This window comes from Archocentrus centrarchus, chromosome 21 (assembly GCF_007364275.1).
Source record: "Archocentrus centrarchus isolate MPI-CPG fArcCen1 chromosome 21, fArcCen1, whole genome shotgun sequence".
Classification (NCBI taxonomy): Eukaryota; Metazoa; Chordata; class Actinopteri; order Cichliformes; family Cichlidae; genus Archocentrus; species Archocentrus centrarchus.
This window is the reverse complement of record NC_044366.1, coordinates 21,640,202-21,760,894: the sequence shown is the minus strand read 5'-3', so window position 1 is coordinate 21,760,894 and position 120,693 is coordinate 21,640,202. Positions and strand designations below refer to the sequence as shown.

The 120,693-nt window shown below is 39.5% G+C and overlaps 1 protein-coding gene and 1 pseudogene across 1 annotated transcript; one reads left to right on the top strand and one right to left on the bottom strand.

The window, feature by feature from the left end:
• The first annotated feature begins 20,092 nt into the window (after positions 1-20,092).
• On the top strand, positions 20,093-109,861 carry nalf1b (NALCN channel auxiliary factor 1b). The gene is made up of 3 exons (XM_030758397.1): positions 20,093-21,329; positions 102,107-102,278; positions 109,041-109,861. The coding sequence occupies exons 1-3, from the start codon at positions 20,604-20,606 to the stop codon at positions 109,340-109,342; spliced, it is 1,200 nt and encodes a 399-aa protein (XP_030614257.1). The 5' UTR covers positions 20,093-20,603; the 3' UTR covers positions 109,343-109,861.
• LOC115801320 (uncharacterized) lies at positions 71,442-71,550 on the bottom strand (annotated as a pseudogene).
• Positions 109,862-120,693: the final 10,832 nt, after the last annotated feature.

Genomic DNA, 120,693 nt, shown 5'->3' with positions numbered 1-120,693 from the left:
TATCTTTCTATAAGAGAAATAGTAGCTTGTTGCATTGTGAGTGGAAGAACACCAATTTCATATGCCTCTTTAAACATATTAAGCAGAAGGGGAGATTTCTCAGACAAGCTTATAGAATTCTGATGGAAAACCGTCAGGTCCAGGGCATTTTCCACTCTGCATTAATAATATAGCACTTTTGACCTCAGCAAGGGTAAAGGGTTTATCTAATTCAGAGGCTGTTTTCGGGTCAATGGTAGGGACGGTAAAATTATTAAAGAAATTTTCATAATGAGCCTCTTCCCTCACTTCTGAACAAGACCTTAAACTCCTTCACTTGGGGCAGCAACTCATCCCTGACCCAGAGTAGACACTCCACTCTTTTTCCGGCTGAGAACCATGGCCTAAGATTTGGAAGTGCTAATTCTCATATCTGCTGCTTCACATTTGGCTGGGAACCACTCCACTGTGAGCTGCAAGCCACCATCTGATGAAGACAACAGGACCACATCATCTTCAAAAAGCAGAGATAAGATTATGAGGCTGCCAAGGCAGAAGCCGGCAAGGTGGCCCATGTTCTTGCTGCAATTGTACTGGTACTAAATGGGCCATAACAACACTGTGTGAGTAGAACGCTGCTTTCCCCTCCTGAGTTGCCTGATGGTTTGCCAGAATCACTTTGAGCTTGGCGCACAAATAACAATCAGGACCTGTTACCTGGCCCAAAGGAGCGGGGAAAACAACCCTCTCATCCAAAAACTCCAACGTACAGGGTACAAGCCGAAGCATACCCGCCCTAGCTTGCAGCCTCTTGCCGAGGGCAACTCCAGACTGGAACAGAGTCCAGCCCCTCTCCAGGAGACTGGTTGCTCATCCTCTTATAAGGTTCGTCTGAATCACTCTTCATTTAGCCCCTCACCCAGGACCAATTTGCCTTGGGAGACCCTACAAGGGGGCAAAAACCAAGTGGATACACTTGCTAATTATAAATTAATCAAGCATGTTTATTTGTTTTGGAATCAGTAAAACAATAATGACGCAGTGTAATGTGTCATTCGTCTGAGGTTGTATTTACTTAATTTTAAGAAGTGTTAAAGACCTGATTTTTTTATTTTTTTATCATGTCCTCAAGGTGTTTTTTTTTCACATGACTGTCATAATTGTGGTCAGTACTATTAATATTAATCCTAATTACAGCCACATTTCTTCACAGCTATCTTGAGCACAAAACTCACTGCACTAAGAAAAACCAAAGCATGTTTCTCTGTGAAGGGCATTCTCTCTTTGAAAGAAGTGCAACCATGAAATAATGTCAGCAGCAAGGCCATTTTGAAAAAGTGCAATATGAAGGGCATGCTGTAATTACAATGTGTTCGATTTAGCCTGTGGAGACTTCAATCTCTGCTGAGACGCAGAACCCACTGTCCTTGAAAATGTAGCTATATTGTCTCAGTGAAGTCAAGAGGTTTTTAAAGGTGAGGTAAACTGTAAAAATTTTAGCGTGCATGGGGTCATGTTGGTAACCACTATCCACTTAAAGAGCAAATTCACTCAATTTAGAGAAAGCTCAGTCACTTCAGGAAGGTCAGTCAGACCAGTAATAAGTGATTGTTTGAGTTGTTTTGGGAGATCATTCCTGACTAAGCTGATACTAGGGGACATGTAGAGTCTGGTCGCCAGTAGAAACAGACAGGGTTGTAGTCCAGATTAAAGGTTACTGTTTTATCCTGTGGGGATGGAAAGGCCATCTTTCATTTCTCATTTAATACGTGTGTGTGTGTGTGTGTGTGTGTGTGTGTGTGTGTGTGTGTGTGTGTGTGTGTGTGTGTGTGTGTGTGTGCGCGTGCGTGCACACGTGCACAACAAAACAAAGTAGATGCTGTTTCTGTAATGTAGAAAGTGACATTGGGACTTTCTTTTTAAAGCTCTGTACCAAAACATATTCAAGTTACAGTTATATGATTAATTTTGACTTAAAGTGCAGACTCTCAGCTTTAATTCTAGAAGTTGGCCAAAAATATTGCATTTACTGTTTAGGAATCATAGATCCTCATAGCATCTTTCCATAATAAAGAAAACCCAATTCATTTCCAGGCAAAAGTGTTTGTGATACACATGACATGCTGTTGAGTCCAATAAGCTGCTTCTAAGTTGAGGAGTGTGCATCTGTTCTTCTTCTGATCCTTGATCTTTGAACAGTGAAAACAGTGAATAATACTGAGAACACGAGAACATTCGGAGGTTGTCTTATTACATAAATAATAATAAAGAAGGAAAAACATCATGAGAAAAAAATACGAAGGGTTTAAATTTTGGTGGAAACCAGTTTTTATAATATATATCTCCATAGGTCCCACATCCTCTTCATGTAACCCCTCTCGCTGGGGTTACATGTGTAGTAGCATTCCAACAGTTCCTCATCTCGTGTCCATTTATGCCATAATCTTCTAGTTCCAGTATATCATCAGAATGCCCTGGTTCCTCAACACCTGACACAGACCTTGTTAATCCTGGCGATGTCCGAGCCGGTATGGCTTCAATCATGTATCTCTCGCTCATATTCCGAGGTGGGCTTAGTTAGCATGGGGGGGTCTAGCCTGGGGACCCTTACTGGACGTATGCCCTGGTTGGGTTTCGACCCCCCGACCTCCTGCTCCAAAGATGGTAATGTTAATGGTAATGTCCTACCAATGGCTGGACAAAGCTGGACTGACAGACAGCACAGATGCACTAATCATGGCTGCACAGGAACAAGCTCTAAGCACAAGATCGTTAGAGGCTGGGGTCTACCACACCAGGCAAGACCCCAGGTGCAGGCTGTGCAGAGATGCCCCTGAGACAATCCAGCACATAACAGCAGGGTGCAAGATGCTAGCAGGCGGGGCATACATGGAATGCAATAACCAACTGGCCAGCATAGTATACAGGAACATCTGTGCCGAGTATGACCTGGAAGTCCTGAGGTCAAAATGGGACACGCCCCCAAGGGTGGTTGAGAATGACCAAACTAAGATCCTGTGGGACTTCCAGACACAGAGAGACAAACTTGTGATGGCTAACCAACCGGACATCGTAGTGGTGGACAAACAAAGGAAGAAGATCGTAGTGACCGACATTGCAATACCAAGTGATGGCAACATCAGGAAGAAGAAGGAACATGAGAAGCTCGATAAATACAGTACCAAGGGCTTAGAGAGGAGCTGGAAAGGATGTGGAAGATGAAGGTAACGGTGGTCCCTGTGGTAATCTGAACACTCAGAACACACACACACACACACACACACACACACACACACACACACACACACACACACACACACACACACACACACCAATATTTGGGTAACTGTCCCTGGTAGTACCTTGACCAGATGCTTTTGGTAGCTATCAAGCTTCTGGCATGATTCTGACTGAATATTGACCACTGTTCTTGGCAGAATTGGTTGAGTTAATTTAACCTTCTAACACTGGCTGATCGCTGCCAATTCACTTGTTAACTGCCCTTACTTGCTGGTTAACACCGAGCGTATCACCGCTGAGATGTCAGCTCAAACGTACTTTGAATTACTATAATTACATGACCGTTTGTCCTATTGGAAAAAGTTCAAATGGTTTCTTAAAGCTGAGAAATTGCAGTAATTATTATTATGGTAATTGTTGCTGGAAGTGTCATCAGTGGTGCTGAGGTGGAAAGAGTGGACACTTTCAAATACCTGGGAGTGACCATTTCACAGGACCTGTCCTGGACTCATCACATAAACATCACTGTGAAGAAGGCCAGACAGCGTCTCTACCTCCTCAGGCGGCTGAGAGACTTCAAGCTCCCACTCAAGGTGCTCAGGAACTTTTACACCTGCACCATCGAGAGCATCATGCGTGGGAGCATCACCACCTGGATGGGAAACTGCACCAAGCAGGACTTCATGGCCCTAAAAAGGGTGGTTCGTTCAGCTGAACGGACCATCAGAACCACCCTCCCCAACCTGTAGGACATTTACACCAAGCAGTGCAGGCTGAGGGCCATGAAGATCCTAAAACAGCCCAGTCACCCCGGACACTCTCTCTTCTCCCTGCTCCCATCAGGCCGGCGTTACCGCTGCCTGAGGGCTAAGACTGAAAGGTTGAAGAGGAGTTTTTACCCACAAGCCATCCGTCTGCTCAACTCTGAGCCCTAAACTGGACTATTACTGCACAATGTAAATATTATAATTTATAATCTATAATTCCATGTAAAAGTGTGTATAGTGTATAGAGTATAGTGTATAGTGTGAATTACTTATTTTTATTTTTATTCTTCTTATTTATATGTGTGTGTATATATGGTTGCAGGTACAAAATACATTTCACTGTGCATTGTACTGTGTATAACTGTGCATATGACGAATAAACACTATCTTATCTTATCTTATCTTAAGTCCATGAACGGTGGGACATTTGAAGTATGTTCTGTCGCCAAAGACAGGTTCGATATTAAAGGGTTAAATTGTGTGGTTTCCTGACATGGACCTGGCTTTTCTCAATAGAGTTACAGTCTGGGCTTTGGGAAGGCCAGAAGCATAATGTTAGCCTGCTGGATCATTGTCCCTTTGGAACCAGCAATTGTGTCCAAGTTTTAACCATCTAACTTTTGATTTGAGGTGAAGTTGAAGAATTTGGCGGTAGTCCTCCTCCTTCATTATTCTATTCACTTTGTGCAATATACCACCACCATGCTGGACAGCTGGTACAGTGTTCTTAGGTTTGAAAGTCTAACCTTTATTCCTCCAAACACACCTTTGTCATTGTGGCCAAATAGCTCAGTCTTTGTCTCGTCTGACCATAAGCTTTTGTCCAGAAGGCATTTGGCTTGTCCAGGTGGACAGCTGGAAGTTTCAGTCGAGCTTGAACGTGCTAATTTTGGAGCAGGGGCTCCTTAAATGGTCAGCATCTCCTCAGTCCATGGTGATGTAAAACTCACTTCACTGTGGATAGCGACGCTGTTGTTCCAGCAGTTTCCAGTTCATGGCAGGCTTGCACTTTGTTCCTGAACATCTTAATCAATTTCTGCTCATCTGAGGGTGACAGTTTGGGTCTTCTTCCGGACCATGGAAAAGTGGTGACACATCCAAATAACTTGTACTTATGTACAGTTGTTTAAAATTATCCTAGAATCTGCAGTTGTTTAGAAATGGCCCATTAAGCACCTGGAATGGCCTTCCCAAAGCTACGACTTCAGCTCTATTTTGGGCTTTGCTTAAACACAGTGTCTGTGCCAACAAACCAACTAATTTAAATAAACTCTACCAAGTCTGCCAAGAAGATTGATTAAATATCCAGAAAGAATTATACCAGATGCTTGTTGATGGTTATCAAAAGCTTAAGGTGAAGGTGCAACCAGCTAAGGGACATTTAACCAAATATTAGTGAGGGTGTATGTATGTATTTGACCCTGTATTATATACTTTTGACCCTGCATGGGTCAATCCAAAATAAATTCTAACTTGTTAATGCAATTCTTGTTTTTTAAAATTATTAAAAATGTACGTTGTGCCCTACCCTGGAAAAACAACAGTTCAAAGAAATTGTTGAAAACCCCAAATAACCCCAAAATAACCATGACATTCATACCCATGATGAGTATATGTAAACTTTTGACCACAACTGTGTGTGTGTGTGTGTGTGTGTGTGTGTGTGTGTAGAGCTTTGAACTGGTACATGCATTGCAGCACAATGACGGGTCTTGTAAGCTGTGTGCACACTATAATTTACTAAAGTATGGCCTTGCCTTCAAAGTAATGCTTTATTTGATGCAAGTAGAATAGGAAGGTACTTATTCATCAGTGTGTGGTAGAGCAGGTCATGCTCTAAATGAATCGTGCTGCACTGTGTTGCAAATAAAGACTAATAGCCCAGTTGGGGTAAATAAGTCTACTAACACCAAACATTCCTTCTTAGTCACTATAGGCTTAACAATAAGCCATCCACTTAAAACCTTGCAGCAAACAGACTGGACTGACTTACTGGCTTCTGAAAAGTATATGATCTGGGAGTAATTTAAGTAGAGAATGTGATATTTATTTGTGACATAGACGGTCCTCAATGTCAAAAAGGTTACAAAAAGGTTGTGTGAGAAAGAACAAGAATAAAGATGACTGAAAGTGAGGAACCACAATCAAGTCCATGTGGGGATAATACTGTATGTACCGAGCGTCCTATACCTCTCCCTTTTCAGGTATATGACCCTCTATATAAGTAAGTCAGTGCGGTATCTTTAGCTTGGGCAACTTTGTGATTTAAAGACAAGAGGTTAAAGCTGTGAATCTCAACAATATCACTTTGCCTTCCCTCTTCACCTTGCCCTTTTTATCTTCACAACTGTCTGTCTTCCACCCACCCACACTCATCTCTCTCTCGCTCTCTCGCTCTTTCTCTTTCTTTCTCTCATACATGTACACACTCTGCACTTCCCCTCCTCACCCCTAGGGCCACCACAATAAGTGCTTAATGAAAAGGTACTTTACACTGGCATCTGTACACTGGGGACATATATCATATATCTTTGAATGTCACTGTTAATGGAAGGAATTAATAGAGAGCAGGCTGTTCTGTATCTGTATGTGAAGATGTGCATCCTGATGACAGCGTATAACACTTGGTCAAATGAGTCACTGCTTATTTGTTCTATATTTTGTGCTAGTTCACCAGCAAGCAGTATATAGCTCCAGTTCATCCACCTGATTTATGGTCCCCAGCACTCAGTTCAGTGGACCCTGGCTTGATTACAGTGTATGACTGCAGCTACAGCCATGACCCCCCTGTGACCCTATAAATTAGCCCCACTGTATGAAGGAAACTCAGATGATACCGATCTACTTCAGCTGATTGATTTAACTACAGATATAATTTCAGCATATCAGGTGTGCTACCCTGCTCTTTCCCTTCAAATCGAACATCTCGGTGGTGCAATCCATCACAGTTCCGGTGAGCCTAGAGGACCAGATGAGGATGATTGATGTTCTTCCATGCGTCACCACTGTGAGGGTCTGTTTAATGGTTACTGTAATGGTTCACATGCTTGTCAGAAAGGTGTAGAAAAATGTAGGCAGATCATGTTGGTGCTCTCTTATAGCCTTAGTGGTAGTGGTAGAAAAGTAGCCACATTCTTAACTCTGGTTTTATACTGAAACAGGGTGTACCAAGCCAGTGCAGTATTTATCACTTTTGACCTTTTCATGATCTTTACTCTGTCTGTGGCAGATATTTACAGAGTGTCACGGAGAGAAGCATGACTGATGGAGAGAAAGGAATAAGTGTCCTGGTGAGAAAAGAGAGTATTGTATGAAACTTGCTGTTGTTGAGATGGGAAGCTTCTTTCACAATAAATGTGCTTTTAAGGAGCAGCTTGTAGAGCTGCAAATGGGCCACTAACACAATTTGCAGTGACATAATCTTTGTGTTTAACATCACCCGAGGCTAAATGAGTTTACAGTGGTGCATGTTTAAAACACACACACACACACACAAAACTTGTGAACTGCTACTAATGGTGGCTTTCCTTCTTGATTGTCTCACTTAGGCTTAGATTTTAGATTGCCAGGAGAAGCACAGATGTGTGCAGTGATCAGAAGTAGAGCAAGCCACCACAGGGGGAGAGGGAGAGAATTGCACGTGACTGGTAGACTGCAGAGTATGTCTGCAAAGTCATCTGAGGTCGGTCAGTCTGTGTGATGAGATAAATGATGCAGAGTTGGGGCCTAGGCTGAGTACAGCACAGTGATACACAGGCCCAGGCTTTGCATAGCAGATCAGAAAACAATTGAACCTTGGCTCTGTTTACAGACAAGAAAGCCACGCAGAGAGTTTAAGGTGAGAAAGAAAAAAAAAATGGATTTATAGCACTGCATTAGGGCTAAGCTGTAGCTGACATGCACCCTTAAGAAAAGGAATTACACACTCAGGCTACAGCATTGATGGAAGTTCCACCTGGAGTCTGTAAGAGATGGAAATGGCTGCTTGTGTTTCCCATACATTTTTCTGATTTTAGTCAGATTTGTTGGGCGTAAAAGAGTGACACTGACAAAGACGTAACAACTCAAGCCTTCTTCTCATCACCATCACTGTATAAGAATAAACATAAACACTGTGAGTGCATAGTGGGCACAAGAATGTTTTGGGATTGTTTTGGTCCAGAATACGGAATAAATGTTGGGGTAAGAAAACACTACAACAAGTTGGTGGACATGCTGGGGATTGTCCAAAAATTATTTAAAATAGCATTATTATTATTATTATTATTATAGATCAAATTTTGCATGAAATTTTTTCTCAATCTTTAAATCAGGATCAAACTGGTAGCTCTAATAACTGACAAACTGACAGCATAATACCAGTTTCTAGCACAGCTAAAAATAATATCAAAACTGGTCAAGTACCAACTGAAAAGCAATAAGACTGCCAAACATGTGATAGTACATTTATTTATTTAAAAAAAAAAAAAATCATTGTTGCTGATTTCAGCAGTTTCCACTGCAGAACATCTTGGACATTGCAGTGGTGGCTTTAGCGGGACCAGTGAGACCACAGTGGCAGAGGCTGCTCTGTGATGCTCTGAGACTCAGCACAGTAAATACTCCAAAACAGAAGAGAGAGGAGGAAAGGGAAAAAGAGATGAAGCTGGGGGATTGCAGTAGAGCTAAACTGGCCGTCCTCCAGATTCATCCGAAGCGCAATCTGGGTAGCTGTATGCTTATTCTGTGAACATACAACTCCTACAGGATGAGAGGTGACTGGATCTTGCCATTGGATGCTACTCATCTTCCATGTTAGCCAGGATTTGATTTCACTCCCAGTTCTTCAAAGGCTGAAATACACATTTCCCACCCCCTCCCTACTTTCCTCTTGGATCCAGGGGCAGACATATTCCTTTCATCAGAAGGTGCTTTTCTCTGACAGCACAGATTAGTGAGAGGCAAATGCATTTTGAAATGCAAGGCTCATTTCCTTGCTCACACACTGAGTCTTTATAATGCTCTGCATTAATAAATGGTTCATCCAAGGCCTTCTATCCGTTGTCCTATTAAATTCAGCATATTAAAAAAAATGTATGTAAGCTCACGTCACACAAGGTATACTGAATTCAAATGATGTCAGCAGCTCTGTGCAGGTGCAGAAGGACAGACACTTCACATTTGTTTGATCTCTATTAAGTACGTTTAAATTAATGTGAGGAGAGAGGGCTAGCAAGCAAGGACTGATGGAGGTATGGAGAACAAATGAGTTACTTTACTTCCAGCTCAGGTCGCTGATGACATTAGGGGTGCTTGGTGACATAAACACTTTGGACTTGGCCTCAACTTTCTCAGCTGGAGTGTGGAGCCTCACTGTGGGCTCTGGAGTTCCTGTAAACCCTGCCTTCTGTTGTTTACACTCAGGCTGAAGCTGATGTTTAAGAGGCCCATTCTCTCCACCTGGTGATCTCCCCAGAAATGTGTCTGCTGCATATCTGTGCGCTGGCTAAACACAGCAAATAATATTGCTTTGCTTAATCAATATTTCCCTTAAGTTTTATTAAGAGACAAATTTAAAAATTTGATTGTAGTGATCCCCGTTATAAAGTTAACATGCCGATAGCCATGATAGCGTTGCTTTGACCTAATATCAGCAGGCAGACCTGCTCATGACAACAACACAATGTTAAGCAAATCCATTATGTTTATAAGTTAAGCATGCTAACCACAGACTGTATAAAAAGATAAACAGCTTTACATACAATGAGGCCAACACGGAGGCCAACACGGAGGCCACCAGGAGTCGATAGCTATGATTGCAGAAAGCCTTCCTGTCCTAAAGATGACTATGGGAAAACAGCCGTCTGCCGAGACCTCTATAAACACGCATTTTACCGGCTCAGTCATTCATTTCAGGTCACACTAAATAATATGTTCAGTCCATTTTGTAAGTTTTGGCCATTTTAAGTGTCAGAAAACAGGATTATTCAGGATATGCTCACTGGCTAACAATTTGTGACCAACAGAGGTGGGAAGTAACGAAGTACAAATACTTCGTTACTGTACTTAAGTAGATTTTTCAGGTATCTGTACTTTATTTAAGTATTTATTTTTCTGACTACTTTTTACTTTTACTCCCTACATTTTTACGCAAGTATCTGTACTTTCTACTTCTTACATTTTCAAACAGACTCGTTACTTTTTAACGTCAGAGAGAAATTTGCATTTCCGGTCAGTGCGCCTTCAAACATAAAACGATCTGAGCCTAAATGGAGGAATAATAACATATAAGAGACAATCGTACTGCGTATCCTCCATCACCGGGGCTTATCTCGTACAAAGGGATTAAATACGCAAACCCATATAATTAATGTATCATTTATAGCGCTATAATCAGGGGTCACAGCGGGCCGGACCGAGTCCGTAAGTTGCGCTGCGGCACATAAACAGCTTAGCTAGCGCTACTGAAGAGGAGCGAGCATGAAGGGAGTAACGTGTGGCAGGTAAATGCAACGTTTCTAAATGCTCAACAAATATCAGCAAACACACAAAGTGTGTGCAGTTTGTTACACAGTGTGTCTGCTAGCTAAAAGAAGAGCTGCTGTATTTCAGGGAGAGCAAAGAGAGAGAAGTTCACTCAGAGATGGAGAAAGAGGACAGGAGAGGAAGAAGAGAGGTTAGATTTAAAGGTAAGGACTGGAAAACAAACTGAAGTATGCTGACTTTGTGTTATTCGAAGATTGTATGAAAATGCTGCAGTTTAGTGTTTAATAAATAGGTTAGTTTGTTGTACTGTATTTACAGTAAAGCTCTGTGTTGGACTGGAGCACAGTGTTTGTGTTCATGGTCAGAGTTACAGGTTACATCAGTGCAGCAGAGATGAGTTTGAATCTGCTGATGCTGAGATTCATTCACTGAATCCAACATTTCTACAGCCTGTATGCTGTCAGTGTAGGGGATGGAGATCAGCTCAGATAGCTGTGAAATACTGGGTTACATCTTTGTGAGTTCAGTTCATCCACACAGAGCAGTAAACCTCAGAGCAGCAGCAGCAGGTCAGCTGATCACAGCCTGCACACCAACATCATTTACTGCAGCTCACAATAGAAAGCTGTGATTCTTCTCCCCATGCAGAGCCACTACAGCTGATCTTAGGGTTCCTCCACCTTCTGAATCCCACTGTAACCCCTGAGTATCCTCATGTTTGTGTTCAGGTGGAGGCACAGTTACCCTCTACTATGGAGGACACAGAGAATAGAGCTGTGTTTAAATTCCCTTTCACAGTTTGTGGCCTACAGTACATAACAGATTCAAGCTGAGTGCATTCATTAGAATTAAAATTTAGATTTGAATAACATTTGTATTCTCATGTACTATTTTATATTATTACAATAAAAAATAATGAGTTTCGGTTTGTTTTACACAAAAATAGCAGGTAGAAACATCCTCCAAAGAACTACTTTTACTTTCTTACTTTGAGTACATTTCAGAGCCTGTACTTTTTTACTTTTACTTAAGTAGAGAAGTTGAACCAGTACTTCGACTTTTACTAAAGTATTTTTTAACATAAGTACTTGTACTTCTACTTAAGTACAGAATGTCAGTACTTTTGCCACCTCTGGTGACCAATAAGTTGTTAGCCAATGATTGTGCGGTTCCACAGTCAGGTCCTGGGCATGTGCGTCACACCCGTTTTCAAAAAAGCCAAGATGGCAAAGGCCTGTTAGCCTTTATCAGTGTGAGACTGACACACCCATGAGATTCAGCAGATTATCAGTCTATCTTCCAGAAGCGACTGTGGCCACAAGACTCAGTATTTACAGGATGGATGCAAACAGACAAAAAGAGATCCTTTACAAAACAGAACACTGTTCTGGGACATACAGGCAGAGATCACTTTGACTTTTGTAATTAATAAACTGATGCACTGCTTGGCTTGCTTCTCCTCACTGCATGCACATGGTTTATGGTTTTTGAACAGGGATTTTGAAGCCTCACTTTGACCATTGTGACCGTTGCCATGCCAGATAAGTGACTATGTTTGTACTATACTAAGTTATGGCATAAAGTGCTCAACCCTGGTTAGCAGGGTACTTTTATAGACTTTTAGGGTACACAGGCAACATCTAATTAGTGTTAAGTAACACTGCAATAAAATACTAGGATTTATTTATTTATTGTTTTGGCACCGGGCTTTTCCTCTGCTCTGAAGTTAGGCATTTTAAAACTGGAGCATATGGGAGCTGACTCACTTTTGGAGTAAGCCTTAAGTGCCTGTTCAAGGAACTGCATCTGCACTTCTGCAGTGGCTTTGTTTTTATTCCCAGTAGATTGCTGCCATATTAGCACAACAACAATTGGTAAAAAGTAATATTGACAAAGTAAATCTGAGTAAATCTTCTTGTTTTGCTAGAATTTAATCATAAAACGAAAGTAAAGGACAACATGGAGCCTATGATTAGATTACTACTACAAAAGAATAGTCAGATGATAACCATAGTTAGGCTTCATTATCTGGGAATTATAATACATCAAGTTTTTGTTGATAGTCTTTGTCTGGATGGCAAAGTCACTCTGGCAGACTGACTTCATGCTAAGCTTACAGCCAACTTGATTACACCCAAATCAAGTTAAAGATTATTTCACATTATAATATGTAATGCACATCTTACTTCCTCAGTCTCATGATGCTCTTAGAACTAAAGTGCTGTAGCACTGTAGTGTTATAATCTCTGCTACCTTCTTGTCCTTTCCCAGCATGAGAAATCATTACCTTTAAGAAGATTTCTGTCAAGACTCTGAGAGCCTCAGGATACAGTTTCAGGCCATCAGTGATGCAACATCTGGGTAAGAGAGGATGAAGACAAAAACACTGTCATACATACAGAAATGCATTTAATCATATAATATGCAGTGAATGCAGTGAACAATGGTTTTATGGATATCACTATTGTGCATTGTACAATGCTTAAATTAGGATGTGAGCCATAAAAAACGGTATAAAGAGGCCATAAATAATCTTCCTTGTCACAAGATATTGATAATGCACATAACAATGTGAGAACCAACAAAAACAATCCTCCTGTACTAGGTATTAATATTCTGTATGTTTCTTTGCCAGGGTAAAAGCTGTCTTCCCTGACAGGCACATTTCCTTTGAAGCTGGAGGCTTCCAGATTCGGATTGCTCAATGGGAATATAGGCCAGGAATCCAGGAACGTGAATATGGGAATGGGCAGTGTCCTTGGGAAAGTAAGCTGTGTTTATAAGCCGCTTAGGGATTCTTGCAATGGAAATGTGGTGAACCAATCGATCACAGGAGTAAAAAACCCTGAGGCTGAGCAGAGGTGGTGCTGGGTGGGGTGGGAGCTTGTACAGCATGATTGCATCTCCATCAATGCTCTAATCTCCCTCAAGTCCAATGAACACTTGAGCACTCTAGAGAATGGACATTTGTTTTACCACAAGGCCTTTTTTTTTTTTCCACAACAGAGAATGTGCAAGTTAAATTAAGTGTCCCTGAAAGCCAAAATGGTGGACCAACATGCACAGAATTAAGACCTCTCAGAAGTGGAATGCAGCCATAATTAATACACCTCTGCTTTCCATAATGGGACAGGTCAAAGTGTAGTAAAACAGGCCTATCATCCCTTAACCACCAAAGATTCTAGTATTAAACTAACTTTATAGACTTAATGACATAAACACTTTACATCTTTGTGGACTATTATGTAAATACTGATGGACTACTTCAGTGTGTTAAATTGATTTTTTTTTTTTCTCACCTTCTAGGCAGCTATTGGTTTCCATCCACCCATGTATGGTTGAAAATCAATTGGTTGACTCTTGAGAATTTCTTTAGTTGTGTAATCCATCACAGTGTACACCACATGTGCATAATTCTTTCCTTAAAGTCGTTGTTCTGAAAGAGTGCAGAGCAGACTATATGAAAGAATCAGAAGCAGTGATGGAAAATGCTAAAGCAAAAGTAATGCTTGAAGTTTTTACTGTTCTAAGTCAAAGGTATTTGTGCACTGACTGTTGCAGAAATAAGTCAGTCAAATCTTGAGATTACTTTAATTGATTTTCGAGCTGTACAAATAAATGGAGCGCGCAGGCTATTGGGGAAAATACTTAAGACAAAAAAAATCTAAAACTATACATTTCAGAAAATTGTCAGCACTGCTTTTTTTTTTTTTTTTAAATCACACTTATTTGCACTTATAAGGAGGCAGAATATTAGAAGATTCAGTATAATGAAGTCAAGTAAAATGTAAGCGTATACTTTGTAGCTATAAACTAAATGTGCATAAACACTGGATTTGATAGATACTAGATGCACTCTTTTGCTTTAATATATTATGATTATGACATGTTCTATAAATTTCTCAGCTTTAACATGTTGTCATGATCCTGGATCTTCTGACCCAGTGTTTTGAGTTGTGGACTATTAAATTCATATTCTAAATCATTAGTTCCAGTTTTTGGTTCGAGTTTTCTATTCTCTTATATAGCAGATATTCATGGTTGATTTATTTGTTTACATCCTCAGGCTATTCTCAGTTTTAGTTTTGCTATCTAGTTTAGTTCTTGGTTATTGTTTGCTTATATTTCCTGTTACAGTTTCCTGCATATTTCCTGTGTATTGTTAAGTTGTCTCTGTGTTAGGCATTCTCATGTTGCAGTCACTTCCTGGTTTATTTTAGTTGCCTTTGTCTCTTGTGCCTTTGTATTTATTTTACTTATCAGATTCAGTTCAGGTGTGTGTAGGTCCCCAGGTGTCTCCACTCTGACCTCATCTCCTCTTGTGTATTTAAACCCTCGGTCTGCTTGTGTTCTTGAGTGTGTCATATTGCTTGTTTACTGTGTTTGTGGGCCTGCAGGTTTTTCCCATGTGTCTTCAGTTTGGATTTTTGGATTTTGTTTTCAGCTGCCTCTTGGACTTTTGCCCCAGTAGATGTTTGGTTTTTGATTATTCATTCAGTCTTCATGTCTGCCTTTTTGGATCCATGTTTTCCACTCAACACATGACACGAGATATGTTTTCTGTGTTCTACTGTGAATACAATATGGATTTTTGAGATCTGCAGATCATTGGATTCTGTTTTAAAATTTTACACAGCATCCCAACTTTTTTAGAATTAAGGTTGTACGTGTGTGTGTGTGTGTGTGTGTGTGTGTGTGTGTGTGTTTATATATATATATATATATATATATATATATTTCAACATAGAGGTTAAGGGGGCAGGGGTGAGGGTCCAGTAATTCTGGTGCATGTACAAGGTGTTTAGATTTTCAGCATCCCTGTAGCCTTATCTCCTGCAGGTAGAATCTGTTCCTGAACTTGCTTCTGCAGGTCTCGATCCCCTAGTACTGCCTGCCTGACAGCAGGAGCAGGAACAGCCTGTGACTGGCATGGCTTGGGTCAGAGAAGATCAGATCCCTGTGTCTTCCTCCTACAGCACTGTCTATAATAAAGATGGAGAAGTATTTACTATTAACATTTTTTCTACTCAAATCATAATTATATATGGAATTTAAAAAATAGACAAATGTGGATAAGTGGAAGAAAATAGATGTATGTTTTAGAGTGGACCTTTGTGTCATATTTATAACCCCCACTCAGGATGCGAGCCTGAGCTGAGGGCGTTGTCTTCTCTGACCAATCAGAGATGCTGGGCCTGCCTCATTTTTCTGTCTGAGGACAGACAGATGAAAGGCGATAGTGAGAGGAAAAAGAGGAAGACTGTTGATGGTGATTGAGAAAAGAGAAGGGGGCATATCAGAATAGCCCTATAGGGTTTACTAAGTAAAAGAATGGAGAGGAGGAAGGAGAAAGATGATGGCAGCAGAAAAGAGAACAAAATGCTGACAGTACATTGAGATCTGGGGAAAAGACGATGAGAAAAGGAACATGCATCTAAAAGCCCACCATAAACAGCAACCAAAGAATAGAAAGAGATATGATGACCGTAGGTTATAGCAGTCTGTTTCGGTGTTGATGTTGTGAATGCTCCAAATTTTACATTAGGCAAATGGCCATGTGTGATGTAGAAAGCAGTGAACTCCAGGACACAAAAAAACAAAACAAAAAAACAAACTTGAAATACTTCTTAAATATGGATTTTTAAAGAACAATCACTGTCAGCATCAGTTATAAAAAGTATCAGTTTAATCTCCTTGTGTGACTCATGAAAACATATAATGTGATCACTTTTTATAGTCAAAAATACTGAAGAAGCATCAAAGATGGCACTAAAAGGTACCAAACCTTCTGCTTGTGTAGTTTCAATTTGTTTGTTAGACATTTATAAATAGATTTTTTTTAATGGTTTGTCTTCATGATGATCCCTTTGAGAAGCCAGACAAGACAATAATGTAAGAATAGATATAAAAAGCTTTTTGACATTGAATTACTTAATGCTTTTGATGCCCCAGAAGCTTAAATGTATAAATGGGCAAGAGCCTAAACTGTGTAAATTACCTTTGATGTAGCAAGAGCGACATCATTATAAGGTGACAGTACAATATATATATATGTGTGTGTGTGTGTGTATATATATATATATATATATATATATATATATATATATATATATATATATATATATATAATGTCTATAGTTGTTTCATAGGAAATATACACACACACACATCAGCCAGCATGAATAGTGGATGAGTCATGTCTGCCAGCCCTTACTGTTACTGTGATGGCTCCAGATTTAAGGGCCAGCAATCTGCATTCATTTCACAGACTCCCTCCTTTCTCTCTCTTTCCCCTCTGTTTCTGTTTGTATACTCGGTCTCACTCTTACCCTGACACTATTTCTGTCTCCTTCACACACACACACACACACACACACACACACACACACACACACACACACACACACACACACACACACACACACACACACACACACACACAGGTAGAAAAACATTGGAAGTGGGATGAAGCTGACACCTCTCTGCTGTGCCAGGCACACACATCCCATATGTTGTTGATAGGTCCTAAGACAAGACCAAACATGGAAAAGGTATTTACAGTTTATAAACACATAGTGTACATTTTGCTTACAAGGACCATTTCAGAGAAACATTTTTTTAAGCCACTTAACACTGACCTGTGAATCACTTAAGCATAAAAAGGCACATAACTCCAGGGATGAACCAGTATTTTATCTGAACATAACAGACAACTTAGCAAAGACACTATTTAAAATTGTATCCTTAGCCACTTTGTTATTAGCAGTCTGTTGCAAAAACACATAATTTGTTCTTGTTTCCTTCACCAAATCTGCATTCTGCAAAGATAGCACAGTCTGACAGGCATAAAATAGTATTTTTTTTTGCACCAACAAGGTGATTCCCAAAGAGTTATTAGCCAAAAACTCAGCATATCTTGGCAAGCTGTGCAGTGTGTCCTTAAAGAATTTGGGGACACGGGACAAGTGGAGGACAAAGAAGTGGCAGGCCTAAAAAAACTATCTACAGCAGATGAACAGTAACTGAAAGTCATGTACTTAAGAAATAGGGAAAAAAAATCCAGCAAAGCTCTGACACAGGACCTGAGAGATGTATGTGGACCTTCAGTTGATCCATCTACTGTTCACCAAAGCCCCATCAAAGTGGCCTCAGTGGAAGGGTGGCTGTCAATAAACAATTCTTAAGGAAGGAAAACAGGGAGAAAAGGCTGTGGTATTCCAAATTACACAAGAACTGGACTGAAATCAGGACCAACGGGTCTTATGGAGTGATTAATCCAAATGTAAAATTTTTGGTTTAAATCATCATCACTATGTATGGAGGAGGTCAGGAGAGAGGTACAACAGTGTTTATAGCCATCTGTAAAATACAGTGGAGGATCTGTCATGGTTTGGGGCTGCATTTCAGCCAGTGGATTTGGGGATCTTGTCAAAATTGATAGAATGATGAATCCAGAAAAGGTCAGATTTCAATTCACCATGCAATACCACCTGTAACAGCAATGGCTTCATTTTTCAGCATGACAATGGTCAATTTAACCAGCATCCAAAGAAGAGCTTTGAATGTCATTCAAGAACCCTGGAGAACTATTCCTGAAGACTACTTAAAGAAATTACTAGAAAGCTGCCTTAGAGAGTTCAGGTTGTGTTGAAAAAATTAAGGTAGTCATACCAAACATTGACTTTCAAGCTTGTCGGAATTGCAGAACTTTTGCTTTATATACTGTATTTGCATTTATGTTTGCACATTTTCAATAAATTGCTGCACCTATATAAAGACATGAAGGGTGGCTGAAGACTCTTGCACAACACTACACACACGCACACACACACACACACACACACACACACACACACACACACACACACACACACACACACACACACACACACACACACACACACACACACACACACAGAGCACAGTTAGGGTCAAAGACAGAGCATAAAATTATGCAAAGGTAGACTAGACAATCCCTGCCAAATTAGGACATCTATCCCCACAAGGAATGATCACAGGCTCCTGCAGTAATATGTGAGAGCAGTGAGTGATGAATGAGCATTCAAATACGCCTAGCAATGATACAGCAGATGTTTGCCAAATCACCATATGTGGTTTAAATTTCCAGCTAATGAATCAACCAAACTCTGGGCCCAGAAAACTGAACTTTCAGCTGCCGTTACATCTTAATGAGAATCACAAAACAGGGGTTCAAAAACATACAGCAAATTGAAACTCAGTATGTGACATTTTGGTAATAAATAATTCTGCAACTGACAACAAGGCAGAGGCAGCTTTTATTACTGCCTTGTTCCTTGTAAAGGTGTTGAAGACAAACACCTTGTTGGATACAGTTTTATGTTATATGTCATAAGTTCAGGTGATTTTTTTTTTTTTTTTTTTTAGCTTAAACTACCAACACCCCCCCCTAAAAAATTAGAATAGTTACATTTTTTTTTGTTTTGTTGGGAACAGTTTTAACAAGCCTATTTGAGAGAAAATTGAATAAACTCTCTAGGACAGTGAGCTGTCCATGGTACTGAATTTCAGTGCTGGCAGTTTTCCAACAATAAGGGAAATTCTGATTTAATTTCCTGACTTCTTTCACATTTTCACATTTTTTAGCACATTTTTGGCAAAGGGAGGCCAGCTGCACTAAAATTAATTGGATTGAAAAGAACTTTCTCCCCTTCAACAACAAATTGTAACGTAAGCTGCCTTCCGCCTGGCCTCAAGCACAAATTAATCAGGTAATCATATCTTGTCTTCTCCCCTATATGCAGCCCATTAACACTTAGCAACACTGTCTTGTCTCTTTGGTAGCACTCCAAGCCATGCATGCTGACAATGATTAGTAGCTATAAGGATGAGGATAAATACTGTAATTTACTTTCAGCGCCCTAAGAGCAACTGCATCCATTTCTCCATCCCACTCGCTTACTCGCTTTTCCTCTCTACCACACAAGTAGAGGTATTGTAGAGCTGTACTGCAGGTCATGTGCTTATTGGAAACCCACTGACCAAACACAACACAACCGACAGGACGGGACCCACTTGAAGGGAACAAACAATACTGTAAAACCTACAAGCACAGACCTTCTGCTTGTTCAGCTGCTTTCTACCTCAGCGAGTCAAGCATAACTAATTTTCTGTAATCTGTAGTCTATTCAAAGCTTGTGTTTAATTTGACCTTTTAAAGCCCGTGGTTCGGCATACAGCTCAACTTACCTGGCGTACGCCTATAAAACGGACCGGATAAATGAATCTTAATGATTATGTGCAAATAGTGAGTGCGATTTCTTAACTGCATGCTTCTTATTGCGAAAGAAACGCGTCTATCCTGCACCAAAAGCAAGATGTCGCCGCAAGTGTTTGTTTTTGCTCCCTGTCAGGACAATATTTGGCGACTGTTACTCATGAAGACATGAACAGATAGCCAAAACAACATCAACTACCCTTCTGTGTCCGTGGTCTCTCCCTCACCCTCCACGCGCTTGTGTGTGTGTGCGCGTGTGTGGTGTGCATATAGGTAATAAGCTGCTCCGCCACTGCGCAACGATGGAGCTATCGCAACGATGGAGATGACGCAAACAGATCCAGCTCTCCGAAAAAGTGTTTCAAGACGAACATGGCGGCAACTTAACCGCGGTCCAAGATGACAATGGCCAACAGGAGAAAGGATTCTAGGTTTTTCGCCCAGGTACGGGACAGAGAAACCAGCCTGCCTGCATCAAAAGGGCTCGTTGCTCTCCTTTAAGTGAATCTGCAAACCGAACGGCGGCAGACGCACAGCATCAGTACCGAGAGACTCGCAACAGCTGGTCTCCCTGCACCCCCGACGAAACAACAAACCCGGGGAGGGACGGTAGGGAGAGGGGGGCATGCGGTCAAAGAGGACGCCGTTTCCCCCCGGAGAGCCATGGAGAACCGGGATGCGGCAGCGCGAAGCTTAATCTGTGCGGGCACGCTAATTGGATCGGAATAGCTCCGATTGCTGCGGGCGCGATAGTGGAGCGCCCTGGACCGGCGGAGGCACAGCACCCCACCGCTACAGAGGAGAACCAACCGGAGTCCATCCCCCAACAAGTCAATGAGTATTGTGGCAGAGCAGCCCCCGCGGTGGAGTCGGCCAGGGCAGCACTTTCCTAAAATATGACCAGGGGTGCTTGGATGCGTCGGCAGCATGACGAAGGCTTAAAATACTGGTTTGCACCCCGAGAGAACGAGAAGCCATTTACCGAGTCGGAGAGGGCCCAGAGATGGCGACTGTCGCTGGCCTCTCTGCTGTTCATCACCGTCCTCCTCTCTGATCACTTGTGGTTCTGTGCCGAGGCAAAACTGACGCGAACCCGAGACAAGCGGTCAGACGAGGGGCTTGCAATTACAGACATGGGCGAGTACCCAAACTACGGACACCACATCCAAACATCACCTGACCCCCAGCGTCTCGCCAGAGAGCAAGATGTTATTTTTCTAGGGAATTCTACCAAACCTCTGTGGCGAATGGACACCTGTCACCCTGACAGCCTGTCCAAAGACTGCTTTACTTTCACGGACGCGGAGACCGTGTGCCGGGGCCTCTCTGGTAGAGGGGAAAACGGGACACAGTTGGCGTACGTGAATCTGAGCGATTTGTACCTTTCTTTTTGTAATTCCTACTCACTTTTGGATTTGTTTTACGGGTTTACGAATCTGGACGATATGAACTGCACCCTGGATATGGCCACTGGGGTGGATGTGCTGGGATGCAGTGAGTGTGTCCAGGCTTATCAGCGTCTTGACCAGGAGGCGGAGGACAGATACCACGAGTTTGAACTGCTGGTTCAGAAATACGAGACAGATGCATACTCGGTTAGGACGTGCATGGAGGAGTGCAAGGTAGGACTGATGAGGCCGGGCCGCGCACGAGCGCGCACCCATGCAGTGCATTTAAGGGGGTGGGTTCGCAGTAGTCATGGCAACCGTTGAGCATATCTGTCAGTATACTGGTATTTATTTTTTAGAGGTCATATTACCGTTAGGTTACCAGTGCCTCCATGGCATCCCTTGGCCTGTCAGGGCTTGCACAGCTGTTCCTCATGAAACAGCATGGGGAGACTAGAGGACAGTTCCACAGACACTGCTGCAGTCGATCATGCTCTGTCTTTTCCTCCGGTTTCTCTTTCTCTTGCACTCTTAGCCTATTAAAGGCTTCCAAAGGCTGTGGAAGTGACGGCTTGACATTTGAACTAAGGTCCATGCTTGTAACACAGCTTTCTGAGCAGAAGGGAGGGCTGTTGAGTGGTACTCATTTCAATATCGTTAATAGCACTCCAGTGATTTCTGTACCTAATCCAGGCTTTGCATTGTCCCCAGTTTACTTGTTGTCCCAATAGCACAGCAGCCTAAGAGCACGTATCTCAGGCTTTTGACTTGCATACAGACAGGTAAAAAGCAGAGTATAGTGGGGTCTGTATAATCAACTGCACACAGAGACACTTTGCCTTGTGTTAGCTTTGGTATCCAAGGCAGCCGTGTTGAACAATGAAAAAAGAGCTGAGGACACAACGGTTAAATTACACTTCAACCTGTTTGATTTGTTGTGCACTGGACTGTTGCAGAGGATTGTCTCTGCATCAGCTGCGTGTGAGCCCATGTTCACTGTCCATGGTGCTGAAACAAGGCAAAGGCCTTTTGCAGGATGTATCTATTTTCTTCATCCACTGTATTTGTTATGACAGTAAATTATGGCTATGTAGTTAACTCTATGGTCACAAAGACAATTGCTAACCTAATTCTTTGGACACCACATAGGAAATCTCCCATCTCTTTTGAGTCAACCTTTGGCACAATACCCCTGAGAAATATTAAATATTCACTGTTCATGTTACATGAACTGGACTGAGAACCAGTGGTGTTGAAAGTATAGAATATGGAAAATAACACTGGAGATGGGAGTAAGGCTTGACAAGGACAGAAGGGATTTATGATGTTAGCCTTGCTTGTACTGTATCTGGTGGAGGGTACAGTGCATGCATCATTAGACAACAGGCACTGTATTTGTAGGTTGTTTGTGTGCACACATAGTTTGAACAATTTTCTCATAGTGAACACCAATGTTTTGAAAAATTGTAACAACAGATGTCATCAAATGTGTGTAATGCCAGACAAGCTGCATAATCACCACAACAGAACTATAACAAAGGTGGGGACATTAACCTTGAAATGCAAGAAAACTTAGATTCAAACTATTGTCATAATTCTCCTGCAAACCAAGCTCATTTGTGCAAGATGGATGTTGTATAAGGGCAGATGGCTTGTGTACTGAAAATGCATGTGCGTAAACACGAATAGTTAATAGGACTATACCAATGATAAACTATCACAATGGAATCACACCCTGTATCATGTAAATAGCATATTGTGAGTAACGTATTTTTTTGTCAAAAGTGTGTGGATGGATGGGTACAGTATGTACAGTACAGTATGTGCATGAATCTATGTATTTCCTATGACATCTTAGAGCTGCTTCCCTATTATGTCATCTAATCAGCAGTGTGCCTTTGCACTCCTACTCTTTGCTAATGTAATAAGACTCAGGGAGGGCTACAGCAGCCTTTTAGCCCCTTTATCCCAATTTGAATTGCTAATCTGCTTTGGTGACCTTTGTGAAAGCACAGCACCCCAGGCCTGCATCACAAGCTGCAGTTCCTTGAAGAACCACTCTGCTGTACAATAAAAAGACTTTAGGCAGCTTGAAACAATGATTATTACTGTTCATACTCAATCTATCTTATTTCACTCTACTCGGGTCTCCCAAGCTTGCCAACACTTAAAACAAAGTTTCTTTTTAAGCACTTAGTGAATTGACATTTTACCACATAGAATTTGTGAGTACTTTATGTTGTCAGTGCTGTGCAAGTTATGTAGATGAAAGAATGGAGATATAGTAGAATCAGTGATGTACTGTAAGGTTGAATTTACAGATGGCAACAGAAAAATAACTGCCTTGAAGATGGAAAAATATCACAATTGTTAACAATGTCAATATATATTTGTAAATAGCTGACTATCTTCATGAACAGATTATAGAGTGGTCTGTCATCAGTTTGGCTGCAGTGTGTACAAACAGTATATCAACAGAAAAAACATACATTATAGTTCACAAAGTTAACATTAAATGATAACCAAACTTTACATAGTAAAGCTAAGTGAGATATTTTCAACAAAAAAAAAAAACAGAAATATCTATTAGTTTAGCATCTGTGAGTCAGAACAGAATGATGCATGGGCAGTCATCCAGTGTGAGTGGTATAAATAAAAAAATACAGTGAAAAAAGTACTTTTAATGAAATCCATATTCAGTGAGGCACTGACATTTAGAAATGTGCCTCTTATTTATAAAAGTTATAAATATTCCTTACCTTTTATCCATTAAAAGGACAAGGTTGTCAATATGCTATCTTGTATGTTATAAATACTCTATAGTGAAACAGTTGTGTATTTATCCATTAAAGATCCAATATTTATTAACTTTTTTTTTTTTTAATGACCTTATTAAAAGGAACAAATGGTCTTATAGCTGTCCTATAGATAGGGCATTGAATTTACAGTATCAGTATCAGATGCTACCTTTGACTAAGGTAACGCTCAGTCTCCACTTCATGCAAGTCTGTATAAAACCCAACTCATTTGCTAAAGTAGCAGCCTCGGGTGAAAGTGATCATCACCACGCTATAATGTTATTTAAACCTGAACAAGATCTGATAAGTTTTTTTTTTCCTCCCAGATTTGATGACATGTTGCTGCAGTACAGATATAAACAATAAATTAGATGATAGCTAAATCCCATTCAGGTGCTATGGTGCATGATACTTCAGTGTTGCACTCTCATGGCTCACTGAGATGCTTGATCAGAATAGACCAATTGTTAAGGTCATTTCAAATATGTGATGTCTCAGCTTCTCTCTCTTTTAAAGAAATCCATAAACTGAGATGGGAGACTGGCAACATTAAATGACATGTATCAGAGCAGAGGAATGACAGCTAGGTCCATAATATTTTGGACAAAGGCACACTTTTTATAGCTTTGCCTCTGTGTATCACCACAATGGATTTTAAATCAAACATTCAATATGTGATTGATGTGCATACTTTATGCTTTAATTCAAGGAGCTTTATAACAATTTGGTTATTTCCATACACCATCCCTCAATTTCAGTGGCTCAAAAGTAATTTGATAATTGACTGATAAGCAGTTTCATGACCAGATGAGGCTCGTTCCCTTGCTTTCACGACAAATGTAGCAGACATAATAATTGATGCCGAAGTGGTATTTTATAGCTTTTCACTGTAATGTTAAATATGAAGCCCAAAGAGATGTCAGTGCAAGTGAGGGAGGCCATCATTAAGCTGAAAAACCTTAGGAGTGGTCAAATTAATTAAAGTGTATGATGACATAATTATTTCCATGGTTAAGAAAAACAACTTCCTGACCAAGTGAAAAACACTCTCAAGGAGGAAGGTATATCATCAAGACACAATCAAAAGATGCTTTCATGAATGGTGGGTTTATAACAAGATGTGAACCACTGGTTAAATTCAAGAACAGGAACTGGGTCACTAGTGTTTATTGATGAGGTGACTGCTGATAAAAGTATCTGGATGAATTCTGAAGTGTACAATCCTATACTCGCTGCTCAGATTCATGCTGCAAAACTGACCAGACAGTGCTTCACAGTGCAAATGGATAATAATGACCCAAAGCAAACTGCAAAAGCAACCCAAAAGTTTCTCAAAGAAATTCAGTATTCTTGGCTAAAAAAAAAAATCATGCCTATTAAAAGTAAAAGCTACTGTAAAGGAGTCTAATGCCCAGCTGTAGGAAGATGGACTTGCATAAGAATATGTAAGACAAAACAATCACATCAAACCAAGAAAGCAGTTTAAGGTGTTACTATTACTAGCATGTATATGCTCAATGGAAAAACACATTAATCCATTACATTCACTCAAAAGCACACAATACTTGTGTCAAAGCTGTACTTACATGAAGACGTGTGAGTGCAGCATTTTTTTTTTCTGGTACAGTCATTGTCTGCACAGATAAGATTAATATAACCTGGGCTTAAAGTGACGAATCAGGATTTTGTGTACACCATAAAGCATGACATGCAACATAATTGAAGAGGCACGGAGCAAATATATTTTTCTGCATATATAAATGTTCAATGTGTGTGTGTGCTTGGCCCACACACTCTATTCTTGTGGGTTTTTTTTTTATTCCCCAGCCCATTTATGTTTTTCAAACCGTTTGATCTTTGTTGAATGTATCTGGTTACTTAAAAATCGCACATGTGCGCATGCACATATAAGCTTCAATTGCATTTATTTTTCTAGAGAGACAAAAGAACATGAAACATTCAGAATCAGACCTACTCTATTTGTTTACATCAACATACACACACACACACACACACACACACACACACACACACACACACACACACACACACACACACACACACACACACACACACACACACAGAATGAGCCCCATGCGCAGTGTTTCCTGCAGGTCCAGACCTGACTGTCCCTTCCGGTGTAATTTAATTTGCACTCCCATAATTCTCTGCTTCTCTGGTGGCTGTGTCTCCAGGGCTCTGTCTCAACATGTTGATCTCCTTTCTCCCTATATCTGTCACTGTCTCTGTCTTACTTTCACATCCTCTCCCTCTTTGTCTTTCTCCCATCTGTGTCAGAGCTCTGAGGAACCAAGATCACACACACATGTCTAGCATCCGTTTCTACGTTACCTTCACCCCTCTCTCATCCTCATAGACTTTTTGTCCATCGGGGGCCTTGTTTTCTCTTTGCCTCTGCCTTTCTGGAAATATGTGGGCGTTGAGATCTCTTTTCCTGCTCGAGTGGTAGATACTGATCTAGGATAAGGTCCTTTCCTTCCCTTGAATTACAGGCCTGTCCACATAGATCACTCTGTATGCTCCTCCACCATGCCTGTCTGGTCCTGTGCTTATTCAATCACCTTTTCTAATCTATTGCTTTCTATTTCAACAGGACTCTTCAGCTGAGCCCTCTTTTCATTTAGTTGTTTAGGTTTATGTGCTAATTCCACAGAGCCACTAAACACATAAAACAACCAAGGGTCTTGGAAACGGGTGTTAGTTTTTCAGGCATGTGGTCATGATGTCTCAGGTAAACTGAAGTAATGAGACAATAATAGCACTGTGTAAGAAGTCACATGATCATCAGGGTGAATACAGTTTATTTTGAAGGAAGCATTAATGTTTGTATCAAATTTCATTTGAAGCCATCCAATATTTGAGATTTAAAGTTTATTCCTCTCCTTGGAAACAGCAATAACACAACAAATTCCATTAAAACCTGGAATTTCTTTATTATATGAGCTGACGTTGATGAGTTGATATGTCCAAGAATTGGACCTGTTCTACTGAGAACCAAAGAATTTGGATGGGTCACTAGACATCATCTTTGCAACATTCTATGACAATCTTTCCAACATGTCATGATAATCAAACCCAACTGAACCCCACCCCACTATGGAGAAAAATCTAAACAAACTAAAAGGGTACAAGGCCAGAGCCCCAACTCACAATTAAAAGATAAAGGTGATCCAGAGCCACATAAAAATTTTATGTCTTCTTTCTTTGCTCGTGCTCCACCTCTCCGCCAAGTTTCACGTAAAACAGCCCGGCAGTGTTTGCTTAATCCTGCTTTCACACAGACAAACAAAGCAACAAATGGCAATGAAAACATTACCTCTGCCAAACAGAGCTTCGGCAGAACTACATGCAGCTTATTACAACACGTCTGTGTGTGCGTGCAATATACTGTATGTCTTAATATCACCTAAGAGTGACTGATAGCATATATATATATATAAAATGCTGTATTATTCATTAGTGGGCTTTATTGGTGAATATTGTTTGATTCTTAGTGGTATGCAGTAGAACTCTGTACATAATCAACTTTCAGTTTCTTTTTCCTGTGTTGATATAGAGACAGAGAATAGTAGAAATCTCCATTATCTATTAATAGCAAACATAGTGCTGTGGACGTGGCACTGTCAGCATTGAGGACTGCTGAACAAAGTACCATTCCAGGGCACATTCTAAGCTAGCCTGCATATTTCTAGTTTTTTACTCTAGCCATCACACGTTAGAGGTTGTACACTCTGATCATTTAAGACCATCTTTTATTCCCAAGTGTTTGTTCATTTAGAGGCTGCATGTTGTCCTTTATTTAACTGCTTCATTTAGGTCTCACAGCCCCTGGCTCTGATTTAAAGCAGAAATGTGTGTGGCCTGGGGGTTCCGCCATCATGATGACAGGTTTTAAAATTTTTACCATATTCCCCAAACCATTCAGTCTGGGATCATTGGTAGTAACACCATTAAAAGTCAAACAGATTTAGCATATGTTTCTGTTAACACATTTATTTTAATACAGAATTATGTTGTGCTAAACCGCTGTTTGTTGAAATGAACAGCTTTTTATATAAATTAAATGAACAAAGCCTTTGTCAAGGCACATGATGTACAGATGGTTCTGCTATCAACACAGACGGCATGGGCCTAGTAGATGTCCTGCACTTTTGTCTCTCAAATTTAATCAGGGCTCTGTTGCTTTTCTGCACAGCTCAAATAGATGCAGGGAAACTCCCCTTCATATGAGCTGCCAATGTTTGTTTCTCCCCAGGCAGGAGATAAGGGAATGCGTCTGTTCAAGAAGAACACAGCAGCACTCCCATGGAAACGCCTCCTCATCATCCTCTATTCCCTGTCTACACAACACAATGAGACCATACAGTCCCCTCCTTCATTGCCTGGAGCCTCAGCTCCAATCAACACATCCATAACCATTTCTTTTTCTATATTTTCCTTTCCTATGTTCCCTATGTTTAGTTAAGTCTCTACCACCATGTTAATGTTTCTTGTTTAGTTACTTCCGGTTTTAGTTTGCTAGTCTCTTGTTTTATATGCAATGTTTATAGCCTGTGTTGCCTCTTAGTTTGTTGTCATTGCAATGGGAAGGCATTTGTATTCAGTACAAAATAAAATGGACTCAATATCAGGAAACAAAGGGATCAGTAGGAGAGACCAAGCTGTGATAAGTAGAATCTGGATTGGGCACAGCAACCTTAACAGTACTTTTTTCATTCCTCTTGATTCCATGTATTCACCTGAACTTCCTATGACCTCGCCACATCTGATGAATTGGTCTCTGGGTTGTTCAGTTTGCTCCCGCTTGAGCCACTTTCTGTCTTGATGTTGCTCTCCAGCTCATTGGAGGCCCAGCTGCCCGATGGCTCAGCTTGTTCGTTGCCAGCTTCATTGTTTTTTCTGAAAAGAGAAAAACAGAGTACCATAGTATCGCCAGACCTGCCAAGTTGAGGACTAAGTCTTATGTTTCTGAACCAGTTGTTAAAAAGACTGTTAGCTGCTAGGCAATCTACCCCTGAGCCTTCAGTGGGTGCTTTGGAGCCCTGCAACTCCAAAGTCAGCTGAATGCCTGTGCCTGGGCCACACAGCTAGAAGCGGCTTCTCCACCTACATCTGTTGATGCCAGGTACCCTTTTCCTACCTTTGTCCTGGCCAGTTCATAGACTTTCAGTGGTTCCTGCACTTCATGCAGTGAAGTGAGCTCAGGATAAGCCAGAGAACCCTGGACATGCAGAGCTTCCAGAGCCAGACCCTGCTGAGCAGCTCCAGCCTCCATATCCTGAGTGTCCCTAGCCCATGGGTCCCTCACCTCCAGAACCTGAGCCCAGGAAACCCGCTCTGTCTGAACCTGAGTCCTTGGGTGTCCGACTTCATTGTTGGTTACCTACCAAGCCACGAGAAGGTCCTCCTCCTCCACCAGGGGGTCTCCGTCACAGTTATTGGCTTCTGGCTAAGCTTCCTGTCACGTCCTCTGATACCGGCCTCCACTGTCACGATCCTGGGTTTCTTACCCAGTTTTTGTGTTCTTTGATCTTTCAAGTTCTGTTTATTATTACATATTTTCATTTGTTTCCTCAGCTTAGTTTTCATGTATTATTCCATAGCTTTTATTTTTTTCCCCTCTTTTGTAAAGTTGCTATTTGAATAATCCTGCTTGTGAGTTTTAGTTTTACTATCTAGTGTTCATGGTTATTGTTAGTATTGTATTGCTCCTTTTAGTTATCGTGCCTTCCCTGTGTTCCCTGGTTTTAGTGAAGTCTCCGCCACCCTGTCAGTGTTTCTTGTTTAGTTACTTCCTGTTTTATTTTGCTAGCCTCTTGTCTCATGTGCATTGTATTTAGTTTTGCTTCCTCTGTCTTGTTTTCCCCGATTAGTTCCACCTGTGTTCCCTGGTGTTTCTCATCTCCCTAATTACCTTGTGTGTTTATCGTCTCCCCTCAGTTTGTTGTCATGTTGTACTGTTTGCCTGTGTGTCTTTTTACCCACTTTCCCATTTTAGCTTTTTTGGACTCAGCTTCCTTCAGTCCTTTGGATTCACTGTTTTCACCAAATAAATGTTATTCTTTGCTCATTTACTCCAATATCTGAGAGTACATTTTGGGTCCGTATTCCACTTAAACATGACACTGACAGAGATTTTTTACCCTGACACAGTTATTCTTTTAACTTGTAACCTGTTTAAAAAGGTAAGTATAGGCCTGTGTGTATGCATGTGCAGATGTGCCCAACTGTGTTTTGTGCAAGAGCAAACTGCACGTGTTCAACCAGCTGTTTTAGATGATAGCCCAAGTTGACTTATAATTACATAAAAGTTGCAATTACTACTTTTACTGTCCTCACTTCAATCTTGCATGTCATAAACAAATTATGACTTCTGCAAATGCACACTTGGCTAACTGTCTCTCCTGTTTCACTGGTATGCTTAGTTGAATGAGTTGGCGAGTGGGTGATGTGTTATGTTTGATTTTCTGTGACAAAGTGAACAGGGAAAAGGGACAAGAGAGAGTGGAAATTGATAATTGTATAAAATGCAATAAACATTGGAGACAGCAAATCTGCAAACATCAAGAATTTATTTGTTCAAAATAATACTTTTGAGGTGTCTTAGTGTCTCATGTTTATCTAAATCATCAGCATAAGAGAAAAGATATGTATGCTTCTGTGAAGACTTTGAACTTGTGTCCAGGATTTCTGTATGTAAATTTTATGAAGATGGCAAATGGATGAACTAGAAGCAATGTTATGAGCTTGTTTTTAAAATATTTAACATAGACTCAGCAGTTTGCCAAACTGTCGCTGAATTCATTCTATTGATTTTAGTTAAAAATGCGTGCAACACAGTCTGATCACAGTTTGTAAAATAGCTTTTGTAGTATTTCCAGATTCACTTACAGCAAACTGGCTGCAGTATTAGTTACAGGACTTTCACTTAAGAGACTACAACCTGAATATTTTATCTTCTATCATATTACCTGTAGAGCAAAGTTTCTTTCACACCAAAGGAAGAGATCTTGGTTTGTGTTGAAATGTTACATTCCCATCAGAGAATCTAAAAAAAAATGCATTGTACAGACACAATTGGAAACATGTACTGTGCATCGCAAAGAAAAGGTGGACAGATAAACTTCATTATGTGCAAGTGCTTCCATAACCAGCCAGTGACGTTCTTCTTTGTGCTGGGATACACATGTTAATTCAGTTCCTGTGCACTAGCTTGACAATGATTTGTAGACCCTGATTTGTTTGCTTGACAGAGAAATAAGCTTTTCACTGGGATGAGTCATTGATAAAAATAGAATCCATTCAATCAGAACTTTATTGAAGCTGCACTGTGGGAGTTATTTATAAAGTAGGGAGTGGTAATATGTGCTATATTGGTTATATCAATAAGCTGCAGTGGTGTTATACATAAAAGAACAGTACATGAATTATTCTTTAAATAAAATACATCTGAATTATGGTAGGCAGGTTGGGCTAAATAATTTAGTGAAAAAAAAATCTTATTCAGTATGATAAATGTGTACGTGACTCCCTACAGCTGGAAAGTGTCCAAGGTAACTGCAGCATTTTGTCACGTCCCCCAGCTGCAGTCACTAGCTCGTCCTCTCTCTGGACAAGAAGGAATTCATCTTAAATGATCTTAATTTTTATCCACGCATAAATAGTAGTTTACACTTAACCTTTGAGGCAGCAAGTAAGCTGTGAGGGGGGAAAAAATCCTGCTGTAGTAAAAATCCAGTTTAAACCACCTATCTTTAATCATCTTGAAGCTAAACCCAAACATAACCATTTTATGGTTGGTGGATATGCATGGCCAAAGCTGGTTATGCCAGTATTTGGTGATGATTGGAGTTCTTTCCACAAAACTGACATGTATCGAATTGTCTACACATAAATGCAAGAAGTGATTAGGAAAGCATTCCAACAAGATGCCAAAAAAAAAAAGTGTTAAAGTGTTTGTCTTTCTGAAACACTCAAGCTTTTGTCCTCCCAAGTGCATCAGGGAGTGGAACATTGAAGTAGCTAAGGTCTATTCCCTTAGCTGAAGTGACACTGAAATTGACCGTTATGCTTGCTGTCACAGTGAAAGCAACAAAAAGAAAGCACGATAGTGATTTCCGCATATAAGGTCATACAGGAGACGTAATCCCTAATCCCATACAAGGATCCCCTATAAGTGCAACGACTCAATAATCTGTGGGTGAAAGATGGCTACAAATCTTTCAGATTTTTGAAAGACATATAGAGATATATTTGGTCTGCATACTTTTAGCCATATTTCCACAGTGTTGCCTATAAAATAGTTTACCTTCTCTTTAGAATAATAACCAGCCATTTACACATAAGCACAGAACCTAAAATAATATCACAATCTTATTTGAATATTCACACATTATTGGTATTAGGGTAAATACATGGGTACTTATAGCGCTTTTCTACTGTGAACACTCGAAGCACTATATATATATATATATATATATATATATATATATATATATATATATATATTTATATTTATATTTTAACTACAGGCCTAATCACACACATATTCATACAAGTGCTTTATTCTGTGCCGAACCACATTCACACGCACACGCACACACTCACACTCCGATGGATGTGTCGGGGGCAACTTGGTGTTCAGTATCTTGCCCAAGGATACTTTGACATGCAGACTGGAGCAGCTCAGGATTGCACCACCAACCTTCCAACTGATAGAAAACCCGCTCTGCCTCCTGAGCCACAGCCAGGTGGTGACTGACGTGTTTTTGTCATAGAGCAGCTAAAGGAACACAATGAAACAAGAGCATATAGCATGTTGTATGCAACATGGAACCCACAATGAGGAGCAAAAAATAAATAAATAAAATTTTCTTTTTGCAAGTTCTTTTTGCAATGTGGGTCAACGGTGTATGTGTGCTAGTTCATGCAAAGTTCTTTCTTAGTTTGCTAAACTGCTAAATTTTTAAGCACCACACTCAAATAGACAGCTTAGTATTGTTCTGGTGTTTTTAGCCAAACAGCAGTTACATTGTATCAACCTTTAGACTGAACCAGTACCAGCTCTGACTTGCATGTAGCCTGGAAACACTTGGGGCTGGTTTTAGCTCTGTATAATGGAAGCGAACTTGCAGAAATAATAAGTGGGCAAGTGAGGAGGAAGGTGTAGCTGAAGCCTTGGAGTTAGGAATGGGGATTATGTTCTCATGTTTTAAGCACACAATTCCTCACACAAAAAAATTAAATGCACAAAAACTTAGAATTTGTTCATAATTGCTAATATTGAGTTCCATATGCAAATTAGAGCAGGTTAAGTGTTTGCGTGTGCAACGTTTCCACAAACAGTGGGACTGTGTGTGTACAAGTTGAGGGGTCTGTGTGCTTCGGTGTGCCATTGAGATTCTTGAAAATAAAGAGAAGATGTAAGCAGACCTTGGAGGCAGCTGGAAGCTGACTGTTCAAGCAGAGGTTAGAAATGGGATTGACATTTTCTGTTCTATTTTTACATTCTTACATTGTCTGATATGTATAAAAATAATACATTATTGACTTAACTCAACTTGAATTCAACACGATCCAATCAGTGTGCATAGCTACAGCCAGCCTGTTGGTTGATGGTGATGGGTTTAAAGCTTAAGATGCCAGAAGTGAAAAACAGACAGCTCTCTTTCTGAAGCACCTTTCTCATCCTCCCTCATCAGAGAAGCAAAGACTTCCTACAGTCTTAAAAACGGCTCATATTCTTTATTTTCCTAATCTGATGTGAAAGGTTCTACACTTGGCCAAAGCCTCAAAACAGAACCTGGAGTATTCCAGTTTCCTCTCAGACAACTTGAACTGTTGAAAGGCTCTTATGGACTGCTCTTTTATTGCTGCCTACATCAGCAGCTTGAAGTGCAATGAAACAAAATCTGTACTTTCTGCATCTGTATCTGACAGATGCAGGCCCAAGACAAGAGAGGAGAGAAAGAAAAAGAGACCTGTGGCAGCAATAGTGAAGTGTGCTGCGAAATCTACAGTCTGAGCAGAGAGACAGAAACCAGTCACAGTTCCCAGACTCTGGTGACATTCTCACATTACTGACTCATCACCATCATCAGTAGCTCACAGCATGTCCTGATTCAGAGAGAGCACAGCAGAAACAGTGAGAGAAGATAGACTCATGTACATGCAGTCTAATGTGTATAAAATCATACTGTACTGAGTGCACACAGTATGAGCAGACATGCACTATAGCATAACCAGCAAAAACGTGCATGGGAGAGAGGCTCGCAGCCAGCAGGTGACAGAAGCAAATATAAAAGGGTTGGACAGGGAGACAGAATGACAAATAAATGGTTAGATTAGTGGAAACACCAGTGATGTGTCTATCTTGATGGGATTGTGTCAGACAACCCTGACATCCCCTTACATACTGTATTTTCTCTGGGTTTTTGTACAAACAATTGATTTGAGCACCTAGTCCCACATAATCCTCTCCATTTTAATCAGACCAGCATTTCTCTCATTGAATGAGTACGTATGTAATTGTAGAGTGTGCTTGCATTAGTACATAGTGGGACAGTGGGATGCTACAGTATGTGGTAGCTGTTTTCAGAGCCAGCGAAAAAATAGCTTTAGAGGTGAAATTTGAAATGAACTTTTCTTACTATGAAGATTTTGGTTGATACCGACCTAGGACTGTCTTAATAGGAAGCTGCAGCTTGATGATCACTTGCTTATTTTAGTGTCACGTGTGGAACCAGTTGTGGTATGACAGGGTGTTGTTATACTACTAAAAAAGGAAAAAAAAACAAAAAACTGGGAAAGCCCAAACTATCAAGTCAATATGATTCAACAGCATCTTGAGTTTTCTCAACTTTTGACTGTTGTTGTTGGCTTTACAAGAATTCTGGCAAGTTAAAATTTCTTGTCCACCTATTTACAATGTTCGTGTGTCAGTAACAAAAGTTTTGGCTTGGCACAGGTTTTCACACCAGACTCCCTTCCTTTCCCATTCACCTGTGCTTGGGACTGGGAGTGGGAGTACACAAGCTTGTGACCAGTATTGGGGTTCATTGCTCAAGAAAGTATTGTGTTACATCAGTAGCGTTTTGTTGGGACAAGCAAAGCAAACAGTGCTTACCTTGTGGAATCGAAAAAGAGAAAAATAAGAGATAAATTAAAACTTACCAAAGTAAAGCAGTCTTGCTCATCTCATGGTGTTGCCATAAAGCACCTTTGCCTTTTTTTGCATCCATCCTTTACATTACTGCTATCTTGTGGCCGCAGTCAGCTGTTGTTGCTGCATGCCTCGCTTGTTTTGTACTCTTAGAAAACTAGGCTGTTTTCATTTTACGGGCGTGTCCGTCTCCCATTATCGGTGACTTGAGCTGGGCAACCCGAGAGGCCAACCGCGTTTTCTGGTGGTTTGCGCATACGTATTGTGGATAAACTTCTGGTATTTCACGGTAAACTGATGGGAGACCGGCAGGCGACGCAAGCTGCCGCTGGCTCTGTGGAAACACAGCTAGCACTAACAAGTAAAAGAGTTTCAATGATTTATCATTGTAACGGATGAGTTTCCGCTCGATAACCACCTTGGCCAACATGTGTGAAGATGGAGTGTGAAAAAGTTAATAACTCCTCTAGTACATTAGCAAGGAAAGCTCTGATGATGATGGAGAGGGGAAGGCAGCTCTGACCATGTGCGGTCTAATAAAACAGGCAAGTTGAGCAGGTGCAGGCTCAACCAGCAATTTCAGATTTGTATCAGAGAAAATATTTTGGTTGACTGAATGTAACCAGCTGTTCTGCCAATGTTGCACATTTCATTTTTCATAGTTTTAATCCCCATATTGATATTGACAGTTAACCATATCACACACTCCAAGCCTTTTAATTCAGCTGATTTTTGGTTATTAATATAAACTTATTCAAATATACTTTTTAGAAAATCAAACAAGATGTGTTTCTAAGAAAGTGGTCGTCACAGGACAGCTACTACAAACCTATGATTTTATAGACAATGATGCAGTGATCTCTGCTTGCTGTTCTATAAAGGTCACTGCACGCCACTGTGTTACGCATTACTTGTTGCTTTTCTTAAGTAATGCAGTACACTACTTAATTACTAACTGAAGAAAGTAATTTGTTACGCTCACTGTTACTTTCGCATTTCTCCATAACATGACCTAAAATGCATTTTCACATAATTACCAGTTAACAATATGAACCTGAGGCTACAGTACCATGCGCCAGCACAAACCTTAATGAGGACTCACAAGCTCTTTCTTTTAGTGTTTGAGTTTGAACACAAAGCTGACAACACAAAGAAAAATTGTGTGTGAAAAAAAGTCCAAAGGGACTTCAAAGTGCCTTTGGACTGGTGCACAGATATTGTAGAAATGGAGGCTACAATGCTACAATCCTGACTGTTCGTTATTGCTTTTGTTACCTGTGGATGATCAGGCTCTGACTGCTGGGCTTTGGTCTGCATCCGCGGTTGGTTATATCATCACTTTTTGCTAGCTTTGCGTTTGCATGCTGTCTGTGCACACTTGTAAAGAGCCGTAGTTGTGTTAGAGGTGTAATGCAGTTGTTTCTGTCCTGGATGCAATTTGCACTTTATCACTGTACTTTTGTCCTTTTGTGCAATAAAAATAAATGTAATGTGCATATCACAAGCTAGTATACAACCCCCTCTGGTCCCAAGGCCGAACAAATGGGAGGGCCGCATCTGGAGTAAAAAATCTGTTGCAAGTGGAATATGCAGATTAATTCATAGCAAGAAAAAAGAAAGCAGCTCAAAATTGTACAAAGTTTTGTTACTGATGCTTGGAATGTTTTCTTTACTCAAGAAGCATTTCTATGTTTTTTTAAGGTAGCAACACATGCCATTAAAGCTTGAATTTTATTGTTTGTTGTCTCACAGGGATATTGTAATCAGGTGAAGAAAGAAATTGAAGTTGCCAGAACTCTTGTAAAGTCAACAACAATATAAGTCTGTCCATGTTGCCTTGATATTGAGTTTTCTTTTTCTTTCTTCTTTTCTTTCTTTCTTTCTTTCTTTCTTTCTTTCTTTCTTTCTTTCTTTCTTTCTTTCTTTCTTTCTTTTCTTTCTTTCTTTCTTTGTACAGTGCAGTTATCTTCAGTCTCTCGATTTTTAAAGAGTAATGTTTTAATCATTGAACTTTACAGGCACTAATAGGTGGATTTTTTTTTTAACCTGAGTACAGAGCCAATAAAAAGTGCTGGTGCTTCATGTTTACTATGCAGGGATGAGTGACTTTGATCTTTTCATCTGACCTTTCCACAAATTAAACATATTTCCCAAAAGCTGGCGCATTTTTGTCAAAATTTGTCAAAATTGCTGAAACATATTTTCCGTTAATGGAAAACTTGAAGAGTAAATCACTTTAATTTTCTTAGCTTGCAACTCATTCTTTGTCAGCTGGTTGATTCCCCATTTTACTTTGTTCATCAAATTCCAAAAATCCAAATCATCACACCTTAACTTTAGGATTTTTTATTCTTGAATTAAAAAAAAAAAACACCTAAAGAATAGCAAATTATCAAATAAATTTTAATCAAAAAAAAAAGTTTTAGCTCTAACTCTAACTAGACATTAATAACTGGCAGCAGGTCAGTGATGCAGCTGTTCTTGCTTGTGGAATAATAATAAAAAAAGATGCTTTGATATAAATGTTTTCCAGGTGGGTCTGAAAAACCTCAGAAACAGCATTTAGACCATAGTACACTAAACACCTCCATTAAAACTGATGCAAATGAGTTTGCGTTGTCCTCTGAACAGCCCTCATTGTGAAGCCTAAGAGGCTGATTATTCACATCATTACTCCAGTGGCACCTAGCAACCACCTCACCACCGAGGAGCCTTTTGCATGTATGTTGTGTGACAAAGGCTTGACCTAAGTCATCCTTATCCCCACACCTCCTCTTGTCTGATAGAGTAATGTGGCTGTGGATAGAAGGGCAGAGAGGAGTTATTGATGGTTATAGAACATGAAAAAGGAACAAAGCAAGACAGAAGAGGGATGGAGTGGAGCTTGACCTGATGATGAGGGGTCTTATCATCTTATCAGCGCCTCTTCATAATGGTTTTTCACCTGCTGTGTGTGAAGTGGATGGTGGAGCAGTTACACTATGGGGCAGGGGTGGGGTGTTCACCTACTGAAGTTTCCTTCTTTGTCTAACATCCAATCACGCATTTGTCCCCAACCTACACCTGCCATTTCTCAACTGCAACCGTCACGCTTTCTTCACCTTTTTACTCCATCTTTCCTAATGTTATGCTTTATAGTTAATTTGTCTTCTTATTCTTTTTGCTGTCTTTGGCTACACGTGTGACACGGATGGAGCACTAGTTCTGATTTGCCTTTTTTGTTGTATTGCATTTTTTTTACAGTGGAACTGACAGCCCTTCAGTGACTCTCTAAATTATTTATCCATCGCTGAATTTTGAAATGCTCGGAGGAGGAACTGGAAGACTTCTCTTCTTTGCTCCCACGCCCTTGTTGTACCTCACTTTTTGAATTTGTGTTGTATACAAAGCTTACGCATGCAGGCAGGTCTATGGCTAAACATTTTCTCATGTAACTAAACTATTTTCAGATGCTCTTCTGGCCCTTTAAATGGCAGAAACTCTTCTAGGAAGTCAGAAATTTCAGGACATGGTGGTGTGGTGGTTGGAGCTGTCATCTCACAGCCTGAAGGTCCTGGGTTTAAATCCACTGGTTGGGGCTTTTCTGTGTTGATTTTACATTTTTAAATTGACTGTAGGTGTGATAGGCTGCTGACTTGTCCAGTATGAACCCTGCTTCTTGCCCTATGACAGGTGAGATAAGCTCCAGTCCCACTGCAACCCTGAACTGGAGAAGAGGAGAGGAAATAGCTGGATTTCAAGACAAACCTTCCACGTTTGTAAGAAACGAGATCTTATTTTCTCTTTCCAGTCCTCCCAAAGCAGTAACTACTAGAATCTTTTTCCTCTGACTGCTATGCAGGATCTTTGTATTAAACTTTAGGTTTAGGTGATATCAATAATGAGTTTTGATCTAGAATTTAAATTCTATTGATATTTAAATGATCATGATGCTCGGAAAAATGCAGAAATAGGCTAAATTTAGAGAAAGCCAAGCTGTTTTTCTGCACTTATATGCTGAAGCAGAAAAAAAAATCACTTGGGAGATCTCTGCTTTGGAAGTAGGCATCATTATCTTTAATCTTCCTTTATGCCTCAGAACAGCTTCTTTTCAGCAACAAAAATCACAGACACAATACAATAAATACATTTTAAAAAGTGCCGCTGACTGATGTAAACATTACATATCTAGCAAAACTGATGCGTTTTACTGTGACTATTCATTTCTGATCTTAAAATATCAAGGTAATTGAAGGATAGATATGAAAAAAATCTTCCTTTAGTTCCTAAGTTTTCTTCCAGAGCCTTCATCATTTGATCAGAAAGGCCCATTTTTGTGAGCTTGATGAGTCAAAATTAATGTTCCGTACACCAAAATCTCGCCTGTGTTGCACATACCCACATGTCCTGAATCTGACAGAGCACAGCTGAGACTGCAGTTGAGGATTTAGCTGGTAGGGATGAGGTTTACTTAAAATTAAGCTATTTATAGTGTCCAGACTGGCAATCTTTGTGTGTGTTAGCTTTACTCCAACCTGGAGGGCATGCATGTGTTTTGGTGAAGATATCGACGTTCCACTGTAATCTTATACAGTCTGACCTCTATACTAACATTTTTTTTCTGCCTACTATCATCTCGCTTTCCCCCCGCTACATTCCCTTTATACATTTATTCCATTCCTCTTTCCATTTTTATCAAGGTGGTTACCCGTCACACAAATGCTCCCCCATTTGTCACCTCCCCCTTCTCTCCCTATCTTGCTCCATGTAGCCCTAATCCTCCTATGCAGGCTCTTAGCTGGATAAAGCTGTCTTCCACCCTTTCTCTTTATGGCAGGATTTACAGCAGTACCCTCTTCACATCCCCCTTTTAGCACTCTTCTGGTAGCTTCCGCTCTTGCAAGGTCACGCTCTTTGGAGAGCATAAAATCCAGTCGCACAATGGAAAGAAATCCCACAAAGGTTTCTAGCTAGAATATGAAAGGGTTAAATATAAGTTTAGTTGGTTAAACAGACATTGAAAATACAATTTTAAAAATGAAGGTTGGACGTTTAATTGAGATATTTTCATTCTTATTTTCATGGACATGTGGTACACTGGTGTAATTTATATGACTTGGCTAAGCCAGACTTACAGTATAGTACAGTATACTATATCATGCATTTAATCACATTAACATCTTTTGAAGTGTCTTTGATAAGGACAGAAAGAAAAGGTCAAGATGTTTGAATAAGTCAGGCAGATTTCTGAATGCCTTTGTTTCAGGCTTTACTTGTTTTAACGTGTGTTTTTGTTGGTAAGGCAAATTTTATGTGCGACTGTGTGAGTGAGTGAGCGAAAAAAGTGTCAGAGAGAACGAGGGTGACTTTAATAAACTGACGTATTGATTTTCAATTTTAAGGTAGGGGTGAGGCTTTGGATGGGAGAGATTGGGAGGTGGAGTCATTTAAAAAAGGAAGAGATGAGGTGGAGAGTAAATAAGAGAGAAGGGTGGGTACCAGATTGTCAACAGAATAATACAAATAATATTTGAGACATAACTGTCCTCCCAAAGAAAACCACCTCAGGGGTCATTTGTGCAAGCTGTTACTGCAACCTAAAGTTACAGTATAAAGTCCATCAACCTCTAGAAGCCATGTGAATAGGTGAAAGTAAAAGGTGTGCTGGTTTTGTTACCTTTGTATATGCCTTTACCACTGTCGTATTGTTGGATGGTTGCATTCTTGAAGAAAGAATCCTCGCTGACAAAGTCTTAATGCATATATACAAAGTTTATTGCAAAGAAACAGACAGTGTCAAAACAGATTCTTCTCTAGCCATCTGGGACAGGGTATTGCCAATCGCCCTAACTCAACTCAGCAAGGGAAGAACAAAGGTTATATACTTGGTGAAACCCCCTACATTCCTACCTTTCCATATATGGCTATGAAAACAGCTTCATCCTATATCTGAACATATGGTCACCCCTTATATGGAAGGCCAGAGAGCTAAAAGAGGCCCTTCTGCTTTCTTTCTGGCAATGAGGCCAAACCTTAAAGCTCAGGTTACTTCTTTTTACACAATCAATAAGGCCTAAAAGAAAGAGACCATATATGCATATATAGTTTAACAGAGCAGTACAGACACCACACCACCCTGTCTCTGTGTATAAAAGATACCCTCCTATACAAGGATCAGCCACAACCAATAACAGTGATCATCTCATTACAATGTTATGGGGTGGGTGTGACTTATACACACACACACACACACACACACACACACACACAAAACTCCAACTCTTTGAAATGCATTTATGTATATTTTTTAGGGCTGCAACGATTCATCGATTAACTCGATTAAATCGATTCTAAAAATTTATCGACACAAATTTACTGTGTCGATGCTTCGTTTAAACTCTGCAGCGCTCAGCTGTCTCGGTGTAAGCGGGGCTCCTCACTAGCATTAGCAGCATTAGTGCTGACGTTTTTTTGTGGGTTTATTGGGGGCTGGCAAACCAACATAGAACTGCATTACCGCCACCTACTGGACTGGAGTGTGAATCACTCACGTATACACAAGCACACATTCTAAAAAGCTCTCCGTCGCTGCGATGGATTTCATTTAACACAGAGTGGATCATCACTAGAGTTGCCACCTGTCTCGTAAAATACAGAACCCCGTATGTTACGGGACTCCGTGGAATACGGCTCCGTAACATGCCGTGTTCCGTACTTTACGGGACGGGTGGCAACTGTCGCTGACATGCATTTCCACGCCTCCACTGCTCTCTGTGTGTCTGTGTGTGTTGTGCTCACTGAGAATTTCAGCTGCTATTTTTGTCTTTACTTCAGCTGTAGCTACCAGAACTGGTTTGCTAGGGAGCGCGGGCCATTAGCACTAGCGATGGTTCGGTACCGGAAGGCCCACCCCCCAGGACCGAGGGGCTCCTTCAAAATATTTTTTATACTTTAATCCCTTATTAGTGACTAAATATAGACCTGCAGTAGAAACGTATTTTCGAGAATGCTTGTGAATACAAAGCATTACACCATTACTCACACATGCGCCATGGCTCCCGCAGCCACTAGTTTTTCAAAACACTCATAGCAGGCAGCGGTTTTAACTGCGCAAGCGCAAAGAGGCGAAGCTGTGACGGTGAGCTCAAGTAGTGAAAAAGGAAACGTTTTTCCAGCGTCCAAAACAGCAGCTTTTTCTTTTAGTAACCACCATTAAATCTGTGAAACAGCTGGAGGTCCTTCATCAAGCACCTGATCAGCAAGCGTTAAGGTGAAGAAAAGAGAACTTTGTAGCTGCTCCATTCACCGCTGTTTGTTCACATGGCGAGAAACTGCATTACGGAAGTTAAAATATGCAGATAAACTGTTAATTAAAAAAAGTATTTCTTATCCGATTACTCGATTAATCGCTGGAATAATCAATAGAATACTCGATTACTAAAATAATCGTTTTATGCAGCCCTAATATTTTTAATATGGACCCCAGGAAGACTAGCTTTGCTTTGTATGACATCTAATGGGGATCCTAATAAATAAACAAATACTGGACTCACTGTCATGTTCTTTACATATGTGAAGAAACCAGCCTGAGATGATTTGATCTTTGTGACATGGAGCATTGTCCTGCTGAAAGCATTAGAGGATGGGTGCATGATGGTCATAAAGAAATAGACATGGTCAGCAACAATACTGTGACATTTAAATGATGCTCAGTTGGTACTAAGAGACCCAGTGTGCCAATACAATATCCCCCCACACCATTACACCAGCAGCAGCCTGAACCATTGATACAAGGCAGGATGGATTAATGCTTTCATATTGTTTATGTCAAATTCTGACCCTACCATGTGAATATTGCAGTAGGAATTGAGACTCATCAGTCTTGTGTTTTCTAGTTTTGGTGAGCCTGTGTGAACTGTAGCCTCAGTTCTTCTGCTGATGTATCCCACATTCTTCAAGGATTAATGTGTTGTGCATTCAGAGATGCTCTTTTGCATACCATTGTAACAAGTTGTTATTTGGGTTACTGTTGCCTTCTTATCAGCTCAAAGTAGTCTGGCTATTCTCCTCTGACAGCTGGCATCAACAAGGTATTTCAACCCAGACAACTGTCACTGGATACCCCCCCCCCCCCCCCCCCCCCCCCCCCCCCCCGTTAACCCTAGAGATGATTGTGTGGGAAAATCCCAGTAGATCAGTAGTTTTTGAAATACTCAGATCAGCATGTCACCTTTTAATTGGTGGAATGCTTTAAAATGATGTGGTGTACGAGAAGCAGAGTCAAACTAGGGGAGAGCTGGTAGACACAAGGCTAGGGCCTCTATTTTATACCTTCCCCTCCCCGTCTGAGTTTGATGGTACACAGATGCCGGTAGCACAACTCTGGCATAGAAAATGATGATGATTGATTGAGAGGGGCTGGTAAGCCTCATATGATGTACACAGGACAGCAGAACCATTTCTGATGGAGTAATTTCTTTCTTTCATTCTGTATGTCTCCATCAGGCCAATATTCACCTTTTCTAATTCACCATGCCACCATCTCTGTGTTCCCGCATGCTGAATCAGCTCAGCCACTTCATGTACCTGCGTATTTCTCTTTTAGCAATCCAGTGCTATATATTTTATAACCAACTACACAGCTCAAAGACTATTAATAATAGTCTTCATATTTCTTTTGTTAAAAATATGGTAAAATTGTGCTATTTAGTGCGTCAACCCAGTGACAAAAGAAACATCATTTTCTTTTCCAACATACAAAAGACAGTGCTGTATAGTAGCTATTGTTGTGACAGACCTGACAAACAGCACTGAGCTGCTGTTTTCCAGCAGCGGGGCTTCCCTCCGCCATAATTACATGCTTCTATATCTCTTTATAAAACCTCTTCACCTGTGCAGTGCTCTGTTGTTTTTTTACCCCCCTGATTCAAAACTGACATGTTAAACAGCATGTCTTCTACAGTAGTGTTTTAAACAGCAGTAGCTAAATCTTCATTAATATGTATTGACTGTATATCTAAGATTGATGTAGCCCCTGTGACCTCTACTCCCCCATCTTTTTGAAGCATGGAGATTAGCGTTTTGGCCATCGCCATCGCCATCTCGATCGATTTATTTATTTTTTTAAACTTGACATGACCATATTTGGATTTGGAAAGTTATCATCTAATGCTGGGGCTGGCTGGCTGAGCCACATGTTTTCAATCATGCATTTCTTCTCCCTTTTACTGAGTTTCTCTGTCTGAATCTGTCTCTGCATGTTACTTTTGCAACTGAGCCAGCAACAGAAGCACACTGCAACGCTAGAAAGAAGAAGATGACAGGTAGAGGACGAGATGAGACTTGGCTCGTGAAACTTCAACCCCATTTATGTTTGTTTGTCGACATGTGATTGGGGCACGTGTGTGGTGTGCAGTGTGCATGTCTGTGTGTGTGTATTGTGTTTCTGTGTTCTGGGGGCTCAGTATAATCACGGCTCTAATCTGTCTGCTAGGATTCTGTGTGTGGGTGACATTAAAGTTCTCATTAGCACTGTAACTCAGCACCAGTGTCACTGTGAAGACACCAACGACACATACACGGTGTGTGTGTGTGTGTATGTGTGTGTGCGTCTGCGAGAGAGAGGGAGAGAGTGTAAAAGCTTAACAGTTTGAATGATTTCTCGCACCCATTCTTCTCGTTTTCTTTTCTTAGTCATTGTCAGTGTGCTGTTGATCTCATCATGATCATGTAGGCAAAATTAGATAAAACAGAGCGCAAGTACTTTGTTAAACAGAATGGACTATTAAAAACTTTCACCAAGTGAGAGGAAGCACATCTTACTGCACTGAATTCTCAATAAATCAACTAAGTTCTCTTTATAGCCGTATATGATGTGGCTCATACTGAAGTATGGATGAATGATAACGAGGAGGTGGAAAGTAGGAATAGTAGGGAAGTTGGGTTGGGTTGCTATGGTAACAGGAAATGGGTTGGAAAAGAGTATAAGATGTTTAGATCATTTTACTGAGTGGACATCACAACACAAGTAGTCAGAGGACACTGCAAGTTGTGCCACTTCTATTGTGATCTCTGATGGTTTGTGTTGTGTGTGTGTGTGTGTGTGTGTTGTGTAAATTTCTTCTCATCACCCGGATATTACCATTGCTATTTCTTTGAATAAGCACTCTGCACTAAGCTTGTGTTATTTGTTGCAGCAAGCACATTAAGCCACATAACCAGAGCGAGTGAGAGAAGTGGGTCAGGGGAGGATATGGGTGTCTGCACTCAGGCCGGTTCTGTCTGATTTCACACATCCCAGCTAATCATCCCCTAACACTTAGCATCCTCACTTCATCTAGCATACTAACACGAGTGAGCTACACCACAACTTGTTGTGTAGGAGAGGATAATGCCAGAGCATTTCTAAAGAAGATGATTTCATATGGAGGGCTCACAAGACAGTCCAGAATGAATGTGGCCCTATAGGGCTGTGACCCAAAAATGTAATGTCTATTTGTTTTTGATAGAAAGGAAAATTTCTAGCAGCATCCACCCAATAGCAGTCACAGTCAACCACAGCCAGATGCTTATTTTACATACATGCAAGTTTCTTTTTGTTTTAACTATGCTCCTAACATCTGTTAAAGGTATCTTTGGAAAAAGATTTCTTCCTGTCTAAATCCTGAACCAACCAATCGGCATAAATTAGCAGAACGCAGCATTTAATGAGCAACATTTCCTTCTCTTTAGTATTACATACATTATACACAGGAGTACTGTTTCATTTTAATTAGAGCATAATACTATCTGTGCAAAAACTAAAATAAAAGTTGACCTTTTTTATAAGCAGGTGTAAATAATTATGTTGTGTTCCATTGAAGTGGTAAGTCGGAAAGTCACAAAAGACCCACCATCTCCAACTTTACAATCCCAGATGGCAGCAGTGTATGTAAACAGTGGTAAAATTTCGATACATAGAGAACCGATAAGAATGTATCCATGAATTTGCTGCAGCGTAAAAGCGTAAAAAAAGCATTAAAAAAAACAAAACAAAACAGGCATTGTGTTGTATTGCTAGTGAAGGATGAACAACTCTGCCTTGCTAGCAACAAAACAAATCCTGTTATTCCTCACTTTCTGACTTACTACAGGGACACAACAAAGTCCGGAGTGACGTCACTCCCAACTCCAACATCCGACTTCCAAAGTAAATGGAATGCAGCATTAGCAGTGTTTCTAACACAGAGACTTTTCTTGTGTGCCACCCAGGAAATTTACAGATATTTTTCAACAAATTTTAGTTTAATATTTTTTTAATCCATTCAAACAAATAGCAGGATCTGTGATTGATTTACTAGTAAATCTCTTATTGTAAAAGTTTAGTCAATGCTAATCAGCTAGCTGGCCGTTCCCTTTTTTTTGTGTTTCCTTGATCAGCTGGCAAACATTATTCTCTGAAGGTTCTCGACATCATTCAGCTCTCTTTCAAAAATGTCTCAGAAGTGGACACAAAAATAACAATATAATAATAATTATTACAATTCTTTGAGAAACTTTTATTATTTTGACCTTTTAAATGTATTCACTCCTATTCATTGCAAGTAAGTGTCTTCTACAGTAGGTAAACTGTAGCCAGCTTCAGTGGAAGTGAAAGGAAGCAAAGGGGCTCTCTGTGGATCAGCTCTGATAACGCTAATATAGACATAATTTTTGTGTACAGAAATGAAATCCTATAGATGATACTGAGAGCATTAAAGCACCCTTATGTAGTACTGCACTAACACCCAATGGATCCAAAGCTGGTCTTGATTGCATGGGATAATTGTAAGCATGCTACTCTAACATGCTAGCACTATTTTACCATTGTTAACTACATTCCCAATTTAAAACACACTATATTTTGTGGCTGAGGACAGTTTTTCTGCATGTCTTCTAGAAAAGGGCAGGTTTGGTGAAAAAGGCAGAAAAATTGAAAGCTTGAAAAGGAGTGGAAAGAGTGATAACAGATCCATCAGACTTGTCTCTTGTGTCCTTGGTGACGCAGGTCTGCAGTTTTTCTGCTGTGGGAACAACAGAGAGTGAGCGACAGAGGCAGAGAGAATAGATTTCGAGGGTCAGGGGCTGAGACAAACACTGTGGCTCAGGGAGCGAACATTCGGCACCAGCAGTGGGACTTGGCTGCTGAAGTAGTTTTTTTTTCTGGAGGAAATGGGGTCTCTGATTTGCATTGTGCAGCATGTTAGCTGCAATGCTAGCACTGCTGCTGCAAAGGACAAAATTAACAACAAGCTTTATATTTGTTTAAATATAAAACATGGGCTTGACTTAGTATTGCTGTTGATAGATTTTTTTTTATGTCATCTTTGCTGAAACTGTATTTGATGTTGATGATATGTGTGTGTATATATGTGCGTGTAAATGAAGGGAGAATGAAAGCCTGGGGCTTTAGCACAGAGTTTTAGAGAGTTTTGGCTCATATTAAAGGATGCTATTGAAGCCAGTCAATAATTATGGAAAAGGAGTGAAACATTTATAGCTACATAAAACACAGTTGGCCACTCTGTAAAACAGAAAGAACCTTATGCAGTTACCAGGTAGTTATAAAAAGCTTAATGATATGAAATAATGTTCTTCCATTGTAGTGGTAAATGAGGGAGCTGACAGGTTTACTCAGTCATGCAGAGCTAATGTGATGGCAGCCACAGTGTTTATATTACTGTGCTCGCTTGCTGAGTGGTGCTCTTGTCACAGCAGCATATTACACTTAAGCCGTACCATTTAACTTAAGCATACAGACACTCACTTTTCCTGACAGTGCCATTTCCTGTATTTTACAATGAAATTTAACAGAACTTAGTAAATTTGCCTCACCACATTTACTGCAGCTGGAGCTAACGTTACCTTGGCCATAAATACAGAACCTATGGGATTTCTGCAATAATAATTTTTTAAAAAAAAGTGTACTTAATGTAGCCTTTAAGGCCAGATGTTTTATACAAGAAGCATGCCATGATATTACCATACAAAAAAATGTTTTAGATAAAATACACAGAGTTCATTAAAAGTGTGCTTTTTCTATGCCTTTTTAAATTTTTAACCAGCAATTTTTAAGCTAATCCAGTCACAGTGGGTCTATAAATGGACCCCTGAAAACGTTTGCTTAATTAATAAAGGTTAATGCAGTCAAGACGGGAACACTTAATCCCACAATACATGGGCATTTGGTTGAATGTTCACTATGGCTGATATCAGCTTCATCAATATTTGATGCAGAAAATGTAATAAAATGGTAAATGGTCTTTCTGTGCTTTAACAAATCTGATCTTTAAAGAAGTAAAACATTTTATTCTTATTTCCCCACTACTCTACAAGTAGGCATGATGAGAGAGATCCCAATTCTGAATTTCCTGTCACTGATGGATAAACACAAAGCCTAAGGTGGGAAATGGACATGATCTAAGCCACTAGTAACAAGCATTATTTCTCTAAAAGACTGAATGTACATCAGTTGTGTCAAATAATATCCTAAGAAAAGATTTGATCAAGCAATTCTCTTTCAGTGAAAGTTCAGGGAGAATAGGAATTATAGGAATCATCCTAATTTCCTGCTTACATCCAGTCTCAGTTTTTCCATTACCTGCCCAGCAGAGGCACCTGGAATAAACCAGTGATCATCCTAGCTGAAGGGTATTGAAACTACATGACTGGTAATGTCTTTTTGCTGTAACTGCAGTGACTGTAGCTTTCCTTTCCATCTGATAGTGTCAAAACTCCATCCATTCTCCCCCAGTGGATTTCTGAAAAGGATGTGGGGCATGTCGGGGGTGGTAAAATTGATTTCATCGACAAGACACTCCATGATTTTCCAACTGAAGTGGAATCTTATTTGAAATATATATATATATATATATATATATATATATATATATATATATATATATATATATATATATATATATATATATATATATATATATATATAAAGCCTTTGCTAAAAATGTATATCAGACATATCTTTGGTGTTTGTGTGGAATTGTATATTACTATGGATCTTCTCATATATGTTGTAGGGGCAATATAAGCCTTTCTGTGTTATATTCAAAGGCAGTTTAAACACAAGGAGATTTTCAGGGTAGATTGTGGGTCTAACCATACTGCAGTCTGAACCTAACATAATGCTGAATTTTTCTAAACATATGGATGCTGCACCTGGTCAGCATTAATAAAATATACCATGTTAGGTGACAATAATCTGTGTCCTACATTATTTTCTTTAATATCCATAGAGAAAGAATGTGAGTGTGAATCTATTTTTGCATATCTGTCCAGGAATTAGATAAACACTCAACAATAACCTACTGAACTTTTCAAGCAAAATCAATTTAAGGAAACCTGATTTCCCAGATGTCCCAGATGATTCTCATAGAGGACCACCCGGAAAGTCATCCTTGGAAACAGTTTGTCAGACGGCAGGCGGATTCAAAAAATACTTGGCAATTCATTGGATGGACATCTATTGTAAAATACACCAACAACTGAAACCTAAGTGGCCAGTAGTTCCTCATAGTCTGCTAACATTTTAGCAGCAGCACAAACAGTAACTTGAAGCCCGGTGAAATGGAACCTGTTGCTGCTGTGATCTGGCAAATTTTGTGAGTGTTTAGCTGCTTCACATGGTAAACTTGAAAGGTGTGTTTCCTTTAAATCTCACAAATACTAAAGAAACGCAATCTTTTGATGGCACTTTTTTCTCTTTTGTTAAACTCAGAAATTTCTATGACTTTTGTTGTGGACATAGCTGCATACAAACAGTATGTTTATTATCTGTATCTTGATTATGTTACATCCTGCTGTTTATCATTTGTGATAGAAATTAACCACTGGGGCTGCAACGATGGCAAACAGAAGGTGACAGTAAGTCGGCCTCCAACAATTTGTCTGCAGTGTGAGCAGCTCTCTATTGTTACCTTCAAAATGCATTAGTTGTGTAAATATAATTTCTATGAGACAGAGTTGCACTCATGATCCAGAATCAACCAGGCTGTAATCTGCTGCTTGACACTACCAGCAGACTTTAAATTATGCACACATTGTTACTGAGGTGTTGTTGAAGTCAAAGTGGGTCAACCTGTTGCTGTGAATTTAGCTGTGACCATTTACTATAACTAAAACCTCTGTCAGTCTTGATGACTAGATGAATCTAAAGCTAGGATTCTCAAGGATGCATCCAGAGTTCATTTCATACTGTGGGGTGGCTGTGGCTCAGGAGGTAGAGCATCTACTGATCAGAAGGTTGGTGGCTCCTCCAGCCTACATGCCAAAGTATCCTTGGGGAATATATTGAACCAAGTTGCTCACCGATGCAACCGTCAGAGTATGAATGTTGCTCTCCGATGCAGTATGAATGTGTGTGGATGTTAGATAGAAAGCACTTTGGTATAGAAATACAGTGCTTGTATGTTGTATAAAGCGCTTTGAGTGCTCAACTAGAGTTATACCATTTACCATACTCTATATAAAGCAGCTCAGAATGAGACCAAAGGAGACATGAAGCAAGTAAAACATCAAATTCATAAAGAAAATATGTAAACAGTAGAAAAAATACCAACATGAAATACCATTATGAACACCAAAAGTATTAAACTGACACTCAGACATTATCAATAAAACTTTGAGAACCACCAGCCTAAACCTGTGACAGACATAGCCCCTACATAAACTCTGCACTTTGTGAGTGTGCAAATAGTGTAAATTATCTGTTAACAAGTTTGCTTAACTCACTTCTACCTTCTGGACAGTAGGTATAATATTGTAAATACAAAGCAATTCATATATCAAGCTAATGCTATGTATTTAATGTGCCATGTAGTGCATTTGGATTTGAACTTTAATTGACACTAAAAATGTGTTACTTAACCAAACCACTGCAGCCATTCTCTTCAAAGTGTGCTGGCAGCAGGAATCTGGACTGATTTCCATGGACGAATAAGCTAAAAGGCTAAAAGACTACTGTCTGACTGTGGTACATGAAGAATTCTGGGGAGCCTTGGCAGTGAGCACACACAGCAGCACAATAAGCCCAGAAGGGGAACCATCCAAGCTAAGGTTTAACACTATATAAAATTCTCAGTTTTAAGACCTCTCCTCTGCCTAAGGCTCCAATTGTCTATTGTCTGTTCAAAATGCAAAATGTCATATTTGGTCCTTTTCCCACAAAAAGTAACTGTTACAATGATAAGTAACTGTTGCATCCACTGGCTGGGACCAGGCAGTCTCATTCCCAGCACATCACATACTGCACATAGCCACAATCCCATGGCATCACAATTTAACACACTGGGTATCCCTTTAGTGTCAGTTTTCAATTTGCAGGTTAAACCATTAGAATCCCTGAATGTTTAAAATAGGTCAGATCAGTTGGTAACTGTTGTGGTTGCTGTTGTGACAGTGATGTGGTAATGAAAAACAGGAACCTTTTTGTGGATGGGAGTAGTTTAGCTTCTGACCAACTTTAATCCAAACCATGATTTTACCAAGCCCAGCCAAGTAATTCATTTACACCTAACTAACAGCTAGTGAAAAAGTGCAGAAATAGATTGCCCTATATGGGACCTAAATTCCTGCCTTTATAAGTCGTTTTATAAAACCTTACATTGACATGGAAATGATCCCCGAGCAAAGTCTAGACTTGGCATAACTGACTTTCCTATGGGTTATGTAGGTCACCACAGTTTGTGTGTCAGGTCTTGGTGAACTGTTGTCTTTCTGCCATTTGTCATTCACATCATTGCAGGATTGGCTTTGTGTGTCATCCCAGTATTTGAGTCCACCACATTATACACGTTGCACCTTAAGGCCGAGTTCAAGTGTAAACCTAAGAACATTCTTATAGTTGTGACTTCTCTGTAGTATGTGTATTTCTAAAGTCAATTAAATAGCTTTACCTCAACTCAGTATTGGCATTATTAATTTTCAGGTTTTGTGAATGTGTCTTCAGGTTAGTTTACATTATGACCACACATTAATCTTAGAGTTTATGAAGTATGTTCCACAGGACTAGAGCAGCTGTGCATATCACACCTGCTGCTGTAAAGTTTTCCCTTAGCTGTCCAAGGTTTGCCCCTGTAAGAGCCTGTGTGTGTGTGTGTGTGTGTGTGTGTGTGTGTGTGTGTGTGTGTGTGTGTGTGTGTGTGTGTGTGTGTGTGTTGTGTTCTTGTGTTTGTTGCTTTGCAAACTTCCAGGCAGACAGAGAGGGACCAGTGTCAGCAGTGCACCTGTATATGTTTTGTCCCGTGTCAGCGTGGCCTCTCTGAAGCCTGATGTTATCAGGCTCTTGTGATGAAACGTAGATTTTATACTTTCCAGGTGTGCCTGGTAGAGAGAGAGAGAGAGAGTAAAAGGTCTCCTCCATGGACTTTGCTGAACATTTCATGTAAATTTGACTTGAAGGGTAGGCATGTATCTGAATCAAATTTTAAATCCCTTTGGATTTATTACCAGGCTTTTGTATAATCTCTCATAGGACTAAGTGCCTTGAACAGTCACCATGATAATGAGGCACCTTGTGGCTCACGATTGACTAATGTAATCTCAATTAGCCTAATTTTTTTGGTTACTGATTAATTACAGTTTGTATGGGGGAATATAAACTCACACATACATATAAACATAATTATGCTGCCTATTGTTGAGGTTTAGGTACAAAACAACCTGGTATGGGTTAGTGAAGGATCATGGTTTGGGATAAAATTACTTTGTTAGTGTCAGAGGACCTTCGTAGCTATGGTTACAATAATAAAAACATGGTTAGGGTTATGGAAGAGTCATGGTCAAAAGAGAGGATGTTGATTGTCTGAAAGTGGGAACAAACAGCTGTATTTCAAGTGTTATGTCATCACCTTACTTTCCTCTTTGCTCCTGTCATAATTGCCACGGCCGCTCGAGAGGTTTCTCACGTGAACGTAAACATATTTGTTCTGGGACATTTACTGAGCTTGATAAACACAACTTATTACACCAATATATGGATTGCTAAAACCCAGGGTTGTTTTTCTTAGTTGGGAAAACTGCCTCCTTTGTTGATATTTAAACAGCTAATCTAAGTGCCAGATGTTATAAGATACCCTATGTTTTGCAAGGAAAATGCTTTTCATGTGAGGCAGCACCAGGAGAAAATGTCCTGTTTGAACAGGTTGAATAGTTCTTTTATGACTTTTTGTAGTGAAAACAACCGTATGCTGTTTTTTAAATTTAAGATTTAATTAATATAGAGTTAAAAAGGTAAACAGCCTTATAACCAGTAGATCTACTTGAAAATTACTGGTTATGTTTGTTCACAAACAGTGTGTTCCGGCACTATAGCGGCATATGGTCCTTTTCTTCCATGCAGCTTTCTCATTTCAAGTATAATCCCTCACAGTGGCATAGCAGTATCACTGAATATTCAGCAGGGGGTTTTTCACCTAATACAAACCCAGTGTCCTGAGAGGTGACAGAGAGCCTTTGTATTGTGTTGTTCACCGGCCTGCCCAGATGTTTATAGCATCACACAGTGACGGTGTGTGAGAAACACACAAACATGCCTGGTTTTCTGAGGATAAAGAGGGAAATAATAATGAAGAGGATGAATCATTTGAGGATAAGGAGAGGAAACACTACATGTTGGGGCTTTCTTTTTTGCACTGTTTGAAGTGATTGATTCAGCACCAGAACCATGACCACTGCTAATTAATTTTACCTTGAAGACACCAGATGTTTGGGTTTGCAATTAAGTGCCTGCTTTCTTGAGTCTTTACAGATGTCTTTTATATAGAATTATAGTAAATTACATGCATGTACTGTGTGAGTTAATGTGCTTATTTGCATTAGAAAACTGATTTGAAAAAAAAAAAAAGAAGCAAAAAAACCCAAAAACTAAACAAAATCAGCAGCTCCCAAGGGAATTATAGACACAGGACACATTTGGTTAATGATGGTAAAATTCTGCTTTTAAGCAAACATTTATTGAATTTTATTTATTTATTTTTTATTTAGAGTCTTCTTTTTGTTTCAGTAGCCAGGTAGGTAAATCTGAGTTTGTCCAGTTCTTGGACCAAGAGAGGCTAGCTATCAGTAAATGTCATCTTGTTTGACCATAGGCTGATGCCAATATTTGGGTCTGTCCCTAATGAAGATGTTTCCTCATGCATAAACCAAATAGCATATATAACATGAGTTTTACATACAAGCTGATGCAGGATAACAAAAATTGAAGCAGTTAAACTCGAACATGAGAACATTTCAGGGAACAAGAAGGAATACCATAAAAGCCAATGTGAGCAGGAACACTGGAAAAGAAGGGCAGAGAGAACAAAGGCTGAGTACATGGGCAAGAACTCATACAAAATGACAAATAATTTAATAATGGTGAATGGCAACCTCAAGGATATATTGGATGGCAAGTGAACAATCTTGTTGTTAGATGTGGGAGAAGTGGGCAGGTGTAAAGACCTGAGAGAATCTAATAAGGACCAAATTGTTATGACCAGATGGATCAGAGCATCTTTCTGAAACAGAACAGCGGCTAGTACACCGATAAAGACAATCAAAGAACTGGTGACAGGGTGTTAGGGAGCTGTGATGTACTTGAACAAGTTTGATCTCCACCTTGCCACTTACATGACTCAAAGGATCTGCATGCTAGCCAAACCACTGTCACAAGGAGTGACATTTTTAGACTGTGTCTGCAAACCCACTCACTCTTTTGTGTCTGTGTGGCTAATAAGTGCTTTCCTTTGAGAGAGTCATGGTAGGAGGTAGCCAACTACTGTTCAGGCTGCCTTATCTCCACTCGCTGTGCACCCCCTGCTGGCTTAGCTGGTCTGGAAACCCACCTTAATATAGATTGGGCACCTGGGAGAACAGCATGGTATCTTGGCCCTCTGGCCTGTTCCAGAGCTTTATTGATAGGCACCGAGCCGAATTGCCAATATCGCAGCAGCGCACAGGCCTAGAGGCTGCCATGTTTGTGTATGTGTGGGATCCTTTCTGCACTTGGTATCTTGCGTGTCTGTATTGTGGCACTTTTGCGTTCTTCTTGGTGTGTTTTTGTTTTCCATATTTGTTAAAAAGTCCCTCGTGGGTTTTAACTGTAAGAAAAATGCTTTCGAACATACAAACAGCCATGCCTTCATCACATATGTGAGCCGAAAATAGGATAATCAAATAGTATTTTCAATGAACAACAGTGTACGTTAAATCTTTTCTCATTTTCCATCTGTTTTTCTTTTTGCTTCCACATCTCAATAAATCAAGACATTAAAGGTCATGATTTATTCCTTCTAAATAATGACATTGGGATGTTAAATCAATATCATGGAAAATGAGTGCAGGAAATACATAGTTTTCTTTTATCTTTTCCCTATTTTGCAGTGGTATGACTTCATCTATACAGCACGAACGGACATGAGACATTTATGAAAAATGGGGGTAAAGAGGATGGGTAATAAGGAACACAGAAGAATGTGTGGAAGGAGGCAGACAGAATAGAAGGAAAATGAAGAGGTGGTTAATATTTCATTAGTTAATTAGAGACTGTGCTATGTTCTGAGCGTGTGCTGTAGCTCTAGGCTCCTGGGTGTCATTGTGGCTGGCATAGTCATCACTTACTGTACCAGCCTATTTCCGATAGCCTCTGCTTCACAACAAATACAGTACTGAGACTAGAGCAGAACTTTCGCAGTCAGACAAACCAAGAGAAGCTGGAGGGGGGCGGGAAGGAAAGGGCACGGAGTTTATTGTGTGCAATTTAAGGTGCATTTATCTTTGTAGCTAACATTGTGTGCTAAAAATGGGTTAACTTGGACAGAATGTGAAATATGATGTAATGTATTATTAAAGATTGTCAGAAGGGATGCGAAAAGCCGAGGCCTGTCATTTCAGCTTGCTCCTTTAGAAGTGTTGTCCCACCATGGCGTGGCAAAGACTTGTTAATTGTAATCAGCACAAATTCCCTTTTAAGAAAACTGTATTGCTGTGCATGAGACTCAAAATCACAATAAATGCACAGCACCAAAGTTAAATCCATTTTAGGGGGCTGATTATGCCTTTTTAATTAGAGATGCACTGACTTCACACCGTCTGCTCAGCACCAAAATGCTACTTTCTGTTACTGGCAAATACCCTGCACTACTAGAATCATTTTTACTGGAATTGTATCAGAATTTTTACTCCTCACAGCAAGAAGTTTCTGAATTTGAACCTTTTGTTGGCTGGGGGCATTCTCTGTAGAGTTTGCATGCTGTCCCAGTGCCCAGTGGGTTTGCTATTGGTGCTCCAAACCACCACTGCACAACTGATAAGTATTTATCCAGCCAGCCAGCCATCCATCGTCTTAACTGATTACCCAGCCTAGGGTTGTGTAGAGGCTGGATTGTATCCCAGCTGACACTGGGCAAAAGGTAGGGTTATCAGTCCATCACAGGGCCACCTGGCATCCCTGTGTGAGAAAGGCCATGTTTGGTTAATTGGTGATTCAAAATTGGGCAACAACATGGACATCTGTATCTCAGTGTTATTCCCGTCATGGACTGGTTACCTGTCAAGTCCTGAGTAAGCAGTATATGAAATGGATCGGTTGCTTAAGGATGTGTGATTTATTTTATTTTTTTTAATCTTTTATTTTAACTCATGTAGGAAATTCTTGACCTTGCCAGAGTGCCTTGAGTCAAAGAGTCACGCAAGAACATTGTAGCTTACAGCAATGCATTACCCACTAAAACCTGAATATATCTACATAAAATTACACTTTACTTAGCAAATAACTGGAGATATTTAGAAAGAAGCTTCCTTCAAATCTTATACAACAAGCATCATCAGGATACTGTTCTACAACAGTATGTAGTTTGTCACAGCTATGACCTATGGAAGCCTCTTGTGATACTCCAGGTTATATGAGCAAAGGTTTACCTGGTGATAGAAGGCAGTTAAGGCACAGCTGTACATTATGCTAGAAATGCAGTGTGCCACTGGATTCCCAGTGATCCATCCCCTACTACAAAGCCTCCAAAATGAAGAAAATAAAAAATGAAATGCACTGCTCGCCAAAGTAAACAGCCTAGAGAACCAAACAGGAAGAAAGTGAGGACATGTGGTATGGGTAATCAAGGACAGAAGGGCAGCATTGAGGAAAGCAGTGGGAGGCGTTGGCTTCCTCTGAGAGAAACCATAGAAATGCCACAAGTTACCTCAGGCCTCTGGGGAAGAGCACTGAAAGAGAGAAGGCAGTGAAATTGTGTGAGACAGACAGGCAGAGAGAAACATGAAGAGGAGACTTCGCTGCTAAAAAAGACAATAAGAAATACTTTTTTAATTTTGTTTTTTTAAATGCTGAACATTTGCTTGTTCTTAATTAAGTCATATTGCTATTTCAGGCATGGATGTTAAGACAGAGGTGAGAATTTGTCTAACAGTTGTGTTATGATGTGAGAATGTCACTCCGCATCCAAAAAAAGATATAGAGATCTCAATCTCTCAATGAGTCATAGATATCACAACAGAGGGGACATTTGTGGTTTTTAAATACTTTGCTTTAAATAGGAAATCCTGATCAGGAAAGGTCTGGAATGTTCTGTAGGTTTGGAGACACAGCTGTGTGGACATTAATAATTGTGCACACACAAACTTGATTTGCGAGCACCTCTCGGTAAAAAGGTCTTGAAAGTCAATGACCAAAATTTGCCATGTAAAGCATCACAGATGTGAGTGAGGCTGATGAGCTTTGATGCTTTATTGATCCTGTCAAGCCAGAAGGCAAACTGAATCTGATACTCGCATCAATAGAGAAAAAAAACAGAAGGCAGCATCAGAGATGTTACAATACAAAAAATGTTGTAGTCGATACCAGTACCAACAGAATTACACTATTACAAAAAAAAGAAAAGAAAAAGCCCACTTACATAAACATAACATCCTTTATTTAAAACTGAATGCTGGTCTTTTGGGTGCCTTGTTAAACTGGAACTATTTCCTCACTTGGTCTGAAAAGCACAACAGCATTGTTTGTACATTGTCTTTTGCACTAGTTGCCATCTTCCATGTGTGGTTTTGTCCTGCTATTGAGGATGTAGACTAGCACTCATAAACATATGTTACCTCTGTCTGTTTTTAACTCATCATTGTTAAAAACATAAAACCAGATTTTAATATTTCACTGTTCAACTAAATCCAGTGGTGGCTTTAAAATATGGGTGTGACTGATTGACGGACTGTGCCATTTTCTCAGTTTATGTGTTGTTTGGATGTGAGCCTCAAGCGGACACAGCGACTGCAGTCAAAGAAAATTCATTCCACCGTTTCTGTGAGACGTTTTAGTGCATTACACAACCAAGCCACCATACTGTTACAGTATCCCAGGCAACACTTTCATATGCATCGCACTTTCAACATTTTAAACAGCTGCAACTGTATAAACTTTAGCCCTGTTTGCACTTGAAATACATTTCCACCCAGATCTAGGCAGGCAAGTTCTCATTTTCTGCTTGCAGTGTTTCACTGAGCACAATGTGTTTCACATCAAAAAAATTAACATTCTACAGTAGCTTTCACTCTCACATCAGGGTGTTGTTGCTACTGTTTTTAGCAGCTTTCACTCCTACACTCCTGGTTCTAGCCAGCTATGACTCAGGACTCCTAATTGTCTTCATGGCATGAAGGAACCCTCAAGGGTATCAGAAAATAACCTTAAGTGATAGCTCACACTTATACTTTTTTTTTCATAGTTCACACCTTTGCTTCCAGGTATATCATGCAATCTACAGTTTGTGACTAAACTCTAGGAGTCGTTGAATATACATTTCTCTAGAAAATATACAGTGATGAGCCAAAGCATTAGGACCACTACTGTGCAGTGTGCTGTAGGTCCTGGGGTCACAAGGCATCATTGTTTCCTTCAGTGAACACTGAAGTTGGTCAGGTTTTTACAGCACCTGGTCATATATCCCACCTCTGACTTAAGAGAATATAATTAATTTGTCAAACTGGTATGCATTTAAATTTAAATGTGCCCCAGTTTATGATATGTGCATACACGCGTGCGCACGTGTGTGTGTGCGTGTGTGTGTGTGTGTGCAGACAGTGTGCACTGGTGTAAATGGGATGATTTCTGCTGTTGGACTACACAATGATGACCTGGCAGTAGTGTTATTTGGCTTAGAAAAGACTGTGGCCCTCTAAAACTCTCCACTGTAGGGATTATTGACTCCTGGCACATGCAAGGCAGCTATAGGCCAATGCAGCTCCACCCCATAATCACTATTGATTACTGATAATCCAGTTAGAAGAAGGTAAGCTGATCTTGTTTGGCAACAAATTAGACAAGCTACTTTCTTTCAGTACTGCTGATGCAGGAAAGTAAAGAAAGCATATTACTGTATGTCTTAAAGCCACATTTGCAGACACAGTAGTTAAACAAGTTTATTGGCAAATTTAAATAAAAGGTAAAACTGAACTATCAACACTTCACGTGTCTTATACAGTTAAAATTCAGTACCAGTCAAAAGTTTGAACAATGGTTTCATTTATTTATTTATTTTTTTCTACATTGTAAATTAATACTGAAGTCATCCAGACTATAAAGGAACACATAAGGAATCATATAGTAAACTTAAAAGTGTTAAACAAACCAAAATATGTTTTAGATTTTAGATTCTCCAAAGTAGGCTTCTGCCTTCTGCTTCCATTACAGTTTTGCACACTCTTGGCCTTCATGAGGTAATCACCTGAAATGGTTTTCCAACAGTCTTGAAGGATTTCCCAGAGGTGCTGAGCACTTGTTGACTACTTTGCCTTCACTCTGTAGTTCAGCTCATCCCAAATCATCTCAATTGGGTTTAGATCAGGTGATAGATCTGATGCAACACTCCATCACTCTCTCTCTTGGTAGAATAGCCCTTACATAGCCTGGGGGTATGTTTGGGGTCATTGTCCTGTTGAAAACCAAATGACGGTCCCACTAAGGACAGACCAGATAGGATGGCATGTCACTGCAGAATGCTGTGGCAGCCATGCTGGTTAAGTGTACCTTGGATTTTGAATAAATCACCAACAGTGTCACCAGCAAAGCACCCCCATACCATCACACTTCCTCCTCCATAGTTCACGGTGGGAACTACACATGTAGGAACCATCCACTCACCTTTTCTACGTCTTACAAAGACATTGTGTTTGGAACCAAAAATCTCAAATTTGGACTCATCAGACCAAAGGACAGATTTCTGCTGGTCTAATGTCCATTCCTTGTGTTCCTTGGCCCAAACCATTCTCTTGTTGTTGTTGTTCTTCCTTAGAAGTGGCTTCTGTGCAGCAATTTGACCATAAAGTCCAGATTTACTCTGAACATTTGATGTTGAGATGTGTGTGCTACTCGAACTCTATGAAGCATTTGGGTGGGCTCTTATCTGGGGTGCTGTTAACTTTCTGAGGCTGCTAACTCTGATGAACTTATTCTGTGCAACAGAGAATCTCTAAGTCTTCCTTTCCTGGCGAGGTCCTGATGACAGACAGTTTCATCATAACGTTTGATGGTCTTTGACTTCACTTGAAGATACTTTCAAAGTTTTTGAAATTTTTCAGATTGACTGACCTTCATTTCTTAAAGTAATGATGAATGTTTTTCTTTACTTAGTTGAGTAGTTCTTGCCATAATATGGATTTGAACATTATTCAAATAGGGCTCTTCACTGTATAGCAACTCTACCTCTTCACAACACTACTGATGGTCTCAAAGTCATTAAGAGGGCAAGAAATCAAGAAATTAACTCTTATTAAGGCACAGCTGTTAACTGAAAGCCATTCCAGGTGACTACCTCATAAAGCTGACTGAGAAAATGCCAAGATGTCATCTAAGCAAGAGGTGCCTACTTTGAAGAATCAAAAATATAAAAGATATTCTGGTTTGTTTATTAAATAATTCCATATGTATTTCTTCATAGTTTGGATGGCTTTATTATTAATCTACAATGCAGGCAATTTTTAAATAATGAAAACCACTGAATTAGAAGGTATGTCCAAACTTATTAAGGAATTGTGAATCAATATAAATGAAATATAAGTCATGTGTCACAAACTGGCTTATAAGACCATCAAAAGAGGAGGACACATTTTTCAAAAATGACTTAAAAACATTCTAAAGTTTAGCAAAGTAATTTAAAGGAGGTAATGTAAGTACATAATAAAAGCCTAAACCTATCGGAGTGTGTAAATCAGCAGAATCAGTGGTGCACGGATGTGCATGATAGTAGAAATATGTCTCTTTGTCATATAGTTCAGAAAAACAACATGAAGCTACTAAAGAGAAACTAAGGTCTCAGTGAAGGGCATCTACTTGCACTTTAGTAACCTATAGAATATATGATTTATCAGCAGTTTAATACAGATTTTATCCATTTTATTATATTTAAGTGCTGTTTAAAACAGTCTAAGATAAATTGAAAACAGATTTAGAGAGTGGGGAACAAAAAGAGAATAAAAAACAGCTAAGTTAAAAAAACAAAAAAAAAAAACAGCTTCACTTAATCTGCAGCGTGGGAGCCAAAGAAAACTGAAGAGAAGCACCGTAGGTGTATGAGGCTAAACAAGAAAGACATTGATGCACAGATGTTTTGGCACCAACAGTTTTGCTTTGTATCATTCTGAGAGTTAGCGACTGAGAAAAATGACAAAAAACATGAGTTCATAAGAAGTTTTAAAAAAAAGCAGACTAAATGAGGGAAATTAAAGAGTGCATTAAAAATAAGATGTAATATTATCAGAAAAAATAGCAGAATTTTTACTTCTTCTATCACCAGTTTCCCAATAATTGAAATTTGTGGATGAATATGCAGATAAATCTGCTAGTATCATATCTGTTAGTGTTTCTAAATCACTTCAAATTAAAATCATAATATCAAAAGGAAACACATTTTGCTGCACACAAATTCTTTGAGATACATTCCCGATAACGGTTAAATGTGAGAAAGCAGGCATGTACTGTGCTGTTTGGCATAATCCTGGCCATCAACTCCTACGCTCTCTGCATCTCCACAGCATGGAGCATCCACTGTCTGTCAACACTAATGGGCGGCAAACTAAACATCACAGAGGGAATGGGACAAGAATATACACAAGCAAGTGATAAATGCATATTGGTCCATTTTTGGAAGTATAGGGGTGCTGTGACTTATGCTCAAATAAATCCTGTTTCACATGATCTGCACTGGGCAGCTAGAATGGGCTTTTTTGACACATTTCAGCATCGCTGCTTTAGGGTAGAGAGGCTGTGTCAGTTGTGCTTATGAATGCTAACGCTCGATCTCGAAGGTAGAGCAGGAGAGTCATTACAGCAGAAACAGTTAAAAAAAAAACAAAATAAAGAACAAGATGATCTGTCAGGATGATAAGCTGATAAAATTTCCATGCCGACATTTTGAGAGTAATTCTGAGCACAAGCACGTTTTTTTTTACCCTTGTCACAGTATAGTATATTTGATAGTGCTTGCATAAACCTGAAGGGCGATTAAGGGAATGAACACAAGATAATTGTATTTACTGCAATGCACACATGGGGTCAATAATGAGAATGAATTATGCCGCTGCATAGTGCCGTTTGTGGTATACAGGGCTGCAGGGCCAGATCATGTCCTTCCTCTTCTCGCAATATGAGCTCCCATTGGAGTCTGAAGGTAGAGATGGCAGCTAAGTGGGCTCTGGATTGATGTTCTCCCACAACAAAGCACTGCAGAGGCCCGACTTTTGCTCCTCTCACACCACACCACCCCACCCCCACCCCCACACTACCTCCCGCTAAACCGCTTCTTCACTCACCTGCATTGCACCAGTTATTTCTCACCTCCAACTTAACATCTCCTCCTGTCCTATAGATTTGGTACTCTAGAGTCCTCCCACCTCCCTCCCTCTGTCCCTCAATCTCTCTCACTGTAAATACTGCAGGATTGATTCACGTGTGCTCAAGTGTGGGCTTATAAATGAAGGCCGCTAGTCCTCCTGTTAGCAAAAATTCAAAGGGGGAAAGGGAGGTTTAATAGGACAGTCTGAAACACCACCGATGTCTTGTTTTACAGTGCGGCCCAACAAGCTCATTGTGTTAAAAAAAAAAAAGTAGTCACTTGGAGTTGGAGGTGTGTGACCTGTTGCCTGTGGCTGCTTTTTCTTCTTCCAATATTTTGCAGTATTTAAAACTGAGGTGCTACTGAAATACCTGACAGCTGTTTTGCTTTGCAAACATATTTTAATGGAAAATCATGGATATCACTAATCTCAGTGTCAAATATGCAATCTTCAAACATGCACCGTATCCCTGAACTGCTTTAGAAATTACCAGGCAGAGTTGTAGCCTGTGTAAAAAAAAACCAAATACCTGACACAGTCACATTGGGTGTTAAATAGTCTTTAACCATCCCAGCACCATATTACCAAAAATGTAATGCCTGTGTACATAGATCATGTTGTTTGCTGCATTTGAGGCAGTTCAACTGTGGACATTCTCCTGAAATAGTGTGAAAATGGCCGTATATTGCAATTTCTACGACCCATGTGAACTGGTAACAGCGATATACTGAAGCTAGGATCAGTTTGATACAACTGCAGATAACACCGCATTCCTTCTTATGCAAGTTCCTTGAATTTAAAGCAGGTATGAGCATAAAATATAAGGATTGGCCATTAAATAAAAATATGCTATTGATTGCTATTGATTGTATTCATTTTTTGTTAACAAAAAATCTCAGTTGTGGGGCAGAAAACATTAAAATAATTTGTGGCAATGTTTTTGGTCATTTTGAGATGACTTTTAATGTCAGCAAATTAATCTGCTATGCTACTTAGTGGAAAAAGAAATATTGCAACCTTCCCTCTAAAAACTGTCTACACAAATAAATGACAAGGAAGCAAAACAGCTGAAATTGCAGTATGACCCATGTATTGACACACAATCCCATGCAGGGCTTCTCTTATTTAATCTTAATAAATAGGAGTAGATTTGTATAGATATGTTTGCAATATGCATTGCATATAAGCAGTCTTCTGGATATTAAAGATTATTAAAAGCCTAGATCAAACCGGTGCACCAAATTTTTCGCACCAATGATACCATGAAATGCACAGTGTTGTTCAGCCTGCTGTAACAGAAGGTCTTAGCCTGCTGTTGGAAGTAAGTCGATTGCGTTCCCCTGCTGCTGACGTGTGACAGGCTACTGACTGCTGTTCAAAAGCTTTCAACAGGCGCTTCACCATCAACCCCAAGATTTCAATGGCTAAGTGGAGAAAAAGCAAAAAGACCCAGATGTGTGTCATGATTGGTCGTGATTTGTTTATAGCATTTAGTGGGATCTCGATAAATCAGACCCCGTCTCTATGGCAATGACTTCCTGATCCACTCTAGGCTGATTTAATAGTCCTGGGGGACCGTTAAACACACGCCATGGATGCTCTCTCAGCTTCGCTCACCAGGCTTAGGCTGCTGTAAATTCAATCATTTACTGGTTAGAACACCTGTGTGCACTTGGGTGAATTTGTGTTTGTCTGTGTGTAGTTTATCTGCATGTGTTTGTGTGTGGGTTTTTTTTTTTTCTGTTGAACAAACTGAATTTCTAAAGCAAATGAATGAGGCAGTTAGAGTGAAAACAAAATCTGCTTTCGGTTGGAGACGAGTTTTCATTGGGTGCCAGTGTGACTTGTCTTGTTTTTAATTGCTCACTTCCAACAGACATGCAGAATTATTCCGTCCCTCTAACTGAAACACACCATTTTCTTCTGATTTAATTTAAAGTTCAGTTCAGCTTTTGTTTTATATAAACACTGAAGGAAATGGCTCCTCAGAGTCTGCAACTCTGTGCAGCTTTTAGCTCCAGTGGAAGTAAGTGAGTACCAAAACAGGCAAAAACCTGGTGAGGAAAAGACCCAAGACACAAATAGCAACAAGTGAAAGCTTCCCAATAGAACTCACCACAGACCTGAGTGTGTGTGTGTGTGTGTGTGTGTGTGTGTGTGTGTGTGTGTGTGTGTGTGTGTGTGAGAGAGTGAGGAAATAAGAATGGTGATAAAGGCTTAAGGACTTTAGGTGCAGTCAGGTCCATAGATATTTGGATAATGAAACAACTTCCAGAATTTTGCTTCAGTCCAGATGTTTTATCTGTTTAGTTTCTAATGAAATAACAAGAGAACACCTGCACACAAAACTGTTTGTCAGTCAATTGTCCAATTATTTTTGAGCCTCGTGAAAATGGGGATGTCCATGTACAAAAATGGCTGTAAGCCTAAAACTGTAATGCAATTCTTTTGTTAAACCCCCTAAATTAAAGCTAAAACCCTGTTCTTGAATCACATCTTGTGCATTTCAAATCCACTGCAGTGGTCCACAGAGGCAAAATTATAGTATATGTCATGAACACAGCAATGGCATAGCTTCGTATATTTTCATGCTTCTGGTAGGTGTCTCTGGTTTTCACTGTAATAAATACAGTATACAGTAACATGCTATATGCCACTTTATGCTCGTCATGCAGTCGCCAACTCTGTCTGCTGTTATGAGCAGATAATGTCACAGCCGCCTACTGTAGCTGAGAGCAGAGAGCGTGAAACCCAAACAGTAAACCAAATTAATGACTTAGAAAAATGCCATGAATCTCCAGCTGAGGGGTTCGTCACTATGGATGACCCCTTTCAAAATACAAATAGTGATTTGTTACAAATATATATATATATATATATATATATATATATATATATATATATATATATATATATATATATATTCTATTCTATTCTATAAAAATATATATTTATATTCTATTAGCAATTTTTTTACTACTTCTGAGGGGTTGTGTCCTCAAGTATAACATGAAATGTAAATTATTAAACACCGTAACTGCAGGTTTGTCTGGTTTGTCAGTGTTTTAGAACCCTCTTTAACATCACACACAAAATGTTTCTGTGGCGAAATCTGTGAATTTCTGGGTGCACACGTACATGTGCATCTTTACAATGATTTTTTCTTTCTTTCTTTCTTTCTTTCTTTCTTTCTTTCTTTCTTTCTTTCTTTCTTTCTTTCTTTCTTCTTTCTTTCTTTCTTTCTTTCTTTCTTCTTTCTTTCTTTCTTTCTTTCTTTCTTTCTTTCTTTCTTTCTTTCTTCTTTCTTTCATTCACTGTCTTGTTTCCTCTCTCAGTATTAATCATCATCCATCATGTTACATGTAAAATATAAGATCTAACATAGGGAGGTAAACCTGACTCAAAAAATAAAGAAAACCCCCTTACATGTACATTCTTTTTCATTAAAGTGATTGGATGTTAACATTAATTACATTAACATTTAAGTCTGAAAAGCAATGGTTCATGGTCATTCACGCTGTAATAACTCTACAAGTCCATCATGCAGCTTTATGAAATGCTAAGCTCACTAGAGAAAGCCAGTGTGCTGGCTCAAAGTTGGGTAAAAAATATGAATTTGGTTCAGTTCAGTTCATCAAGGAGGACGAAATACATTTCACATATTTATTTTGCTCACATTGCAATAGAAATACAATCTCAGTCTTCATCAGACCCTCTTCTGACTATTTGAAGTGTACATGTTCAGATTTAATGAATTTCAAAAAAGCAGCTTGATTTAGCACTCCACTGATATTTTACCTGTTAAAGGACAATCTGTTTTATATATAAACAGGTGGTTGTTATGTGTGTGTCTGTGCGTGCGTGCGCGTGCATGTGTGTGTTTTCACACTTCCATGTTTTTCTCGAACACTAAACTGAAGAATACATTCTGTAAGCATGATTTTTAAAGGTGAATTTTTCAACAACATAGTAACTAATTTTTTTTACAGTCAAGGTCATACCTTTATAGAAAACAAAATTTCACCACAAAAATCAGGACAAAACATCACTTTCCTGGTTTAACTTTATGGTCGTCTATTCGGGCACAGAAAGCAGTTAAACTTTGACTTACTTTTCCAAGTCACTGCAGCAAAAAGAGCAGTAAATGTGTTTAGTCTAAAATCAACTTAGCTCTTGAGTATCTTAAGAAAACCCCTAGTGCCATTATGGCTTCTTCATTTTAATTATTGAATGGGAGATATACCTCATGTACTATTCCAGTACTTATATCTATCAGTAGTGGTACTTCTGTCTTCTTTGAACATAGCAGGAAAATGCTTACCTGGCTTGTTAACAAATTTACAGTTATGTAACTTCCTTTGAATCCTTGGTGTTGTCATTTTTTTAAATAAAAAAAACCACACATGTAGAGTAACATTGATGAAATGAAGCCGTGTCTGCATTTTTTTGTTGTGCTTATATTTTTTCTTTGCAGATTTTGTGCATCAGTAAACCTGCATTTTTGCAGTAACATGTGTTACATTCTTTAGCATCATGTTCTGTGAGTTTAATCTATAGTATACTATACGTTCTGTAGTATATCATCCCTGCATGATCTGAGTTAGTTTTTTAGTTAGTTTTTTAGTTAGTTTTTTTATGTGACACAGGTAAGGCTGCAGAGTATTTTTTTGCTGTATGCCATCAACAAACTTCTGAGAGCTGTCACGATCAGATGAGGGCACGTCTGGATGTGGTTAGTGCCCCTCTGTAATGCCAAGATTGAGAGTGTAAAAAGGTGCTTGGGCCATTAGCAGACGACATCCAATCCCGGTGGAGATTTGTGTCATGTGCTCATGGAGAACATTTCACATTCTCTAGTGAGGTGAACAGATCCACTGCTGCCCTTTTGAATTTGTCACTCAACATCTGCAAGAGTGTGGGACTCAACTTCCACTGAGAGGGGCCCCCGCGAGACATCAATTCCGCTGCAAGGTTCTGTACTCCTGGGATGTATACCGCTCTGATGGAGAACCTGTGTCTGTGAGACCACAGTAGGAGGCTCTTGGCTATTACCATTGTACTGATCATACAACATATATACTAACTCCGTCATGATGTTTGATTTAGTTAGTTCTTACTATGTTTATGAACAGCAGACGGTGTTTAAACACCTTCAAAACCACAGACAATTGCAGATAGTTCATGTGGGGAGACGAAGGCTTTTTTCTTTAACCTCCCTCCAGTAGCTTTGGAGTGGCACATTCCTTCACAGCTGGGGAGAGATATGTCTATGTGCACACTGAAATGTGTGATGTAGCTCTCCTAAGGGGGACCTCTGATAACAGAACATGCCGTATGCACAAGGGGATAAACCCAACAGCTATAGCTCCTAAAGGATGTCACCTGAACAAAATAGAAATTTCATGTTTATCTGAGCGATCAGTCTTCTTCTTTTGGTATCCTACTTAACGCCTTACAGTCATTTGGCCACTAGAATAGTGGAAAAATGGACACTAGATAGCTCCCTCATAAGAATAATGGTCAGTATTTGATTACTCATTACTCTGATGATAGCAACTGATATTATCACCTGTACACCCTGTCTTTTGCGATGTTTTAAGTGTTCTTCTTAGTGAGCGGTGTTCTCAGTAATCACCTGACAAGTTCTCCTCATTTTAGGAAAGAAAACTGGCAGACTGTGGTTTCACTGTGGCACATGGTTGACTGCATCTAATTTACAGCACAAAGAAAGAATACATTCTGTGAATCTGCTAGAAAATCTCCTGTCACAATATCGTTGTTTGTTTTTAGAGCTGGGCCAAGTGAAACCTCTCTTTCACTGATCTTTTCCAAAGTTTACTCAGATTGCAGGAAGCTCAGTTGTATGACTGCCACAGAGTATTTGCACACATATTCATTTTTTTGTGATTGAAATGTTTTGTGTTTTTCTTGGCAGATAAAATCACTGCACTCTGTGCTCACAGTGTGTGGGATAAGTCTGTATCCCAAGTATGAAAAAAAAGAATATGCTAGCAGTGTGAGTTTGAGTTTGTGCAGTGCAAGGAAAAAAATTGGGAGGGAGTTTTTATAGTTCTACATTTTTAAAAGTGTATCTCAAACATAAAAGATTCATACAAGAGATTTGAAAAGGTAACAGAATGTGCATATTTTTAATTTTCCCGCCACACTGGTCTGAAGAATTTGCTTCTGCCTGTTCTTTATTGTTAGTTGTGAATTTGTTTCTCACTGCATGAGAAAATAGATGTGCTGTGTGAGAGCGTCTGAAAAGTGTCAACTGTGTGAGAGCTGAAAGTCCTGCGCTCAATGGATTAAAGTTCACAGAGCATCATAATGGAACCAAAAATATCTCTTTTGCTGTATCCATATCTTCTATATTTAGAAATTTAGCATGTAACCATGGAAAATGTGGATACACTCAGACTTCTTAACAAGCGCTGTTGGTGGAAATGGGTCTACAGTTGCCCTAGAAACCACTCTATTCATGCTAGGTGATGTATGACTGCTTCCTGTTTGCTCTCCCCTTGGACATTTCAGTTCAATCGCCTGGAAATGGGCCAAATATGAAATATGAGACTAAATCGGTAGCGACTTTTAGACACACATGAATTTGGATGAGATCTAGTTGTACAGCGCAGACTCTATTGGTTATTGTAGAAACTGTTCCTCCTGGCTCAAGCTGGTTCACTTTCTTTAATAGAGGTAGACATGATGTCTGTCTTCAGTGCTCACAGTATCTGACCAGCAGCTGTCAGCTCGTAGTGCTGAAGGTGAAGATCTGTCTGTCTAAGCTCTGAGCTATACCCTTAGGGCTTTCGCTTTGAGCTTTACAAAGTGTTTAGAAAGGTTTTTCAGCCTGCCTTCAGCCTTTCCATAGCCAACATGACATGACTCCATAGGTTAAAATACGTATAAGAACCTAAATGGTTTAGAATTGATACCTCACCTTTAACATTGTAACACTGACAAAAATAAATAAATAAATAAAACAGCTACTGGATGATGTTGTTTGCTCTATTCTTATTCATAACTGTCAAACTGCAGATAGATAAAAAAAAAAAAAAACACTTTCGAGAAACTGTTTTCCACAGCACAGTCCAGTCTTGGCATGAAATAAAACAGGCAAGTGATATGAAAAGATACATTACTTTAGGACAACTTAATAGCACAAAAAACAGACAAAAACTTCACATTGCAAGTTGAAGCTGTTTTTTTGTTGTTTTTTTTTCAAAAACTGCTCCAGATAAAATGATACTGCATTTCGAAGAAAACTGACATCTGAGAAATAAGGCTAATATGTTGTCTTTAATGTAGAGGTTACTTAATGAGTTTAGGCAACACGGTGATCGCTGATTTGTAGGTAATAAGTAGTAATCTCTTTTTTGTGATTCAATTAAGTAATTAGTCCATAAATAAGTCCATCATGATGTTCCTAACTGGGTCTAATATTTGGAACAAGAATTCAGCAGTGACACCAACATAAAACAGAGTTTAAGAATAAAAAGTCAGAAATTTGTCACTGTTGCTGATTTTCTTGGTTTTGCACTACTGATTTCAGTCACAAAACCCAAATTGAATTTTTCTTTAAATAGTAGCAGGATAGTTACAAGTTTGGTGCCTAGGTTCCAGTCTAATCCCTCCCCACAAATATGCTACATGCAGAGATTGGAGAGTGACACTGAGGTGGTGTAGGAGTTAGAGCATTAAGCAGAAATGCAGGGCAGCAGCAGCACTGACAAGGAGAGATGGGAGATTTTGCAGCATAATTAGACTCCCAAATTGGGAGGGTGTGTTTGGTATATGACATGAGGAGAGCGAGGCATATGCCCAGCTCACGTCTGTCTGAACCACCTTGCAGACTTTGCTCCATGTCTTTAACTGTCAATGTGGCAGAAAGTACGAAATGAAATATACCCAGCAGCTTAGTTCATAAGTGGATCCAAACGGAGACTCAGACTTGAAGTCGAACAAATGGGCGAGCTTTATTCTAAAAGCTGATGGGAAGACAACAACGGAGAATAATCCACAACTGCCAAAACTAACAAACCACAGGAACTAGGGCCACAGGCAAAACCAGAGGTAAAAGAGCATACAATCCAACAAAGACACAAAGGGAAACAGGACTATAAATACACTGAGAACTGTGTATTTATAGTCATTGAGATACAGTGAGAACTTATTGGGGGAAGACAAACAGATAAGGAACAAGATGCAGGTGGAAGTAATTTACAGGTGAAAATAATAAGAGAATCAAGGGACGACAGACAAGAAGCAAAATGAACAAAGGAGACAACAGAAAACTAAACTTCAAAGTAAAACAGGTATAACCAACAAGAATTCATGGAAAAGGAAACACAGAAGGAGACACAAACAGAAAGACTGGGGAGACTAATAATAATACACATGAGCAAAAGACTCGTCACTACAATACAGAAACATAGGAACCAAAGACTTTGATAATAGTGCAAAGGACCAAACTAAAAATAAATGGTCTAGTTCTTATATAGTGCTTTTCTACTCTGACTGAGCACTCAAAGCACTTATATAAGCTTGCAGCACCTGGTATTCCCAGGTGGTCTCCCATTCAAGTACTAACCAGGCCCAACCCTGCTTAGCTTCCAAGATCAGACGCGTTCAGGGTGGTATGGCCACAAGCCAAAATAGAATTCTATTAAGAACTAAGAATTCAAGAACTTCAAAAAATGATTTAAAACGATGTGAAGAACATGACAATCAGGACTTCAGGGCTTTCTACTTGGCATAAACAATTTAACAAGGACAAATTCGTCATAAATAAGGAAGTGATCCAGATCTCTTCATTGACAGCTGTCTTGGAGGCCATCTTAACAAGATTTCCCCATGATCTTAGCCTCGTCTGGACAAATCTGTATAAGTTCTAAGGCTGATCTTAATTATGAACTTTTGATAAACAAATAAAATTTCTAAACGGTTATATATGTCTGATTGTATCTGAAACACCGCAAATTTAATTTCAGTTACACACATCATAGTGGAACACCCTTTCTTTAGAAGTTAATGAAAGTCATTCTTAGAAATGTAGACAATAAAAGTACAGCAGAAGAAAAAACTAAATGAGTAAGTTTGAAATATCATCTGGACCCAAGAGAACACAGCAAACTGATACTATTTGTAATCTTCTTCTGTGACGTATTGCTTTTGGTCACTCTCTTTAGCTCTGACATCTGACCTTTCCTCATGAGGCTACACTCCAATCACAGAAAAACAGGAAGAACATTGCCTCTGACAGCAGGCGTTACGAGTGGCCTCATGGGAAATGTAGTGCTGGCAATCTAAAGTGGGGTATGAGTCACCATCTGTCTCCCTCACTCAGGCATTACACAAGCGCTGCACATGCGTGTTTGGTGAATGTGTGTTTATCAGCATAATCTCTGACATGTTCAGCAGTTCTTTAATACAGTTTGTCCTACAGTTTGAATCTGTTACATTTTTGATGATGAGGAAACTGGTAGTTGACCATGTGAAATTCTGGGAGAATCGCGGATGTTGCTCCATTTTTGCGCATGCATGTGTAACTTATGAGAGTCGATGAATTGCTGCTAGTAGTTCTTGACTTATACAGAGACAAAACACGCTACTGCAACGTATCCTCACACACAAACACACTATCTCAAGGCTGAGACTGTCCTACTGTGTCTCTACTTGGCAGCACGTTTAGGTATTCCAGGCAGTGCTCACAGGGTATATTGACATTCCTGTCTCATTGCTTGCTCCATTGTGCATTCTGTGAGAGCTAACCCTCAATCCCTCTCTCTCCCTCACTCTCAGTCTCTGTATGTCTCTCTGTCTCTCGCTTTCTCACTCTTCAGGGCATCAGACTTATTATCCACACTCATACTCTGCTTTGATACACAGCAAGGCAATGCATAAAATAGGCACAAACACACATGGAAACATATACACACAAAGTGATTACTGTGCAGACACAATATTTGAAAGATTCTTTGATTTGATATCCCTGTTTACATGAACATTATTATAAATGATTTGTCAGCTAATCATGATGTCAATCTCTTTTGACAACACTCATGCCAGTGTTTGGTATCGCTTTTGTAAACTAAGTCTACAGCTGTACGACTTGCACAGCTGGGTTCCGTGTCTGTCATGCTAATCTGCCCACGATAGTCACAATAATAATAATAATACGCCAGTTAGAAGCAGGTATAATATTTTTAAAACTGGCACTGTCTTAGCATATGGTATAATAATAACTAGTAGTAAATGCAAAATTCAGCTAGCACTAATGTAAATGTCATGTGCATAAGAATGTTTGACTCTGTGCAGTCCTGTGAAAAATGAAGTTCTCTACAACCTCACTGTTTTTGTTGGAATTTAGAAGGGTAAGTAGCAGCCCTGCTGACTTCACAGAGTTCATCCCAAGGTCAAACTGTGCAGTGCTCAGAGAAATTGCAAAAAACAAAACAAAATAAAACAAACAAACAAAAAAGAAAGAAAAACAAAAGAAATAAAAAGAGAGCTCCATCTAGAACTCCACAGGCCTCAGTTAGCATGTTAAATGTTAAAGTTCATGACAGCACAATTAGAAAAAAGACTGAACTAATATAGCTTGTTTGGAAGGGCTGCCAGGAGAAAGTCTCTTCCCCCTGAAAAGAACATGGCAGCATGGCTTAGGTTTGCAAAGTTGCATGCCAATAAACCACAAGACCTCTGAAACAATGTCCTTTGAATAGAGTGGAGATATTTGACCATAATGCCAACTGTAACTGCCAACTGACCTGGACAGCTTAGCACAATTGAATAGACCACCATTGAATTGGCCATGAACTGCTCTTTATTCTCACATTTACTTATACTATTATACTTATACTTTACTTAAACTATTAAGTACTGTAGAGTCATATATGAGGTCATCTGTCCGGCAGCTAAAGCTTATCTAAAATTGGGCCATTCAACAGGACAATGATCCCAAGCACAGCAACAAATCACAACAGAATGACTGAAAAGGAAAAAGAATCAAGGTGTTGCAGCGGCCCAGTCAACGTCCAGACCTCAACCCAATTGAAATGTTTTGGTGTGACCTCAATAGAGTTGTGCAGAAATGAATACCTACAAACCTCAATGTACATAAGCAAAGTTGTAAAGAAGAGTGGGCCAAAATTCCTCCAACAATGTGAGAGACTGATAAAACCATACAGAAAATGTTTACTTTAAGTTATTGCTGCTAAAGGGGGTTCTATGAGATATTGAATTATGGGGTGCACTTAGTTTTTTGCAGGACCACATAGAGTCCTGTGAAAGTTTTCTTTTTCGAATGCATTATAACAGGAGCTTTGATCTGATGGTGATGGCATTGCAAGGACAACTCAAAGGTGTTAAGTGACCTTTATCCAGTGAGCAGCCTGAACCAAAAGTGTGGAGGAACTGACTCTGCCATCCCCAGAGCCATGTTTCTAGCTTAGCTAAACAAGCAGCTGCTGTTTTGCTTACATGTCATTTTTTTAGTAAATTAAAATTTGGCTTAGGGGGGGGCTTTTTGTTTGTATTTTCACATATGTCAGTAATGTGCTAAAAAAAAAAAAAAATTAAAAGATAATCTGTCGTAGAATTGGTTTCTTCATTTCTGCATTGTATGAAAACTCAATAAAACAACAAACATTTCACAGTCATCATGAATCTTTTTATTTGCGGGAATCTGATACTGAGAATTCTTTACATGACAAACATGCACAGGACTACTGTACTACAGGGGTTTACAAGGGTTTAAAGTGTGACACTGTGGTCTCCCATTAGACTAAAGCTAGAGAAGTGAGACCACAAATCAAGAGAAACAACTTTGATAAGAAGAAGCACATTTTTGCAGAAGTGTTGCCAGGTTCAAACTAAATTTGACCTTTTATTTTGGATTTTATATTTATTTAGATTTTAGACCTCAACTCAGGAGCTGCTGTGGTAAGCAAATATTTTACTAACCAAGGTGTCCAAAGCAACAGAAAAACACACTTTTACAAATATTGGTCCAGGAACCGTGATCTGTATTTGTTTGCTTGTTTTCATCTAAGCCCTGAGACAAACAGGCAGCAGCATGAGTGCTGTAGCAAAGTTACGCAAGTAAACAAATCTATTCCCTTTTACAACACAGTGATAATTTCAAATTATTTCTTAACTGTTTTGTGCCCAGAAGTAAAGCACAAATTAATGAAAACTATAGAAAATAAATAAAACAACAAATCTGTTGAAAATATGAATATCATGAGAAAGAGAGTGCGATTCCAAAGCATGCAAACAGGCCTAGTTTGCTAATACACACACACACACACACACACACACACACACACACACACACACACACACACACACATACACTTGCACACCTTCAGGAGCTGGAAGCAATGTGGCTTACTCGTATCATGCTGGCCTGTGATGTTGTTTTGTTTATTTGTGCCAAGGGAGCGATAACCTGCTGGTAACATTTCTAAACAGCTCCAGCTGCAGTTTACACTGAGAAAATGAATGGTCAGATTTCACCTGAGGTGTTTTTTTTGTTTGTTTTGTTTTTTTGGCAAAAAGATGTCTTTACAGCAGCTGGTCTCTTTGTCAGCTAAAAACACCCGTCGGTTTATTTATCTCAACCGTGTCCTTATTCTCTTCTCAACCAAATCATACCTCTCGCTAGCTCTCAAAAGTTATCTTTAGTAGTGGTTAAGTCTCAGACATTTCTTTTGAGTAGATGTAACTTAACACACTCCAGGAAACACTTTATCCTACATAAATATTTATTTGGCTGGAGCTGTGAATTAAAGTCTATGCGAGACCTGAAAAACTACTTGCATGTCCCCTGTATACAAATAGCCCCAGTAGAAGTTCATCAAGCCAACTGTAATGCTACTTTCCTTCATAGTGAAAAAAATAAAAAATAAAACAAGCCAAAAACAATATAAATATTAAAATAAAAAAAAAATCCACACTTTGTCCTCCAAGCTCCGATCCTCTACCAGAGCCCTGGGAGCTTGAGGGTCCTGCGCAGTATCTTAGCTGTTCCCAGCACTGCGCCCTTCTGTACAGAGATCTCAGATGTCATTCCTGGAATCTGCAGGAGCCACTCTCCCAGTTTGGGGGTCACTGCCCCGAGTGTTCAGATTACCACTGGGACCACTTTTACCTTCACCTTCCACATCCTCTCTAGCTCTTTTCTCAGCCCTTGGTGTTTCTCGAGCTTCTCATGTTCCTTCTTCCTGATGTTACTGTCACTTGGTATTGCTACATCTTTCCCCATGGCTTTCTTCCTCTGCTTGTCAACCACTACTATGTCTGTTTGGCTAACCATCACCAGTTTGTCCATCTGTATCTGGAAGTCCCACAGGATCTTAGCTCAGTCATTCTCAGCCACCTTTGGGGGTGCATCCCATTTTGACCTCAGAACTTCCAGGTCATACTTGGCACAGATGTTCCTGTATACTATGCCAGCCACTTGGTTATGGCATTCCATCTATGCCTGCTTCCTAGCATCTTGTACCTTGCTGTTATGTGCTGGTCTCAGGGGCATTTCTGCACAGCCTGCACCTGAGGTCTTGCCTGGTGTGGTAGATCTCAGCCTCTATCGATCTTGTGCTCAGAGCTTTTTCCTGTGCTGCCATGATTAGTGCCTCTGTGCTGTTTTTCCAGTCCAGCCAATGGTAGGATTTTTGATATCAGCCATTTCCTCTATCTGCCGGTGGTACATGCCTTGCAGAGACCTGTCCTACCGTGATGGTTCCTGTTCTTGCTTTCCTCTCCTCCTCATCCTTTCTCGGTTTTCTGCTGCCTGAGGTATTCACTAAGTGTGTGATCAGTTGTGGCCATCTTCCTGATGCACTCATGGATCTTTGTTGTCTCATTCTGGATAGTGGTTCTGACACTCACTAGTCCTCAGCCATCTTCCTTGTTGTTCTCCACATTGTCATTGAGTTCCTTATGGTCTTAGGGTCCTGTTGATCGTGTACAGTTCTAGGATCCATGTGAGAGGTATAGTCATAGACTTTCTTGTAATAAATCCAGACAGTTCACAGGCTGGTCAGTCTGGTCTTACATTCTTGAGTGACTGCTCTACCAGTAGCTGGTGTTTTGCTCCTCTGGTATTTCTGCTCATTGCTTTCTGGGTCCCGCTCATGTACTGAGTCATGTGCTTGTTGATCTTACCATACCATACCATACCATCTTTATTTATAAAGCACTTTAAAACAACCACAGCTGACACAAAGTGCTGTACATTAAAACACAGCCAGTATGATATCTGACAGGAGCTTCCATGTTGTACTGAGGCAGGTTATTGGCCAGCAGTTGAATGGGACCGGTCCTTTCTGGAGATCCTTGAGGATCAGCGCTGTCTGGCCTTCAGCCAACCATTCCAGGTGCATCTTAGCCATTAGCAGCTGGTTCATTTGTGCTGCCAGGCACTCATAGAGTGCAGTTAGCTTCTTTAGCCAGTATGTATGAATCATGTCAGGGCCTGGTGCTGTACCACTCTTCATATTTGAGACTCTTTCTTGGATGTCTGCCACTATGGTGGTTACAGGAGCCTGTTAGGGGAGGTTGCTGTGGTCTGTTCTTAGATCCACTAGCCAATGAGCATTGTTGTTATGTGTTGCATCCTTCTCCTATATGCTCTGTCTACAGCCTTGGTGGGGTGGGGAGCTGTTCTCATATTGTTCCCCTGCCACTGAGAGTACACCTTTGAGGGCTCAGTGGAGAACATTTGGTTTATTTTCCTGTCTTACTCTCTGGGATACCTCTTCAAGCGGTTAGCCAAGACTGTGAGGTGTTGCTTGGTAGTTTCTAAGGCTTCATAACACCTTTCTGCAGCTCCTGAGAGCTGGCTAACTTCCCTCTGTGCTGCCTTGATCTTAGCCTCTAGTCTTTTTTTTCATGGAGGGTTCCGGTTGGGTCTACAAAATTGGAAGCAACATTATTTAGCTACTAACCTCCTGCTGTGGATGGGGTCTTCTCAGGCATTCCCTTTGTTGTAGTTTTGGTTGTTTTTGAAGTCACAGTCAGCCCTGTATGTGTGTGTCTGTATGTGCATACATATAAGCAGTGGTTAAAGTGGGCTGGAACGATCTTGAACAGTGTTCCAGCACCTTCAATAAATGAGTAATTAAATCTGACAGATTATAGTGGTGAGTGAAATCATTTTTCATGACTGCAGCCTGGCATTACTTCCAGCATGTATCCATGCTGTCAAGGATGGAGATAGTTGTTATGTAATAAGAAAATGACATCCCACAGTACTGTTTAACACCTTCAGCTCATCACATCCCTGTGATGCATTCGTGGTGCAGATGTCAACGTTGCATTTGCAGTACTTAAGCATCTTGCTAGCACTACAGAAGAGGAGTTAGCATAAGCAGAGTAACATTGTTTAAGTGGCAGGTTATTTCAGATGTAAGTTTTCAAAGAGCTCAACAAATATCAACAAGCACATGATGTTTCTCAGCAGTTTGTCATACATTGTGTCTTTGTAACTAAATGTGCAGTTGCTGTATTTCCCAAAGTGAGGGAATTAAACAATACGTGACTCTCAGAGGTGGAGAAAAATATAAGAAAGGTGATGGGTGATTATCTTCAAAGGTAAGAACTGTTCAGCGTGTGTTACATATAATGTTCTGATTCATTTTAAAGTTTTTTTATTATACTTCATTTGCTGCTGAAGTTTTTTTATTTTATTAATTTTTAATATATTGTGAAATGTCTTGCAAAACAAAGTGAGGTGCAATAATTTTGTGCTATTTGAACATTGCATGAAAATACTGTACTAGGCAGTTTAGTGCAGTTCAGTGCTGGCTAAACTGGTTAGCTTGCAGTACTGTGGTGAAATTACAGTACTGCACTATTTTGGATTGTGCCGAGCAGGCTATGGTGTTCATGGTCAATGTTAGGTTACATTGTGGGTAGTAGACATCAATTTAAATCTAAGGTGATGATGCTTCCCCTGCCAAATCCTTCCAGCGATACCAATACCATAGTTTTCCTTAGTTTTTTTTTTGGAGTTTTTTGCTGTCGTCATTGTTTCTTTGCTGATTTTTGTTCAGATTGATTTCTTTCTTTGTTTCTTGGATCTCCAGCTGGCTTTTATACTACTACATCTACATCTACTACAACAACAACAACAACAACAACTACTACTACTACTACTACTACTATAATAATAATAATAATATGTTTATTTGTATAGCACTTCAAAACCAACATCACAAGGTGCAAACCCACAAAATAAAACACACGCACATAGATAGAAATCAGATAAAAAGCGTATCTAATATTTTTAAACTCCAAGAATAAATTATGGAAATCATTCACATAACAATTTAAAATGGGCCATGTAAGACACAAGTGCAGCATCTAAAATAAAAGAGTGACTGCTAGTTTGAACTAACACTGAATCACCGCATTATATGGTCTCTCAAGTTGGAGGACTGGAGTAATATACTGTACCTTTAAACGTAATTATTGAAGTTCTCATGTGGAAAAAAAATGAGGCATTTCTATATTTATTTTACTTTCTAAAACTTGAAAAAAGAAAATCAGAATGATTCCACAATGCTAAAATCAGCTTGTAAAATGTGAGCACCCTATAATACTGAGTATGTTAAACTGCTTAAACTTCTCTGTCACTGGAAGAATCTATCAAGTTCAAATAAGAAGTAAACAATTGTAAACAACACAAACAGGCATTCATATTTAAACCAGTAGGCATAAACACACAGACATGAACATCCACAAGCATACTGAAACGCACTAAGCGATTCAGCACTGATCAACACCTTAGAGAGTTGACCTAGCTACTTCGTTAATAAGTAATATAGGCTGGGGCACTCATCTTTACTAAGAATATTAAGGCTGGAAGCCTTTTCGTTCAAGGCTTAGAGGCAGAACCACTTATGGGCGGTTTGTGGTTACTACATTCACATGCTGACATTTAGCTAAGCAGGGAGTCAGGGGACCTTTTTAAGATGATGGAGACATTAAGACATGGTTGTAAGCTGGCAGAAAAAAAATGTCATAATATCAAGAGAGACGTAGAGGGGATCCTCTAGAGACATGTTTGTTTTCTCTATTATCAAACAGTCAGCACTGTCTTTCATTGAGGTACTGTAACAAAGAAGCTCAATTACAGAATACAATAATTCAGTGCCTTGTTTCTAAATTTTCTTTTGTAGTTTTTTTTTTTTTAAGTTTAAGTTGAGAGCTTTCACATCCTATTTAAATCGTATACTGTACATGTGTTCAGTATGTCTGTTGTCAGACAGGTGGAAATATATTGAGTCTGAAGGGATTTAAGACATCTCAGACATCTTTAACACATATGCTGTAATAATATGATGGTAAGTCAGAGGATAAGATGCAGTGTGATTGTGCCATTAAACAATAGGGTAGCACAGTCTGTTTGTGTTTATGCTCCAGCACGTTGATCAGAAGGCCTGCAGGTCAGAGCTCAAAGACAGGCAGACAGTGGTGGTGGTGAGTTGCATACAGATGTCACATACAGATGACACAACCCGCTATGATACCACTAAGCTAAATGATTAAAAACCCACAGGTATGGAGATGCTCTCTGTGGTATGTAACTCCCTTTAAACTGTAGAGCATTTGAGGCCATGTTACACCTCAGACAGCCAATGCACGCATTTTCAAACACCCTTCATGTTCTTGGTGTCTGAATGATCACCAAAAGAATCATGACACTTGAATTTGTGAAAGTACAATGATACTGCAACGCTAAGCCTGTGTATCACTGCATGTCCATTTCCCACAAAACTGAGACTGCAGTCACAGATTCGCATAAAAAAGTGTGCATTTTCCATGTGAGAACTCAGCTTCCAGTTCAGCATTCAATACAATCTCTTCCATGGAACTTGATAGCGAACTCAGTACTTTGGACTTTAATACAAGACTGCAGAAATTGGACTTCCTTACAAACAAAGCCCACAAAGACAGTTCAGATTGGCAGTCACACCGCCCCCTCTCTACTGCTCCCATATACTAATCCCCTTCCAGTTTCACGTGGCATACCCATGATTCTATTCCCAGACATGGGTAGACCTCTGTTGCAATCTTTGCAGACAATGCCACCATTATGCACAGGATTACAAATAATGGTGAGAGTTAATAACAGGAGGAAATCACCAGTCTTGCAGTGTGGTGCTCAGAGGACAACCCAACATCAACAACTAAGTAGCCGATTTTAGAGTTTTCAAGGTAAACACAATTAAGGGGTCTGGACTAAATATCACAGAGAACCTTTGCACAGTTCAACTTAGTTTAAAAAAGCTCCAAAATTATTGTATTTTTCAAAGAAACTTGAGAAGGTTTTGTATAACTTTTTCAGAAGAACAAAAAAGAGAATCCTGACCAGAAACACTGAAAACTGATATAGGATGTGCGTTGTGTTAACCTCTGCAGTGGGTGTTTGAAATTGCCTTCAACAATACTAGTACCCATTTATACCAAGCATCAATGATATTGGTGAGATGTGCACAGCCCAAAGGATACTAAAGAACAATACTCCACCACAGCCACAGCATGTTCACCCTGCTGCCATCTGGCATGTGATACAGAAGTATCTGCTGCTGCACCACCAGACTTCGGAGCAGTTTATTTCCTCAGGCCGTGAGACTACTGAATTCATCCTTCACACTTCACCACAAATAAGAGCTTTACTTCTTTTTAATGACCAAGTTATTTATTCATTCACTTGTATTTTCTGTTTTTTGTTAGTAGCTTATTGTGACTGCCTCTGAAATATATCATGATAACTTTATATTGCATAAAGATTGACTGAAACACGGGTGACTGCTGACATTTCGGACCTCCTGTCTAAAGTGCACAATATTTTAAATGGCTCAGTCAAAAGGCACATTGATTCCAGTGGTTCTTTGGTTCAGTCACTATTGTTTATGGACCCATTAGAGGGCTTTACAGCTGTAAACAGGCATTACTCCCAGAGAAGGGCAAGCTGTTATGAACTCCGTTTAACATGAACTTATGCAGAGGTAACACATCAAAAGCAACATTATGTCAGAATGAGACTCACAACATTTTATGTCAGTTAATTATGCTTAAACATAATTATTTCTCTGGTTGATGAAATGCAGTGACAAAGGTAGTGCTCAGACAGCAGCTGCTGCCCACATAATAATGCCATCACTAGGAAAGCAAAGACCACACAGTACTCCAGGAGTCCTTGTGTTCCCCCTAAGAACAGCACAACTCCTCCTCTGACATGGCTTTGTGTTTGCGATCCAGTGTGTCTGTTTGAGTTCTTGCATGTGCACACATGTATGTGCACCCTTTTGTGAATTGCATGTGGGGGAGGAAGAGGAGGTGTCAAGTGAACAGTGGTATCCAGGAAAAGATTGTTCTGTTCTTGTAGATGTGTGTGTGGGAGGACACTGTGGAGTGGGCGGGTCACTGGGACTGTGATTACTGAGGGAAATAAGGAATTACTTAGCCTTTTTTCAATTTAAATGCAAATTCTGAAAATGCGAGCATCTAAACATGTGCAGAGATGCTAAGAACAGAGGGAAGTGGACTGTGTGTATAGCAATGTTAAGAGCCTGAGTATGTTACCTATTATTGGCTATTGTTAGTAACATCTTAAAGGCAAGATGTGGCAGGATCATTACATCTGCAAGAGAATGACCTCAATAAGGTCAGCATTGTCTTAGTGGCAATAACAGTAGCATTTTTAAACACTGCTTGCTACTGTTCTTTCATAATGTCATGGCAAGTCTATCAGTGCACATAGTACACATCCAGCTTCTAAACCCATTGGGGGACACAGAATATGTGTATGTATGGTATTTATAAACACATCCCATTCTTTCATAAATTCCCAGTGGCAACTCTTACAGACTCATTTACATGATGGAATAAAACAGCACTGGAGATTGCGACAATGAAGAACTGTGCTCCATATTTTGAGTTTTATGAAACAAGTCGTGACCAAGCAAGCTATATCTCCATACTGAAATGTACCTTATGCCCACTTTTATTTGTAGAACTGAATGAAGTAGCAGCCTATGGGAGTGAAAAAAGGAAACACAGGAAAACATGAAGGGGATGACACATGGTCATAACAATGCCAATGAAATCAGGATGGGAGAGTAAAAGACCCCAAAAAAGTTAGCAATACACTCAGGCTAAGACAGATAATTGTAAGTAAGATGTTGAATGTACAGTTTGTCAGGCACAGATGGTTAATAACCTTTAATGGATTATTTAGAGCCAGAAAGTACGGGAGCCTCACAGATAGCACACCATCAGGCCAACCAAGTTTCTACAGGGAATATTAAAGGTCTTAATAAGTAATAAAACCCTTACAGTCTTTACATGAATAATTGATCAACTCTCATTTAATTCTTAAAGGCAACATAGGTTAGATAACATATGTTATCTTGTAACAAAAAAAAAGATAAAGGAAAAATTTAGGGTTAATTTTGTCAATGTTGTGAACCAAACCACAATCTTTTCCCAAACCTCACCAAGTAATTTTTGCTGCCTAAACGTAACCAGTGAGTTCAAGCGAAAAGTTAGTGAATGAAAATGAGGAATGAAAACAAAGTGTGACGGATGCCCAGTGGGATGGTCTCTATGGTGACAAACTTGCGACTGACTCTAAACTCCTGATGTGGACTTTATAGCGCTTTAAAAGAGGCTCATTAATTTTGGCTGTCCAATATTTCTGCAGCCATTGCATCAAGGCACAGATGCCATATGACACCTTGCGTGTAATTTTTGAGATGCCAGTGATATTTATCAGAACCACAGTTTTTGACACCCTGTAATGAAAATTTGTTACATTGTCCTATGGTACTGCATCCAGACACCATTTTGCCTGAGAAGAAAAAGGGAAATGGCATTAGGAGACAGGTGGGATTGTAGACTTTCATTCTTACTTTGCTTTTTGACATTTTCTTTTTTGTCCTTTCAGATATTGAGGGACTCCTATGACTCTATTGGATTACCCCACTTGTTAAAAACAAAGTTGAAAAGAGCATCCATTTAGTTACATTGTTCCTCCTATTTTACAACTTGGGAGGGAGAACAGTACATGAAACGTATATAGTTTTAAGACATATTTAAATAAGTATGCTTGCCTTCAGAAGAGATATATGGGCTTTAGAGCTGAGAGACACAGAAATTTCAGTAAAGTAACATTTTGGCTTTTTCACTGTATTCATGGACAATAAAAGAATAGAAAATGTGTCCTCAAAGCAAAGTCGAGTCTGAACTGAATTTGATCATATGGCTGGAACTATAATCCTACCACAGCCTGACACTAACCCTTCTTATAAATCTTCTTAGAAGATTTATATGAGAGGGCCCTGAGCACTGAGCATGCCCTAGACTGCAATGAGATATAGTCTATCAATTATTGAAGTGTGATATGGGTTATCTATTATTGCTGTGTTGTACCTTCATCACAACAGACAGTTGGTAAAAATGTTCTTCATTAAGCGGGACAACTATGAGTGGGTGACAGTGATTAGCTCTGAAGAGAGGACATGTGTGCTTGATGAGGCTGAAGTGTATCATTAACATTTGTAATGGAGACAATATGTTTGGGAGTGAGCAGAGTGCACAAGAAGTTCCTACATTCACTCTTCCTCACAATGGACTCGACTGAGTGGAAAGAGCCTGACCCAGGGACATATACTGTACAGGTGCACACAGCACTACAAACATGCTCCACCCAACCAATTCATGGACACCTGCCATATACTGTACACATAACATAGTGTTCATGGGTATTGCAGGTACTGCAGTGTTACCATAATAAGAAACTGCTGCTGCCCCTGAGGTGCTCCCCTCCCTTCTGCTCTCCTCTCATCCTCTCATATATCAACTTTCGTAAGCAGTGGTGAACTGAGCCCCGAGGCTAGCTCTCGTCTAGCCAATGAAGCTATTAGATGGTCCATTTTGTCATCATAGCCCAATGGAATTACAGCCATGTTCAAGTTCAGACAAATATTGGATGTGAATAAGGATGACTCAAAAGAAAACAGCTTAGTGTACCTTTTCTGCCACTCTATTATGGTATCTCTGTTTTTTCTCCTGTAAGCCCCAAATGCAAGTGTGAGATACATGTTTGGTTTGGTGTATGTAATACCACAGAATAGATTGCTATGAGATGACTGGCAAGGTATTTGAGTGGACCCTTGAGTTGTAATAAGCCAGAAGAGAATAGGACCCAACTATGTTCATAGTCAGCCTGTTGTTATGGGATATATAGCTTAGATTAATGGACCTGTCATTGCTGGATCTGACCATATGCTCCACATTTACAGCCACCTTGAGACACCATATTCAAGGTAACTTGGCACTGACCCTGCAAGTCTAGTAGCTCTGCTGAAGGGGTGGAACTCCATTATTTGAAAGATATTCATTCATTCATTGTTTTGTTTTTTTGTTTTTTTGTTTTTTTGTTTTAATGATATAGAGGTGAGCGTCTTTATCCTGTCACAATAAAAATCACTGGATAAAACTGATCTCTTAAAAAAAAAAAATGTTATACTGATTTGCAGTTACCCTGCCAGCAAAATGACCCAGAGAGCTGGCAGATCCTCCAATGTAAGGGTCAAGCATTCAGTTTTTACACTGTCATAGTTTTTGCATGCAGCACACATTTGACCAGTGCCCAAAACAAAAAGTATTCACATTCACACCGAAGCTCATCAAATTCACAAATCAGACATAGAGCAGGATGGAAACAGTGAATAATAAAGAGAATCAGATATAGAAACATCTGAGCATCTGAATCACTCTAGTTAGAGCCTGATATACACCTCACTGACATCCTTAGTGCTCAAAAGCTTGCCAGGCCTGCTGAGCAGTATGTGAAGATTAAGCTACAATTGAATAATCAACATTTGAAGGTTTAGGCAAACTGTCTGTTAATTTGTGTCAAACCTGGAATAAATAAAGTATATTTTATCTTATTTCAGATTTTCAGCTGTTCGCGCTTTTTAGTGTTTTCTTACCAGAGTGCCGTCGACTGTGCTTGTAGGTTCATGCTGATCATAGAAGAATGCATTTGGGCGCTTCCAGGACCTTGAATGCTTAACTCTTTCATGATGATATTCTCTAAGCTATCATTAGAATTCAGTGTAAACTCAATGCTTTCCCCTGCAGTAAACCTAAAAGCAGTGTGGGGGCTGCTCTGTTCTGCTCTCCTCTGCTTGCACAAACTCTCATTCTCTCCCTGATACAGAGCTGGAGCTCATTCTGGCAGCAGCAATCAGATTAATAAGTAAACAAGCTAGTAATTGGCCTCAATGAAATATTCAAATGATATGGCTGTTTGCTAAAAGGATACTCATCTTGGAATTTCAAGCATTAACCACCCATGATGATATGACATGTCATTACAAGTCCAATCTCTCTGCCTCTTTCTGTTTTCACCTCATGCCCTAAACCCCCCACTACACACAAGCGCACTTAAAGATTGTATGTGTATAACATGCATATACATTCCTTCAGTTATGATATAATTTAGAACAGTCTTCTGAGAGATACTAACTGATGCAATACTTAAAATTTATTATGATAATATATGCTGAGGTATATTGAGGTATGCACTGTCATCTCTGCGCTTCCACTGAAACATACAGCTGCGTATTTGCCGATGCATGCATTAAATTTCAGTGTTAAATCGTTTCATCTTGCGTGTATGTGTGCATTAGCACCCATGTATGCTTGTGTGCCTCTGTGATCTTGCTCTCTGTCTAAGCACAGCATTGCAGAGCACAAGCTGCATACTAACCCAATCATTAAGACATAAATGAGAACATCAGAATCTATCTGCAGTCTCGCACACAGTAGTCCTGAGAGAGAGGCAGAGAGAAGGAGGGAGGTGGGGGGGAGGGCTGACCAATTTATCTTCACTCTCCTTCCTCCTCTTCTAATGTTTGCATCTCCCCATTTCTCTCTTGCTCACCCACTTCCTTTCTTTCGCTGACAGATAGAAGCACAGGGGTGGAATGTGGCCTGGTTGAATATATCAGACTGACTTTCTGCCTGTACTTTTTAGTCTAATTGGGAGAAGCAAAGCAGCTACGTCTCAGGCTTGGCCCAGACGATGCGACCCCATCGGATTCTGCTGTTCCTTTCTAATTTTGGCCTGCTTTTCAAACACTGTCCACATCCTGGCCCAATTTCCTGTCCATATGTGTGATAAAAAGATGACATCTGAAAGAACATGAAACGATGGGTAGCTGTGATAGAGAGGAAGACGGGTAAGAATGGTATAGACAGAGAGCTACCTACGTGTGAGTCAATACATGTGTGGAGGCTGTGGATGAGGATAATGTGTGAAAGAGAAAAAAAATTAGTGATGTTTTAGCAGATGGCACGCTACAGATGAGAATGGCAGGAAGCTTTGCGAAAAGACTAAGGGTGTTGCAGATCAAGTTCATAAGTAACTGAGGTAAACACAGGCACTGTTGACCCTTTGCTCCATTAAAACCCTGCACCACTGGGCAGAAATCCCCAGGAAGGATGAGAGGCTGCAAACAAAAGGAGCAAAAATCTGCTGTGCACATGAATGTGTTGCCTGTGTAGTCGTGTGTTCATTCATAGGCCTACCTAAACCCATAGTTTGTGCCTTTATTGCAGGATAATTTCAAAATGTAATTGTTTCATTAACATTACAGACCAGGCATGTTTTCTTTGAGCTCAGCTATAAAAAATAAGATAAATGCACATTTATGTGACCTGTCATGAATAATGAACTTGAAAGCATTGCTCTGGCTCTTTCTCAGAATATGTGTTTTGCTGGAAACATCAGAATATTAAGAAATCTGTGTCATGACAGTTCCTCACTTTACCTTTGATCATATGTTTTTTTTTTTCTTGACTGTCATATCATTTCTCAGCCTCTGTGAAAACAACCAATTGACTGAACTGATAAAAGATTTAAGTGTTAATGGAGAACTGGTTGGCAAAATGTGCATTACTCTGAAGCTCTGCACAAGCATATGTACTGTAGTTGGGTATGCATTGGGGTAACTAAAATTAAACTAAAAACTAAAACTAGATGTGCAAACCCCCCAAAAAACATTGTAGTTAATTGAAATAAAAAAAAAAAATGACTTTTCAAAAAAATTAAAACTAATTGAAATTATTTTGTGGTCTTAGAAATCTAAAAAGAAAAAATTAAAAAAAAAAAAAATATAGATGAAATATCCTTTTTATTATCTGTGACACTGAGAGTCAACTGCTTTCAAAAAGTTATGTTTTTATACCTGTACTTTATACCAGTGCTGATACTCATAAAGAGTAAAGTAAAACTGAAGACTTTCAAAAAAGAAAAAAACTAAATCCACTCTGGAAACTAATTGAAACTAAACTGAATTAACACATAAAGTCAAATTGATATAAAACAAAACTAATTAGAAAATACAAAACTATAATAACTGTGGCATGGTATTAAAAACAAAGTATACACAGTGACCTATATTCCATGTATCCATTGTTTGTAGTTTTTTTTTTTTGGAAATCACAGTCACCTATTTCACAATTCTGTTCATGCAAGTAGCTGTTAATGAATGTGGATACACCTCTAATTAACCCCGTTAGTGTCAGAGTTTCGTCTTGATTTTGAAATTTCAGTGTAAAAGACCAACAAAGGCTTCTTGTTCCAGGCAGCAAATGGACACAACATTTTATATGCTCTTTACCATAAATGGTTAGGTCCATAAATATTTGTACAATCACACATCCATACATTGATCCATCCATTTTCTTCTGCTTATCCATAACAGGGTTGCAGTAGCATGCTCTATTGAACTGAGATCAGGTGACTGAAAAATTTCTTTGCCTTGAGAAACTCTGTGAGGGTGCTTTTAGATGTTCTTATGTAGCCTTGCTGGTCTTGATTGTAAGCAGCAGTTTGCAACTTAGTGTAAACTCTGTGTTTTCAGTCATGAAGGTGCCTCTTGATTATAGACTTTGACAATGATATGATGATGGAAATAATTTGGAAAGAATTTTGTAATTATCCAGTTTGGTTGTATTCTGTGCTCTGGTGTTGCTGAGCTGGCCTTCTTTTTAAGAATGTGCCAGATTGTTGATTTGGTCACTCCTAAAGTTTTTGCTAGTTCTCTGATAGGTTTATTTGAGTTTTTCAGTGTAATGATAACCTCCATCACCTGCATCAGCATCTCTGCACCTCATATTGAGAGTTGCAGTGAAAAAAAAAATACCAAATGCAATTTCAGCTCTTGGAATAAACAAGAGATTTTTTTTTAATCAGCTTAATTTGTCATGGAATAATGAGGCAACATGTTATAGTTTTGTTATAATAACAGGGAATGGCTGAGAGAGGGTCTGTAGGCAGGGAGTGGTGGGGTCTTTGCGGTGGAGAGCGTGCACAATCAGCCTGGTAAAATGCCACTCCCCCCATGGGTGGTTAAACAGGATTCAACCACATATCCACCTGAAAGCCAAAAGGAAAAACACCAAACCCCACCTCCTAGCACAGCAGGCCTCACCTGGCCATGAAACCTCTTGTCAGTTTATTATCCAATTACTTTTAGCCTCTGAAAATGGCCTACTATGTATAAAAATGGCTGTAATTCCAAAACAATTAATGCAATAATTGTGTTAAACTCCTTGAATTAAAGCTAAAAATCTGCATTTCAATTGCATATGGCCCTACAGTAACTGTATGCCCTCTCTGGTAACATTTACATTTCTCTTATAGGCCTTATTTTGCTTTGACTCAGTAGTGAGTCTGGCTGCCTTAAGTCATCCACATGTCCTCCTTATATGAAGCAGGTACATGTGCGTAGTGACATTTGGGCCCCATTAGTGCATTTCATCACCACTCACATCATATTCCAGTCCAGTTTGAACCTTGCTAACTGAAATAATACATAGACTTAAAGAATGAGTGCACCTCGCTGGTTTGTCCATAGGGCTTGTCATGCAGCTACTGTAAAGAGTGACTTTTCATTACCGCCATATTTTAGATGTAAACCTGCATGCGCATGATACCACCTCCATGACATTTTACATTACCTGATATTCTCATCGCTGCATGTGAATGAAACCATGTATGGTTTCACGTATGTATGGTGATGTCCACACAGCTGAACTGATATTGAATTAAATGTATCAAATGAAGTGCAGCAATGAGTTTTAAGAATCAGTAAAATTTCATTAAATCAACTTTTTTGTCACTTCTTTTTTTTTTTTTTTGAAAATAAATAAATGTCAGGCTGATCAAATCTAATCATGAAATGATTTGTTGATGAGTTAATTTTAACGCTGTGAAATTACATAATTTGGATAAGTGGCTCTATCACACCACTATTTAGTTTAATTGCATTTTAATTTCATTCAACCTTCAGTATGGCAACATTTTATTTAATTCACCCTTTAATTTTCTAGCTTTTTAAATTAAACCCGTGTTTAATCTATCATTCTTTTCACCGCCAACCAAGTGTAAGGAAGTGTAGCTGAATTTGTAACTCTTTACTTCCTCTACTGTGTGTTTTTTCTTGTAAATATTCAAGCCCATGTGAAAATTAGGTAACAAATCAATAAGAAACATGTTTTATTTCTTATATCATTGCTGGGGTTTAAGAAAGATGTCAATAGAAAGTTAGTTACTAACTGCTGCTGCTGTTGTATATGCTGTGGCATTGCAGTCCTGTACAAGGCTGCAAACTGCAACTGACTTACCTCAGTGACATCGTTAAAAACATTCTAAGCTTTGTAATAACAGAAGTGTAAAAGGCAAAGAGATTGAATTTTTTTTCTGCACATTTACCTAAACTGTTTTGTGTCAGCAGGCTTGATTTTTAGTGAAGTAATGCATTAACAGGGTTCAGGGGCTAACCTGCTGTCAGTGTAGCTGGCCTTAGCACATGGTGTGTTTGTGTCTGTGCGATGTACTTTAACAGCTAGTCTTGGGTTCACAGCAGACTATGACTGGACCAGCCCAGACAAGATGTCCAAAAATAACAACTCCTCGGCTCTGTTAGCTGTTCAGCTGCTAATTAAACTGTGGATGGTTCTGATTATCTGCTGTGTACCAAGAGACGCTGTACATGCATGTGCTTGTGTGTGTGTGTTTTTTGTATGTTCACTAAGAATAATGACACACATCACTTTTTTCTGTATGATCCATGAGCCCTTAACAGTAAAATGCCATTAAATGAATTATAAACTTTTTGTACTGACAATACCTTATCATTGGATTCAGAATTTAGAGCCTTCCCTTCAAAATGTATTGTCTGGTCTTCACCAGTCTAGTCTTTCTGAGTACTTAAAAACCTTTACACTATGAGCCACTTACACTTTCTCACATATGTTTACTCTTAGCACTTTATCTGCCTCAATTACAAAGTTATGGCAAATTCAGGATGACCAGTTAACTTAATATGAACGTCCATGGCCAGATAACCTGGCGATTCGAACTAAGCGCCATGTTGCTGTGAGGTCACAGTGCTAACTACTATGTAACCATGCTGCACCTTTTTCACACAGTAGCACCTTGTGAGAATGTGAACAAACTAAATTACAAAGCATAAATGATAGTTGAATTCATTTACACTAGTGTTTGCTGTAATGCAAATAATATTAATAATAATATCATTCATTGTCAGTCATATCAGTTGATTACTGAGTAAGCAAAGTAAAAAGTAACTAAGTCTGTCAAACTTTTGTCTGCACAGCTTGTGTTTTTACAATACTTTACATATCTCGAACTCATGCAGAAGGCAAAAATCAACTTATTTTTCAGACTGACTGTGATAAGAGCTGGGTCTCCATCTATGACTGCCCAGATCTCAGCTGTTTTCAGTTAAAGAGACCCTAGTTTCTCTGCCTAAAGGCAGCATTCTTAACTTTCATCAAGTTGTGCACCATGAATACTGTTCTACAGTAACGTCCTGAGGTGACGGAGAACATCCTGTGGAAAATGACAGTGTACCATTTTGTGCTGGCTTGCAAATACAGGAGTTTTTTTGGCCACCTGGACCACTCACCAGATTTAGTTCCCTTCAACTTTGTCCACATCCAAAAATTTAAATAAAGTTGAAGAAATGCCACTTTCACACCCAGAAGCGGATCCAATCAAGGAAGCACCGGAGGAAGGGGGCATAATGGGAATGCTACTTGGAACGTTAAAAAGACAAAACTATGCAGTCAAACTGAAAATGGTCCAGAAGTGCACAGGATGGTGACCTTGAACATGAGACTGGCCAAATTTAAGTCCGTGTTTCGATTTTTTATTGCCCTATTCTCAGAACTTTTTGATCATATCTTGTTCTAAACACAAGTGTGAGTATTATGTACCATATATGCACACTATCACAAGTTGTTCTCTTTGGTAAAGGTGGACTTGGGTCCAAATCAGACATGCATGGGTGTGGTACAGATCAAGTGTATCAAAATCAGAAAGTCTGAGCTCAGCACTGTTTTTTCAACCATAAAATGGAGCTTCTCTTCAGAAATCTGGATATTTGTGCAGAACTAGAGCTTCACATTCATTTCCTTGAACAATAATATTTAAAGATAGGCAAGACTGTATTCCTTATCTGTGCAGCCAAAACAGCAGCAATGGGAAGCAGTATTCCAATGTAAAATTAATGTAATTAACAAAGATTTTTTTTATTTTTACTGTGTATGCATTCATGCATAATCATATAAGCATGCTTGGTTATATGAATGCTAGCCAGTGGGGATCGAGGCAACTTCTTAGCATGTTGTATATATGCTATCTAGCATCGCAGCTAAGGGTGAAAAGCATCTCTCAGCTGCCACTGTGCTCTTCATAATGTCCTCTATGAAATCAACGCTGAGGTTTTCAAACATTTTCAGTTCCTTTAACCTCAGTCACTGAGCAGTAAGATCACAAGGCAGAACTTGATTGGTCTTTGTGGGAATATCTGTGGCATCATTTGGTGCTTTATTTCACCTATGTTTAAATAAACCTACAAACATTTATGAAAAACTTTAATGTAAGTGGCTGATGTTTGATTTAAAAAAATTTAGATTTAACTTATAGTTTGAGCATTTCCATAGCTAAGTTTGAAACACTAAGAATCTGTGAGTTGTTTTTATTGGCGTTCAGTGGCGTTTAAACTTTTGCAGTATTTGTGGTGTCACTGCAAAGGAGAACATGCTTTTTTTTCTGCACTCACATGTGTGCTGAGCAGGCGGCATCTTTCTTTCTCCAAAGCTCTGCATGTCTGATGGGAGCTGTGTGCTATAAAGGGCATATTTAACAGAAGGAGCAGGATATCGTAATTTTTAGATATGGTGAGGGTTTTATTCTCTCTAACTGTCTGCTTAGACTTGCTGTGTCAGGTGACCTCTTCATTAAAACTGCTGCAGAGGAATAGCCAGAATTTCTGATAAGTTGTGTGGAAGTCTTGTAGCTCTTTCCATAACATTTTGCTTTGCCTTATTCCTCTTCAGTGGACCCCCAACCTTCATATTAGCATTTAATTAAAAGTTGCGGTTTTTTTTCACCTCCGTTGCTTTGAAAAAAACCTTGATTTCTCTCCCCCAACCAAACGTAAAGATAATATTCAGTACCGCTTTTGAAGAGTCCTCTGTCCTATCTTTGTGACTTTATCTCTTAAGCCTGTGACAGATGAACATGGATGAAATGGGTTCTTTTTGATGCAAATATGAATGCAATTCCTCTGATGAAGTTACTAAAGCAGAGGCTTTGTGTACAGGTATGTACATAAAAACACATAAAACACAAGTATGCTTCTATAAGTGTCAAGCAGAATTTCTGCATATACACTGTGTGACTATCTGATTTATGTTTCTTTAAATCAAAAGCCTTTTCAGCTTTTAAAGTAGAAGTTCAACATTGGCTTAATTTTTTTTTTTAACCACCCCTCTTCAAGAAGCCTTCAAGAAGCAGGGTCAGTAGCACCTGTAGGAGGACAGCCCTCTGATAGCAAGCTGCTGACAACTGTAGTTTATTATATGACGCCATCACTCCTCAATGTCTTTCTCTAAAAGTGTTCTCTCATTCATTCTTTTTCTACCCTTCTACCTTACTGTGTGTGTGTGTCTGATGAGAGCAAGGCAAAGAAATAGCTGGTTAGACAGCATGTGTTGGAAAGTAAGTGTGCATCAGCTATGTCTCTGTTGGCAGCCTTACACCAGCCACCCCTTCCAGGCCATTTTTCATCCAGCTGCTGCAGTACACACTGCAGAGGGAAGCAGGGGGGATGTGAATAGGATATGGTAAGACGTTGCATGATATCAGCAGGAGAGATTGCCTTGTTGCAACAAGGAAAAAAAGATTTTGTTGCGACACCTTGCTGCTATGATGTTGTCGCTGGGGTTATTTAAGAACTCTGCATGGCTGGAGATGCAGTAATGGGACCCCACAGAGACAGAGAGAGTTTATAACTGAGTTACAGGTACATACACAAGCAATACAAGCATGGTCTGCTAGAGCCAACAGCAGGCTGCATAACTGCAGTGGGTGTTGATTCATCACTTTCACTCGCAGTAGGCCCATCTTGCTGATAATTATCTTTGTCAAATTAATTATCAGTGTAAGTGTCAGCATGACAGTGTCGATGAATTATATCCAGATAACCTTGATTAATCAACAAAATGAGTTTTTGGGCAAATGTTTTTTGCATATGGATGTCCTCCCTGTGGAAAATGTCTTCTCCCATTTCCATCCTTCATGATGAATAAAATATTAATAAGGAAAGAATAGCAATGAGTGCAATGCAGCTGCAGTGTGGATGTACAGTAGTCTGCAATGTGTACATGCAAACAATACACAAAACCTAAAAACTTAACTCAGACTTGTGGGCTGGGAGGAGCAGAAAAAACCTTGCGTGAAGCTAGTTAAATGGGCTGAGGCATAAATCACTCCGATTTTTTTTTTGCTTCTGTGCAACGACCGTCGGGTCACAGCAAGCACAGCTGCAGGAGACAGAAAAGGGAGGCCAGCAAACCTAATACAGTTAGCACATTAACACAATTACAATAAAAGACTCTTTGCTCAAAAATGTCACAATTTCTAGCACCATTTATATTTATGATGTGTGTTAGAAGCTTGGTGATAAATTAATCAAGCTGTCCAGTGACACCCCCCCCCCCCCCCCCCCCCAATGAAGGGCCTAAAGGGGATCAACTCGGACACTCAGGGGGAAGTGCAGAGCAGCACCTGACACGCTCTGGAAGGCGGTGAACACCTCGTCTGTGGAATAAATTCTTTCATCATTAATTCACACAGTGCCATGACTGTATCTTTCATTCATTCATTTTTCATGTAACCCTGTACTGCTGCTGTTTTATGATTCAGCGCTCATAATGCTTGTTGTAGTTTTCCCTTTTCACTCAGCATAACACTACATTGAAATATGGCTTGTGAAATTTTCAGCACAACAGCCTGTGAACTTTGTACTGTCTGCAGTTCCTTCCTTTCTTTCTTTCAGCCCCACCCCACCCACCCTCTTTGTTTGGGTGTCGATATTGTCCTTTCAAAAGCCAAACCTCACTTAATGTAGTACTGTACACCCTTGCCATGTGGTAATTACATTAGTACTCAACTCTGAGGTGGTGTTTGGTGAAGCTTGTGTGTGCCTGTGTATGATTGCTTTGTATGAAAGTGTTTTTGTAGTGGGCTGCCATAAACAGCAGGCAGATCCTTGAGAAACCAGGCCTTGAGTGTCCACGCAGCTGTTCAAATGTAGCATGAATGTAATTGAATAGGCTGCTCTCTTTGAGTTGTGAGTGTTTTCTACTTGGTTTCAATCAATTGATTGTGATGTGGCTTCAGTCTGCTGCCTGCCTTGTTTGTGCTTCTGTTTTACGTTCTCGTTGGCTCCTCTAACTGTCTTTGCTAAACGTGTCTGTTTATTTAATGTCTGCCTTGTCGCTCAGATCATTAGTTACGTTATATTTTCTCAACATAACTGCAGTTGACATCGTTTCTATGCTTGCCAGGTACAGACGCCCCAGGCTAGTCAGTATACACGCATAAATTAAATCACTGCACATACAAGGAAACGCACAGTGTAGCAGAATAGGAATGCAGTGATATTAGATTGATTATAGACGCACTTTCTTTGCAAAGACCATTGGTTTGTTTTACACTGTGATACATGTTGTTTTACAGATTATATTTGGCATAACCTTTGCTGTTTTACCCTTCAGCTCCATTTTGTCATGCAAGTCCCATGAGGCATTGCTGCTACTGCTGCTGCTTCTGCTGCTGCAGGAACTAAAGGAATAGCTTACACACTAGCTCCTACTAAAGAATATCCTCTATTTGACCCCTTATACTGTAGCTTTGACTGCCTCAGTCACTGCTTGAATGGACTGCCCATTCCATCCAACAATGTGGAAAGCATACTGAATGAGAAAATCTGCTTGAATGGACAGGATATAGGGTTGTATTTTATTTTTTTGTCATGAGTGGCTGTATATATAATTATGTAATATATAATTATATTTTAAGCTTTTCTAGTTCTTCTAACATATCCAGATGGAATATGGTGCATTTGGATGACAATCCACTTAAACCAGTGTGAAAGTAAGAGAAGAAGACAATCACCTTCATCTTCATCATGGTTTTGTGTGGATTTATTGTACCCCTATGCCCCCAATCTGACAGAACATGAAAATAATCCAATTCTAACCTATTGTACTGTCCTCACCTGTTCTTATTGAAGATGCAGATCATTTAAAATAAAAGACCCAAAATGCAATGAACCACTGAATAGCTGTTAGCTGTAACTGACAAGGATGCTCATGAGACTCTGCATGTTTGTGTGCGTATCACTGCACTGCACTGCTGCTTAAAGTGGAATGTGTTGCAGTAATTTGGTTTCTTGCTACAAGCTCCCCGAGTCTCTGTCAGCAGTTTAGCCACAACCACAAGTCCAGATAAAACATTAAAGACGAGGCACTGACAAGGCAGGGCCATCTGGGGCCACTTAAAACCAATACCACAGGGCAGGCTATAAGGCCTTCCATCAATTACAACCTTATTAGCCTAATCGTAATGAAATAATCCAATTCAAGAGACAGCTGAGTCTTAACTCTGCAGATCACCAACAGGCAAGTAACAGTGGAGGGAAAGGGTGGACGTGGATTTTAACATATTTTAGTGTGGTTCCTTCTCATTAAAGATGGTTGATTTACAGAGCTATATTTATAGAGATGAAGAATGTATTGCAGGGCAAAATCATTGAATGTACTATTTTTATTTTCTGATTCAATAAGCAAATTTTCAGCATTCTTAGACTACTGAAGGAAAGAAATACAGCTAACTCTCCAGCTAACCTTTGCTGTGAGAGGCACCACATCTGTGACACCTCAGTTCTCGCGCTATTGTTTGCAGCTCCAGTTCCTTTAATTTTTTCTTTTCAAATAAGAATAAACATTCAGAGAGCCATATTTTGTCTTATTTTGTTTAATTTCAGGATACTTTGTGCCTCTAGGGGGAGGAATGCTGCTGCCGATTAGGCCAGGAGCAATATAATCAAGGCATTGGGTTTGGATTTTGTGTGTTTTGAAAAAGTAGACATTAATTACCTTTGTAAAAATTGTGGATACAGTGGCCATTTTTTGCACCTGTTTCAGCAAGCCAAGAGGTAATTGTTTGTTCATTTGTTAAAGAAATTGGTCATTATTAGATTTTTTGTATGATGTTTTGTACTGTAGAGGAAGAAATACTCAATTTCTTTCCAGTTTTTATCTCAATAAACTTTCTTACATTGGTGAAGTACTTGCCCACACAGCCTTCTCCAAAGCTCACACATTAAACCCTGTCCATTACTTCTGAGAGACTCAGCTGATCTGGGATGCTCTTTTTATACCTTACTATTTTACTAACCTGTTACCACTTAAGTTATGAGATGTTCCACCAGCTTTTCTATCTTCTCCCTTGCTCTTTTTTAGCATGACATTAGTTGCATCTGTCTCTTCTTCTTCTTTATCTCTATCATCAGCTTCAAAATAAGCATTAAAAACACAGACATTTCTCAATGTGATAGAAATTTGTCTTATTTTTTCTCATCCATCTAACCCTTTTCCTCTGCCCATCCAACTCAGGGTCACAGGAGGTCTGGACACATCCCAGCTATCATAGGGCAAAATGCAGGGCACACCCTGGACAGGTCACCAGTCTCTCACATTCACAGCTATGGGCAATTTAGAATCACCAGTTAGCCTAACCCTACTAACTGCATGTCTTTGGACTGTGGGAGGAACTCACACAGACACACCGAGAACATGCAAACTCCACACACTTTAAATTGTGACATTCTGTGTTGATTTACATCTCACTATGTTTTTTGGAAATGTGTACCATGACGTGTATTGTGAGACTGCGCAAAAGGAGAGATGACACAGTGAAAACCATTAAAACATTAGAGGTGACAAAGAGATGCAAAGCATGTGTAATGTGATGGGAAAAAAAACTTTGAGAGCCAGCTGGCTGACCTCTAACAGCCTGTGACTGAAGAGAAGGCTGTATTTTATTCTCTCCCCAAGGGGACTGAAAGAGCACAAAAATGATATGAAGGACAGAAAGAGTCCATCCTACCGCTGTTTGTATTAAGACACTGCTCTCCTTATCACTTCCACTTGCTGTGTCTTTCTTCCACTCTGAGATTAGACATGATAAATTACCAGTCACAGCTCCAGAGTAGACTCATAGTTGAGGGAGTAGAGCTCTCACATTCAGCAACAGCAATAGGCTGCTCTAACTGGGACTGAGTGCAAAAGGATATGGCCTTGGCAAAGGGCCAAAGCGAGCTGTAGTTTTTACACCACATTTGTCACATCTCTTGTATTTCTGGCAGATGGTCTGCTGACTGATGTGCTTAGAGGCCTGTATGTGTATCTGTTGATATCACCTAGATCTAATCTATACTGTAATCCTTCTTCTTGCAAATAAGCATCAGTACTTACTGACTTCAGCTGTACTATGAGATACTGTGAAACACATAAGCAAAACGTTTGCCACTTGTATGAAGCCGTGTCTTCTTCTGTGCTTCAGATGGTGTTTAAACACAGTCTGTCCTGTTGTGATGCTATAGATTCTTTAATTTTTGATTTTGCTCCATGTTTGGGATACAGTGCAAATGACCAGACAGACCTTGACTTTAACATTCTTTTCTGAGATTCTACTGAGTAGGGACAACGCATCATGAATACCAAAGGAGAGGCTGCTTGACAGTCATTGCCTGTTACATTGTTAATGTAATGTGATACATTGCTGAATGAAAGGCAACCTGGCATCCAGTTTATCTTTATCTCTCCATAGTGACAGCTACAGGATGAACAACTAAAGGTTGTTCTAAGGTTCTTCTTTCGATTTAGGCTGTCTCAACCATTTGTGTCTCCTAATATAATCCACAACTGACTTGATGATGTTGAGGTCAGGTCTCTGTGGGGGCTGTACCACCTGTCACTGGACTCTTTGCTCTTCTTCTTGCCTTCATGACCTTGGTTGTAAACAATCTAAAATATCCGGAGTGTGTAAAAGTTTTGCACATAATGATTTAAATGCACATAAATTTACATAAAACGTGTTATTGAATTAGAATTATTAGCTTAATGTGTGTGCATGGTATGACTTACGGTCATGTGACCATATTTTTGCTGCCCTACTAGATTACAGAGAAGGACGGTGTGTATGTGTGAGTTCATGTGTGTGTGTGTGCTATTAGTAACAAACCTTATGTTGTGCTGTAAATGTGATTATTACTGCAGAACAGTTTACTGCACAGTATCTGTGATGGTGAACATGTTCAGTAATGCATACAAACATGTTTGCATACATCTAGGTCTAAAACATGCAATGCAAATGGTGCAACATTTTTTTTTTAAAATCATATTATTTCTGATTCTACATTACAGCACTGCATATTGTACATTTTAACTTAAAGAATATTTTAGCAGGAAACAAAATAGGTACTTTTTATAATAAATGGGACACTCAGACCTACAGCAATGCACTTACCACAAGTACAAATAATTTGCCAACTTAAATCAAACGGGGGCAATATCTGCACATGTTTATCATTTTTCCTCTTGTTTGTATTTATATCATTATGTGCACTAAATTTGAAAAATATTACAAGTTTATCGATTACCACAAAAAAGAATACGTAGGAGAAACATTCTTACATTCTAACATTGTGTTATAAAATTTTAGCAACTCCAACAATAATTTTAAATAGAAAAACAAAGCCAAAAATAAAGAAAGAAATAATAAGTGTTGATGGTATAAGCATCTTACCACCAACATTAGTTCTGTAACATACTGTAAGCTGCTAATCTGTGTTTTTTAAGCCCTCTGGAGTAAATAGCCCTCAGCCCCAATATTGAAGCCAACAACTTGGACCAGGCACAGACACTGGACCTCTGAGGAGGTCCTTTGGTGCCTGCACACAGGATGTGGATCCTGTGCAGTGCAGGCTTGGCCTTTTTTTGTGAATCAGGCTTGCTCTGGTGCATCCTGGGTACGCTTTCTCAGATTGGGATATGGGGAGTTCGGAGGCTGGGTAAATGCCTTGTGCTCGTTCCTGAGCACTTTTTGTGGTGTGTCGTGGTGCACTGTCCTCCTGGGGGAGGCTGCTGCTATCAGGGAGTGCCATTCCCATCAGGACTGGGCATGCTTGATCCAAAAATGTTACTCAGCTGGGAACCCAGGTCGCTCACCAGAACATTACATTGGAACAAAGTGATAAATGTTTTTCACCTATCAGTGGTTTTAATGTTGCTCCAGATTAGTGTATATATAGTTAAAAAAAATTGTTCAGAGTTTCAATTCTTTTGTCAAGAACCACTTAGAGGGACACCCCCCCCCCCCCCCCCCCCCCCCCCCCGTTTTTGGCCATACACCCGTACAGTCACACACACACACACACGCACACACACACACACACACACACACACACACACACACACACACTAGTAACATGTAAATATTCTGTCTGCATGGACAAGTGATATGATCTGTGTTGTGGTGCACTGCTTTTAGGTGTGATGATTAGCTCACAGCAGGTGCTAGCTTGCCTCACAGTCCCCGGAGTGGTGCTTTGCAGGAAACACCAGCTAATTGCTGCGGGTGATAATATCACACAATGAAGCGACCAACTTATCACATGAAAAAAGATAAAATAATGTGCTATGTAAATCAGTTGTCCCCACTTGTGCACTTGTAGAGTTGAGAAAATGGGTGAGAAAAAAAATTACCAAAAGCCATGCACAACCATTATGTAATATAGGGTTTTGACCACATTCCCTGTATTTGAGCTAATCTCACATACATAATAAGATGAACACTTTACGCTGTAGCACAAAAACAGGAGCATTTGTGTTATTAACTGTTTGTGAACTGATTTCTAGCTTCTGTGTTTACAAATAATACCAGTTTTTGGCTGCAGGACAGCTGAACAGTCAGTTCAGTCAACCCTGATTTTATTTTCTCTGGGTTAACTGCATGCATGGTGACTGAAAATCGCTATTATCAAAGGCGCTCCATCATTACAGTTCGCCATAGCAACAGGTAAATACAAAGCCACCATTTTCATCCAGTGCTAGGTAGAAATATTTATGTGTAACAATGCAGATGACAGCAGCAGTAAGAGCCTGAATTATTTTTCAGTGCCATTCATGTTCAGCACACTTGAATTTCTTTCATGTCTGGAACATGGCTTTTAGACAGTCATTGCTATAAACAGACACAGATAGTGATATTAGTCGCGAACTTTCATATTTAAGGTTGGTGGTTACGTTCCTAATTTGTTCGATAATATTGGGATTTATGCATGAATAGCATTTTTAAAAAGGGTGGCGCTCTAATATGTTAAAAGGTATTCATTTGTCTGCTGTGTGTTGTGTTGCGCTACATAAAGACCGCCCCCATAAGAGCAGTTGTGATCCTAAAAAAAGGTGCAGCTTCAGTGCAATCATGCCTACTCAATTTAGGCATGATTGGACAAATCTCAGTATTGACTGACAAAGCGATGACTGCCCAGCAACAACTAAATTCAGTAAAAACAGTGGATATCAGGATCGCCAGGATATCTGCTCATTCCTGTGTGGATCGGTAGATGCGGAGGTCATGATGATTCACATCAATGCAAGAGTGTGTGTATGCGTGTCATCCACTGAAAGCCTCCCTAACTCATCGATATCCTCTCACCTCTCTGTCTTCCACCTAGATGGTTTATAAGCCCTGGCTGTGTTCTCAGTACTTCCAGACCACCCAGATGCACTGCAGCAATCGAATCCCCTGTGGTCAGTACTGCCTGGAGGTGCAACAGCGGTGCCCCTTTGTCCTGCCCGACAATGATGATCTCATTCACGGAGGCAGCCCCAGTTTTATATGCACAGGTACAAAATAATCACCGTGCTCTATTATTATGTTTGTGATTTTATCCTGTGTGTTCTGTTCTTTAAGCTTAGCATCAGTAGAGTGCATGCAATGTGCTCAGTGAAATTTTGGGCTAAGGTATTACCCTTCTGGGATTCAAAGCCACACATCAATTTCCTTCAACCTCCCACCTACTTCATTGACCGTAGGTCATGCTCTCAGCCTGATTACAATGAGTAAGCACATGTGCTTAGTGTTTCACTCAGTACTTCTTCAGCGGGACACACACCCGCTCAAGGACAGGCAGAAAACACGTATGAATTTACACTTACAGGATGTACTGACTAATCATCAGACTGACAGGGAGATACATCATAACAACAAATTGCTGCCAGTTACTCATAGCCCCACAAGGCAGCTGCACATTACAGCACTGAGACAATAGGTCCATATGCTCTGTCTGTCCCGAACAATACATAATGCTTTAAATGCTTTTCACTGAAAGTTTAACGTATTTTAATTTCAGAGGCACTTATGTTCAAGACCTATCCAAAAAGATGAAAGTGATTTGCATTTCCATGGCCTGGGAATATTAAACAAATTACACTGTATATCAAAATCTGATGTTTCAAAATTCCAAATGTCATCCTCTGAAAAAAAATACCAGCTACTAGTTACTGTCCTGTTACGTGTTTGCAGCAGTAGATTTTAAAGAATGGCAGGCATATGAGAGGGCTATGTAATATTCTGTCTTACTTGACTAATCACCAGCATTCAGAGATCTTAGCCTGACATTCTCTCATCCTTCAGAAACTTTCACCTCCTGCTAGTTCCTGAGCAGACACAGGAACTATCTCACCAGAAACTGAGACCCTGTTGACTCTGTTAGAAAGACCGAGTTCCTGAAAAGATTCAAGTGGGGGAAAACACATTTATTACTGAATACTGAGTACAGTGGTATTTCCAGCCTATTATTGTTTTAAATCACAACTAAACAGTAAACCATGTCAGAATAGCACTTTTCCCCACATATACTGTTGTTAAGATAAAGTGCATCACGTAGGAATTTCACATTTGTAAACATTTTTTCACAAATCTGTGTTACATTAATGACTATCATTACAAACACAAATAAAAACAGAACATATTTATGAATATTTAAGGAAACGCTAACTAAACGTTGACAGGCGCTCTCAAAATATTGCACAAATTTACACAACAATATTGGTTTACACAAAACTAATGACTGAAATTTTATCAGAAGCCCTCAAGTTGCTTCAGTTTAAATAGAAAAACAAATGAAAAATTAACCAAGCACAACCTCATTTTTAGTCAAATCGCCGCTGGTTCTCATGACAGCAGCATACTGTTAAGGTACTGACAAAAGCAAATACTGAAGATAATCAGCCAGTAACTTCTGATTCCTTTCTGGCAACTGCAAATGCCCCAAGATACCAAAAGTTCTCTACAGAATGAAAGTGTGATGCACTGTTCTTTGAAAACACTGTAAATGGGTTGAGTCCCCACTGGCGTCACATGTTGATGCTGCCCTCTGGTGGACAAATTGAGTATGAGGTAATTTTACAATAGCGATATATAAGATGTAATGTACTGCAGGAGTTGCCAGTTTATGTTAGTTTTTAAAGAACACTAAGTAAGGCAGCTTTTGTCACAATAAATTGTGGACATTCTTTTCTTTGCATTATCAATGTGTCTTATAAAAAGGTCAAGATCAGTAATGTGTTGGGCTTGCTCTCACTCTTTTTTTTTCTTTATTTAAATTTTTTCAGTCTGTCTGTGGCTAGCAGTCCCCTTCCAAAATAATTAACGTGGAGAAATTTCTAGAAATACATTCCCCACTCACCCTGCTAGCACATTTTATTTGCTGCCCCAGGTAAGATAAAAAAAAGTCCATAACTCTTCCTGATCCATAATTATTCATTAGTGCAAGAGTATAATTATTAACCCATAGCTAGCTGAAAATAATTTCCAAATATATAAACTTTGTCCTTCAAGCTTGGGTCCTCTACCAGAGGCCTGGGAGCTTGAGGGTCCTGCGCAGTATCTCAGCTGTTTCCAGGACTGCGCTCTTCTGGACAGAGATCTCGGATGTTGTTCCTGGAACCTGCTGGAGCCACTCTCCCAGTTTGGGGGTCACTGTCCCTAATATTCCACTTACCACGGGGACCACTGTTACCTTCACCTTCCACATCCTCTCTAGCTCTTCACTCAGCCCTTGGTATTTCTTGAGTTTCTCGTATTCTATCCTCCTGATGTTGTCATCACTTGGTATTGCTAAATCTGTCACTATGGCCTTATTCCTCTCTTTGTCCACCACTACTATGTCCAGTTGGTTATCCATTACCAGTTTGTTTTTTCTGTATTTGGAAGTCCCACAGGATCTTAGCTCAGCCATTCTTGGGGGGTGTCTCCTATTTTGACCTCGGGACTCCAGGTCATACTGTATACTGTACTATGCCAGCCACTTGGTTGTGGCGTTGCATGTATGCTCTGCCTGCTACCATCTTGCACCCTGCTTCTATGTGCTGGATTGTCTCAGAGGCATCTCAGGGGCAGTATGCACCTTGCCTGGTGTGATAGACCCCAGACTCTATGGATCTTGTGCTTAAAGCTTGTTCCTGTGCTGCCATGATTAGTGCCTCTGTGCTGTCTTTCAGTTCAGCTTTATCCAGCCCATAGTAGGATTTTTCAATATCAGCCACCACTATCTGCCGTGGTACATGCCATGCAGTGGCCTGTACTTCCATGATGGTTCCTGTTCTTGCACCTTTTCTTTCTCGGGTTTTTGCTGCATGAGTTATTCACTAAGCACATGATCATTTGTGGCTGTCTTGCTCATGGACCTTTGTTGTTTCATCTAAGATAGTGGTTCTGAAACTCACTAGTCCTCGGCACCTTGTTAATCCGGGTGACACCCGAGCTTATATTGCTTCAGTTATATGTCTCTCACTCATATTCTGAGATAGGCTTGGGTAGCATAGGGGCCTAGCCTGGGAACCCTTACTGGATGCATGCCTTGGCTGGAATTTGACCCCCTCCCCTGGGCACGCGCTAACATCTTTGGAACTACAGCTGCGTACACAGTACCAGTCAAAAACTTCTGACTGGTACTGTGTATGCAGCTGTAGTTACTGTATTATACATATATATATATATATATATATATATATATATATGGAAACTGTTTTTAGCCAGCTGTGAGTTAATAATTATGCTTTTGTACTAATGAATGATTATGGATCTGCAGGTGTTTATACAGTGGACTTTTTTCTTAACAGGGGCAGCAAATACAATATGTCCTCCATTGGAAATTAATTCTGAAGTCATTTTAGGTTCTTCGAAGTAGGCACATTTTGCTCTGATTACAGCTTTGTACACTCTTGGCATTCTCTCAATCAGCTTCATGAGGTAATCACCTGAAATGGTTTTCCAACAGTCTTGAAGGAGTTCCCAGAGGTGCTGAGCGCTTGTTGGCTGCTTTGTCTTCACTCTGTGGTCCAACTCCTCCCAAACCATCTCAACTGGGTTTAGATCAGGTGATTGTGGAGGCCAGGTCATCTGACAGAACACTCCATGACCCTCTTTCTTGGTCAAATAGCCCTTACATAGCCTGGAGGTGTGTTTGGGGTCATTGTCCTGTTGAAAAACAAATGATGGTCCCACTAAGTGCAAACCTGCCAACAGTGTCACCAGCAAAGCACCCCCATACCATCACACTTCCTCCTCCATAGTTAACAGTGGGAACTACACATGTACAGTAGGAACCATCCGCTCACCTTTTCTACGTCTTACAAAGACATGGTGTTTGGAACCAAAAATCTCAAATTTGAACTCATCAGACCAAAGGACAGATTTCCACTGGTCTAATGTCCATTCCTTGCGTTCCTTGGTCGAAGCCATTCTCATTCTGGGCTGTACTAATTAATTTCTTCCTCATGTGCTAAAGAAACACACGCCACCAGAGTACCCCATGGTTTATGACAATTCTAGCAGGTGTCGTGAATGATAGCTCCTCTTCCAATTAAACCTCTGCTACAAAAACACTTTTTGGACAATCCCCACTTAGCTAGAATTTATCCCCACACTAATTCATGCTACCCAAACACATGTTGGTCTGCAGAACCAAATTCCAAGGGGCACACAGTCATAAAATAACCTTAAACATAACATAAAGATAAAGCCTTTGATAGGGTCAACTGGACTTTTTTATATAAGGTACTAGAGCGCCTGGGCTTTAATAACCAGTTTATTAGGTGCTTGCGATCACTTTATGATGAACCACGGGCCAGGGTAAAAATCAATGGGCACCTAACAAACAGCTTCCAACTACACAGAGGAACCCGTCAGGGATGTTGTCTAAGCCCATCGCTTTTTGCAATATTCATTGAACCCTTGGCACAGGCCATTAGAGAGGATGATGGGATAAAGGGAGTTAGTTTTGCAAATATAGAACACAAGATTGCCCTCTTTGCAGATGATGTAATCACATACCTCCAAAATCCAGATACAACGCTCCCCAGAGTTATGTCAGCATTAACTGAGTTTGGTCAACTGTCGGGCTACAGTCTAAACATCACAAAAACACAGGTTCTGACAATTAACTACTCACCTAGTAAATTTATAAGAAAGACATATGGACTTAGGTGGGATGCCAAAAAGCTAAAATATTTAGGAGTATTCATTTCTCGAGACTTGGATGAGTTATTTAGTTTGAACTTTGATAATCTTACTGAAAACATACAAAAAGATTTGACAGCCTGGGCAAGGTTATTGTTGGACTTCACAGCTAGAATGGAAATAGTGAGGATGAATCTACTTCCTCGATTTTTATATCTTTTCATGTCATTGCCTACTAGAATATCTAGCGCACAGTTTCATGCCTGGGACAGATTGATCTCCAGATTTATTTGGTCCGGGACCAGACCAAGAGTAAAATTTAAAACACTCCAAATTAATAGGGACCAGGGGGGTCTGGCTCTTCCAAATTTGAGAGAATACTATTACGCATCTCAGATGAGATTCATGGTCTGCTGGTGCTCCTTGGAAATGGAGACTAGATGGAAACAGATTGAACTTAGCCAGGGTGGGGCCCAACCTCAGACACGTCTGGGAGGTAAAATAGTTACAGACAAAAATGGGAATGGTATAGTTGAAGATACGTTGTTAATCTGGAAAGAAGTGGTTGATAGGTACAGATTGGCAGATGTCACTGGACTTCTGATGTGGCCCTCCTGTAACTCAAATTTCCGACCAGGAGAATTAGATTCTTCTTTTTTAGATTGGAAAGATAGAGGGCTTGTGGCTTTGTGCCAGTTTGTAGAAGGTAACACTTTTAAAACATTTGAGCAACTGAAAAGGGATTACAACCTTGAGAATAGAGATTTATTTAAATATTTCCAGGTCAGGCACTTTTACAATTCAAAAATTAAAAAAGGTGTTCCTCCAGAAGGTAATACTATTGTGAACATTTTTGCAAATGCTTATACGCACCTCCCATGCAAAACTGTTTCCAAACTATATAAGGGGTTGCAGAAACATAATGGAAATAACACCTTGAATATTAAGTCTAAATGGGAAAGGGAATTGGGAGTAAAAATTACAGAGGATGCTTGGCTTTCTATGTGTGTGGCACAACAGACGTCTACCAGTTCTAAAAGATGGAGGGAATTTGGATGGAAGTGTTTGATTAGATACTTTATTACACCGCAAATTACTAGTAGATATAGAGGGGAAGAACAGCAATGTTGGAGACAATGTGGATATCGGAACGCCAATCATTCTCATGTATTTTGGTCCTGCCCAAAGTTGGCAGCTTACTGGGATGGAATCTGTCAGACTACTGGGATAATTTTGGGGTATGTCATCCCCAAAGATCCTAGAATTTTTCTGTTGGGGCTGATATCTGGAGAATTGTTTCAAAAAGAGGATGAGTACCTTTTTAAAATTCTATCAATTGCTAGCAAAAAAGCAATTACACGATCTTGGCTAAAGACACTCCCCCCCCAGCTGGACCACTGGAGGGACGTCGTGGAGGAGATTCATTCTATGGAAAAACTGACATTTCTTTTACGTATGAAAGGACATTCTTACAATAAACGTTGGTCTAAATGGTTAACATACAAGAGCAAGGAAGCATAACTAGGTGTAATATCTTGTAATGTATATATATACTTAACTAAGAATCAGTGCCCCAAGTTCAGTGTGTGTTGTATGTTTTATTGTAATGAAAAATGTTAAATAAAGAGTATAAAAAAAAAAAAAAAAACATAACATAAAGATGATACAATGTCATGTGAACCAAAATATGCATAGATGAGACTGAGGCCTCAAGCATAAATGAGTGAATATATCAGGCCTCTGTTTTATCCTTCTAATCAAAAGCATACAGTGTTCATTAAGCCAGTGTATATGACCACTATAAATGTCAATAAATGATACTAAGAATGATAACCGTAAATACCAATACCAAAGTAATAAGAAATTCCCAACAGTGCCTACTTTGAAGAATCTAAAATATAAAACATATTCTGGTTTGTTTAACACTTTTTTGTTCACTAAATAATTCTATATGTATTTCTTCATAATTTGGATGACTTTGTATTGATCTACTATGGATACAATTTTTAAATAATGAAAACCACTGAATTAAAAAGTGTGTCCAAACTTTTGACTGGTATTATATGTGCATGTGAACTTCATAGACAAAGTGCATCTCTCACTCTTTTTTTCTCCTTACCACTCACTGTAAAAACAACCTCCAGGGCTGCTGGAAGACTATCCATCAGGTGTGGACCCAGATGCAGAGTGCTGTGACGTGCGGTGGTACTTGAAAGTGGACAACCGTTCCCGGGGGACCCTGAAAAGAACTCACCCACCATGCCAGCACCGTACCTCCCTCAGCTCCTCAGCAGCCTGCAGACTGTGTAACAGCCGGCTCAAACTCTGCCTGCTGGTCCTTGTTCTCCTACACACTGTTGCCAGCCTCACAGCATCCCACAATGCAACAGGATTGGGCCTCCCCACCATCACGCCTCTGGAGGAGAGCCCTGCCAATGAGGAGTGATAGAGTTGCCAGGAGGAGGTGAGGTTGTTGGGGTGGGGGAATTCCCTCACCATGGCAACCAATATGGAAAAATACAGCCACAGCTGTGCCAACGGCTGGAGCTGTATTCTTGTGGACATCCTGCAACGCTTTCTGGCAAATGGAAAATGTGGGATGCTTTGATATTAAAGACACATGAATCAATCAAGACAAATAAATAACTAAACAAACAGACATACTGAGGGATTCAAACAGTCCCTTATGTAGGGAAAGGGGACAATGCCACAGCCTTTGTTGAGAGGGAAGGTCAGCTTCCTCGTGGCTGAGTTTCTCTCACTACGCTTTTTTACACTGTGTTCCAATTATTGGTTTCTGTTGCACTGGCTAACTATGGAATAACACAATCATATTCTCTTTTTAATGTTCATCCTTTGTCTTTGTTTCTGGGTCTGTCATACAGAAAGAAAATGTGTCTGCCTCTAAATAAGACAAACAAAGTGTAAAATAAGAAGTATCTGTGTGTGTGTTTTCTAGATTTACTGTGTGTGTGTGTGTGTGTGTGTGTGTGTGTGTGTGTGTGTGTGTGTGTGTGTGTGTGTGTGTGTGTGTGTGTGTGTGTGTGTGTGTGTGTGTGTGTGTGTGTTGCTGACCCAAAAGTCTATCTAACAGGCTGATACAGCTGATGATTTTTATGGAGGCCCCCTTAGATGTCACTTAGCTCTGCCATGCTGTTTTGATGGCCACAATCTCATTAAACACCACTGACTTTTTTGAAAGTGGGTCTGATGTCCTTAATAAATACAGTGTTTAACACGGGTTTACAGTTTTCCCTCAGTTTGTTTCGTGAGATAATATTGACCCATTGACATTGTTTTTAAAGAATTAGAAGACCTGGCCTCGACTTTGTAAAACATTAGGAAACAGGGTGCAATACTTCGGTTTTGCCAATGCTCAAAATCTCAGATGAGCTCTTTTTAATACAACTTTGGCCTTTTTATTAGCTTTGACCATCAGTCTAATGGGTTTAAACAAATCTGAAATATAAAATTTAGCATGTGTGCACATGCATGGTTTTCTTTTGCATTTAGGGAGCTGTCATGAACATTTCAGGTGCCAAATACATGGGTTAGAAAATGTATGTATCTGTTTGCTGTTTGTCACCTCAGTGGATGTTGTAGCATCACTACTAAATGAAAATTGGAAATTAAGTAAAATGTCATCATGACCAATAGAACCAACTGTCAAAACTACAAAAATAAAATCCAAGTAGTAATTAGCAGGATCTAAAGCTTTAGGTGGATAAAGCGATGCGGCAGATATGGACAAAATTTACAAATGACTAAAATTTTAAAAGGTTAAAAATTTTTTTGTTTTTCTTTTTTTTTTTTTTTTGCTTCCAGGGTCTTTGTCATCTGATGGTGGTTTAGAGACAAATACAAGCTTTGGATTTAAAATCATCATGTTTTCAATGCCAATAAAAAAGGACAAGGCCAAAGGATCTGCAGAAAATGTTCCTTAAACAGGATTTTCACACATTCACTGCAGCATTGAACTTCTACTGAATCATGCAACAAGACTGCATACAAGGATGCAAATGTCCAACTCATTACATAGTTTTTAATCTGCCAACATTCTCTGGAGTGAATGTGTGAAAATGACTAAACTGACACAAGCAAAAGCAGGTCGGTGAGCGAAAATGTCAGCCTTTTATAACAGCAGTCAACCTGGTAAAATATTACACCTGGAAAAACACACAAAACTTTAAAATTCACAGACACGACAATTTTATCTCACCAAATGAAATTAAACTTAAGCTTGTCTTAATCAGTGATATTATTCTGATTTTAACAAAACCCCATTCAGATTCTGGTCACTTGTCAGCAACATGGCTGAGCAAAACTGACTAATGCTGGGATTAAAGCACTGATTCAGTATATTTAACACTGTTAATCCAGACTTAAAAGATTTTACATTTATTTAAAGGTACAATCCAGTCAAATAGGGTCTGTAGTATATAAACACTGTTTCCCAATGGTCACTTTAATGCCTTTCCCTTAAGCTTTGGATATGCTCCTTCAGCTTGATGTGGGTTCATAGTAAATATCTGACAAAAGTGTGAGTAATAAATCACTCTATGCTATCAATACTACCTGAAAACATAAACTCAATTTGCTGTTTGCCCCTGAGCAAAAACAACATCAGTGATGGGATTCTAACCTCAGGCTTTTTATTCAAAGGAAACACAGTGACTGGATGTTACCTTTAATGACCTTTCATAATTTGTAAACGGAAATTCCCATGCAATTATGCAGAGGATAAAATGTCAACATCTCATTAGGAACGGTAGCTTGCTACCTGCAGTTATACAGGTTTCTTACACTGTATTCCAGCTCCCTGGCCCCTCGGATTGAGCTGCTCCCACCCAGTACGTACAGACTGACATTCCACACACACAGAGCTGCTTAGGTTCTGTTGTTTCTGTTGAATCCAAATGTGTAATACATGAACTGCATGTGGAGGCGCTGCAAGGTTATGAAAGCCTCTTTTGTTGATTGTCTTCAGCCCCACTCCCCGAATGCACCACATCTGATCCCAAATCAGCTCCTGTAGCATGCCCATGTCTTGTACTTTTTCTCCTAACATGTCAAACTACTGTCTCATTAAGTAAAGGGCTTATTAAGATATTCAGATCAAACATCATCAAAACAGACATCAAACACATTGAAAAATGTTGCATCCAAATTGTTAGTAGACAAAAGGTCAAAACCTTTCTCCATTTTTTTTTTTTTAACTCATGCACTTTTAGTACAAAGGTATTCCACTGGCTGTTACTGGAAAGCAGAAACAGAAACAAACGCAGAGAGAGGAACATGTCATTGTTTGTGTAAGCACTAATCGCATTATCTGATGATCATCTAGGTCTGCTGACACTTTGATTTATAAATGTTGACCAGTGTGTGTGAAAAGAGAGGAATGGTTTGACCTTAAGGGCTGACTTCTTCTTTAGTTTCTGGTTTTCTTTTATGTCTCTTTGATGAACAAGGCTGTGAGATCAGGTATCTGGTGAAGATAAGCAGATAAACATTTTTTATTTTAGACATTTTTTTCCACTCTCGAGTATGTTTATTACTTATATGAGATGTCCAATCTGATATCTGATGTCAACAGTTTTATTATAAACCTTATGTGAGGATTTTTTTAAAAAAATCCTAATTATTCACATAATTTCTATTTAAAAAGTATATTGGCTTATTTTGGCACTTACTGTTTAGACTCTACCCCAGTCTCATTACCATTGCTGCTTGCATGATATACAATCATAACTGCTCATAGTCATTTGGCACTGCACACCCATGCCCATCATAAATGACTGCATTCACTTTCAGAAAAATGCTGCTATACCGTTGGCCACCACTAGATGGAAATATCCTTTTACAGTGACACTTCTGCTGAAGGCCTGCCATAAAAGATCTGACAGATATGTGGGAACCAGGAAGGCTGAGCTCTTGGAAAAACTCACTAAGGTCCAAGTGTGCTGCTGCTGCTGTGTGCTCTTCTTTTGTCCGTATGCATAGATGTGAGTTCATGTCTATGAGTTAATGCCAGCCGTGTGTTCTTTGGAGACCTCACTGGTGTTGCCATGACCTTGTGGCTGCGGGACAGATGTGGCTAACCACCACTGTTGTTCGCCACACAGGAGCTTGCTATATTGCCTATCTGATCCTCACTGCAGCCCTGGAGTATTTTAGTATGAAATCAGTACAGTGGTTGTGTAATAACTGTCTCATTGCCCCAAAACCCAAAACAGACTTGAGATAAATTACATTTTCCTTTCTCCTGTCTCGAGGGAATATTTCCCCTGATCCCTGATATGAAATGCAATAGAGGATGTGCATATAAGGCCAGGCAGTGGATAATGGTCTAAAAGTGGTGTTAAAGCATACCTTGTATTGAGTAAAATAAACCAAATTCAAAATACAATGTGGCACAGTGCTTTTTATAGTCATACAAAATGGGGATAAGAAGTGTGTCACAAGTGTCACGCAAGCCTTGTCACAAGCACATGTGAGAGATGTCATATAAGACATGAAACCATCTTGGATTGTTCAACAGATTGTGATTTCATCCTGCCTATAATGTCGGCAGTCATGCTGTGATCTTGCGGCCATCACGAGAACTGCAGGATGCACATTCATTCAATAAACCTGCATTCAGAAGTCATGCAGAGAGCATGTTTGCTTTACATGCAGCAGTGCATCCTGACTGTGGTTGCATGGGTGCGAATGCTGTGCATATGTGTTGTCTATCACACGCCCTCCACACATGTTTGCACCAAGTATGGACATTTCTGTGTGCAAGATTTCTTCCAAAAAAAAATAAATAAATAATAGAATTAGATTTGACTGATGTAAATCTCTGATTTGACTTTTGTTGGTAATGCAGGCATGCACGCAACAGTTACTCTGTGATAATTTAATTTTTTGTATGTATTGGTTTGTCAAATTTTTTACTGCATTATACTGAGAAGAAATTGTGTAGGGTCCTATAGATTCAGACTAGATCCCAGACAATGGTCTGTAGTGGTCATAGGTTATTGGTCTGTCATGTTCCATTACACACTTATTTACAAAATCTAATTTTGTGTTCTACCCCTGCACATATAGACTATGTATGCCTCTTGCCCCTGCCACCCTGTGCACCCACCACTAAATAATATGTACACAAATATTGCCCTCTTTCACTCTTTCTCAGCCTCTCTCTGTTTTCACAATAGTTCTGTTCTCTATCCTGTGGATCTATGCAGAAGCCCATTCCTTTTTTGGTTGTAAATATGTTCCCTAGTATGCTGAACAATGTATGTCTCTCCTTGTGTACTTTTAGTTGATGTCATGCTGTTACTTTCTTCTTCTTCTTCTCCTTCTTCTACTTCTGATCCTTTTTTTTTTTTATTTAAGCGTCTCAAATCATTGATGTTAAAAGAGAGTTTGGTGAGGTTTAACCAATAGAATTGTCCTCAGCTTTGCAACCTTATTGTGAAAGGTTGTGGCTTTGTGTGTGCATAAGCGAATGATTTATGATTATAGAGATGAAAAAGGTTCAAAGGCATATAGAAATATCATTGCGATTATGATTATTATTATTACTATTATACTACCAGTATATTGTAATATTATAGATGCTTTAGTTCAAGTAACTTCTTTAATTTTTCTACAAACAACTTTGATGAAATGATTTATAAAACAGTCTCACGAGTCATGATCTTTTCGAAAAGTATGAAAACTACTGCTACGATGATTAAAATTGTGTTCTGATGAAAATAAATACAGACATATAATCTGTTCCTCTCTGGTGCTTTTGCATGATGTGACTTGTTCACGGTCAAAACACAAAAACAGTGCTGAACAACACTTACTCTACACTACACAAAAAGAGAGGTTTTCATTATGATTTGTACTTTTAAGATGAGTTTGAAAAACTAAGAACAGTAAGAGACACAAAACACAAGCAGACAGCTATAATTATCTATGAAGAGCCACTTTCCACAACCTTCAAGATAACGACACTGCATGGCTGCAATAATATAACACACTTTGCTGGAAAGTGTCAGCATTGACAGCAATTAAAAGCTCTACTGGTATGTGCAACAAAGGACATCTACAGTGCTTAACAAATTTATTAGACCACCCCCCAATGTAAAGTTTACGCCACAGTTGCCCTGAATTAATAGTATTGGTAATTACCAAAATCAGTTTTGATGCTTCTGTAATGGTTAATCCACCAGCATGCACAAGCTCTTTCTGGCTTCTCAGGGGCGTCCGGTGTACCGGCTCAAATTTGGGTAAAAAAAAATACACTTATTTGCTTAATTAATAGCAATATAACACTTTTTTGACAGATTTCTAAAATATTTGTGCTGTCTTGTTTTTATGACAGGTGCTCTAAGAAGTTCATTAAGCACTGTATCTTGCCATTCTTGTGTTTAAAAGATGGGGAAAAGACATGCAAACAAAACACAATTATATCCTAAAAATAGAAAACAGAAATGGAAAAGGCAAGTAGAAACAAAATGGGACAATGCCAGGAAAACCCTGACGAGTAAACAAATTCATTTTAAACTTTTGTGGTATCCAGTCACAAGCTGGACATTCCTAAAGTTACTTTCACAAAGTTTAGAAGATGAAATTGTGCATTTCCTGCTGATATCACACACTGCAACAAGTGAATAGTAATTGTAGTCACCCTTCAAACCTTTGAAATCGGTGGGTAAGAAAGTGTGCCAGTTAATTAAAAAACAAAGTAATCATCTACATAATCATTTAGTGCAAAAGGCCAACGTAAAACTCCGTGTTTTTGTTACCAAGGGCTGCAACGTCCATCATAAACTCCTGCATCACAGAAACGTGCAGTTCCATTTAAAACCTTGAGATGGCAGTGAATGTACATTAAATGGATTGTATGCTGACATATGATAAATCTAAGAGTATAAAAATAGAAAATAATAGCATTAATAATAACAAAAGGATAACCATGGGGATCACTAATGAATTTTTATGGATATTTACTGAGTCACATCAGAGCTACACTGTACATATTATCACTTCAGCAGAGAGATGGGTTTATGAATGGTTATAGTTAATTATACAGTATTTATCTCATTAGATATACAGCACATTATTTAAATGCTGCATATTTAAGGTGGTAGCTATGGCAGAGAAGTGGATTCACCTTCCTATCACACATCAGGAAACCGCTGACCAAGATCCACTGAGGCCAGTAAGGTCAGTTGCAGACACACTCACCTTTTAATAATTAATGTCACAGCACATGCATTTATTCAGCTGCTTATGGAGCAGCAGCGAGTACAGCTCTCCAGAATTTGAATAATAATGTATCAAACTCAGTAAGTGAAGTTAGAGATGTTAGGATTCATATTTTTTGTGGTCCGTGAACTATGTCACACTATGTGAACTGAATTATTGTGGGTCACTGAGATCCCTTGCCGCAGGCTGGTAGGATATATTGCCTACAGACAGTCTCAAAACTCAGTGCTATTGTAATGGGGGATTATAAAGCTAAAGAACAATAACAAACGGCATATTTTTGTTTACCTTCCTCTCTGTGCCAGTGGCCCTTCCATTTCGGATTAAAGCCCTCATTTCTATTTCAGTTTGTTGGGGGGGATGAAGTGCTCAGCTGTCTAATCCTCAACTAACCCGCCAATAGTCTGCATCCAATATTCCACCTGTCATTCAAACCACAGCCTCTGTTTGGCTGCGTATTAAGAGGCCATGTGGTTTTAGAAGGGAAGATGATTGCTGGGTATGCTGATAAATATAAAGATTAATGGATAACTGATGCAGATTTTTAAATCCTCAGAAAACATCATTTCCAGTATTTTGTGTGTGAGACCTTGTAAGCAACGAAGGATCTCTGTGCTGTGATATATTCACCAACAGAGGTCAGCACTATGCTGCTGTTAGAGGAAATGTACCAAATCTCCCATCAAGCCTCTGAATACTGCACATTCATGGATTTGCATCTCTAAGCAGTAGCAGGAAACAGAGCGCAGATATTTTTCGCCTCTGATTAGTGACAAGATTTCACTTCCTGTTAAAACCATTACAGCCTCTAGAGGGCACTGTCGCAATAAAAACCATAACTATGATCATAATTACGTTTATGCACAAATGAGAATCAGAGCTGACCAGTCCTTGTTTTTTTCTTGTGTATATTTCATGTGGGTTTGATACTTCTTTTGATAAATGCAGATCTTAAAAAAAATCACGAAATTAAAGCTTCTGGAGAGCTTATGTAATCATCCCTCGTAACAGTTTTTAAGCCAAGTCTTGGCACATCCTGCTTTTTTTTTTTCTAACATATTTTTAGAACAGAGTATGTGTGCTGTCTGAATTCAGGTATTAAAAATGGGGGGAGGGGAAGGAAGCAACATTAGGAATGCAGGGATTTAGGAGAGATGATCTGCCTGTGAGGAAATTGTAACATATCAGATGCAGCGGTTCATTCATATCCTTGCTGACATATGGAAAAGTGAAGATATTTATTTTGCTTATCTACAATGATTCACTTTTGTAGGATTTATTAGATGAGGCAAACATATTTAACCATAATTAATTAGTTAAACTGAGTTAGACATTGTCAGATAAAAACTGCTTATCAGTGAGTAGCACTGTGTTAAGCATCAGTCACAGTCAAAGAAGTCCTTCTTGGTTACTCATGAGCTGCCCCCAACCTCTAGCTCTCCCTGGACTTTAGGTGCCCAGTCACACATGCCTGGAGACTGGTCAGCAACCATCTGGCAACCACTGATTGCTGAGAAAAGATGTGTACTCCCTGATCAGTTCTGATAGTTGCTGGCAGTTGCTGTGAAATTGATTGCTAAAGCCCCATTTACACAGGCCTAGAGACCAGCCTTATGGTACATGTGCCACCTGTTCAATCCAGTGAGCCATACTGGCACCCTGAGTTACCACTGTCTTGAGAAACCAGTCCATTAATTCTCATTGGAGCATGGCCTTCATAGTAATTTGAAAGGACAGTTACAGTATGTACATTTGAAGAATAGGCACCATGGACTGCAATCTACAGTTTTCTGTGGCCCCTGACTTTTAAGTGGTAATAAGTTCAGAAGAAATTTAAATGCCTTGCATTTCTGCTGCATGATGCCACAGCAACATCGCTTATGCAATCTTACCCTAACATGTTTAATCCTCAGTCTAACGGCTGTGCAGAAATTGCAAGCAGTGATTTGGTGTAGCCTCAGGACAAACAAGGAGGGGAGAGGAACCTATTTATACAATTGGAATTAAATGCACAGACCCAAGCTTTCAAAACCAGTGGATCACAGATTACAGAGCATTAACCACATAGTCCACATGATTTCCAAGCAGAAGCACTCTCACCACCATGCATCCTTCAGTTGAACAAAAACGCAAGGACAAATTTTACATTACCTGCCTGTTGTATACACCCCCCACTCAACTGCTTCATATTGCAAAAAAAAAAAAAAAGATGAAAAAAAGTTGAACAAATGGCAATAAAGAGAGAACAATGGATAAGACAAAAAATGCAGTAAATTAGATGGTAGATTTTATTTATCTAGCTTCCCTTGTACAATATAAAGCTATTTAAACAAGAGTGGAAGCTTACATAGACCTCAGGGAGGATGTTTGCTGAACAGTTTTGATGTGTTTATTCTCCGTGTGCGTGTGTGGTCATCCCCTCAACTCACTAGATTTAATCTACAAGTTCAATCTAGACAAAAATTGCTGATCTGTAACCTTTTTTTTTTTTGCCTGAAACCAGAAAATTTGTAAATGGGGGAACTTTCACACTCAGAACTTCCAATTTCTTTGGAGGTGCTCACAAGACATGAAGCTGTAGCTTCAATATACAATGTTTATGAAGTAAAATAAATAAAGAAAAGAAAAGAAAAGAAAATCTGCTAATTTACTTAATGTTTTCAATAGAAGGGGTTGAGAATGTGAACATCATTCATTCAGTTTTAAATTTCTTGCAGGGTTTTACTTATTGTACAATGCCCTAAAGGTGAATTACAGCCAATTAAATTACAATTGAATTAATGGGAAATTAACAGGCACTCCATAAATGGGTTCTGCTGAAGATTCCTCAGTGCAATTATTTGTACCATGTAAGATTTTATCATCAGCCTAAATAAACCAATTCAAGTTTTTTGGGTTTTGTTTTTTGGACTGCATTTCCACTCTAAAATAATGTAATCTAAGGCAATTAACTGATTTTTAAGCCCACCTCAAATGACCATTTAAGGGAGTGCATGTTTTGCATTAATTTTTCAGTCCTGTTGCCTCTCAGCTTCTAAGAAAATAAGATGTAAATGGAATAAAGAACAGGTACATTGTATTTTTGGCAAAGCTGCACAAAATAAACCAGCTAAGAAAAGACTGCAGCTTAGTCAGTTTATTAATTAATCAAAGACCCAGACAAAGTTTTAATTCTTTTGAAAGCCTGACTCTTAGTCTTGTCCACCCTAATTGGGAAATTCAAAAACCTGTTTTATTTGTTATTATCTATCATCCACCTGGACCTTACTCAGAGTTTCTGTCTGAGTTCTCACACTTTTTGATTACAGTTGATTCAGTCGACTAAAATATAAAGGGTGTAAAATGTAAATGCTTTTTCTTAAGTTCCCTCGAATTAGTCATTATACACACTTACACGAAATTAAACATTTATTAAAAGTTATGGAATATTATTAATGCTTGAAAGACCAATATGCACACAAACATATTGAACAAACAACATCTTTATTTACCTGACCTTGTTTATTGAGCATAACAATAAAATATTGATGAGTAGGCCTGCTGTGCCTGAAAAATTCACAGTCTAGTGTGGCCTTCCCGGCTTGTGCAACTGCGCGTTTGATTGGATGTGCCCCGCCCTATCACAAAATTCAATCAGTTCTGATTGGTTATTTTCCTAACTTGTCCCTGCATTTCACAAAATTAAGTAAGTTCTGATTGGATGTCGTCCCCACCAAGCATTTTCGTCTGGTTTTCATTTGTTGACAAAAGTGTCAATTAATTTCACCATCGTTTTTATCCTTTTACGTAGTTTTTATTTAGTTATCGTCTCATTTTCCTATGAAAAAAAGGGTCTTTGACAAAAACTATGTTGAAAATAATTCGTCAATGAAATTAACATTGGTGTGAAACTAACAATTAAGACCATAAACTGATCCAAAAAGTGTTTACTGAAGTCACAGATCAAGTGGGCTGAAGGGTCAGATTATACAGACTCTAATAAAAGGAAAAGCCTTTTTGCAACCACATTACAGTATTTCTCCCCCGGTGGCCATTTAATAACAATGCAGGTCTTAACGTATCATACACCTGCACACACACACACCCACACACACACACACACACACACACACACACACACACACACACACACACACACACACACACACACATAAACACACAGCACAGTCTGGAAGCCATTTCTCATTCCCATCATCGTCACCATGGTAGCACTTCAAAGAGCTTCTAATGTGCAATAAGAGCTTCTTAGAGATGCACCTTGAAGATGGGTCAAGCAAACATTTTCTTTCCATTTATGAATTTTCTTGTTTTTGGCCACTTCTTGCTGATTATACCTTAGACAAGAGGCTGTGGACCAGACCGACGGCATACTGAAAGGATATCTTTAGATGTCAAAGCTAGTGTGATATGAAGGAGATAAATAAGAAAGAAACAAAAAAGGAAAAGAACAAAACAAAACACTGGATTAGTAACTAGTTCAGAAATTTCAGTGCATCCCATGATTGCCAATGCTGCTATACTCAGTGATGTCCTTACACAAGTTTGTTTGAA

Bases quoted from the DNA above. Each gene is read 5' to 3' on its own strand.
- nalf1b (XM_030758397.1), top strand. From the start codon at position 20,604: ATGACCAGGGGTGCTTGGATGCGTCGGCAGCATGACGAAGGCTTAAAA. The intron at 21,330-102,106 runs GTAGGACTGATG...TCTTCCACCTAG, and splicing joins CGTGCATGGAGGAGTGCAAG to ATGGTTTATAAGCCCTGGCT. The intron at 102,279-109,040 runs GTACAAAATAAT...AACAACCTCCAG, and splicing joins CCCCAGTTTTATATGCACAG to GGCTGCTGGAAGACTATCCA.